This window comes from Lemur catta, chromosome 5, assembly GCF_020740605.2.
Source record: "Lemur catta isolate mLemCat1 chromosome 5, mLemCat1.pri, whole genome shotgun sequence".
NCBI lineage: Eukaryota > Metazoa > Chordata > Mammalia > Primates > Lemuridae > Lemur > Lemur catta.
The window spans coordinates 101,288,051-101,409,946 of record NC_059132.1 but is presented as its reverse complement, the minus strand read 5'-3'; the positions used below and the strand labels follow the sequence as shown (position 1 = coordinate 101,409,946).

Genomic DNA, 121,896 nt, shown 5'->3' with positions numbered 1-121,896 from the left:
CGGGAGAGGCCCCTCCACTCAGACTCAGCTGCAGCCACTTTCCACAGTAAAAGCGGAGGCTGAGGGGTGGGAGGCACGGGGGCCAGTCTAGCAGACCCACGGCCCTCGCCGGCCAACGTGCTACCAAGGCCTTCCCTCTATCCACCTGCTCTGCACCTGTGACGGGGAAGGATTGGCAGACTTCCCTTCCGCTTATGCTGCCGTGAAAGGAAACAGCAACTGGAGATGTGGATTAAAACATAAAAAGGAAATTCCAGAGTCCCTGGCATTTATCTTCCTTCCCATTATGGCATGACTCACTTAAAACTGCAAACAGGTATATCTGCAAGGGAAAGTTTAACTACACCTGAGGATTGGCTAATTAAGAAAACTTATTCAACAGTGACTGGATGCTCAGGGCACTGGGCATCACACCACAGAGGGGAAGGGACAGCAAAAAAGGTGACCTAGGCACGGAGAGGCCCTGGAGTCCAGCAAAATCCAGCTCAGCCACTTACTAGGTGTCTGAACTTGGGTAGTTAGCTGAACTCTCCACATTGTCGTTTCTTCATCCATAACAAGGAGATAATACTTAGCTGAAGAAATACAAGTATCCAGCTAGAAGCTCCCTAATCTCCCACCTTAATCACCACAGGTCTGCCTGCATCTAACCCACATTTTCCATTTCGTCTCCTGTTGCAACTCAAGTGTCTTATCAATGGCCAATCTCTCCACTTAACTTCGGTTCCAACCCTCCCACCCTCTTTCCCAAATCATCACTTTCTGTCCCTCTGGATCGTTCCCATCAGCATGTCATTATGCTCTAGTACCTCCCATCCTAGAAACCACCACCACCTGCAAGCAAAAACTCACCTCTCTCCAGTTACCACCCATTCACCCGGCTTCCTTCACAGTCAAAAAGAGCCGCACACCCTTCTTCCTGATTCCCCGGGAGTCAAACAGGCTCCCCACCTGGCTAAGATAAGGATCTTAATAAATAAAAAAAGGCAGAAGGGACTGGAAGCCTTACTGGACATACTGTATGTACACAGGGCTTGGGCTTTGGAGGAAGAAAACAAACATCACAACATCAAACATAAATTTAAGAGAAGACAACAGATCTAACTATGACAGGCTTGGAAGAAACTGGGGGATTGATTAATACTTATGGAAAAGAAAATCTTTAAAATGATAACACGAGGAGTAGCATAGGGACAGAGGAAAAGAAAAAGTTGTCTAATATAAATGAGACACTAAGAACAGTTCTATGGTAAGAGAATTACTAAGATATAGTAGAATTCAATCTACCGCAGAACCACCAATTATAGCCAGTGTCTCCTGAAATGGTGCTTTCCAACAAAGAAGATGCACTTTTAGGACCATCCCTATTATTCACATCATGATTTTCTTCTCCACGAAACATTAGGACTGTTGCCCAGAGACAACACTGTCTGTTGGTGTCAGAGATGATTGAGTTGGAAGAGGGTGACCTAAGTAAGGGGAGGACACAGTTGGGAAAATTTGGAGGCTGAGGGCCATTCTTGCTCTTTGTGCACATCACAGGCTGTCTGGAATATTAAACCTGACATTAAAAGAGATGTTTCACTCACTCGAAATGCAGAAATATTTATTTTGGTTTCCTTCATTGTTTTTGGAAATTCTGTTTTGGTTTATAAAACATAGAAATAGCCAACACTTAAAGCAAACATTCAAAACCCCAATGTGACAAATTATTGACTTTTGTGCAATTAAGAATACATATGAAGTTAGGCTACCAAATGGTGTTATTACAATGACAATTCTTTAGTGCAAACCCTGTTGTGCTTGTATAATACATGTACTCTCACATATCCAAAAACATTTGCTTTAAATGTATAAGTGACAGCTCAATCCAGTCAAATGTGGCCAAGACTCGAAATAAAGTGAAACGCTGTTAATTTCCCAAATTAACATAAAAAAAATCCCTTGAGAAGTTAATCCCAGGAAATGATCTTTCCATATTTCTACATCCTAGAATTTTGGCTTGTCAAATACGTTTCATAGAAATCAGGTAGCATTATGCTATAAGAACATTTGTTTATTTCTGTCCATTTCAGTAAGTACCCGAGTATATCTACTCCCTTAATATTTTTAAAGACATGCTTTGCCTGAGAGTTTATGTTGGCGGGGGAGAAAAGCAGGTTATTTGCAACACGATCTTTTGATATGAAAACTGTATTAAAAATCCATTGGCCGTTACACACACAGAGTGAGTGGTTCAGTGAAGATAAAGTAGACAGTTATTCAGGTATCACAGTTGAGCATGGTTGACCCAGGTAATTCTTTCTCTCTTGAAATGCTTGTCTTCATTGCTGAACCTAAGGCAGATTTTTAAATAATCCCTGGGAAGGGATGGAGGGATTCAGGTCTGGAGAACAGAGTCCGAGAGCATTCTGCTGCGAGTGCGAGTCGGTCGGAGACTCCGTACCTGCACTGTTGTGAGTTGGATCTGTCCTTAAGTTTACTGGAAACCTTATGCTCCAACAGGAACAAGAGGGGACTGTGGAGAAGAGCATGAGTTTCATAACCCTTATGAGTCGGAAGGGCTGCGTGAGTGCCTGTGAGATAGGGAAGGGTCGGTGGCAGGGATTAAAAAAAAAAAAATCTCTGGTCTGCTTGTGACATTCTCCAGCCAGGACAGTTGTTCTTGTTTTTCAAGAGACAGCTTCCCTCCAGTGCACTGTACTCTTTAGAGCAGCAGAGGACTGCAGCATTTGCAGCAAGTAGCAGACAACTCAGAGATAGCAAAGTCCTAACTCCTTGGTTAGAAAAACAGGGAGACAGAAGTTTTAAAACCCGCCTTTTTAACTGAGGAAGTCTCAAATAACTTAACACATTTATAGTTTTTCCTTTACAATTTTTAAGGCTCATTTTGGGAATCGTATATCACCATAAACATGGTCTACAACACGAGGTGACTATAAGGCAGTGTTCCATTTCCTCTAATATTCCTATGACAAGAACCCCGAGTAGACAAGGGAAACGACACGTTTCCTTCCCTATGCTTGCTGTCGTCAGAATCACCAACACAAAGGCCATCAGTAGAACAGGAGACTGTGGAGGTGTGCTCTTTCTTTTGAGCGTTCTTTCTCACGTTAAACCTTGATGGTGGAATAAAGTTCGTCTATCTGTGACCTGAAATACTTCCGTAGCTCTGGCCTTTTTGCCTTCATTGTTGGAGTCAGGAAGCCATTGCTAATAGAAAATAATTCAGGATGTATCGCAATGCCCTTGACCTGCAAATAAACAAGGCTGTTAGCAGAGGAAAGAGGACACAGGTGATCCAGCCTAAAAAGCATGTAAGCCCGAAAGGAGGATCAAGACCCTCACGGGCCATCCAATCCATCCTCTCACTTCAGCCAAGCTGCACTTTCTCCACAAAGGACAAGCATTCTACTCTTAGGACAGAATTCAGGATTGTATCCTGACCTCCACAGGAAAACAGAATTCACACTCTTGGTTAAAAAAAACCTTTCCTTTATCAAAACATTCCATTTCTCATGTATTTCTTTTCTCTCTCTCTTTTTATTTTTAGACAGAGTCTTGCTCTGTTGCCCCAGGTAGAGTGCAATGGTCATCGTAGCTCATGGCAACCTCAAACTCCTGGACTCAAGGGATCCTCCTGCCTCAGCCTCTCAAGTAGCTGGAACTACAGACACATGCCACCATGCCCAACTAATTTTTCTATGCTTAATAGAGACGGGGGTCTCACTCTTGCTAGGCCAGTCTTGAACTCCTGACCTCAAGCGACCCTTCTGCTTTAGGCTCCCGGAGTACAAGGATTACAAGAGTGAGTGTATTTCTTTAGGTCATCTCATCTGCTTATAGAATATACTTGTAAAAAAATCTTCAAAGCAAAAATTTGTTTTACAGGAATCCATGCATTTAGATCAAAATCATACCTGTTCAAATGATTTTAGACCAGAATCGTTCCCAATTCTCACCATGTCTTCTAGGATAGCTTTTTTGACATCCTAATAAAATGAAAAAAAGAAAATACTTCCTCTGTTGGACATACCTGCATAAGCTTAGGTACATTTAATGCAAAGTTGAGATGCAGAAGACAGACCGGACCCTTCAGAACCTTACCTTATTTCTGCACAATTCCTCAAAAGTCCCATCAAATCCTTTCTTTTGGGCCCAGGGACATAATGTCTCAGCATCTGGTACCACAATTGCTATGAGAAATGCCTTGAACACAGACAAGTGAGTTATTACATGGCTTGATCCAAGTGCTCTAAAATAGTGGTTCTTTATTTTTTTTTGTATGGACCTCTGGGAGGATCCGATGAAAGTTACGGCCCCTTTCTTCAGAATATACTACTCCCCTTGCCCAGGAGGTCATGGAACCCAGGTTAAGAACTCCTGGCTCTAAAATACAGATGGCATCAGGAATTTTACAATTAATGTTTTTAAAGAACCACTAGAAATCAAAATCTAACAAGACTCTAATTTTTATTTACTTTTGTGTATACTTATTTCTATAAAATAGGGTCAGATAAATAAACAAGGTGATAGATATCAGATAACTGCTTTTAAAAAAGGAAAGAAAATCTATACAGATTCATTCTTTTAAATCTCTAATACCTCACTCTTTATAATCTAGTAACAATAAAATTAAATAAAAATCAAAAGCGTGGTAAGATTGTAGATCAAAGAAAGATAGGTACAATCTCAAAGAAAAATAAGTACACTTCCTCTATAAGATAATATCCTTCTAAAATAATTTAAAAATTTTAAGATTTGTCAAAAGATTAACTTTTAGGAAACCAGATCCCATCTCTTCCTTGCCACCATCTGTCCAACATTTTGGCAAATACTGTACGTTTCACTGCAATATTGATTTTGATTTTCAACTTTGAGTATTCTTGGCTCACAACCACAATTTGCTCAAAAATGATTAGGAGGTACCTCATAAATAAGCTGGGTTTAATATGTTTAGAATTTTCAACATTCTTATAATCCGTATATCAATATTTTCCTTCATAATTAAATTAGAAATACATCGCACCCAACCCCCAATATCTTTATTCAACTTTCCTTGGTGTACCAGACCACTCTTGGTAAAATAAAAACGTAGAAATTAAAGAGAACGAACTTTTCCGTGTAGGAAATGCCAAGCAGTGAAAACCAACAGTGGGACAATGGCATTCCAGCATGTCAGACACGAAAGCCAATTTATAGTCGTCTCAAACCTTCAATCGCATTTAAAGCCCCCGGAATACAAGGCACTAGCAATGCCTAGGAACTGATTCTCACAGCCCAGAAAGCACGTACCTGCAAGCTTTCCCCGTGGACAAACACTTGAGAGACAGGTTCACTTCGCAGGTAGATATTTTCAATCTTTTCAGGCGCTATGTATTCCCCTTGTGCCAGCTTAAATATGTGCTTTTTCCTGTCGATAATCTTCAAGGTGCCATTCTGTTTATCAGAGAGGAGGGGGCTATGAATGGGTCTATGGCTGGTCTCTACCCAGGATCAATCACAATACAGTACATGATATTCGATGTGCGCTATCATTTAATAACATCTCACAGAGGCTGGTTATCATACCATTTTACAGGGAGGGAAACTAAGGCTTAGAGAGACTGAGTAACTTGTCTGAGGCCATTCAGCCAAGTACAAAGATGGAGAAAGAGCCCCAGAGCCCACGCTCATTCTGCTGCACCACTTGGCACCAGTGACGTGTCAGCCAGAGAGCAGGGCTTTGCTTCCCTCATCTCAGCCTTGCTTTGTGTAGTCTCCTATCTGGACTAGGCACATACGCATCTGGCTCACCACATGGGAGCAGGGACACAGACTTCTCCTCCCACAGTGCTCTGCACAGAGTAAGGGTTCAAGAAATGTTCACTACACAAAGGCAGAATTTCAGTTTCCTTTAGCACTGTTTGGAAGGGGTGCGCCTGGCCCTTTGGGAAGAGCCAGTCACCTGCCTCACACCGTAACTGTGGGAGTGCTCACTAGCATCCAAGTACCAGTCGTGCTTGTCTCGGTGAGCAAAACCCCATCCCCACCCCAGGGCCATTCTCATGCCTCCAAAAGCCATCTGTCAGAAAGTTTCTAGGGTTTTCTCATTCCACACCAGATCTCTATTTTCAAAAGGAGCAGACTGAGGCCCAGAGAGATTATGAGATGTGTTCATCAGAGCCAGAGCTAGAGTTAGAACTGATATTTCAACTCTTTTGAACTGGAAGAGAGGGATTTAATTTCTTTCATTCATTCTTTTTTTTTTTGTAGAGACAGGGTCTTGCTATATTGCCCAGGCTGGCCTTGAACTCTTAGCCTCAAGCAATCCTACTGCTCAGCCTCCCAAAGTATTGGGATTACAGGTGTGAGCCACTGTACCTGGCTTTTATTTCTAAATAGCTTGGGTATTATGAAACCTGAATTAATTTTGAGAGGCATTTTCCTAATCAATAAACATTCCAGAGAATTAAGCATTCTTGTAGAATTAAATCTATAAGAATCAGACAATAAAAATTATATTAGCCATTTTTAATGCTTGTAATTTAATAGAGTACTAACTTAGAAAAAGCAGTGGTTGTTACCACAGCAAACAAAGTTGATCAAGCCTATGGGTGTGACAGACAAGGCTTCTTGCACAAGTCTCTCACTCCCAACATGGACTCTCTGGACTCTGTCTACAGTAAATGATTCCAAGACTAAATTCAAGGAGTTGGTCTAATCCAAGAAACACTGTATTTTTAATGAGATGACAAACCCAAGAAACACATTTATTCCTGAAATCTTGCCCACCCTACATTCCCGGCAGTCTACCACAACTTGTTTAACAAAGACCCCAACATCAAGGCACAGCATTGATATTGCAAAGAGCCCTCCTCTCTTTGGATTCCAAACGGGAAACAGCAACCAGAATTGATGTTAAGCATCAAAACAAAACATATTTGCTAAAGTGAAAGTGAAAAACCTAAGCAAGTATGCAAAGAGTGTAAACCTATCCCGGGCAGGAAATGGGAGCGTCTGCATCCTACCACTCCACAAGGAGAAAGGGAAAGAGAACACTCGGGGTGCTGCTGTCACGTGGCAGCTATACTGCAGATGGGATATTTTCTTCTCTACAGCAGTGGAACAAAACCGTTGGTGAACAGGGAGCCAACAACTTACTGGTAACCATTTCCCAATGTCCCCTGTGTGTAACCAGCCGTCTTTATCCAAAACTTCTGCTGTTTTTACTGGGTCCTTCAAGTAGCCCTGAAATACATTTGGCCCTTTCACACACACCTAAAGAAAAGAAGACCATCTGTTAATGGTATTTACTGGGGTTTTGCCAAAGAAAACTGGCGTGTGTGTGTGTGTGTGTGTGTGTGTGTGTCCCAACCTTTAGCTAGAATTCCATGATCCAGAGGGACTTACCAGAGCCCTTTCTTAATTACCTTGGCTGCAGTCAAATTATAGGGCTAATGTTTGCTTTGGGTTCCGGCTCAAAGCTGCCAGAAAGCCCACAGGGGACAAAATCACTTGTAAGTAAGGAGGCTCCATCCAGTAGCCGGTGGCTCCCTAATAGCTATCCAGGGCACTTAGCAGCCAGAAGGGGCTCCCCAGGGACTTAGGCTGCCAGAGCTTCACATGCTCTTGGGCCCAAATCCCTCCCCTGCCAGGCAGAAGGAGGCAGGCATCAGTGTCCCTCCACCCCACACCTCGAGAGCTGAACGTGAATGGGCCTTCAGAAAGAAGCCTGTCCGACTCCAGGATTGCCTGGACGGCTCTAGAGAGCTGTGCTGGGACGTGGCACAGTGCTCCCAAGGGCCGGCTATCGCAGGAAATGGCAGTGGGGGTAAGGGACTAGTGGGGTTTCTACCCACCTCACCCTCGCCCTTGGCAGCCATGTAATTCATTTCTTCCACATCGATGAGCTTTATGAAGCAGCAAGGCATTGGGGCCCCAACGTGGCCTGGGGATCAAATGAGCAAATGATCATCCCTAAGGGGGCTACTAGTAACCTCAGGTCAAATTATTTTTATAACAAACACGTCTCCTCATGCTAAGAACATCTGGTATAAACTTCTGGTTTCTGCAATCACAGCCATTCTCTCCCTGATAAAATAATTTAAGAGAGTTTATTCCTAGAAAAGAGACAAAAATGTAAGTCTCTTTAGGACCCCTCCCAAGTCTGATGCTCTGAATTATTCGTAAATAATCTGGCCTCTGATTTTAAAAGTCACTACAAACACCTGGAAGCAAGCTTTCTAAAACTTTTACCCGGCTTCTGCAGTCTGACAGCCCCGCCCGTTACTTGCCACTGCTCCCAGATATAGACTTCTTAACGTCCCTGTCCTCCCTGTCCTCCGTAAGGAGACGGCACGTGCAGCTCTGCAGACCTCACGCTCCACCTGGTTCTGATCAACATGACCTTTATTGCCTTAAGTATGAATGAGCACGTTTTATATCTCAGCTTAGTGAGACAGGACAGTGCTTATTTCCACAGCTATCTTAACTCTCTTGCCAAAGGGTGTTAAGATTGGGTTGTCCTTTCCAAAAACAAAAATAATATATTAGATATGTTTTAAATGTCACAAGTAATCCTTCCTATGTTTTCATAATTTGAGCTTATAGCGATCCCCATCCCAAATTCTGTGGCTGTTAAGGAAGCTGGAGTTAAAAACTAAACACAATGAAGAAGATTCATAGACTATCTGTGTCAATCCCAGTAGAGTTATGTTTCTAGATGATGCTATACACTAGCATCTAAGTTACTAGATGGTGCTAATATTTGTAATATACCAAGGCAGTCAGGGAAAGTCATCAATCACAGCACAGAATGTCCTACTAACACAGAGGAAGCACAGAAGTTTTGCAGTCAGACTGGGTTGACATCCTGGTTCTGAAGCATAATGCTGTGTGAATTCTTGTACATTATTTACGTGCTATTTAAGCAATGATCTATAATTTCCTTTCAGAGGTACCAGGACTTGTCTCGCAGGGATGTTGTTGGGATTACATTGTAAGCACCCATCATAGATAGGACAAGTGCACAATCAGTTATTTGTGTCTGTCCTTCCCCTTTGTCCTTTTGTGGAAAAGGACTTGTATCTATTCCTGCCTATAGTCTCAACACCTCGCACGGCACACAGTATAAGTTTAATAACTGTTTGTGGATTAAGATTACCAGCAAATAATGAGACCCTAAGCAATCACTGGGAAGCTCTGTTGGGGCAGACATTCTCAATCTGGCACAAAGTCCATCCTCTCCCAGATGTCGCCACTGGGGTCTAGCAAATCTCTACGGCCACGATGCTTTACAGTCAGACCCCCAATTCCACCACCCTCAGCCACAGGGGGCATTTTCCCTATAGCGTCCTGATTTATAAAATTGTTTGCCTCGAGGCCTAATTATCTGAGATACAAGTTAAGTTATTAATGTTATTAAATTATTAAGTTATTTCAGTTGATTAATGAACCAATTAATGATTAACTCAATTCCAGTAACTCTAATAACCCAATTCAATTAATAAGACTCCAAAAAAGACCCACATGCTACTCATACCTGCCGTCCAGTCTCCAGGGAGACTCAGGCAACACCCGGCACCGCACTCAGTCTGTCCGTAGCCTTCATAAAACTGGAACACCAAGACATGGACATTACTAAGGACAGCACTGTCACATCTTTGCTGGCAGTGCACAATTAATCAAGTCCCACCAACACCTGACTCATGGCTGACTCTGGTGCAATCTTGCCTCAAATGGTCTGTTCAGTAATTTCATTCAGTGGCCTGGCACGCGTCATGCCAACACCCACACATCTGGACCCCCATGCCAAACACGCACGTCCACTTTCTACATAACTTCCTGCCGACAAGCAAGGGAGAACCCCTACATGACGGGTCCCCACCCACCCGGAGTGTACTTGCTTTGGTAGTTCAAGGGTGAACCCCACACATGTCCTGTCTGCCACCAAGTCCCCCGCCCACTTTAAAATAGGCTCTCAGTGTGGTTTGCAGGTAGGTGTATCAACTGTGGCCCGTTCACCTGCATGCCCAACTCTAAAAACACAACTTGTGTCTTACCCTAGAGAAAACTACATAAATGGCGACACAAACTCACATTTCCCTGCCTAAGGTGCCAACATATACATGCTTCCTTCTCCAAGCAACCTAGCAATAACATATCGTCCAAACAAAAATAAGACACATACGCACAAAATCGGGGGTGGGAAGCATGGGGGTGATGTTGGTCAAAGGACACAAAGTTTCCGTTAGGAGGAATAAGGTCCAGTGATCTATGGTACAAGATGGTGACTACAGTTGATAGCAATGTATTGTATACTTGAAAGTTGCTGAGGGTGTAGATTTGAAGTGTTCTCATCACAAAAAAAAGAAAAGCATGTGAGGTTAAAGCACATGTCAATTTGCTCAATTTAGCTATTCTACAATGTATACTATATCAAAACATCACCTTGTATACCATTAATATATACAATTTTGTCACTTAAAAAGAAGATACCCAAAGAGAATAAAAATGCTTTTTAAGGGGACTTAGCACCCTAAAATCTGGAGAATCAGGGGACACGAGGCCTGCCTCACCTGACAGCCAAGGGCTGCCCTCAGAAACGTCAGCACAGTGGCAGACACGGGCGCGGCTCCTGTGATCATCAGCCGGACTTTTCCACCCAGGCTTGACTTGCAAAGCAGAGAGAGTGGGAGGAAGCGAGAGTTACACATCTGGAAGTCGGTGGGCCCTTTAGGCAAAGCTACCTGCTTGGGACCCCTGTGCCCTAGTCCACCAGCTCCTCTACAGGCCACTCGGGATGCAGACTCGGGATGGCGCACAGAGAATGCACGGTGTTCCCAACAGCGACCCAGGGCTGGAGCTTGTTTCTACCTGCAGCTGCCTCATTCCTTCTCAGCGGGTCTGGATGCAAGCCAGCACCTCTGCTGACGGGCGTTTTAGGGAATTGGAACGAGACCACAGTGGGTTTCTGGCAATTACCACAATTTGGGCATTTTGGGGGGACATATTATCATACATTCTTTACCGTTCATGCTTCAAAAAATTACCTCAAGAGTGACATACTTGTTCCAGAAAAGCTAAACAAAATGGAGAATGAGAAAGCCTATAATACCCTGAATCCTTTAGCTATAGCTACAATGTTGTTCAGATTTATCTTGGAGACTGAAGTTTGCTTAATGGCTTTGTCCTTTATCTTTAGACACGTGCCACGATTAATCAAACGTGCCACTCTCTCCCTGACCTTCATGTCTCTCTTCAGACCAAAAGAAAAAAAAAAGCCTCGTAGAAACCCTGAAACCTAAATTAGTCTACATGAGAACTAGTAGCTGTGAGTCTATCTGTCACCTGTATTTTGTGGAAGATCAGTTTGTCCCACACGCTGTTGTTTCTGATGATGCCTCTGCGAAGCTCTGCCTCTTTCCTCTTGGAGGCAAAGTCCAGGAGCCATCGCTTCAGCGTGGTGTTGGCTTGTCCAAAGATCTAGTAAGGCAAGAAGCAAGAATGTTTCTGCCCCTACGAGGATGGCTAGGATCAAAGTCAGACAGTTGTCAGTGTTGGTGAGGATGTGGAGACGCGGGGACAGAACACGGTGTGGCCTGGCCATTCCTCTAACACTTCAGCACAGGTACCACAGGGCCAGCGACTCCACTCCTGGGATGCACCCGGAGAAATGACAACATACGTCCACAGGCAAACTTGAAGCGTTATTAATAATAGCCAGAAGCTAGAAACCACCCAAATGGCCACTGATGAAGGATGGATAAATAAAATGTGTTATATACACACAGTGGAACATTACTTGGCTATTAAAAGGAGTGAAGTACTGATACACGCTACATGGATGAACCTTTAAAATATGTTCCTGAGAGCAGCCAGTCACCAAAGAACACATGTGGCATGATTCCATTCCCATGGAAGCCCAGAATGGAGGAATCTCTAGATTCCGGACATAGACCAGTGGTCGCTTGGGGCTGGAGGAGACTTGGGGGATGGGATGACAGCTGAAGAGCAGGTAAAGGGTTTCTTTTTGAGGTGGTGAAGATGTTCTAAAATGGCCTGTGGTGGTGGCTGCAGAACTGTACAAGCACTAAAAAGCTTTGAGTTGTACACTTTCAGTAGGTGAATTGTATAGAGTGTGAATTACATTTCAATGAAGTTGTTTAAAAAATTTTTTTTAAAAAACCGTTAAAAAATAAGCAGGTTCTCAGACATAACAGAAGCACTGACTGAAAATAAAGAGTATTAATACTGCCCCACGGAAATTCATGTGGAGACTGCCCAGGCCACACGCAGCGTGGCTCAGCCGTGCAGCCCACACCATGATGCGGCACCGTGGAGGCACTGGTGTTCGCTCGGGCCCTGCCGTAGCTGAGCAAACTCTGTCAACACAGCTAAGGATTGCTTACTGTGTTTTATGTGTGCATAGAGATTCACGGTTAAGAAGACCATTCCACAGTCGTTATCTTACGTGATCCAATTAGCGACTTCCAAAGACAGGCAGCAGGGACAAGAGGGGATAGCCCATCTTGTAGATGAGAAGCAGAGGCTCAAAGGGTTTCTTGCAAAAACAAAATGCCCTGCCAGCTTACACCTGTACCGTGCCTTCAGTTTACAAGGTGTGTTCATGCATTTTCGCTTGCGATCCTTACCGATGACTGTGAGGTAAAGGTGTCCTCACTGTGCAGATGCATGAACTGAACTTCTGCAGGAGTAAGCGGCTTGTGCAGGGTCACACGGATGGGACACCGCTAAGCCCAATGCAAACCCGAGCATCTGCCACAGAGTCCGCAGTCCGTCCCTACACTTTGCCGCTTAGAACTTACTCGATCGAACATGCGGTTCAGCAGCCTCGGAACCACAGGAAAGATGGTGGGTTGAAGCACCTTGAGGTCATCCATAAGTAGCCTGATATCTCCTTGGAAAAACCCTATTTTAGCTCCATGACACAGCATTACACACTACAGAGGCAAAGAGAAACAACTGTTTATCACTGCAGCACGGGGCACACGGCAGACAGGCGGGCAACACACAAGACTTTGGTTTTAGCATTTCAGGCCAGTTTCCAGAAATCTTAAGAGTTCCTAAATGCATGTAGCTTTTTAAAAAATGTACATGTATTTACTGGTCATTGTACCACATGGAGATGTGGCATTTCTCTTGATCATCCTGAAGATACAGGAGTTAGTATGAAACCAGGCTATGCTGCTTTTAGTGATGATCACAGAGGCTCTATTATTTCAGCTTCGTGATAAAACTTGTAGAATGAATGACATGGTATTATATACTGCAAATATTTTTAGCCTCTGAAACTTTAGATCTAATTTAGTTTCAAAATAAAAACTTAACTCCTTGCTACCATCCCAGCTCATTATAGTCTCATTTTCTTTTATGTGAATCTAACTAAAAATTTCTGAAAAGCCACTGAATATGATGAAGTTGAGACCCCAGAATATCTAATGCCACAGTGGCTGGTCATTCAGCTGTAATACACTGCATGGTTTTTTTTTTTTTTTTTTTGAGACAGAGTCTCACTTTGTTGCCCGGGCTAGAGTGAGTGCCGTGGCGTCAGCCTAGCTCACAGCAACCTCAAACTCCTGGGCTCAAGCGATCCTACTGCCTCAGCCTCCCAGGTAGCTGGGACTACAGGCATGCGCCACCATGCCCGGCTAATTTTTTTTTGTATATATATATTTTTTAGTTGGGCAGATAATTTCTTTCTATTTTTTAGTAGAGACGAGGTCTCGCTCAGGCTGGTCTCAAACTCCTGACCTCGAGCAATCCACCCGCCTCGGCCTCCCAGAGGGCTAGGATTACAGGCGTGAGCCACCGCGCCCGGCCTGCATGGTTTTTTTAACCGCGCTGTTAAGCCATATGGACTTGACAGTTTGCCTTTTTTTTTTTTTCTTTTTGAGACAGAGTCTTGCTCTGTCACCCTGGATAGAGTGCAGTGGTGTCATCGTAGCTCACTGCAACCTCAAACTCCTACGCTCAAGTGATCCTCCTGCCTCAGCCTCCTGAGTAGCTGGGACTACAGGCATGCGCCACCACGCCTGGCTAATTTTTCTACTTTTTTGTAGAAATAGGGTTCTGCTCTTGCTCAAGCTGATCTTGAACTCCTGAGCTCAAGCGATCCTCCTGCCTCAGCCTCCCAAAGTGTTAGAATTACAGGCATGAGCCACCACACCCAGCCAATTTGCCTATTTTCAATTTAAAAAAGAAAAGAAGATTCAAAAGATAATGTGATCGAAGCACAAATGTTCTCTGGCTCAAAAGCAGAAACCACAAGAAAGGTACACCATGTACTCTTTAAAAATTAAAGCTCAGGAGGCTTTTGTTTGGTGCGGCCTGCCTCCTAGGCACACCTCTAAAACTAGTCAGGGCCGGGTGCGGTGGCTCACGCCTGTAATCCTAGCACTCTGGGAGGCCGAGGCGGGTGGATCACTCGAGATCAGGAGTTCGAGACCAGCCTGAGTGAGACCCTGTCTCTACTAAAAATAGAAATAAAAATTATCTGGACAACTAAAAATATATATAGAAAAAATTAGCCGGGCATGGTGGCGCATGCCTGTAGTCCCAGCTACTAGGGAGGCTGAGGCAGTAGGATCGCTTGAGCCCAGGAGTTTGAGGTTGCTGTGAGCTAGGCTGACGCCACGGCACTCACTCTAGCCAGGGCAACAAATCGACACTCTGTCTCAAAAAAAAAAAAAAAAAACCAAAAAACTAGTCAGGTACACACGGTCCATGAGCAACTCATTTGAGATTGCTTTACACATTCAAAAGATCCCAAGCTATGCCAGAAGCAGAAGCAACAAATGGAAGATGGGATCTAACCACCCTTGATCCTTTAGGGGTAAGTAAACCCGACAGGGCAGTGGCTACCCAGTGTGGGCTCACTATCAGTCACCTGTCTCTAACACCCAGCACAATACCTGGCACACAAATATTTGCTAACTCAATGAATGGTGTCTGTTGTTTTTCCTGAGTAAAAAATCCAAAATTGTCCAAGAAGGAAAAAAGGTGGTTCTTGGTCAGTTTTTAAATTAGTCGCACAGTTGTATAGAGGGAGCCCAGGGAAAGGTCAACTAAAAGATCACCCTCCTTTTCCAAGGTCACTTAGCATATTGGTGAAAAAATTAGTCTTATGCCAACTTGTGCACTATGAATAGGCACACTCAAAAAATGGAGACGTAAAAAAAATGTTTTTGTTTTCCTTTTTATTTTTTAAAAATAGAAACTTCTTACAGAATAGAAGCCTCACTAGGTTTTGTAGGATTGAATTAATAAAAATTTTACTTTCACAGTTAATCTTACTAGAATCATGCCCATAATTAGTATCCTTCAAAAATTTGAGATTCTAATTTTAAAGCAGATGATTAAAGTTCAAGTATCCAGTTCAGACCCAGGAAAAGAAAGTATACTCTTTCAAATAATTTGTACCATTTCTAAAATGGGGCTGAGCAAATACTTTACCCATGGGGCTGACCGTGTGCACCATCCAACTTACCACCAAGAGCTGCTCATACATGTGTGCAAGCGGTAAAAATGAAATGTGTGTGTCACTGGCATTCAAGGCAAGTGCTTTCTGCAAAACAAAACAATTTCACAGAACACAAACAAACAAGCAAGCAATCAAGGAAACAAAACTAAATGCCTACCTCTACAACTCTCTCAAACATATGGGCCAGGGGTAGGAAAGATATCAAAATATCATCTGGGGAAGGATTGACTGTTTTCTGTAAGCAAAGACACCAGCAAAGCAGAAAGGCGTTAAGATTGCCAGGAACTTTCCATTTTATTTCAGAGCACATAGTACCTCAATACTAAGGAGAAACAGCTTTTGCTTATGGGGTGCAATTTTTTCTCGCCAAAGAATGAAATGAAAAGCAACACCTCAATTATTCAAATAGAGTAGAAGTCATTCCCAGTGACAAAGTAAATCCACTTCAGGACTTTCATCAAAACAAGGAAAATCTGGCTCAAATTAAAATGTTAAGGGATTATGTGCTCTGAACAGTATTTCAGATTTATAGTACCTCGCTACCCAACAAGTTCAATTCCACCTTAAGATAAGAAATATAAAATCCAGTCCAACATAAGCTAGCACATTATGTTGCAAAGGGAAAGGAGAGAAGATAAATTAGATTTCCAAGATCCTTCTATTTATAGTACAAATGTTATTTGTAGTATAAATGTATCCAGAATATTTGAGTTTGATCAACACTTTTACCTTAAAGCCTTATTTTACTCCATAAAAAACATCACACTTTATTTAACACAATCTCAGATCCAGCACCAGGGAATTTGCTCTCCCATGAAATGCTAATCATGACGGGTCCACAGGCAGATTAAGTTTGGACATCTGGTTGCTCCTAGAATGGGCCTTACTTAGTGGCAGGCACAGTGAGGGTTTGCATGAACTGTTTGTATTATTAACATAAAGAATTCTGGCCAAAACAGGGTGTCCAATGGCAGCTGTCTGCTGTCCACTAAGAAATGAGGGCATTGTCAAGTTACCCAGGGGGTGATGGACTTATTTCTGAGCCATGCCCTCCCTCTCTCCAAAGCTGGGTCACCCTTAATAATAATGTAACGATGGATAACAGCATCAGTCCTTTGCAAACACAGCAGCCCCGGAAGTGTTGGACATAGGCTGAGCATGCTACAATCTTAGCTTGATTTTGTTCAAGTGTGACCTGCATCCCAACTAGTACTTCTCAGTATGAAATTGTTATATAGTTAAGAAATCAGATTTGATTAATAGCTATACTTCTCAATTTTCTGATTTAGTACAAAAATTATATCCATTATTATGACTAGAAGTTTTACAAAGTTAAGAATGCCCCTTGATATTATAATTGATTTTTTTAGGCCCCTGTTTTTTGTACTGATATAATTGATTTTAAATAAAGTTCTGTGATTATTTGCCTCAATGAGCCACCAATGCATTTTAAGTTTTCTTTGAAGGCCAAATAGGAAATTAAAATTTTGCTTTGGTAAGGTACTACATGTTGAACTCTGTTTATAAAGCATACACCTCTAAAAAAGTTATTTGGAACTAAGAAAATGTGAGTGGAGTAAAATAAGTGGCAAGATCCCCCAAAGATCAATCTCCTTGCAGCCACCAAAGATGTTCATTCCCCCAAACCATCAAGCACAGCCACCTGCCACAAAAATTAGGGCTACAGAATACTCCCAAGAAGATTGCAAAAGCAAATTATGTTAAACATGAAGAGTATGAAAGAAAGGCATTATATTGTCCAAGTACATTTTTATTTATTTAAAAACAATTTTTTTTAAAGATGGTCTTGCTCTGTCACCAAGACTGGAGTGCAGTGGCACAATCATAGCTCATTGTAGCCTCAAATTCCTGAGCTCAAGTGATCCTCCCTCCTCAGCCTTCCCAGTAGCTGGGATTACAGGCATGCGCCACCATGCCTAGTCAATTTTTTTTTGTAGTGATAGGGTCTGGCTATGTTGCCCAGGCTGGTCTCAAACTCCTGACCTTAAGCCCTCTTCCTGCCTTGGTCTCCCAGAGGACTGGGATTACAGGCATGAGCCACAGTGCCCAGCCTCAAGTACTTTTTTAAAAGGCAAGTTTGAATATAGTTTTGGTGTTATGGACTGAATTATATCCCTTTCCCCCTTCCAAATTCATATGTTGAAGTCCTAACTCCAAATGTATTTGGAGATGGGGCCTTGATGTGACCATATTTGGAGGTGTAGGTCCTGATCCGATAAGGCTGGTGTCCTTACAAGAAGAGGAAGACACACCAGAGCTTACTCTCTCCATACGTGCACAGAAGAAAGACCATATGAGGACACAGCTAAGGTGGCTGTCTGCAAGCCAGAAAGAAAGCCTTCACCAGAAACCGAATTTGCTGGCAGTCAATCCTGGACTTCTAGCCTCCAGAAGTGTGAGAAAATATACCTCTGTTGTTTAAGCCAGCAGTCTGTGGCATTCTGTTATGGCAACCTAAAAAAACTAGGACACTGGGATAGCAAACTTTAAAATTATAGCAAATTAATTTAACTTTGAGGCTTTAATCCTTCTCATATGATGGAAGTCCAATTGACCATAATAATTAATAATTATTCAAAAACCTTCAGCAGCTTTTAACATTTCATTGACAACTTAAATTATTTTCCCAACACGGGGACAGTGGATAAAAGCACAAGAGAGTCCATCTCTTCTCTGTCCTTTCCTGGACATATTTATAGGAGAGTATCCAAATAATGTTTTACGATATAAAAGCTGTAGTAAATTCCATCCATCAATTCACCTTAATGGTCACAAACAAGAGTTGGAGATTAGGTCCACAATGAAAACCATTTGAGCGAAGGTGACTTTAGGCTGTGTTAAAGCTCCAACTTCAATTCTATATTTCAAATAGTGTTTAAATACAACATGGGCCTCACACAGTGGTGTCACCTTGCCACTTTCATTCCCGAGGCCTAATGTCAACCAATGAATAGGAAGAAAGATGACAATACCCCAAAAAGTTACCTCTGTCATTTTCACAAAAGCTGAACAATCGCTCACTACATTTCGATGAGTGATCAGTGCTCCTTTGGGGTTGCCTGTGGAGCACACACAAAGCAGAACAAAGTTAGAGTTTGACTCCATCAAAGAAAGGCATAAATGAAAGAATCCTGGAAACCCTTATAATTAGGGCCACAAAGACTCTACTGTTAGATACACCCGTGAAAGCCAAATGTTGAGTAACACTAGATTCCTAAGCAACCTGCAATCGTCCAATGACTTATCTTAAAATTATCTTAAACAATCTTTATTAACACAGCCAAATTTTAGAGGGTGCATGTAGCAATAAGAGGGGAAAAACCTGGAATTTTCTTCATGGGAACCACTGATATGGTTTGCCCTAGGAAGACGAGTGAATCTAACGTCACCTTCAATGAATGAGGACATACATGTCACTCTTAGATTCTGAGAGTACCTTACAGAGCACCAAGATAGCACTTGAATCACTTCCATCTCTTCTGCTTTCAGTCCATCTACAGTTAGCTAGGAAGTCAGCCAACAAAGTGGGCGGAGTGGGGTAGACTTCCAGGGAACATGCATAAAAGCAATTCTATTTCAAAACTTACCTGTAGTTCCACTTGTGAAACAAACTATTGCAAGATCTTCAGGTGCTGGAGGCTAAAGAAGATTAAAAAGAAAAAAAAAAGCTGATACAAATCAGAATAGGAAAAGAGGACTATAAGCCACGAAGCATCACCCGAGACTCGTACTACTCTCTGATCCAATATGATCAGATGTTGCGAACTGCGAGGAGGGTTGGCTGAGCAGGGCCTGACACCGTGTGCTTACCTTGGGCTTCTGCCTGTTGGCTCTTCCCAGGTCCTTCATTAGAGGAGAGAAAGAGAGAAAAAAATCTTAAATGGAAACATTATTCTAACTGTAAAGAATAAAGTCAAGTCAAATCACGTAAAGCTGACTCTATTGTGAGGTTCACTCACAGCTGGCATAATTTTCAAATTAAATGAACTATGGCAATTTTAATTAACCAGAACCAAACTATTTATTGTTATATATGTTGTCCTCAGAAGCCATTTTCCGGTTACCTCCTGTCTAAAACTACATAAATGGTATTAGGACTGGCCTGTGAAATAGGATTTATTAAAAAGGCAGCGATCAAAGTCTTTCACAAGGTGTTTCTGGTCCCCACTCACACTTGCAGTTTGGGCCTTTAACAAAGCCCTGCCCTTAACCCCAGCCAGACACTGCAGACACTCTGCAAGCCCCCTAGTCAGCGCACGGCTCTCCCTGATCGCCAGCTCTGCACACCTGAGGAGAAAAATCAATCTCTGCCAGATTTAAATGCGCCATTTTAGAGAGGCTCAAACATCTGCACTGCCCACAAAGAATGGAGAAAAGACTTGGGAGCCTTCAATTATATAATAAAACAAGCCACAGTAGAAGACCTAAGACCACTTCCCATGTGGACCTAAAGGTTAAGAACGACAGATTCATTTCCGAGGGGCAGCATTTGCCAGCAGCAGGCTTCGACTTACTACCACTGATGTGGTTCAGTTTTACTGCACTGGGGCAGTCTCGGTGACCACATTAATATGCATTAATTTTTAAAAAGGAACTGTTTATACTCTTTTCTTACGAACATTGAAAAGCTTGAGTGAGCATATGGAATGAACATGCTTGAAATGAAATGGAAATGAGACGAGTGTGTTCAGGGCTTGGTGAATTTCTGCCTAGCATATAGTTTTACACAGTTTTTAATCTTATTCACATTTAAATCACACATGACAGAACCACTGATTAAAAGCAGGAACACCGATGTCCAATTAGAAGCCAACCAAGGGCCAAAGCAATGATAGTTCTGCACATTTTTTTTCAAAATACTCTTTATTAACACCACATTTCTACTCATCTGTTCAAAACTCTTGCACAACTTCTGGAGATCTCCAATTCTTCAAAAATTAGTGTTAAATAAAATAAAGCAATACTTACACACAATTTTGCTTTTAATTTACTGGGAACAAACATTATGCAAATTAGTGCACTGTTTGCCACGAAACTTTCACAGCCTTCAATCTGTCTTATCTCATCATTTAGAAAAAAATACAGCAATTATTTTAAAAAAACAAGTTGCCATCTTTGTTCCAAAAAAACAAAAAAGAAAAAAAAATTATGAACAAAAACTGAATTCTAGTTAATGATAAACACACTAACATGTTATTTATTGCAAAATCTTTAATTTACGGAAAATGTATCACAGCAATAAGTTGGATTGATGAATGGAGGGACAGAGTGATGGATTAATATGTGATAAAGCAAATATATTTATATATTTAAACATTAGACTCTTGGTGGTGGGTATACAGCCATCTATCATACAATTCTTTTAGCTGTTTATATTTTTGAAAACTTTCATAACTAAAATATTTTTTAAAATGCAAATGTTCCAAATACCAATGTTTCTATTTTTGATCCTATAAAAATATACATTAATATAAACTTGATCACAAAATCAACCACATTGCTAATTTTAAACTCATTTCTTTAAGCCTTCATCTTTTGCTCACAAAATTGTTAAAAAAACTAAGTATGAATCCTATTAAGCAGGGATGAGTAAAACAATGTCTTTTATAAATTAAGATTTTAACATAAATTTTATATTACAATCTTCAGTCACTCATCTGAATAATTTTTTAATTTTAAAATTAAATATAATATGGTATATCATATAGCAGTCAAAAAAGACAACATATTCCTCAGTTTTTGTGGAGGGGAGGGGAGAAGAAGGAAAGTGGGGAAAGAGATCACGTTATAGTGAAAGGGGATTATGAATAAAAAAAGAAAAGTGGGGAAATGCTAGGTAACAAGCTAGCTAAAATACCAATTTAACAATGATGCACACCCATTTGCACTTATGAAATCATGGTCTATGTTGCTGTGTGTGAATGCACGACAAAAGGTTTTGTTAGAACAAATGACGGTTTCCCTATGACTACTAGGTTCCTCAGGAAAGGGTCTATAGATCCCTATTTGTAGCCTTAAATTCCTTATAGGAGGAGAACTATAAATAAAATTTAAAACCCTGCTTATAAAAAAGTTTCAGAAAAGTATTCAAGACATCTTCAGAAAGAGAATGACTTACTACCCTACTTAGCCTAGTCCCTCCTACAACGTGTACATGGAAAGATTCTCCTCCTGCTAGCTTCCTTGGATTGAACTCTAATCCAGGTCTACCCAGGGGTATCAGCTTCTTATATCGTCTGACATCAAAAAACCAATTTAAATATGGAAAACACTTATTTTCCTAGAAGGGTTACCTTCTAGGAAACAATAATGGGATTAATGTGAATGTTAAGAAATTTAATATGAAAAGAAAGCAAATCAAACATGTACTCTGGAAATTCATCAGGACTCTACAAAAGCAACCTGAGAAAAAGGATGAGGAGGCAGATTTCTCTACCTGGCTCAGTTTCAGAGACAAATCAGTAAGTAAAAGATGTTAAGACCTAAAGAGGACATAGGAACTTAAATTTCCACCTGCCTGAAGCTGAAATTCATATTTCTGACACTTACTGGCATGGTTCGTCAGTACTCTGGAATAAATACAGGAGCACTGCAACTCACTTTACCAGAAAGTACTTCTGTAAGCTGTGACATATTAACACGTGGCATGCATGTAGAATTCTTTCCAGTAGTAAGATGGGAATTTCTGCTTTATCTCTTTTACGGCTTCCCAAGATGCTAGAGTTGGGATTGCTGGTGGCACTGAAGATCACAGTTGAGCCAAAATGACCTCAGGGGAACCCTTGGGGAAGTGTGCAGGACAGATGACTCACCTCCATCGCCTTCATGCTGATGATTTCCACCCCACACTTCTTGCCTCGTTCCACCAGATCACTACTGTAGCTGTCCATGACAATTATGATTTTAAGGCCTGGTGTTAACTTATTTTCCACACCCTCCAATAAGAGCCTGGCCTTCTCTGGCTTGTCAACAAAAATCAGAGAGAGATCAGCTGTAAATGAAGAGACACAATGAAGAATAAGCTCTGGGATATTAAAAGCTCGACTCCATAATATCTGACACAAAGATATTTTAAGTACTACATTCTTTGACTAAAAAGGTAGAGAGATACACATTTCAACCTAAACCCCTTATCAAGTCAAATGTAAGCAAATGTAAAGTCACTGACCCTGACCAATGACGAGGCCGGTGTGCACATGAGGATCACAGACATACCTTTGTTGACTATGTACGTGATGGCTTCGGCTCCCAGGGTGTCGTAGAGAGGAACAGTCACCATGGAGTAGGCAAAGCATCCTTGTTCAATAATCACCCACTGCACAAACAGAAGAGGTTGGGGGGGGTGGGTAGAAAATGAGATGTCATGATGGAAATACGAGGAGAACAATACCCTAAGAGAGATGCAAAAGGAAAACATTTGACGTGGCAAAATTAACATTTGCATGTCTGCTGCTCTGTTTCAGGTGCCACAAGGGGCTCATAACGAGAACAAAACACTTGCCCCCTTCTTAAAAAGAAAATATGCCCGAAGAATTGAGGTAAATACGTGAAAAGATAATTAACGGTACAAGACAGTGACTGGTTCCGAGATGGGAGAGCCCAGCACAGGCTAAGGTGGCTGCCAATGCCTTTGACGGGGAGGAAACTGAGATTGCCCCTTTTGCAAGAGAAGTACAATCTGGACAGAAAGAGAGAGAGACAAAGGCAAGTAGATGCCAGCAGAGGGGACTGCAGGACCCAGCAGAGGAGGGGAGGTCAGTGAGCGACCTGGCCGGCACCCAGGGCTCTGGCGGGGCAGTGGGGAACAGCCACTGCAGGTTTGCAGGCAAGGCAGCGGCTGCAGGGTGTGAGGACCAGTCTGCAGCAAGGGTGCTCTCTGGCCTGGGAACAGGGAGGAGGGGAAGATCCGCCTACTAGGAAAGTTGTTTTGGCAAGATCTTCCCAGAGAAGTGACGAAGGAAAGAAGGGATCCAGCAACTGGTTATCTTGCCACATAGCGAGATGTGGTAAGATGTGTCTGAACCCATCAGCTGCACAGCCACTGACCTACATACGAGACAGATGTGGCAAGGTCACTCCTAAGCTTATGATCCCTCAGGGGCACCTCATTGGCTCCCACTGCATGTTTCAAACCAGCCTGCCCGCAGAACTCTGGCACCCGGCACAGCTGAAGGAAGGGAGCACAACCCACTCACCCACTCGGCCTGGAGGTCAGGCCCACTCTCCTCAGCAGGGTAAGTACAATGTATAAGGCCCTCTCTTTCCTGCCACTCCGTGCTCTACCACATTAAACACTTTATTTCCAGACATAGACGTGCTGTTTGATGTGAACATGTGGCTGCTCTTGGCATTCCCTTGGGCCCCCCACCCCTGTTTCCTCTGAGATTATACTTAGGTGCTGCCTCCAGGAAGCCCTCCTTGACTGAGTTCCCATAATCCTTCTGCCCTCCACCCACACTGACCACTTTACAGAGAAAGTGTCAGATTTTGGGTCTGATTTCTCTTACATGGTACCTTAGAAAGAGGGTCCAAGTCACTGTGAGCTTTGGTGCCTTGCACAGTGTCTGGCATATAGTAGGTGCTCAACAGTTGTGCTAACTCATAAATATAGGAAGACATCTACATGAAGTAAGGAAAGTGTGTAGCAGTTATAGATAAATATTTTGGATGTGTTCATTTGGAATGAAAGAAACTAAATTCCACAAGCCCAGTCATAGTCTAGCTGTGGAAAATGCTCTTTTCCCCTTAGCAGCACATAAAACTCTAAGAAGCCGCTGTAATTTATCAAATAGTCAGTAGCACAAGGATTGATCCAACATGTCTTTTGGACACAAGTAGGTATAAGAATAAATCTGATTTCTTCCAGACACATGCTTGAATTTTTCCAAGCCAATTATACCACAAACCTGCTGATGAACACGCTAAGCAATACCTCCAAAGAGCTCCTCGTACCCATGCACTTTCATACACTGGTTTCCAGAAGCACCACGGTGGGCTTAGACAGCCCAAGAACTGTCTAGACGAAGGCTGCCTCATGGTGAGGTACCTTCCCCATTGCCCAAGGTACTTTAAACTTTGTAATCCAACCAGAGGGAAAGCTTCACACCTCTCAGAAAGAGGAGAGCCTACTGTTAACAAAAATGTATCTAAGTTTCCCTATAATTCATTTATGCTATTTTTCTAATCATAGAGGTAGCACTCAAAGTGAAATGACTTCTGTGTTAGTTACCTGCTCTAAGGATTTTGTTTGGAAACCTCGTTTAAAAAAACTAAAACTAATAATATAAAAAAAAGTGATTTATTTTTTTTCTCTTAAAGGCTAGGAAGGCCCTGGTTCAGATTTTCATACGTGTAACTTTCTAAGGTGTAACACGAAGCCATATTCCCAGCAGAAATCAGGTGTGCACAAAATCTGGTCTCCAGCAGAAGTCAGGTGTGCACTCTGGTTGGCTCTTATATCCGAGAACTCTCAAATCCACGTACGGCAAGGGCCTAACGGTTAATACCTCAGGTCTATTTTGAGAAAAGATGCCAATGAACTGATCCGGGGTGGTCTTCAAGATCTTCTGGAGCAGCGCTGAGCCTATGCACTCCGCCAAGTCTTCAACCTAAAATGGGAAGGAAAAAATCAGAAAGAAGACCAGGCCCCATCTCAAGTGGTGCCACACAGAGAAGGGGAGAAGGAACAAGAGGATATTCCTCTATTTATACAGTTTTGTAAAATACGCGGCTTTATTCGCCAGAACTCAGTGTTAAGAGGACTGCTTGGAGGGCTCCTTCCACAAAGCAAATTAATCTCATCCCAGGAGCTGCAGGTCACAGATGATTATAGGTCACAGCTTCTTACACATTTCTTTTTTCTATTTTAGTTTTCTAAAATTATAAAAGTAATACAGAGACATAGATTTTTTTTTTTTGTATTTATAAAGAGCAGCAAAGCAGCCCAAACCTGACTTTTTTTTTTTTTGAGACAGAGTCTCGCTTTGTTGCCCGGGCTAGAGTGAGTGCCGTGGCGTCAGCCTAGCTCACAGCAACCTCACACTCCTGGGCTCAAGCGATCCTCCTGCCTCAGCCTCCCGAGTAGCTGGGACTACAGGCATGCGCCACCATGCCTGGCTAATTTTTTCTATATATATATTTTAGTTGGCCAGATAATTTCTTTCTATTTTTAGTAGAGACAGGGTCTCACTCTTGCTCAGGCTGGTCTCGAACTCCTGAGCTCCAGCGATCCACCCGCCTCGGCCTCCCAGAGTGCTAGGATTACAGGCGTGAGCCACCGCGCCCGGCCCCAAACCTGACATTTTGTGTAAACACAGAAACAGCAAGTTTTTTGAGAGAACCTTTCAAAAAATAAGAGCAAGCTCTGATTAGGCTCCACAATTCCATTCTTGAGAATTTACTCTTAGGAAAGAATTCAATCTCAGAAAGAGGCTTTTAAAAGTCTATGTGCAGAGATATATGTATATTTTAAAATTATCTAAAGTCAAAAATCTCTAGGGGAAAAAAGACCAGTGGCTGGATGGTTGAGTAAATGATGGTAAACCTCTGAGAAAATGTTACATGGTTGATCAATATTGCAGTGATGAAAACCACATCATACAGGATATTATTAATAATAACACAAATACAAAAATGCATATGATTATAATAACTAAGTAAAAATAGGTAGATTCACAAAATTAGGCAGGGCTATACACTCATCCCTATCCTCTGCCCACTCCTACCCCAAATTAACTGAAATTTTAAAAAACTATTAAACTTTGGAGTTCTTTTCTTTATTCTCTGTTGGTGAATTCTCAAGAGTAGTCTTAAAGCACACCTGCACCCACAGACAGTAAGCCAGCCCTATCCCTGGCCCGGAACCCTACTGGTCTGGCACTGGGTGCCCTCCTGGCCCTGCCTAGTGGGACCAGACTGACCCTGGTGAGGTGACAGCAGGATGCCATCAACAGGCATGTTACCTTACTCCATGGACGAGTTCACAACTCTCGGTTGCACTTAAGGGATCAGAACCTGATAAATGCCTGCAACTGTTTGCAGAGCTTATTGGATAACGTGCGTACATTTATAGCTCTAGAAAGACAGTTCATATTTTTTTTTAGAAAAAGCCTCAAAGGGATTCCTAGCACCCAAAAGGTCACATTCACTGGCAAGTAAAAAAACCAAAAAAAAAAAAAAAAAAAGATCTAAATGTGCAAATCCAAAGTTGGCTTCAGTTAAGCCTAGTTTTATATCTTTGCCAGCCTCTGCCTGAAATGTACAAATCATAGGTTCACACCTTCAGAAACCCCAGTGATTTTCAATCTGTCTTGAAAACTACAATCTGCAAGGGATGCATCTTCTCTCTTCCAGCCAATAAACACCACAAGTAATGCGGAAAGCACTGGATGATTCCATGAGGCCTTAGGACCAACATGTACAAACTGTTTTTACACCACCTGTGAAAATGAGGGATCTTGGAAACTACTATTTGGATAGGAAGTGACTATTTGGCTTTGGTAGGGCAAACTAAAAAAAGGGAAATCCTCACAGTTACCTGAGCCACAGCTCATTACTCCTTCTACAGGCAAGGTATGATAAGTCACTTTACCTTTTCACGCTCTTGCGCTACTCAAGCAAAGACTTTTGCATTCTGTCAACCCTCAGAGGGCAGAAGGGAAGAAATCATGTGTTTCAGTCTAAGAACCAACAAGCCCTATTCCACAAGCGTGGCTCTGTGGCTCCAAATGACAATTCCCTTCATAGACACACCCCCCAAATACACCAGCTACTAAAAGCACCTTTCATACAAAACACAGAAGGAGGAAGTTGTTTGTATTCACGAATGCCATGGGTTTACTGCCCCTGGAGGGACAGGGAGCCTTCTCTGGACAGCTGCACTGGACACAAGAGGCAGCAAAGCAAACTGACAGGGCCAGCTGTGCCTGCCTGCCCTCAGGGTGCCACTTGGACTGGGGAAAAGCAATGGCATCCAGATTTGCTGTCATCATGATAAAAATAAAGATGAAAATCAACGTCTTCCTGCTCTGCTACCTACTCTTCGCAAACTGCTATCTAAATAGGTTCAGACATTGCTGGGTGGAGACCAGAGAGTGACAAACGTCAAAACACCCAGATCCCAGCTCCCCTTGTGTTTATACAGTAAGCATGGCAGTGCCTTCCTGGGATATCTGTGCTCTTCCCTACGGCTGCCCTGGGGTTAAATGTCACACAGGTGGTGAGTCAGCCAGGACAGTTTTGAGGATCTGCAGAGCACAACAGAAAAGCCCTATGCAAGAGGCTGTAGCTCCTGGCTCTGCCACTAACCAGCTGTGACCGTGGGTGGGTCACCTCCCTCCCTACAAAATGTTTTCCTCATCTATAAAATAAGAGAGATGCTCCATATTCCTGCTTCTAAGTTTTTCTAGTGAAAACTCAGGCAGAGAGGCATAATCCTACCCCTACCTCCCCAGGGAGAGGAGTCACCAGCTTCAAGCAGTTTCTAGAATTTTATTTTAAAAATTACACTTGACTCTATAATGTATCCACATCAGTTTTAAAATAAAGTACTTTGAACTGCCAGTTAAATTACCTAACTCGTTCTCCCCAAATTTTTGCATCAAGTTTCTCCATGTGGATGGTCCACGTCTATGGCGATGCTCTGAGCTAGTCCAGCACATACACTCTGTAGAAACCTTCCAGCCCAACCTTCGAGAGCTCCCGGAACTAACATGAGCAAGCGTGCCTGCTTGCTCCAGCAGTCCACGGGGCCAGAAAACTCACCTGCTTGTATGAAAGCCATTCATAGGGCTGGTTTGGTTTCCGAGAGCCCAAACAGGGGCCATTATCTAAAAAGAGAAAAAAACAAGGATGGGCTTAATGTGTATAAATATCCCTAGATTTTAATTTCCATCCCACCTTACTCTAAAAGTATCAGGTAGACTCTACTTTCTTCCTCAGATTAGAAATGATGAGTTCAGATTAGAAATGTTTTCTCCCTGGATTTTGGTCTGATTTTTTGTTTGCTTATTTATCCCTGTTTTGTTTCTTCAATGGGCAGGAGAGGAGGATAGAGAGAGAAGAAAAGGCTGATATGACTTCTAAGGGCGACACCTCATTTGTGCATCCCTCCGTAACACCCTGTTGGTGCAGACCAGGCGCCAGCAGCTGAGAGGTAAGGAGCTGCTGTCGGCTTTCAGAAAGAGGTATTCCTCAACATTCCTAAAGAAGTTTAAAGCATTCTAACTCAGAATATGAAAAGGAAAGTATAAACCTTTATGTGCCCTGGATTCCTAGTTACATGGGTGAAGTCGCGATGGCAGAGAAACAAAAGCGAAGAAAAGACATAAAATGAGGGGAGAGGAGGGGGCATTTGTGAAAGCAAGTTAAGAAATATTAGGATGCGTCCTGATTTCAATTTAGGTGCTAAGGAAGCAGAAAGACACCGTAATACGTCTGGCTTCACCAGTGCAGGTCTGAGTGTTCACGGTGTTCTGATGTGGTGTGAGGACGTGGCAAGGAGGAAGGAAGCTGTGACAAGCCTGGGCCCGTCACACAGACAGTGCCCCAGAGGACAGAAGTGTGAGGCACGTGCAGATGCAAGAATCAGTCCTGAGGATGGGGGCGCACACAGGCTGGACACACTGACTCCTTTGCTATCCCTAGGAACAGTCCTGATGGAAACAGAAAGAGCCTTATTCTCAGACCCTCTTCAATATACACAGGCCGTAACCAAGCCTGGGCCGTACAAGCAAGTCCAATCAGATGTTGCTTTCAGATGGAAAAACAATACATTAACCATATGAAATGATGCTATTTTATTCCACAAAAACAGAGACTGGCAAACTATAGCCAAGGGACCAATCAAGGCCCACTGCCTGTTTTTGTAAATATACAGTGTTATTAGAAAACAGCCACACTCATTAACTTATGCATTGTCTTTTTTTTTTTTTTTTTAGAAGCCAGTGTAAAGATATGTATTGTCTAAGGCTGCAGTTGAGTAATTGCAACCAAGATCATATGGCCCCAAAAGCCTAAAATATTTACTATCTGGCCTTTTACAGAAAAAGTATGCTGACTCCAGCTCTAGAACAGTGGTAGTTAAGCCCCAGGCCGACCTGGGGAACTTAAAAAATGTACTATACCCAGGGCTCTATACTAATAACATTTCTGACTCAATTAGATGGGGATGGGGCCTGGGCCTCAGTATTTTTTAAAAGTTCCCCAGGTGGTACTAAAGCACAGCTAGGGACGAGAGCCAATCTTACTAAATGGCTTCCTAGGTGCAGTTTTAAAATACTAGGTGTAAAAACTCTAGCCTGGTTTCTGCCATCATTCAACAAACTTCTGACCACCTTATCCAAATGCTGGGTCTTGCTCTTCTATAAAAGTTCAATTCTATGGCAGTCTAAAAAAACTCAAAGAGAATAAAAATCTCCTCTGGAAAAAAAAAAAAAAAAAGAAAACAGTGACCTTCAAAGTAGCTCCCTTTAATCAGTGTAAATTAAGAAGACTGAACTTATTTTCCTTCACCTTCTCTGAAGCATTCATAGAAGAACCTTCACTTTCCAAGTAGAGCAAATGACCAAAAAAAATGTTACATGTTGTCTTCAGATCAGGAGAGAGTTAGACGCATATAACGTAAATCACCATGCTCCTAGAATCGCACCCATTGCTAACAATGGAAAATGTGTATTCATTTATATACAGTTGACCCTTGCACAGCGTGGGTTTGAATCATACAGATTCACTTATAGGCAGATTTTCTTCCACCTCTGCTACCCTCAAGACAGCAAGACCAACCCCCGACTTCCTCCTCAGCCTGCTCAGTGTGAGACGAGGACCTTTATGATGACCCACTCCCACTTAATGGACAGTAAACATATTTTCTTTTCCTTATCGTTTCTTAATATCATTTCTCTAGCTTACTTTAATGGTAAGAATGCAGCATATAAATACATATAACATACACAATATGTGTTCATTGACTGCTTATGTTATTGGTAAGGCTTCCGGTCAACAGTAGGCTATTAATAGTTAAGTTTTGGGGGAGTCAAAATTTACATGTGATTTTTGACAGTGTGGGGGGTTGGCACATTGTTCAAGGTCAGTATATATACACGCTTTGTGGTAGTGGCTAACAACACACACACACACACACACACACACACACACACACACACTTCCAAGTGGCCTTCTATTAGGCTGCTTTAACTTATGGATATTTATCACAGACAAACCCTGACCTTGATACCAACTTTCAGAAAGTTAATAAATTAAGTCTGCCTTCCCTTTGTAGTGGAGCTTAATGAGCCTGCAATGGGGATATTGGGACAAACACACTGAGATATCCAATTTTACCAGCATCAAGTAAAAAAGATGATGGGTACTTCTTGAGCACACATTACATTCAGTATGTTGTGGGGGACAGAGAAAGCAGTACCACACGGTCCCCAGCTGTGAAGAAATCACAATCTGAATAGCCATGGCAAAAACAAAAGCTAACCACCAAAAGATTTCAGTAACGAAGCATGGATTCCAAAGACCATTTCTAGAGAAGAACCTGGTATAAGCAAAAATGAAGTGGCTAAAATAAAAAGAGGGATGAGGGAACCGGAAGGTACTCCCTCCTTCACTGAGGATGCATTAATGGAGCGCCTACTGTGTGTGCCGCTGTGTCAGTGCCATGAGAAGGGATGGCTGACGGCCAGCCGGTTCTCAGGGGCTCGGGCTAGTGGGGCCGGATGCCAGGTGAACACCTCTGCACCATCTAGGGCTATGCGGCAGGTGGTCCACGGTGCTGGGAGGGAAAAGGGAGAAATGCCTCACTGGGAGCGAGGGCATGAAAATGACAGACCAGGAAGGTTTTAGAGAAAAGGTGAAATGCGATGAGTTTTAAAAAATTAATAAGAATACATCCAGCACCTAGCCTAAGGGTGGGAAGAAGAGGCTTTATGATCTGGGCAGAAAAAGTGCACAAAGGCTTGGGGGCGGGAGAGAGCAGAAGTGGTCATGGCTTTTCGGGAAGTTCACTGTGACTTGAGGAGCATATACAAGAGGCCTGGAAGGGACAGAGGCTGAAAAGAATGCAGGTACCAGATATCCTGAGGTATCTTATGTCATAGTTAATAATTAAGGGTAATTCCACGAGCCAACATTTCCAAAGTGTCTCAGACAGAACACTGACCTTGGGATGTCAATATTTCTTTCTCAAAATATTTGGGTTTCATGGTCAGGCAAGCTCGAAAAATGCTGGGTGAGGGCCCATTAAACAGGTCTCTTTACTGCAGGAAACATCAGAGCCCACCATGAGCTAATGTACATGTGGCCTGCCATGAAGTACAGGACATGCTGAAAACATGTCTGGTCATGGAGCCGCCTTGGCCACAAGGAACATCTAGAGGGTGCAGCGAGCTTTGGGGCTGACTCTGGGAAAGTTCTGGGTGGAGGCAGAGAGCAATACTAAGTAGGCAAAACACAAGAGCAAATGTTCCTTTCCAAAAGAAAGGCCGCCCTTAGTGAAAAACAGCAAGCGTTACCCACACAAATGCAGTAAAATGCTTACTTGACACCTGTATACCCCTCTGGAAACCTTCGTATAACGTTCTGACGTCGTCATAGAAATACTCCAGGGGCTCGTCACTGTCCAGTAGCGTGGATCTTCGAGCACCTTCACCACCCTATTGCAAAAGACAGACAGGGGAGTGTGTCAGAAGAAAGTGTGAAAAATAAAAAGCCTACAGCATGATGCTTTTATATATGCGCACGCTGCCCAACGGCTAACGCCAGCTAATTACCATATCCGCTCCCTCCCATGCTTGTGGTTTAGTTGTGGGAGAACGCTTAACACCTACTCCTGCAGGTAATTAACTCCAGTCCGCAACTATAGTCAATACAGAGTCACCAGAGTTATGAACAATAGATCTCCTGAGCTTACTCCTCCTGGTGTATACCATAAATATATATAATTTGTATTTGTCCATTAAAAATAAATAAATAAATAAAATTTTTTAAAAATAAAAAGCCTAACGTGCCCCTGTGGCACCCCCAGCACTCCTCCAGGGGGCGCCCTGCAGAGCAGCTGCTCCGTGCCGTGAGTACTTGCTCAATGAACGCAGCCCAGGATTTGCTGACGTGCTGATATAAATCAGTCATTCACCGGGAGGCAAGTGCAGGCTTCAGAGAAACAACACTAAGACAATGTGGCTGGCAAAAGGAAACAACTGAAGAAAAAAAGAAAAGAGGTTCACAGACCGACACGCACTGGTCCTGCCAGACCAGGCCGAGGAGAGCAAGAGGAAGACAGCAAACTGCTCCGCCAGACACAGGCAGGCACTTCTCAGACCACTGCCATCCGCAGCACAGAGGACTGAGCCTGCTCAGTTCTGGTGGACATGACACGCCCCCTGATTTTACTTCTGTGATGTTATCTATATTCTTTTTGAGATGATCTCCACTGTTTTATCTCCCTACCAACTGCACTATAATCTGTTAGGCACTTCAGTTTCTCATATAGCACCTAATAGCTAAACCCATCAGCTATAAAACATAGGGATGTGCAGAGATAGGCCTTTATCAGTTTTACTTGCAACTTTTTTAGGTATGCACCTTTGATGTCGCTGTGCACCTTTCTCTGAGTTGTCTTCATCTGTTGGCTCGTAAGTATGCTCGGTACAAGAACTCGTAACCATGGGTCAGATGACGGTTCCAAGCCTCGTGCGGAAGCAGTGGTATGCTTAAGAGGCCACAGTTCTCCACTGAGAGCTGCTGAACCCTCTGGGGCCACAGAGACACTGCAAGGGGCCCAGACATTCACAGGAACCCCCAAAACATTCTTTAGAGGCTGATAAGTAAAAGCTCAACCACTATGATGTTAGAAGCTACAATCTTTTTTTGTTTTTATTTTTAATTTCAGAGAGGGTCTTTTACTTTGCAATGGTCAGGAAACTCTTGGGGATATTAGACTGTGATATGAGAACTTCTGGTACCACAAGAAAAGGACTGTCCCAAAGTGGAAGAAATCATTTCTGCCTAGAGGCGTGATGAGAGAAAACAGGAAACTCCACGAAGAGGGAAGGAGCTAGGTCTCAAAGAGCTGACAGTCTGGGCAGGCAGCGCTAGTGGGGAACGGACGGGGAAGAACAAACGTGGAGACCCCTTCTAAGGCATTGACTGCCAGATCTGTTTCCATGGACTCTTTTATTTTTATTAGGATTATCCACACCTCTTCCTGCAAGCTCTTTTTGTCTCCCCTACCCCTTAAGTGATACTTTATATACTGTTTTTAAAAACATTTAAGTGTTACAGAAGTATGTCAAAGAAAAGAAGAGTGACTACTACCAACAGTTTGGTAAGTTCCTCCCAGACTTTTATTCTATGCTTCTACATTTATATACATTCTTGCAATATGCTACATATGTGTGTTTAACTTTTGATCCAAAACTGCAAATCGTTTTCTGGAGTAAGTATCTCCCAATCATACCTTCTAATTACAACATCATCTTCTCTATCTTGGCAGAAACTTTCTAATACCTATAGCCATGATTCCAAACATGATTATTAACTACAACATGCCACTTTATAAAACAAAGAAGTTATTCTTTGTGTGCATAAGGATGGAAAAATCTCTTCACTTAAGTATCATGCATTACTAGTACTTAATCTCTGAGTCTGTTTTCTTTTCTGTAAAATGGAGATATTTAATACCATGAGTCTACTTCCAGGGTTATTTTTAGTCAAACAAGAACTTATCTGTAAGATATGAACACATAGAATATTACTCATGCACCCAATAACATGCCCTAAGGAATAATACAAGTCCTCTATAACCTATATCTTTACTCCAACAAATAGCCTAAAATTCAGAAGCAATTTTGTAGCTTTTTAGTAAGTATCAGAGGCCTCTTCAACTCATGAAGCCAGTGAAAAGACCCATGGCACCAAGGCTAAGGTAGGAAGAGGAAGAGGAGGTACGGCATGACACTGAATAAAGAAAATAAGAAAGAGTGAAAAGAGATAATTAAAGTGAGAGGTGTGCAAGGTGAGGAAGGGCTGACTGCCATAAACACCTGCCCTCTAGCCGCAGGCCCCACCCACCTCTGCCTGTCTCAGCTTGGCCTGGAGGCACAGGCGGCCTGGCTGGCCCACAGGGAGGTCTTCAGCTCACTCTGCTTAGGATGGTGCCTTCTCTACTCCTTCCTGGTGTTTTTCAGTGCTATCCCTACAAAGCCACACTGCTTTCTGCACTCTGCTGAGGAGTTCTCAGAGCTGCAAGCAGGGTGGATGGCAAGCAGGTGAATAAGACACAAGCTTGCTCTGACGGGGCCCAAGCCTTGTCCCTAAGTGACCAGAGGGACTCCAGAGAGTACTGGCCGAGCACAAGTGTGCAGGGAAGGTCAGAATGAATAGACAGAAGCAGGCCTGGAATCTAAGGGCCAGGGCTTATCCTAGAGCCAAGTTCCTAAAAGTGTGGTCTGGGAAACACCTGGCACTTGTCAGGAAAGCAAATTATTGGGCTCTATATCAGACCTGCTGAATCAGAAACTTGGGACGGGGTATAATCCAGCAATCTGTGCTTCCAGAATCCCTTCAGAGGACACTCAAGTTCAAGAAGCAGCATCCTGGAGACATCAAGGTCTCCAGCAGGGCAGTGGTGAAGATGGGGTAATGTTTTAGAAGGAAATCTACTGGAAGTGTAAGCAGCATGCAGAAGCAGAACAGGAGGTGGGGAGAGGCTAGGAAGAAGCCAATTCCTCCCAGCCTGAGCCAAGGGAGCAGAGGACAGTGATGCTGGAAGCACTACAGCGCTAATGAACGGGACCTAACAGGTACCACATGTAGCAGAAAAGAAGGAGGGCTGAGAAGACGGCAGTTCCATTTTACCAAATAGAAGACCAGGCACTGGGTATAGGCTTGAAGAAAGAGACTAAGTTTAGCTTTGAGTATGTGCCTGCCATATCCCTTCAAGATAGGTCAACTCTCTTGGTCAACTTCCCAATTCTTATTTTGAGAATCACTGCTCTAAGATCATTTTATAACAAACTTTTAGCTAAATAATTCTTTAGGTTTAAGCTTTTGGTGGCATATAATCTTCAGGACTTTGAGAAACATGGCAGCAAAACAGCCAAATCAAAGTGAAAGAAGGTAATTACATCCCCAATAAAGCCATCACCTTGACAGTGTAACCTGAGGACAAGCTACTTATTATTATTTTAATTAACAATTAGAGTCATTTGCAAAAATTTGAAAATGAAGCAGTCAATGAGACATGCCAAAAAGAGAAGCTAATTGAAGGCACAATGAACCTGAGTAAAAGGTCAGATTGTCACTTAGTTGTAAGACATACTCTAATTTCAAGAGAGCAGGTTGAATAGAAGAGGGAAATGGCACTAAGCAAAAAGATTTGTGCTTTGAAATGTGTTGCTCTATGAGTAACCTAAAGAATCTTTTCTTTCTTTTTTTTTTTTAGAGGCAGGGTCTCACTCTGTTGCCTGGGGCTGGCGTGCAGTGGTGTCTTCATAGCTCACAGTAACCTAGAACTCCTGGGCTCAAGTGGTCTGCCTGCTTCAGCCTCCCAAGTAGCTGGGACTACAGGCACGTGCCACCATGTCTGGCCAAGAATCATCATTTTTGATGTGCATAAGTGCTACCATTCTTCTTGCACAAAAGTGCGATACTTAAACACTGGGTGTTGGCAGCCTCAGTTATATCTACAAACTCAGGGAGTTGCACTCTGAGTGCTGGGAGGCACAGCTATCACAACTGGAACCCAAAATGTCTATACATGTCACAAAACAGCAGGGGATTTGATTACAATATTGGGTCATTCAAGTACATGTGGCTATTTTTAGGAAGGTCTACGTAAATGAAAAATACTTTAAATTTGGGCTTTCTGACATCACCTATGGATTGTGGGTAGAGGTGGAGGTTTCAATTGTGCTCAGAAACAGGGCGAGCTAAGCAGACAGCCCCAATCGAGTGTGCAGGACATTATTAAGACTGTGAGTCAGGAGGGGTTGTGGGTCTTTCATTTCTTCTGCTATAGACCTCTTTAATGTGGTTATATGGTTTTCCCAGTTTAAAAAAAAAAAAAGATGGTGACTCAAACACACTACAGTCAAATCAGCGGTCATGGTCACGAGTACATTCTGTAACATCTATGCAAGCTAAGGTTCCCCCTGAGGTCAGTCTCCCCACACAGGCTAAATCAGGAAACAAAAGTTCAAGTTCCCCTGGGGGGCAGGAAGAGCAGGGAAACCTCGAACATCAGCACGTATAAGAGGCTCCCAAGGCCAGAAGGCTGGTCAGTATTTAACAAATAGGAACACTTGATGGCCAGTTATTTTGTTCCACTCCCCTATTTAAATGCAAAAACAAGTTATGTCCTTGAGGATTTCTTAGGTGGTAGAAAGGCCCAAGCTTCATAAATTGTGGTCTGACCCATCTCGATCTATAAATAGGTATCTAAAGGCCATAGTGGTGAAATGCCCTTCCACATGGAGTGTACATCACCCCTCGGTATCTGCGGGGGAGTGGCTCCAGGTTCCCCACGCCCCAGGAGACCCAAATCTGCAGAAGCTCAAGTCCCTGTTATAAAATGGTGTAGTATTTGCATGTAACCTACACACATCCTCCCCACCCTCCCTTGTACTTTACGTCATCTTGAGATTATTTATAATACCTAACACAATGTAAATGCCATAGAGGTAGCTGTTACACTATACTATTTAGGGAATAATGACAAGACCAAAAGGTCTGTACATGCTCAGTACAGATGCAACCACCCATTTCTTTTCCCCCCAAATATTTTCAATCCATGGATGTGGAAGCCACAGAGGGCCAACAGTATTCTTCCCGGCATTTACATTTTACATGCATCTCAGCCTGCCCAGGGCACCGTCATTTGCTTCTTTTTATAAAGACACAAAATGACTTTTCCATCCACTGACCTTTCAGAGAGGATCTCCAGCCATCAGTTCCCACATCCAGCAACACTACATCCTTGATATATTAAATTAGGTCTTTTAAAGGTCAGCCTATAGGCAACCCTCCCCTCTATGATAATTTCTGAACATAATGGACAGGCTATTTAAAAATACCAAGACTCCCCCAGTATACGAAACTGTAAATGTCACAGGGTAACCATGGAGCTGCAGGGTTGCTATTCACGCTCACCACTTAACTAGCCGACTTCCAGAGATCCTCTCCTCCCAGGTGAGCCCAGAAAGGGCAGCACCATCCTAACAGTCAGTCCTGGGTGTTCACATCCACACGCAGGAAAGATGGAAGGTAAATGACTATTTACCGAGCACCTGCTAAAGGTCAGCCACTCTCCAGAAGAGGAAACTCAGACTCGGTGGGATGCTTCCCTCCTCAGTCCCACGTCTACAATGTGGTGAGCTTCAAACCCTGCTCAGGGGGTCATTCAGGTATGCTAAGACTTGCTCTGTGGTTCCCAAGCAGGTTCCAAACTCGCCCACACATTGTTCATCTTGAGGAGACAGGGTCCGGATCACTAGAGCCCAGCTGGGTTTTCTGATTTTTCAACACTTTCTTCGAATCCTCAGATCCCTAGACCATCTCCAGTTGCCAATTTCAGGAGCTGTAATCTATCGCAATCAGAGGATTTGTTTAAGAGGGGTGGGGTGGAAGGCTGACATGGCACTTAGCAGAATATCTCATCACCAGAACCAAATCAGCCAACCACAGGAGGGAAAATAGCGCCTCCCACCTCAATGGAAGGGAAGTCACAACACCCAAGTCCCCCCACACGTACACACACCTTGTTCCAGCAAAATAAGACTGTGTAGAATTTTCACACGCCAGCCACTTAGAACACATGAGGCATTCTGCCTCACTCCTGCCTTGTCCAAAGGCAACCACATTTCTGCTTATCAGCCTTTGCTGGCCTTTTGGGCAACAGCACGCAGGAGGGATTTTGCCAAGAAATGCAGACAGCCTGGCCTACCTTTGTCGTTTTTCATTTGGCACCAGTTGGCTCCATTTGGGGGAGGCTATTTTTAAACTTAAATAAATAGTACAGCAAGTGTTTCTGTCATTTATATGAACACATGTTCTTTGTTTAACGAAGCCTGTGAGAAGTGGCATCATTTGTACAAAATCAAATTGTGTCTTCAGACCTGCTTTATTGTATTCCTATATACCTGTTAGTGAACTTTATGGCTTTTTTTTCCGGGGGAAAGGGAACCCAGAAACAAAGAGTTTTTTAAAAAATAACAATCCATCTCTCTCTTTCCTTGACTTCCTAAGGCAGCTACTTAATATTTCTGCGGCCTGGTCTTGCACAAAGATCAGAAACTCCGCCTTCAGCACTCTGTAATACCCGTGCCCCAGCCTGCAGAGCACCCCGCCCAACAGCCTGCAGAGCACCCGCCCAACCACTGCCCAACCACTGCCGCTCATTACCGCTGCTGATACTATTACCACCTCATTCAGCCACGTGGGAAGTGTTTCTAAGTCAGCAGACAGGTCCTACAGCATCTTAAAGAGCAACTCAGTTCCTATAATGTGAGTTTAGTAAGAAAAAGTAATCTAGCAAGGTTTTTCATATTTTGTTAGTAAGAAGCCCACTAAGTTTTAGAAAATGTGCTAAAGTTACTTAAAGGTATGAAAATGCTGATGTTGAACACCGTCAGAATAACATTTCTAAACAAAAACACCCCTTCTAAGTACACTCTCTCTGTGTTGGGCAGCGTTTGATCCTGCCCAACACAACAGCAGCTCCCTGCTCAGAGCCGGCCCCACCCTTCCAGTGCAGAAGAGCATCACCACCCTGTTTCCACCAGCATCAGCCCCCAATGGACACACACTTGCTTTACCTCCCCAAGCCCGGGGTGAATCTTCATAAAATCTTATGAATCAGTGGCCCACTCTCCTCTCCTGCAGAAATTGCTTATGCCAGTTTGCAAGTGGGCCTTTACACACATACTCAAGTGAAGTATGACCATGGGGAAAGGAGGGAATCCACCAGCCACATACGAAAACCCTACTCAGTACCACGCTCCATATACACCCTCTAAATGGGGACAGAGAATGCTATCTGCTGTGTGCATGTGAGCTGGAGGTCTGGTTTGCTCATGCAAGCCTGGGGTAGACCATGACTTCTGAATTTTAAAACCATGCTGTTTATTGAGCATTGCTTCCACAGGTTGGATATGCTCCATTTGGTTTGCTTATTTCAGTGAACCCACAGCTGCAGTTTTATGGCAGGAAGACAAGTCGCTTGCATTGCTCTTAGTTTGGGGATGGCTCTCACCCTCTGCCAAGGACAGGAGGAGCCCTGAGCAGTACTTCCCGCTGGACTGCTATGCCCTGGTATCGTGCGCATCACACGGCAGAAGCTCGAGTCCTCACTGAATGAATACGCACCTGATAATTATTCTCCGTGACTTGTGGAGAAGCAAACCCAAAGCATCACATCCTCCATATAGACTTTCTGAAGCACAGAATTAAAATACTAAAGCAAGTCACTAACCATATATATCCCAACATGTGGATGTGAAACTTTCAACCTTTCACGCAAAAGCGTCGCCAGTCAGCATGGGACCTGAATGTCATGAGATTACTTGGTGTGGAAGTCAGTCATCCAACTTGGAAATAAGATGGTGATAACCAAGCTTCTTCATATTAAAAGGTATAAATCCACGCTAGAACAAAGGTATGGTAACAAGTCTAAACAGTGAATCTGATAGACTAACTGGGTTAGTCACCATAAGTAAATTTTAATCCAAGTTCTGATAATCTTAAAATTAAGTCTTAGAGAAGCTAAGGACTTGTAGACATAAAGAAATTTTTACTTGCTACAATTTATTCCTTTGTCTAATATTTAAAAACAAATAACATGGTTTTTCATTCAAGTACTTTGTAATCTAGTTGTAGTTGTCAAAAATCTTTCTGCACAAATTCAACAAGTCATCTCAATGCCATACCACCTCTCTCCTTGATGTGAGGAACTCACACATTCTTCCTACCACCTCCTTCAGCAATAACAATGGTTCTCATCTATACTTCATGATGGTTCGGGACCTAAATCCCTCAAACTTGACAGGTGGGCCTAACAGCCCATCAGCACCAAGTTCTGCTCTGACCCTTTCTTTGTGCGACCGGGGTCCAGTGCAGAGGATGCAAGAAGAGCGGAACTGTTCAGGTTCCCACAGCCCTGTGCCCCCTCCCCACCCGATTCTTGGCAGTTTCTGATTCGACATCCAGCCTGTGCATGGAATCTAGACTCTGTTTCCCTTTGGCTCCTTCCATTTCCATCACTACCTTCAGCCTCCTGAGCCCGCATGTCCTTTTTCAGAAGAGCCTGCTCGTGGGTGCAGAGGCTGTAGCCACTGACTCTCAGACTGCCCTGGACAGATCTAAACTTTCCTTCCAGCACACAACTTTCGACTACAATAATGAAGGCAGCATAACAGAGTTCTAGATCTTCCACTAACTGTAGAATAGAATTTCATCTCTTTAAACTCAGTTTTCTCAGGTATAAAATGTGAGGGTTAAAAGAAGAGACCTTCAAGGAAGAAGAAAACTAACATTTACTGAATATTTATTGTAGGCCAGGCAGCCACTGTGTAACTACGCAGTCCTCTCAGCAATGCTGAAGGAGGGAAGCACCTCGGTCACTTCTGTTTTCCAGATGAGGAATGTGAAGGTCAGAAACGCTTGGTGAACTTGCCCACGGCTGCTGGTCCTGCCTAGGTCCCGTCTCTCTTCTCCCTGGTCCCTGCTGGCCCCACCTTGCTCTTGTACTTCCCTTAACTGCAACCACCAGGGTCTGGGCTCTGACCAAGTCACTCCAATGGGGGTCGTCTTCACGGAAGGGCCAGGGGGCTCTCAACCGCAGAGAACAGGCTAAGACAAGTGAAAACCAGAAGTCTTGTACATCCCTTGCGAAAGTGACATAAACACACACACACACACACACACACCCCCCACAAAACTTGCTTCCATTCACTGCCCAAAGTTACAGAGCAGCAGCAGTAAAAATCTTTAGAAGATGCAAGTTCTTCCTTGGCATGCAGGGACAAGCCAGCCTTCAGGTCGCTGTTGCAATTGGTGAGCAGCCACTGCAGCCACGGGGACGTGGCTCTCCAGACAGGGTCCCTCTCAGGCCATGCTCCAACATTTGGGAAAGACTTTTTGGATTCTGTTCCTAACCCTACTTCTCTGTCCCATTCTCTAGTGTGGGTCTTCATTACAGGCTGACAGCACGAGCACTAACCTCCTCTTTCCAACCCTGATTTTTTAAAGAAAATTCTAGGAGGTGTAACTTGCAAAGCACTTCTGTGCTGCTCCTTTAAAAAAGGGTGGCTGGGAATCAGCCGGTGTGGCTTGTGATGAGATGTGACCAAACCCCACAAAGTACAGACTCCTCTCATCTTAATATCCATGGAAAGTTTGTGGGAAGAGGGGGGTAACAAAAACTGCGTATGTGAGATGAGGGGAACGGGGAACGTGGGAACTAGCAAAAGGTGCTAACTTGTTTTCAAACTAGGAACAAAGTATTGCATTCTGGCAGTCAGCCCCTGCAACAGTGCTGGAAACACGGGCTCTTCACCAGCACTTTAGGAAACCAGCTAAGTTCCTCTTTCCCTGCCGTCGATGTCTGTATGAGGACGCTAGCGGTATCAAAGCATCTGTGACTACTAAGCACGACAATTCCAGGGCTACTTTTAAATTCAAAATTTTAAGTTCTTTTTAAAAAAGGCAAAGCAAGTTTAGTATCTATTCCTAAGACCCATGAATTCCAAAAATCAGAGCTAAATCTATTTCTATAAGCAAAGAGAAAAATCAGGAAGCCTATATACCAGGTAGCAGGATTTTCTTTCTGCTTATCTGTAGTTTTAAATTGTTCTACAGAGAACACGTACAATTACTTTAATAAGGTACAATAACTGTATATTAAGTTGGGACTTAAAAACTACATTGTAAGTGCCCCCAGAATTTCTCATATAATAAGAATCAGGCATTTCTTACAGTTACTGCCAAATTAAAAATGCTTTAACCCTGCACTTGCCAGTGACTCTTCCCACAGCAATGGCAATGCCTGCAGGTCTTCCGTCAGAAGGGAAGGAAAGCCAAAAACACCACACAAATCTACCAGGAAAAGTTAAATTCTACTTATTGGTATGTGATTAGCTGAGGTGAAATATTTACGTACCTTGACCTTCTAAATAAAGTAGATTTTCTCATCAGTGGTTCAGTCATTCTATATTTATATTTTGGCATGAATTATAACATGCCTTTTATATGTTTTAAGAGTTTCACATTAACGAATCCAAGAACTTGTCTAAAATAAAACAAAGAACTAAAACCCCACAAATAACAAAAAGCTCTGACTCCAGCCAGGGCTTTATTTGAAAGGACACACATTCTCCTCCTTGTGGCCATCCGGGGAAGTGGGAAAGGTCTTTCATCTCTACTTCTAAAGCAGTAAAAGAGGGAATTCCGGGCTCACAACGTTCTTCTGTGTATCTGCTAAATAATCAATACCAAAAAGAAATTCTGACTTAGGTAGGGAACGCAGGCAACTGCAAAGCAAGAGCGAAGTGTAGGTGACGTGTCAAAGCATCAGTGAGAATGTGGCTTCATCCTTTCAACACCTCATCTTTCTCACTAACCTTGAAAAGAGATTAAGAAGAGAAAGAAGGGAGGGCAGGAGCAGTAAGAAAGAATCTTCCTAAAAGGGTCTTCAGGCTTCCCTGTGCCGGCCGACTCAACAAGCCCTCATTCCCTGCGTTCTGGTCAGTCACACACGGCCTCGGCACACGGCAAGTCAATCAGAGGCCCCTCTCGAATGTTCTTATTCCTGCACGTCCCGTCCTAAATTCTGCAGCCACGTTATTCTGGCAAGTTTCTACTCTAGCCCTATTCTGTTTGAAATCCAAGGCCCTTCCAGCAGCCTGAGGATGTGCTCTAAGTTCCAGATATGCTACCAGTGAAATCCTTCCTTCTATAACATTTGTTCAACAACTCTTATCCCTACTGGAATATAACCCCGGTGAGAAGAGGGGCTCTGTGCTGTCTTTTTCCCCTCGTGGAATCTGCTGGGCCCACCACAGAGCCTGGCACAGGGTAGGAGCTCAGTGTGGTTTCTGGAATGATCTTCTGTGTGACCGTAGGTAGCCACTCAGCCAACACCACCTCATCTGTCCCTGTGCCCTACGTTTTGGCCTACACCTCTGCTTACTGTCAACAACTGCTGTTTTTTTAGCACACTGCTGTTTGTAAAGTACCCTCACAACCAGATAGTTGATTGTGATCGTGACTGTGATCAATACCATATCCAGTGGGGCTTAACTAACCCAGGGGATGCAGAGGAAACCCAGGAGGCAGGCGGGGCCTTCACTTACCGCCACTTCCACTGACTGCATGGAGAGGTCACATGGCGGCTTCAGGGCTTTGGGTCTCGTGGCGTACCAGAAGGTGAGTGCTGCAAAAGCTCCGAGGCCCATAAGCGTGTTGGTTGGAAGAGTGCGCACGTATTGTCGGAAGTCAACCAGCTCTGGCATTCGAAAGTACCGGAACAACTCATGGGCTTGCATTGTCCTGTGTTGGTAGTTTTCTAAGCTGAATTCTGTCGGAAGAGAAAAATGTGTTCATTCCAGGGAGGCAGGATTCCTCTCCAGAATGCCCGGAGGCTGACCACTCTAGGCATTAAACCCATAGTCCAATGCTCCCGGCCTATTCCTGGCTGTCAAATGTCATTTTTCTAAAAACATTTTAGGAATTCATTTTCATTCAATTTCTCTATTATCTTGTGTTAAAAAAAAACATTATCTTCCTTTCATTAACCACATTAAAAAGATTTTACCCACAAAGAATTCTTCCCATAAAATGCTCAAATAAGTAGGTATAAGTTTCTATTTTTCCTCTCTGACATTGTATCTCTGTTCTCTTCCACCTAATCTAATACATTCAACTCTCATTATCAAGGCTAATGAAGAGACGAGTGAAGAGGATCAACAAGCCCAAATCACCTGAGAGTCATCAGTGTCTATTTCTTCCAACAGATCTTAGAACAAGTTCCCAAACTGGTTAAACAGACCGATCTAAATTTCACCGTCCCGTATGCTCCACATCAGAATAGTGGCAATATAAATGCTGGGAAACCTGTAGTTGGCTATTTTGATAAGATCAGTTTCTTTCACATTGCCTAAGATGTTATAGCTAAAAGAAACAAATAAATAAATCGGTTTGCATAGACTTTAAACCAACCACCAAATGTCTAGAGAGAGATTACAGCACAAGTATGTGAAAGAAAGTATAGAACAGTATTAGACTCTGGAGCCAAATTCTGACTCCTCAGCTTATTAGCTATATGATTTAAGACAAATTACTGCACCTTTCTGTGCCTCAGTTGCCTCATCTATAAGTGGAGATGAAAATAGTACCTATCTCATGGGGCTTCTCTGACTGCTACGTGATTCACATAAAGAGGTTAGGTTGGTGCCACACACCAGAAAGTGCTCAAAAAATGTTAGATATTATTATTTCCTCTATCAATGCTCTGTGATTAGCTCTGAGTACAGAACAGTGAGGTAACTTGCCTACAAGCAGTTTGCAAACAAAATTAAGAAGCAAAAACACAGAAAAAATTATATGAATAACCTGATACACATATATCAAAGACCCAAATAGAATGTTACAATTCACATATAGATCAGTGTAAACAATAAATGTGCAGTACACATGATCAATAAGAATAATTCTAATTAGAAAATTATTAATGAATAACTGCTCTAAAGTTTGGCAGAAAAGGGAAGGAAATAGTAAGAGTAAATGATATGAAAGCCTTTTCTCAAAAGTTCCCTGGAAATGCAACAAATATTAACATTTTAATATAAGGTCAGATGGTATTTGTGAGCTATTTACTATAATATTCTTCTTAATGTCTAGGTCACATAACTGAAAATAATTTTTTTTTCAAATATAGAAATCCCCTGTTTAAATCTATACTGTTAAATAGTTTTTCACAAAGTAGCAGAAGATCAAGCTGTTTTATTGGTCACCAACAGTACAGGAACCAAAGTAATGTATTTGCTTAGCGCATTCAGTCTCTGCTACAATGGCTTTGTGTAAATTCATGTATATACACACACACACATACAAGAAACTTCAGGGTTTAAAATGACAGCGAAGAAAGAACAGATAAGCAAACTTCTTCAGGGCGTAATTATGGAGAGAAAGCACCAGCACTTGAAAACCACTCACCATCTGTGCCACCAACAGCTGACTATGGGGTGACACACCACGGCGGTGTGGGTGGGGGCGGGGAGGGGTTGGAAGGACTCAGCCGGTGCTTACCCGGCCTGCCAAGGTCTCTCAGGGCATGAGTCACATGCCGAGTCCTACGCTGCTGCCCACTGGGCTAAAGGTAACCAGCAGACACAATCCATACTTGACTTCTCAGGAGAGCAGAGGTGGAGGATGGGCCAATGGCAAGCCGGGAGCAGAATCACCCCACCGCACCACCCATGGGCAGGGACAGGCATCAGTGAGTGTCGCTGCCTGGGCCAGTTCTGAAAACAGACACTGTTTTCTTTCTGCTCAGCTTCCCAAAAAGAAGAGACAATGGGCATTTTTTTTTTAAAACCATTGACATGAAGGATCGGATGTTGGGTGGTATGTCTAACCAACCCAAGACATACTGAGAAAGAAACAGGTTGCCAAGAGTGGCAGCAGGTTTACTCTAGACAGGTTCAAAGGAATCGAGCTACTCCCCTAAGTCCATGCATGTGAGCCCCTAGTGCATGCCAGGCACTGCGCTGGGGGCTGGGAAGACAGTGCTGATGGCCTGGTCCAGGCTTTCAGCCGACTAAACATCTAGTGGGGAGAGACAAAATTGAACAAGCAACATCTGAGAGGCATCGGGGAAGTCCTTTCAAAGCAGGATAAGTGGACAGATCATGTCCACGTTCAATTGGCACTGAGAGGTAAAATTTCACAGACAGTATTTCACAGACTCTACAAATGCAAAGCAACCTTACCAACAAAATGTGTAAACTTGCCCACACATCCTCCCACCTAGTTGTCTTCATTACCCTACAGCACTCAAGTCTAAATAGGAATTACCTACCCCTTACACACACATGCCCTTCTTCCTTCTCTTCCCAAGGTCCCTGAAGTGGTTGCCATAAAACCTAGACTATGTGAATTTACAGGGGCTACTCAACAGAATCACATCCCTGAGTAAGAACATGAAATAATTCCTCTACAAAAATATAGTCGTATACAGGTGATGAATTTGTCTATTTTAAGCGTCAGGAGTAGCCAAGTTATAGACTGCATTATACTAAGAAAGTTTAAAAAGTCAAGGAAAGAATTTTTTTAAAAAAACTTCAGAAAATTATAGATTTAGTAGCATAAATGCAAGAGTATTTTATTAGAATACTAATCTGTAATGCTAAGGATTTAAATCTAGCCAAATTCCTATATTTAGTGGGTGATAATGATGAGCTATAGCGGTTTAATTCATATCTCTTAGCTGGCAGCCAGGTAACAAGCTGAAAAGCAACTTCTCTTAGCAAATTGGTTAATGCCGTATATAGGGAAACCACAGTCTATGCATAAAGAACTAAGACAACATCTCATTTAGATCCACGTAAAGAACATCTCTTAAACATGAAACTGATAGCACTATAAATCTTTTCCCTTCTATTTAACTGCTATTAGGGAAAAGGTACTTCAAGTATTTAAAAATGGAGGCAAACCTACATTCAAAGAAAATCAGATGCAATAAACAGCCTTTCAATGCTATATGTGAACGTAAAAACAGCATGTTTTAAGATTCAATCCTAGCAGGTCTCTAAGAAGTATTAAGACTAATGTATTTGCTAACAAATGGTTAAAACTCAGAGACAGATTTTATTCTTATTCCAATACCATTCTAGTTGGAATTTTTTTTTATTCTTTCAAAATCTAATTTCCACATCATCATCTAAGGAAGTTTATAGCATGAGCACATAAATCATGCTGCTGTTTGCTAAGAATATGATTCAATTAGCTGAAAAGCCAGTGTTTCTCAGTGGAGAACACGCTAGGCTACCAACATCTGGCTTCTCCTTCCTCTACAGCTATTCCAGTGCACCCTTCCTCTTCACACTTCCAAAAAGTGGGCTTGCTCAGCTGGGTTTTTGGAATTTCCTATAAAGCTGGAGTCTAAAACCACAGAATGACAAGGGATGTAACAACGGCCAGAGAAACCTGGCACAAGACCATTGTAAAGAACCAGCGCAGAGGATGCCTTTAAATAGAACTGGGTAGAAACAGAGAGAGCAGGGCAGGGTAGTAGAAGCTGGATTGCATGACTGTCAGAAAACAGAAATCCTGGTACCTGTCTACCCAATCTTTGGACAGAATAGCTAAAAACACGATTAGCATTTATTTAGTATTTTGGAAAGGCTTTCACATCCTGTGTCTCATCTGGACACCTCAATAGCAAAATGATGATAAGGAAACCAAGCCCAGAGACTTAAAAGGCTTCCCCAGTGAAGGTGTCCCCATGTTAGTCATGAATGGGACACCAACCTGACTCTAAGTCCAATCTACACAAAAGATTCTCACTTGTGCTAAGCCGCTGACCTTCTCCCCTGAGAATACACATCATCCTCTATGCAAAGGGCTCACAAGTCCCTTTTGGCCCGACCCAAGTTAGGAGACACGAGGCCAGGTTTCTAAGGGTCCTTCCTGTGCGAACACTCCAAGGTACTGCGAGAGCTCTGCATCTGAAATCCACCTAACCTCTCAGTATCTTACATAAACGATAGCATTTATCCTATCTCCCTGGCCTCTGAACATGTGGGTTCAAGGCCTACTGTATGCAAAGTCACCTTTCCAATTTTGTTTGCACTGTGAAAAAAGTAGTTCTGGGCCAAAAGTGACTCATAAGGGCATCATTCTCTAAGGACACACACACCTCTTACATTTCTGCAAACTTTTACTTACATTAGCATTTCGTTCTCTTCATGCCGTCTATAAATCAAAAAGCAGGTGACCCGGATGTTTGTCTCCTTCTGAAGTTCCTCAAGCTTTCATCAGGATGAATAACAACAGTTTGATGGAATACTTCCCCAGGAATGCAGCCCTCAAACAACCCCACATAAACAGCACCCTTGCCCTGGCAGCAGCAAATTAAGAAATCCTGACATCTTTCCTCAATGCAGTGAGCCAAGCTGGCAAGATGCTGCCATCCCATGCCCCACCTCCTCCCCTTGTACAATAGGCTATTTACAGAAGGCTGAAAGCTCCCCCTTTGTCCTGTACTAGCTGGGCAGAGCTCAGGCCTCAGGGAGGAACAAGAGAGCAACAGACAGACCATTTGCTGTTCTTTCAGTTCACCACTCCAAAACCATTGGATTCATGCTCCTTAACCCTGGCTGGCAAATTACCTAAAGCTAGATTTGCTTAAGCCATTGCCTCTTGAACCAAAAGAGCAGTTGGGCTGTCCCTAGAGAGAGGGAGGTACAGTAGCTCCAAAGAGATGCCCGAATCTCCTAGAGAGGAAAGCAGAGAGGTCACTGTCCAAACCCCACCCCACAGAATCCCTGTCTGTGGTTGCTGCCCTTGGCCCATCTCTTCCCTCTGAGCATGAGAAGGACAAAGACCATGTGGGCAACTTTGGGCTCTCACGCACAAATAAGCAGGTGGGTCCACAGAGAATTAATTATTACCATCCACGGCCTTGGGGCTTTTCTATCCCACCTAAGTATAATAAACCTTAAGCTCACTTAACTTTAATTACAGTGATCTTATGGGTTACCCATTCAATTTCCAAGAGGATTTAGAAAGGGGAAACAAAGCAGAGAGGCCTCAGTTTTATAAGCTTCATTTATTAAATACTCAGCTTGAATGCTTCTAAACTGAAACCACCCCCTGCCCCTCCTCTGTAAAGTTATCAGAGAAAGAGTAAGACACAAAACTTTTAAAAACAAGTATAAAACTACACTAATTTTTATTCACTAAGATTAGGGGCATACTTCATCCATTCACACTAGCCACAGGTCACAACTATCATATATGCTACCCCCCCCAAATAAGGAGATCCCAAACATAATGTGTCCAACTGAACAGATAAATTTTTAGGGATATAGATGAAATGGTTAAATATCTATTACATTTACAGCAAGTAGTTTCTGTATTCATTAAACTATATATACACACACACACACACATATATTTATGTTGTATGACAAATTAAATTACTTTAAAAATACTGTTTTAAATTCACATTTAGTTAATATTTTATTCAAATTCTTTGAACATGTATCTTCAAACAGGGTCTTAGGCATTTCTAAAGCCACTTTTGAGGCATCTAACAGTTTTCTGTGGCATACCTTCACATTTTTCTCTTCCATTAAGTTGTTTAAGTTGAAGCATTTTTTGAAATCACATCTGTACTCCTAGTGAAAAAATTCTCTTAAGTCATAAGAACACATTTGAATATTAGGTCAGTAAAAAATGTTGTCCTATAGGTCCACGTTCATATAACTAAACCTCATACTTTACTGCTTTTCAAACTGATTTTTTTAAAGCTTTTTACAATAATAACCAATGCTTGCCTTTGTAAGATCAAACACTAAAATAATTACCCAGGTAGTATTAAATTTCATTGCCTTAGGAAAAGTCAAATTCACTTAGTTGACCTTTACAAAGAACGAACACTGGGATTGGCAGAGATGGCTTCAGAGGTGCCTTTTCTACCTGATGTTGTTCCAAATGCAGTGGCTGAGAGAGCGCCCCATAATATGAGAGCCTTGGTAAGGCTTTAATAGGGAGACTGAAGGAGGGTTTTGCGGAAACCCTTCCCTTATATTGGGGTATATGAGTTGTTGCATATTCAAGTTGGGGGGGTACAAGCTGAGAAAAATTTGCAGACCCCATTCATGAGGCTTGGAAGTAAAATATGTAACAAATATATACACAAAAGGAGGCAATAAGTGCAAAAGAAATTGTGAAAGGAAAGGAAACAAAACAATCTCAGGGGGAAGGCACAGCTGAGCTGGTCCTCAAACGACAAGTATCATTTAGCAGATGAACTATACTTCAGGCTGGAGGGACAGAAACTAGACTACTAGAAGCATCCCCCAGCTCCAGTGCTCACATTTTTGGCAAACTAATCTAGAACAAATGAGAGAGTCTAACCAGATAGGAGAGGGGAAGGAAGACGTTCTGAGAAATCAGCTATTTTTTCTTTAAGAGCCACTGTGCATTAAGCACTCACCAGGTGTCAGGCACTGTGTGAAGCAATTGCACACATTACTAAATGCAGTCTTCGTAACAGTCCTTACCGCGGGGGGTTGTTACTGCCTTCCATGCAAACATTAGGAAATTGTGCATAGGAGAAAATGTCCTACCCTTGCTCTGCACCAGAACAGGGCTAGAGCCCAGCTCTGAAGCCAATGCCTATGGACCTCAAGGGGCAAGTGCTGCAACCCAGCACACGGTGGATGATTCAAACCTAGACAGAAGTGGTAGGTGATGCTGATAATGACAAAAACCATGGTACACCATGCTCTAAAAAGCCAGGGTCTGACCCTAAATGTCCATCAACAGATGAGGGGATAAACCAGATGTGGTATATGCAAACAACAGAATATTATTCAACCTTTAAAAAGAAGGAAATTTGGATACATGCCATGACATGGATGAACCTTAAAAACATTATCACAAGTGTAATAAGCCACACATAAAAGGACAAATATCTCACTTACATGAGATACCCAGAATCAGCAAATTCATAGAGATGGAAAGTAGAACAGAGGTGACCAGGGCCTGGGGCTGGGGAGCAGGGAGGAGTGAGAGCTATTGCTTAAGAGGTACAGAGTGTCAGTTTGGGATGATGAAAAATTCTGGATGTAGATCGTGGCAATGATTATATAACATTGTGAATGTACTTAATGCCGTTGCGCAACTATACACTTACATATGCATGGTTAAAATGATAAATTTTATGTTATATATATTTTATCATAACAAAAAACATTTTTAATCCTTTTTTAAAAGCCAGAAATTGATAACTAAGTAGATACAAATGAAAAAAAGAGAAGTAATTGTGAGCGTGAGTGAATGAACAGTGAAGATACCGTACAGGGAGGGTGAGCCAGGAAGGTGGTTTGGGAGCTGCCAGCCCAACTCTCCAGGGTCCTCCAGACCTGGAGAGGGTTCATGTTCGAGAAGGTTCCACAGCTACCCCATCCGGCACTTCTCTGGGCAGGCTGTCCTGTTGGGCCCCTGCCTCCGCACACACAGGCAGGCATCCCGGTGCAGGCTACCTTGATTCCCTGATTCCCTGGGCACTCGGCCCGGCCCGGCCCACACCCACTGTCCTCGAGAAAGTCTTCCCTATGACCCGAGCCTGTGCCGCATCCCCTCACTGTCCCCTTCGCCTACCAAGCTCTTCCGAGGCTAAATTCTATCCAAATAGGCCAGAGGTTACTTTCCCAATAAATTTTTACACAATCCCCTCAGTGAGAAGTAATCAGTCCGACCTCTCAACTCCAGGGGCACTTCATTTGCGCCCCGTGGTACTCAGCACCTCCTGTGTTATGCTTACAGTCGGTGGGACTTAGCACCTGCGTAGATGCTTCTCTCCCTCCGGGGCCAGGGACGCCTCCCATCCATCTTTATGTGCCCTCAGTGCCTCAGTCAGTGCCTAGCCCAGAGCAGGTGCTTCACAGAGACCTGCAGAGTCACGAATGACCCTCTGTGATGCTGACCATTTCTCTGCTGCAAGCCCTCGGAGGACGTATTTATAGAGCAGTGACTCTCCAAAAAGGAACAGGGTATTCAAAGCATTTTCAAACCTCAGTATTTTCCTTCTCCTACCCCCCACGGAGCTGCTCTGAGTCAGTGTACCAGGAGCAAGCAAAGAGCATCTCCCAGGTGATTTGGGGAAAAAAAAGAAAAGGTTGCAAGCCACCAATTTAAAAGGCTATATAAGAATATCCTCTTGCCTTCATTCTCACAATGTTTTATATTTCTCAAATTGTTTCCCTTACGTATGATGTCACCCCGAGAACCCTGTCAACTCTAAGGGCAAGGGTTCTCTCTTTCCCTCAGAAGAGATTCAGATACACATTGAGACATGTGACTGCTGATTAGTTTAAAACAAATCAAGCCACCCAGGGGGAGAGGAAGGGATCAATCAAGTACCTTTCTTTGGTAGATCAGCAGATGCCAGGACTCAAGCCCAAAGCCCCACACCAGGGCTGGCCACCAACCTCTGTGAGTTTTCTATGACAGGAAAGAGAATCCTCCAAAATAGAGAAACAGACCAGGCTTCTTCCAGCACAAGAGCTAGAGTACCATGTGAGGACTCTAGTGAGGGGAACGCTCACAGAAACACCGAGAGAGCTGGGTGGGCGGCCATCTGCGATGTGAGGAATGCTGGCAACGGGACCTGCCCAGCACTCTGCAGAGACTGTGTGCCCATGCACACGTGTGCACACACACACACACACACACACACACACGCATGCACAGAGCTCCTCCCTTCCCTCTTCACACACAAAGACCTCTCGTGTACATCTACCTCGGAGAAGGATGATTATAGTTAGGACGGCTGATGCAGATATCCAGGTCACGTCAGAGCCTCCGGGTGGGACAGCAAGGTTAAATTTCAGCGATAGATATTTCAGAGGGAAAGTTTCCAACCAAAAAATTCCTGAGAGAAGCAAGATTATTCCATTTGTCTTCCAACAGTGATTGACTACTGCTAAGCAATTTCTGCAGATATGTCGTGACAAGGCAGGAAGTTTACTGGTGAGAGCTAGAGAAGGCAGCATGCTTAGACTGAAAGGTGGCCTCAGCTGACAGCTGTGGCTGATGGAGACAAGAAGACTGCTTAGGCTGATCCAACCCTTCTGCGAGGAGAAAGACAGAAGAGGTTCTGCAGATGAAGCTTCCCAAAAAGGCACATTATTTCAGTGACATTTGGCACACGAAGAGTCCTAATTATGTCCACAAGGCTGCATATTGAAGAACACAACACGATGTTCTAAGGGTATTAGGCAAGTAATAGCTAAAGAAGAAAAAAAAGAAGATTTTTGCCACTACAATAATCCAGAAGAGACTCCCCACCTTCCTGGACTGGGATGAATCACAAAGCAAGCCCTGAAGCCGGAGGCCCGATGTCCTTCCACAACAGCCAGAGCTGGACCCAAGCTAGGCAGAGCTCTTCTTAACCGTGGGCCTCTGGGTGGGCAGTAGGGTCTTTTTGTTCGGGAAACTGCACACAGACAAGGTACTTAAGTCCTGGGGTCCTCTCAGGTGCTTTGTATAAAGCCAGTATGTTCCACCTACCCATGGTGACTATGGAAATAAACAGGACAGAAACATGGAAAGAATCCTAGACTCAGGTGCAAAATGATCACATTCCAGGTATTGGCTGTGCCTGTGATGCGAAATCTGGCAGTGTGGGCTTCCGAGGGGCCACAGAGAGACTGGGAGCAGAGGAGAGCTACGCCCCTTCATCATGAACACCAACACTACGGAAGAGAAGGCCAAAGAGGGTCAGGTAATTCTGGAACCCAGGACTAGATAATCAGGATTCCACCTCCACCCACAGACTCCAGGTAACAGAAACACACGAAGAAAGTAACCAATGTTAAAAGCCATCAATTCTGTGTGGTGAGCCTATGGCTGTTTACTAGTATTATTTTATTATTCTTTAAACTTTGCTATATTTTTTTTCCAAATTTTTTATTGTAATAAAATTCATGTAACATAAAATTTGCCAGAGCAGATTTTGTTTTTTAAATTTATGAAGATAAAGACTATATAGCTGGGTTGGGCCAGTTAATTTCCTCTTATATTTATGTATTCCCCACCTGCTCCACAAAGGATTTAGAGCGGCAACCTGTCCTTATAACACAGTGACAGATGGGATATAAACCTCTCCCAGAAAATACACACCTAAGCCCTCACCGTGTGCCTGGGTTGGGCCCTGGCTTGGCCACCGACCAACTATGTGAGCAACTTCCACATGAGTGTCCCTTTGAAAAAGGTCCCACTGCAAATACACAAGCAATACTCTGACAATCACAGGGGCATAAAAATCTCTCCTTAGTCCCTTGCAAACAGAAGGCCCTCACCCGGAGGATAAAGCACTTACGATGTTTTGCCCACCCCCAGCAAGTTTAGGAGAGTACCCCAAATACACCTGCAGGAGCTAACTAAACTACAGCAGACAGGCGGTGATAACCACAGGAGAAGTAAGTGGTGGGGGCCTGGTGCTCCAGGCCTCCAGAGGTGGGAGGAAACACTACGCATGGGCGGGAGACCGAGGTAAAGCTGTCCAGACAGCTGAGGGTGGCACCAGGCCAAGTCTGAACAGGCAGAAACAGATAGGGGTGGGGAAACACTGGCAAAAGCCAGACAGCGCTTGGGGCTTGGAGGCAGGGAGGGGGGCCGAGCAGGAGCAGCAGGTGGGTTGGAGAGTAGCAGTGCCATGAAGCAGCCGCCAGAAAGACTGCTCTCTCCCACGACAGCATTCCTGACAACAGGCTGAGAAACAGCTGGCCACAGGAGGCACACCCTTACCCCCTCCTCCAGCCTGTGTCCAGTTCATGCAGCCCTCCAGTCCCAGCCAGGGCCCAGGCCCAGAGCAGGAGACCAGGAAGAGCAAGACCCAGTCCTTGTCCTCAAGAAGTCCATACCACCCCGCAGCTCACAGAGGTCACAGCTATTAAATATCAGTGACCTGGATAAGAAGGCTAAAGAGGGCACAGGTTGGGTAGAGTTACTTACACCTCTTAAAATAGATCGAGGTTTCAGAGTGACTGATAAACCAGAGAGGTGCTTTAGTAGAGCAGGGGTAAGTAGAAGAGAGAACACAAAGACCTCTACCCAGGCAGAGGAAAGCCAGCCTCTCACAAGTCCAGAGAAATCCACTTCTGAATTCGGTTTTTACAGCTGTCAATGGGTACCTGCTGTTACTTTGAAAAGCAGAGATGAATGGAATCTACAAGGTATTTGTAAGCTGTGAGGTTGCTCAGGACCGAACAGAGCCTGTACAGAACATGGATCCTGTTCTGACCTCTACATCGTGCCAGTTATGTGGTGTTGGAGGAAGCAACATGTGAAACAGAGAAAAGGTGAACCAGGATTTAGCTGATTGCACGTGGAGCGAGTAGAGAGGTATTGGTGACAACCACGTGACACAAGCTAAAATTACACAAGGAGTTCAGGTAACTATAAGAGGAGGTGATTGGCCCTGGGGAAGCTAAAATCAAAACAAATCTAACAAGTTGCAGAAGATTATAGAATAATGACACAGTATTTAAAGGAGAAAAAGAAAGAAAAAGAGACCATCCAGTCTGGCCATTACCTACTTGGGATAGGTGACACTAGTTTTGGGTCTCTATAATGCCTGTATGTTTTGTTTAAATTTTTATTATGAAAATTTCCAGATCTATTCAAAAGTAGACAGAGTAAGTAGTATAATAAAATTACCAGGTACTCATTATTCCAGCATCAGCTGCAATAATGATCAACAGTTTGCTATTATTGTTTCATTAGACCCATTTTTTAAAAATGATTTTAAAGCACATTCCAAACACCCTATCATCCAGATGACATTTCTGAGGCCCCAATAGCTCTATGATTCTACAGTTTTGGAAGTCATTTGCAGGATAATAAAACTACCTAGCACATACACTGCATCCTGCCAACTGCCCAAAGGTTTATAAAGAAGAAGCCAACTTAAATATTGACTTGAAGCATCAAACTCAGCATAATATTTGTCATGCAAGGAAAAGTCCATGGTCATGTCCGTAATCCCAACACTTTGGCAGGCCAAGGCAATAGGACTGCTTGAGGCCAGGAGTTCAAGAACAGTTTGAGCAACATATTGAGACCTTGTCTCCACAGAAATTTTTTAAAACTTAGCCAGGTATGGTGGCATGCACCTATAGTCCCAGCTACATGGGAAGTTGACGCAGGAGGATCACTTGAGCCCAGGAGTTTGAGGTGGCAGTGAGCTATGATGACATCACTGTACTTCAGCCCGGGCAACAGAGTGAGACTCTGTCTCAAAAAAAAAAAGAGAGAGAGAAAAGAAAAAATGAAGAAGTTCCATATATTCAGTTTGCAAACATTCATTGAGACCCACTATATACCAAGCACAGCTCTAGCCTCAGGGGACACGAAAGTGAGCAAAAAAGAAAATAAATAAGATACGCGTCCTAATGAGGCTTCCACACTGTCAGGTTTGGGGACCAAAGGCAAAACATACCCTAGATTTAACCTGACTCTCCAGAAATCACAACCTAGTTTCAGAGAACAATCAGCTTCTATGCCCCTTTAATTGCCAAACTGAGTTCTCTCCTTCTTAAAAATGGCATTCAGAGATCTCTGGCCATACTGGTGGTAGAGAAGGCATTAACTTTCTGGTTCTCTAAACTTCTGGTAATGCATCCCACTCAGTAATAAATGCATCCCTAATATGTAAATGGTTTTATTTGTAAACTATATACATGTAGACTCTACAAATATTTTCTTTTTTTTAATTTATTCAGGATATTATGGGGCTACAAACATTTTGGTTACATATAATGCTGTTTGCCCCGCCCAAGCCAGGGCTACAAGCATGTCCCTCCCCCATACAGTGCATTCTGCAAGAAGGAAAAAAAAATATCTATAGATATTCTAATATTTCAATTCTGCACCCTAATGGATAGCCTAGCCGTCCCCTATCTGGGGCACAGGTATCCCATCTTGGAGACTACCCCCTCCTCTCCTGAGCAGCATCTGCAGCTCTCTGGTGGCCTGCTTGGCTAGAGTTTCAACCAGTTCCCTCCTGTGGGCAACAATAAACGAAACTGCTAACTGAAGCACCTTGCGAAGCATGCCACACCCCACACCTAGGAGGCAGAGTGACAGTGTCTGCCAAAGCCTGCAAAAGAGAGTGTCACCAAGGAGGGGGACAAAGATACTCAGCATCACCTGGTGACAGAAAGCAGCATGTCAGAGAGGGCAGGACACTGCTGGTGACCATCACCTGGCCCTATGTAAGAGGCCAAGTGGACTGGACCACTTTTCTGGAGGAAAGAAAATCAAGGGGGCCACACCAGGCACAGGGAGGTCTGTCCTAGACATCTGCAGCTTCAGCCTCAACCCCAAGGGCCAAGGCTCTTCACCTTGCCTGGACCCTAGCGAGGTCCTGGCATCAGTGGAGTTTATCTCTGACTCATGTCAGGACAGGAAAACAGACTCTCTGGAACTCGGTTCTGTCCACTGTGAGGTGCCCGGGTGGACTGCTTGATAGACAAGGTCCCTGCCAGCTCCATGTTCTAGGATACCTCCCAATCTTGCCCAAGGCACAATGTGAATGACTAATTGTCCTACAGAAGAAACAAAGAGCTATTTGACCATTTTACTAGCAGCACAGAAACAAGAGATGACTTTCAAGTAGGAATACCAGGTAAATGAAGCCTATAATACAGTTATGTAAGATTATCTGGGACTTGACACTAATCTCCTTCCCTCCCACATCCTGCAAAGCTCACAGCCACCTGCTTCTCAAACATAACTGAAACTACACTGAGAGAAATACCTCAAATGTACTCCCAAACAGAGTTTACCCCAATAAAAGCACAGGTTTCGGTCTAGAGATTTTCAATGCCTTGATCTTAGCTATAAGACCTAAGCTTTGCACACTATCAAAATAGACAAACTGGGAACATTACAACGTACATTCTTGTCAGGGACCCCTTCTACACTCTCAATCATCGGATAATCCTATGTGGTTATAGCAGTAAGGCCCTATGTTACATGCTGCTGAAAATACAGAAATGACAATGACTAGGTCTCCTACGCATCAGAGCTTAGAGTGTAACTGAAGTGTCTGAGAAAGCAAGATACGTGCACATGAAAAGACACATGTGTGACAAAGGCAGGGATGCTAGTCAAAATATTTAATAAGCAGTATGGCCAGGCACTGAGCAGTCAGAAGAGACACAGGTCAAGCTCCGGAACAGGGTTCAGAAGAGCCTCTGCTGGGCACACATTAACCCTTCAGTTTCTGGTTTAGGGGTGGGCACTTGAGGTAGCAGGTATTTTCTAACCAGTATGGGAGCATTTCAATATCTTAACCCCCAGTATGGTTGCTGGTGCATCCAGCGGAGTGACAGTGACCCCAGAGTTCCAATTTGTGATGTGGACTCTGAGGAAGGGGAGAGTCACTCCGGACAGGTACCTCTGAGGAGCGGCGCTCTCTGGGGTAAGGAACGGCATTCCAGATAGGCAGGCAGAGGTGGGCATGCGGGGGCTGGGAGGCCCCTCCAGGACACAGAGAGGTCAGGTGGGCAGATGAGAGAGCTCACGTACAGAGCAGCGGTGCACAGGCCCACCCCTCCTGGGCCACCAGAGCTTACTCTCCAGAAGCCCCAGTGGGTGGTGGTCTGGAAAAGGCGTGGGAGACAGCAGGTTTGGAATCAGGCTGTAGAAGCTCCTGACAGGCATTCGCTGTCTACACTGGAGGTGACGGACTCTGGATCAGGGTGGTGATACTTAGAATGTAAGGAAGAAATGGGTGTGTGTTGGGCCACACTGGACAGAGAGTAGGTTAGAATAAGCAGAACCTACAGACTGCATGGATTTCGGGGCAGAAATCAAGGACAACACTGAGGTCCAGCCATTCCCTGAACAGGAACAGGGCCCAGGAACAAACTCCACATGTGTCTGTGGCCAGAGGGGAAGGCAGGTTGTGCAACCTCCGCTAAGTCACTCCTCCCCTACACCATCATCACTACGTTGCTAAAGTGAGCAAGCTCATTTCTGTGTTCCGGGGAGCCCGGGGTTTGTTCCGAAGCCCCTCAGAGGCAACAAGGGATAGAGAAAGCACTTCAAACACAGCAGCCCTGCTTTTATGCAGTTCCTATCTTGGGGTTCTGCCTAAAACTTCACTGGGAAAACAGCCGACAGGCGATGCTACTGTGCATTCAAAAACTGAAAATTCACAATTCTACTCTCTGGTCTATTAAAAGTTTTCAACATGATCTAGAAGATCCCGAGAAGGTCTGTTTCTGATAAAAAAAATACCCCAAGATACATGGCAGAAAGCAAAGCTATGTGCCACGGTGAGGCCAATCAACTACGTACGTGAGCACCACTCCATCTCTGCTGAGCCTGGTCCCTGTTCCCACCGGAATGAGCTCTCTTCCTCCCACACACTTGATGAGTTAATCATGTGTCTGGATTGTTCTCTAATCTTATAAGACAAACTTCCAGAGCAGGGAAAGCCTTTTATTTTTTAATTCTCTAGAAAGTCATAGCTATATAGCACGTGACCTTCTCGCTCCCTGAACCAAGCTGAATCAAAATTTGTTGTCTCTTCCAGCACTCTAGCGGTACACAGAGACAATCTGAGGCAGAGGGTAAATGAAGCGGGGAAACATCAAGCAGGTATGACACAGAAGGGGCCCAGCTCTGCCCGTCTTGCTGCCAGCTGGACAACCAGGAACTTCCCAGGCCCTCCTGGACTGAGAGTCCTTCTAGCTCTGGAGAGGGGGTAGAGCCAAGCAGTTAGCCTCGCAGGCCCCGAAGCCAGACTGCCTAGGTTCAAATCCTGGTGTGAGCAGCTTAATCTCCGCACCTGTTCTATCTTTAGTACAATACCAATAGTAGCAGGACCTACCTCTTGGTGTTGTTGGGGGAATTAATGATTTAACACGTGGGCAGCACTGACAACAGTGAGTGCCTGGCTCTGTTAGCTACTACCATCACTGTCCTGTCCCTGAACCTGGCTGTGCCCAGGCTGTAGCCACCAACTCTGTCAGCTACTACGGCCCTGCTTCACGGCTGACACCTGAGCCTTGAGGGAGAGGCTAGTTTCTGCAGCAACTTTCTCTTGACTCTGCTTAGTGAAGGGATAAATAGTGTTCAGGGTATTTTAGCCTTATTTATGCAGATACCTTTCCCACAACAAACCTAAGAAAGTGCCAATTTCTACAGCAGCCAAAACTGTGCTAATGGATAGATCATACATTTACCAGAAGTCCCTCCCAAAACGAGGAGATGTCCTAAAAGTCAAGCCACATTTCCTCCTTTGATGCCTCACTTCTTTCAATTTAGCTTTTCAAACCATGAAATCCCTATGTCAACAGCTTGACTAGACTACATGAACACAAGAGTTCATTAAAACCCTTTCATTAATAAAAATAATTTTCAAGTCATTGACAATTTCAAGAGATTTAAAGCAGAACATGCCCTAATTTCTTATTTAAAAAGATATGTTGAAATAGATAACAAAGCTTGATAAACTGTTCTGAAATATTTGTTCCTAAATATCCAGCAACAGAGGAGAAGTAATTAAACTGCAGCACATCCATTAACATATAATGCAGTCATCTTCAAAACTTGGTCTTTTTTTTGAGACAGCTCTGTTGCCTGGGCTCGAGTGCTGTGGCGTCAGCCTAGCTCACAGCAACCTCAGACTCCTGGGCTCAGGCGATTCTCCTGCTGCAGCCTCCCAGAGTGCTAGGATTACAGGCGTGAGCTACCGTGTCCGGCCCAAAACTTGTTTTTTGAAGAATATGTAACAACATGGAAAAAAGTTCACAATATAACTTAGGTGATTAAAGTTAAATTTTCAAATCTTCATCTTCAATGTAAATGTATGCTTAAGTTTCTTTTTAATTTTAAAAAGAAAAGACTAGAAGGAAATATGCCAAAATGTCAACAGTATTTGATCTCTGGAAAATGTCAATTTTTATATTTCCCAAATTTTCTACAATAAGCCTATCTTACTATTATAATATCAATCAATAAATAAATATAGCTTTTCTAGGGCAAATGGTTTTGATTTAGACATTGGACAGCTTTCAAATTTTATTTAGAACTTGAAGACCAGCAAAGAATTCATGAAGAGAATTAGCCCAGGCACCTACGTGGAGACACCGGTTTTGAAGTTTCGGATTTAGGGGACAGGACACTTGCCTCCTGAGAAATGTACCCTTCTGAGGCAGGCAGCACAGAGGAGCAGGGCCCTCACTCACCTCCACTTGAGTTTTTGTCCAAAAGTGACACCCTCCAAGCCATCCAAACTTCAAGGAGGGCTCCAGCGTATCTGACCCTCCTCTCTTGATTCCTCGAAGGTTACAAATGAACAGATACTGTGTTGTTTCCAACACAGTCAGGAACTTGAAAATGTTAGGATGTAAAAACTAGAAAAATTAACATAACTCAGATTATTTGATAGTTCTTCTTGTCACTATTCTGTATCACCCCAGGCTTACACAAACTAAAATTTCTTATGAGTTGACATTCAGCATTTATGTATAATAAAATGACAATCTCAGAGCTGCTGCCACAAACACTGGTAAAACCACCTCTGCCTTCTAGTTCATACAATCCAGCTACTACTCCAAGGCCTGTGCTTCTTTAAAAGCTCTCAGAAGCCCCTTGAAGTACCAGCACATTGAAACTCAAACTCAATCACTGGCAGCTTCAGATTAGCTTTGTTCACTGAGAATTCTTCTCCAGGCAAGAGTGTCATAGGCACTTTATGACCCTCACGTGTTTGTCTGCTACCAAGTTGGACTGACAACCTTCAACAAAAACTCTAGCACCTTAATCTATCTCCTGACTGACTGCTGCCTGTCAGACAGTAAAGCTTAATAAGGCTTTAGGATAACAACAGCTTTGAGCTGTCTTAAAGGAAATTCTCTTCTATTTTGTAGCACAGAATTATACATACTGCATCATCCAAACAAGATTGTCCATAAAATATTATTTATGGGTTGTAACTTAACAGAGTTTGGTTATAAGAGACAAGAAATGCAAAAGAATAATGGACATCTGTTTTAAATGGTAAACTTGCACAATAAATTCAACTGACCTTAAAAACTAAACATTCCTCTAAGGTTATTGAGTATAAACACCTAGAAATGACTAGTATTCCTAAAGTCTTGTTCTTTCCACAAAAGTAAAAGTGAAACAGAGAAGGAAAAATACCCACTTGTAATAAGACAACCTGATCTTTTTTTTTTTTTTTTTTGAGACAGAGTCTTGCTTTGTCACCCGGGCTAGAATGAGTGCCGTGGCATTAGCCTAGCTCACAGCAACCTCAAACTCCTGGGCTTAAGCGATCCTACTGCCTCAGCCTCCCGAGTAGCTGGGACTACAGGCATGCGCCACCATGCCCAGCTAATTTTTTCTATATAGATTTTTAGCTGTCCAAATCATTTCTTTCTATTTTTGGTAGAGACGGAGTCTCACTCTTGCTCAGGCTGGTGTCGAACTCCTGACCTCGAGCGATCCACCCGCCTTGGCCTCCCAGAGGGCTAGGATTACAGGCGTGAGCCACCACGCCTGGCCCAACCTGACCTTTTCTCAAGCCCAAACATACAATCATTTTCCACAAGATAAAATAAGACCTAGACATTAAGCATGACACTGTGGCATGCTGGTGCACTTTCACTTACCCTCAACCTCACTCAAAAGTAGAGGCAGCCATGAAAACTCTACCCTGATTGTACAGATACCTGTTCCTACCTGCACTTGTCACCTGTATCTACCTCTTAAGTGTCAAAAATTAAAAAGCCCAGATTTCTTTTTATTATTGCTGCCTGCAATAATAACAAAAAAAAATTGCCAAAATAGGAACAACAGAGACAGGAAGGAAATATGTTAAAATGCTTATAATCATGGGGGAAGGGTAATTGTTTTTATAAAAAGATATTCTCTATTTACAGTAAATTCAGAGTCTTTAATATGTCTATATTATTTTAAGGGAGGCAGGAGAGGTATAAGATGTGCTGCTATTAATGATTTTCTTTTTCTAGGCACAGAATTTCAGCTCATGAAAGATTTTAGTCTAATGCAGTCTTTTCACAAATAAGGAGGCAGTCTTAGACTAGGAAAGTATTTTCCAAGCTGAGCCAGAACAAGAAAGAAAAAGACCTGGTCCTGTTTGTTTTCCACTGTCCCACACTGCACTGTCTGGCTCCAAACGGATGGTGAGCAACTGTTCTTAAAAAGCTTCACCTTTGCAAGCCTACCCAGTGCAGACCCTCTGTTTGAACTTTTAAGTTTTAGCCAATCTAACCTGCCACATCCACTTGAAAAAAAAAAAAAAAAACAGAATCAACCAGAAGTTTTTGGTTGAATTTTTTGCTTGCGTTAAGCCAATAATTGTTTTTTCTGGGATAATCACAGGTTAAATTGTGAAATGTGAGTCAGAAACTGCGCGATTTCACCAGTTTCTCCTACGCTCATCACAGGTCAATAAATACAAGGAAGAGTAGTGACAGGGAGGGTACTGGAGGGCACTTCTATAATGGTCATTCTTAATTAAGCTCCATAACCTTGAAATTGGGCGGAGTGGGGAGGGGGTTTGCAAGCCCTGACATACACGCTGATTAGGGAGACTGTCTGTCTCTAGATCCCAATCCACGTGTTCATTCAAGTCGTCTACCACCACTCTGTCTACATCGCAAGGTGACAGACATCATCTTTGCTTCTCAATTTCAAAAAATGCCAGCGCTCCTTAATCAATGACTGCTTCCTCCGCTGCGTGCAGAGGCCATGGGCTCTCCTCCGGAGACACCGCGAGAATGTCTCCTTACGGTGGCGGCTTTGGTGCTGCCTGTGACCCTCCTGCCAGCGCTTTGCGCAGGGCCACCAGCACGGCGAGGCGTGACCCAGCCCCGGTCCGAGCGCGCCCCGCAAACCCCCGGGCAGGAGGGACGCCCGAGCCCGAGAGGCCACCGCCACTGGCCCCGCGGGACCTCTTCGCATCCGAAGCTCGGCGTCCGGCGCTCGGCCAGGCCGGTCCCCGCCGCCACACAAACAAGGGGCCGGTCCCGCAGCGCGCGTCATCGGGCCCCCGCCGCGCACCAGCCCCGCGCCCGCGGGAAGTGGCAGCCGCATCCCGGCTCCGGCACAGGAAGCCGCGGCGGCCTGGGGGCCTCCAGCTGCTGAAGGAAGCCGGGCCGCAGACCCGAGGCCGGAAAGGCGGCAAGTCTCCCCGAGCCAGCGGCGGTACGCCTGCCTCCGCTGCGCCCGCCGCCTCCCGGCTCGGCCCTGCCGGGCAGCCTGAGCCCCGTGTGTCGGCCGAGCCCAGGGCACCGCAGCGGGGACAGGCGGCGCCGCACAGCAGGCGCACTCACCTCCTCAGCTGGCCCGGCCGCTCCGCCGCCGGCTGTCACTGCAGCCCACTCCTTGCCCCGCGCCGGCTCCGGATGCTATTTAAGGCGCTGCCGCCGCTACCCGCCGGTTGCGCCCCCGCCGCCGCCGCGGCTGAGCCAGGCTGCGGCTGGTGCGCTCGCCGCGCCGCCCCGCCCGCCGGGCCCGCCCCTCGGGCCCCTCCTGCCCCACCAACCCCGCCCAGCCCCTCCTGCCCCGGCCCGCCCCTCCGTCCCCGCCCCGCCCCGCCCTGCCCTCCCGGCCCTGCCCCTCCGTCCCCGCCCCGCCCGCCCGACCCTGCCCCGCCGGCCCCGCCCCTCCCTCCCCGCCCCGCCGTGCGCCCAACCGCCTTCCCGTGTGGGCGCGCGTGTGGCTGGCGGGTGGCCGGCCGACGGGCTAGAGGAGACGGCCAGCGAACGCGGCGGCAGGCGTCCGAGCTGCCGTCGCATTTCGTAATGAACCCGAGCAAGGACAAAGGGCAAATTGTAGTGCCTCAACTCAGAAGCCCGGCGAACCCGGGGGCCTGCAGTGCCTTGGGGGACGGGAGGCACCCTTTCGCATGCGCCACCCTCCACCACGTGCTGCGCTGTCTTCTGGGGAGGGAGCTGGGGTTCCCCTGGGAGGGACGTTGATGTGCATGACCCCTTTCAGCTCGATTTCACCACAGTGCCCCTTCGGGGTTTCGCCACACTCCGTGGTAGTCCCTGTCCTGAAAGACTCTTCTCTGGGCTTCTGCAATGAACTGGACATGAAGCAACCCTGGACAAATCAGGCCCGGGTACAGTTAGAGCAGAAAGCAGACTAGACATTGCCCAAGGGCAATATTCACCTGCCAAGTGCTCGGGGCCTGTGTGCCCTGCTCAGCTTTGCCTATGAGGTTTTGAGGGGCTCTGCATCCATGCGATGCCCATTTGGGGGCTTTCAGGGGCCGATGTAATTGTTTGCAGAATCACATCCAAATGCTACTCTTCTTTCGGCACCCGAGGCCTGCCAGCGTCCTGAGCCTCTAATAACAGTGGTCCCAGTTACAGTGGTGTTTGGGTGCAGGGCTGTTATCTAGTACTGCTTTGAATTTGAAGGGTGAGAAGAATGATTATTGTAATAAACACTTTTGGTAATAACAGGCACTATTTACTGAGTGCTTGATACTGAACACTGCTGTAAACTCTTCACACACATTATTCTATTTAATCTTCACCATAACCCTATGAGGTAGGTGCTATCTTTACTCCCCTTTTACAGAAGAAGAAACTTAAGCAGGAAGGTTAAAAAATGCTAGTGAGGGCAATACTATACTTGGAATTCAGCCTTCCCCCAGAGCATGTGCATAACAACCGCAGGCCGTACTTGGGCTCACACTCCTGTGAAACAGCACATGTCCACTGTAGGCCTGAAGCATACTCAGCCTTACTCCAGAAAATAGTTATCTTCAGGACTTTCCTTGGGTGTCTCTCACTTTTCTGAAACACTCAAAGGTGGCAGCAGTATTTGTCCCCTCCCACAGTGTACAGGACACAGTGGGACAGCGGTAGTGAGGGCAGCTCACACCGACAGCCTCTGTCACTGCTCAATTCTCCCAGATCCCCTGCTAGAGCTGTATCTTCCAGATCTAGACCCTCCCATTTCAAAGAAAAAAAATAATATCCAGGTTTATTTTTACTGGTTTCCTCTTGGCTGATACCTGGTTTCTCTGTCCAGGTCTCTCTCCCCACCCATGATTTTGTCATCTTAGCCTCTCCTTTCTCCTCCTGCTTCTCCAACCACTCTCTCGGCACCAGCACGCCCTCAGGTACTTCCCAAGTTCTGTGGTGTATTAGTTTTCAAGGGCTGCTGTAAAGTACTACAAACTAGGCAGCTTCAACAACAGAAATTTATTGTCTCACGGTTCTGGAGACCAGGAGTATGAAATCAAGGTGTCGTCAAGCTTCCTTCTGAGGGCTGTGAGGTAAGGACCCGCCCCAGACCTCTCTCTGGCTTGCAGATGGCTGTCTTCTCCCTATTTCTCTTCACATCATCTTCCCTCCATAGTGTGTGTGTCCAAATGTCCCCTTTTTGTAAGGACATCAGTCATATTGGATTAGGACCTACCCTAATGACCTCGTTTTCACCCGTTTACCTCTCTAGAAACTTTATATCCAAATAAGGTCACATTCTTATTGCATATCTTATTCTAAGATACTTGAACACATAAATTCAAAAGTTCCCACTTGTGATTGCCACCTGTGAAGTTGGGATTGTTACTGATCTTCTATATCTATTGCTTTTGCACATAGTTATCTGATGTACAGTCACAGCAATTAATAATGGCCAGTATGCTTTTAATTCCAGACCTTGGTAACTGGCTGGTTAAAGGAAGAATTGGTATCAGGGACCAGGTGCTTGTTGCTCGATCCCTTTTGGGAGCTGCATCTATTTTAGGCATATGTCCATGTCCCCATGAAACTGTGAGGGCGTGGAGGGAGGCATTGCATCTGGTGAATCCTTGTAAACCAGCCCTGCCCTTCCCACTCCCCTGCAAGCATTGTATTCACAGATAGTAGGTATTCAGTGTTTCTAACTATTCACATGTGATTAATGGCAACCAAATGTGGATCCAGGTTTTGTAGAGCCTGAAGGTTATATAATTTAGGGGCCCTCCTTATGAAAATTACAAATACAAAGTTGGATACAAAAGTGCATGTTTTTATAATGAGAACTGAAATCACAGCAAAATATAAAGCTTGGGCTCTCTTGGGCCTTCAGCAGTAAGAAAGGAAAAAATATTTTCCATTACAATTGTACCACACATTTCACAAAATACCCTAAAAATTGTATTAATTCTTTTTTCCTACTGTCCAATAAGTTTTGCCCTATGTTTTGGGCTGCATGCTCATGAATTGTTTCTTCATGTGACATTTTTAATAAACCTTACTTTTTAGGACAGTTTTTGATTTACAGGAAAATTGCAGAGTTCCCGTAAGCCCTTCACCTAATTTCTGTACTGATTAACATCTTACATTAGTATGGTACATTTGTTACACTTGGTGATTCAGTATCGATATATTTTATAACTAAAGTCTATCTATTGTTCAGATTTCCTTAATTTTTTACCTAATGTCCTTTTTCTGTTCCAGGATCCCAACCAACATATCATATTACGTCTAGTTGTCATGTCTCCTTAGGCCCCTCTTGGCTGTGACAGTTTCTCAGACCACACTTGTTTTTTAGGACCTTGACAATTTTGAGGAATACTGACCAGGCATTTTGTAAAATATCCCTTTCCTGGGATTTGTCTGATGTTTTTCTAATGATTAAACCAGGGTTATGGATTTGGGGAGGAAGGCCACATATGACATTTTTATAATATAACTTTCTACAGAAAGAATAGAAAGAAAATTCAGTCTTTCCTCTAACATGATTGATGGAGTTTTCTTAAATTGGTGGTTTTGATTAGATGGTGATGAAAACCAAATCTATTACTTTCCATTTTAATATTTAAAAAAAAATGTTTAACACTCCTAGAGACCGATGCTTTCCATTTTAAATGAGTGCTGATTGGAAGAATTTTCGGTGGTATACCTACTTTAGGCTACGTCCATCTCACTCCGTGTTTCTTTTCCCCTGTGCCTGTACCTGAAGGTGCCCTAGGGCAGGTTGATAGTGAGATTTGACCCTTGGCCTTGAGCCTCCTGCCAGGATGCTAGCTGAGTTGGTAGAGGGTGAAGAAGTAGCCCCCAAGGCATCCCTATGCAGGGAAGGCTAGAGATATGCATGCAAGTCACTGCAAATTCCATAAATATATGTTCCCTAAACCCGAAGAAATGTATGTTCAGCTCCAGTCACTTCTAGTTGGGTTCCAAAAATGACCTTGGCCACTTCAGCACTACCATGGAAAGGAGTGGTGACAGAAGAGACTTAGAATAGGGAGTGACAACTGTATCAACTGATTGCAGCTACATTGTCTTACTTTTGCCAGTTTTGCAGAAACATGTTACTATGTGAACTTTTTGCCAAAGCCCCTCCCAAGGTCTCACAGGGGGCCTTCTGTAAGTGAACAGCCCTGAAAATTAAGCTGTATTGGCTTCACAGTAAATCCACACTTGGCAATGCGTTTTGCACCATTCTTGTGCTACTGTTCAGATTTGCTGGTACAACTTTCTTGGGCTTCCCGCAGTAAAGAAGGGGCATTTCCATCAGACTGACACTGTTGTATAACAACTGATATGGTTGTTATAGTGCCCTAATGAAGCCACAGTCCTCCCTTTCCCCACACCCATTTTATATTGCAAACGCACTCGATCCACTGGCTTCATCAACTCTATGGGGGAAAGCAGTCTACATGTGCCCAGTGACTTCCCTGGGTTTTCTCCTCTGCCTCTGGGTCAGAGGCCACCTGGATCAATGTCCATGCCCTCTCCTCACACTGCAGCTCTGCCCCAACACAGAGTTGACCAGTCCAGGGCTTCCAGACCCCACCCTGCACCCCCACAGCACTCCACCTGCTCTTTCTTAAAGTGATATGAAGATTTTATTTAGTCAATGTCAAAAAGAAATTATAAGTACTTAATCTTTCCAAGTCAACTGGCTTCTTAGGCTCAACCAATAAAATTCAAACTCTTTATAAGTGTTCTGAGATACCCATCACCACTTTCCTCACCAACCAGTTCATCTGTCATTCTCCTCACCAGCTATTTGCAGGTTCAAAGCCAAAGGTCTAGAGTCAGACTGCTTGGATTCAAATGGCATTACTTAATAGTTACAGACCTAGGGCAAGTAACCCTCAAATCCCTACCTTTCTTATCTGCCAAATGAGTGTAATACTGTATTGCATCAAATCTAAATCACAAACAATTGTAAGATGCACAATTATTTTATATATCCCTGAGAAAAATAGTATGACTCTTTTTAATTGCAAGAAATCATCAATTGGAAGATGCACCATATATCAATTAGCTTTTGTTGTATAAAAAATTACACCAAAACTTAGTGGCTTAAAACACCAGTCATTTATTGGCCTATCACTTTGTGTATTGGTGCTTGGGCTAGGTTCAGCTGGGTGGTTTGTTTGCTGCTCTCTCCTGAGCTATCTCCTGCAGGTGCCGTAAGCTGGTGGATCAGCTGGGACCAGATTCTCTGGGATGGCCTCACTCATATTTTTGATGGTTGGCAGGCTTTGTGCTGAGGTCCCTCAGTGTTTCACATGGCCACTCCAGCAAACTAGCTCAAGACGATGGTTTCAAGGCTCCAAGCACAGCCAAGGGGACAAGACTTACTGCAGAATTGCTTTTCAAACCTCTGTTTACATCAAGGTTACTGCTATTCCATTGGCCAAAGCAAGCCACATGACCAAGTCAAGAATTAGTTTGGGAAAGAACTACCCATACACATGAATACAAGCAGGGGAATTATGTTGGCCATTTTGCAAGCAATCCACCATACCTCTTGATTCCATAGATGTTAAAGTCTGAAAATATATGCACCCAAGAATACACAGAATGAATAGTGCTTACCTCAAAGAGTTGCTCTGTGAGGTAAAGTACTATCAATGCACTTAGTACAGTGCTTAGCACCTGGTGAATGCTCTGAAAATACTATTACTACTATTTTTGCTTCTCTTTGGAAAGCCTTTGTATCTATGCTTCCTTCTACTTGAAACCTGGTCAGTTCTTCCCCAGGACACACCACATACATAGTTTGTTGCTCCCAGAGCTGTGCCACCCTGCACTTTAGATACATTGCCTTTGTTGTAGCAGATCGTCATTTCTGTGCTCCTAGGCCTGTGGGCTTGGCTTTGGGCTCTTTCACAGCAGATATTTTGCATCTAGACACCTTCCATCCCCAGGCCAATCAGTGTCTGGCACTTGATACATGTTTATTTAACTGAAGTGACATGTCACCTCCAATAGAACTGCTCTCGTTCCCTTAGATATAATCTTTCTTTCCTCTGGGGGAGCTCCCACAGCCCTTTATCATGTTTCTGATATAGTCTTGTGACACTGAGTTGGGATAACTTATTTGTGTAACATGCACACATATAGAATGCACCTTATTCAACTTCATATTACACAGAGCTCGCTAGCAGTATGCCTGGTGGAAGCAGTGAGTACTCTACAGATACCTGTTAAATACATAGAAACAGAATTTTCAGTCTCTCTCTTATCCCCAGGAAGGCCTGTAGCCTCAAAGTCCAGAGTAAATTGGATTTAATATTTAATTCATCAATAGTTGCTTCTTACTCCATTCCTAGGATCTGAGCTCTGCTGGTTTTTCTCTCCTTTTTAGATCATGACACAGCTAGATCACCAAGGGCTTGAGAGAATAAATAATTGCAGGCCCAGTCCCTGTCCCTGTGGCCCCTCTGATGCCCCACCCCCCAACACACACACACACACACACACACACACACACACACACCAGTGTTCTAAGTTTCTCCGAATGAGTGGAATGTATATATAAATATATGAAGAGTGGGTGGGACTGGATCAGGTTACTTGTCACCCTATGCCACTGGAGGCAGGACACCAGTACTCCCTTAGAGTTGGCATATCAGCTCAGAGGGATGTTGAAACTGGTTGAGCACAGCAACATACAACCTTCCTCCACTTCTGCTCTGAACATCTCCTTCTTCTCCATTGCTCCAGGCAAATGCCAGCCTGCCGTCCGCATGTGGGTATAAGCCCACCTCTTAGCCTTTGAAGGCCATGGGCCACCTTGAGGATCAGATGAAAGACATGGATCCTCACCTCATAAACATTTCCCACATGCTTTCTATGGGTTTCCTAGAGCCCCTATTTAAGAGACCTAGCTAGAATAGAAAGAGTACTAGATTTGCAAAGATCTAAGTTCAAGGCCTGATTCTACCTCTTACTAGTTATGTGATTGATCTCTCTGAGCCTCAATTTCTATTACATATACAAATGAGTATAACAATAGCTAGCACTGCAAGTTGTAAGGGGCCTGCCACGCATTAAGGCTTGGTTCTGGCTTCCCTACCCCAGCCTCCCAGATATGTTGTAACCATTTGCAAGTGCCTGGTGCTCACAGTTTGGCACATGTAGTCAGTAATCGGTGAGAGTTTAATTCTAAGTTCAGGTCTTCATGCATTTACTTAAAATCATGTGCTGAGTATTTGCTGTGTGCTAGCCACTGTGGTAGGTGCGGGAGTATGTGGGGGGGTGTGTGATTGTGTGTATACACACCTGGTCATGAGATATATGGAAGTAAATATAATGTAGGACCTCAGAGAGCTCACAGAATGATGACCCAGTGCCTGTCATTCCTAGAATGCAATCTCTCCTAAATGTTTAGCACAAAGTGTTTTACCTAGTTAATTCACTAAAAAGGCATGGTGTTTTTGATACCTCTAGCATTTTGGCTATGGGATCATAGCCTTTTTTGGCACCTACATATTTCTGCAAAAATACATTCTCTTCCTTGACTCTGCTAAATTAAAGTCAAGAGTGTCCATTACGGATATTCTTGTGTAGTCAAAATTGAGTGCGATATCTTTGGCCTGACTATATGAAATACATGGCTTTTGAAATAATTTTGATATGGCAAATATCAATGTTCTCACGGACTGAATAAAATTGATTACAATATGGCACTCTGCACAGCTAAAGGTTATTAAAACGTGTTTTAGGGGATTGATTTTGTCATGGCTAAAAATCCATATTTTTTATATTTGTAGGCTATTCTTCAACATAGTTCTCAATTTAAAATGCAGGCAGCTCACGGCGTCCTGGTCATTTGGACTCACTATTGAAAACGCTTGGATGCCGCCTCTGCTCTCATGGTCTCCTCTTCAACCCGATGAAGAAGGTACTGCCAGAATGTACTAAGCTCCAGCCTTGCCAAGGACCTGGCTTTTTGGTAATAATCTGGAGAGATTCCTGAAGGCTTAGATAATTGTAATTTTCTGAAATCTCTGCCTCTTTGGTGTCATTCCTACTGAGGTTCTGTGTGCCATTAAGTTTCCATAATTTGTATGTCGAGTGGGGAAAGAAAGGCTCAGTGGTCTAGTCCAAACTTTATGTTAACTGGTCTACTTTAATGTGTCTCCTTTTCAAATATTCTCGTCTTTACCATCAACCCACACTTACTAGCACCTGCTGTTTTGAACGGTACTGGGCCAGGAACTGTTGTGAGTATAAGACAGTCGGCTTCTTGACTTAAGCAGCAGAAATCCACTATTAGTGTTTGAAGTCGATACAGAATTCACTGGAAGGAAACTGGAGACTTTCAGAGTCTGAAAGACCTGACCTGGTCCGTGGGCCAAGAAGCAGGAAGAACCACAGCCGTCTGTTCGCAAGAACAGTCTGGTCAGAAGGCTGCTGCCAGCACTGCAATGACTGCCACCATGATGGATGCCACTGGACAGTGTGGCCACTGCCACCAGAAAGTTCCAACCTTCCCTTTATTGCTGGTACTCTCAGTCAGGAGTCAAAATCCTGGACAAGAGCCCCTGGTTGTCAGTCTTTGGCCCCATGCCTGTCCCCTGGCCACCAGGGGTAGAGAGAAAGAGGACCCCTCTGCATTGTCAGCTATAGTTGCAAACAGGGTGATGTGACCCCAAAGTAGGAAGGGGTTAAATATTGGATAGCAAAAAATGACAAATGTCTACCACATTCCGTTTGCGATGAGAAGGCAAGTATTAGAATTAGACTTAGTTTAGAGGAGGAGAATTAATAATAATAGTATAGTGTGCAATAATGGTAGGCCTCACACTGGAGTAGACTCTTAAAAGTTTTGAAGCAGAAATTGGTAAGAATCACCACGCAGGTAGTATCAAGTCCAGGCATAAATAGCGGGTGGAGGGGCCCAGATAGAGCACAAGGTTGGAGGCATATAGAGAGAAGATCAGGCAGAACTGGTAGCTCTTCTCAGCAGTGTAGGTGACTGAACTGGGGGATGGAGAGGCATGGAACAGTTTTAGGCAGAGGCAGGTGACGTTTGCTTGTTAGAAAGCTCACTTTTATCCCTCTATGTCTGGAACTCGTGTGGGAGGGGTAAGCCTGGAGTAGGCCTGGGGAGACCAAATTTCTCATTCTGGCTTTTCCCCCAATTAGCTGTGTGATCTGGCCTCCAGCTCGATCTTTACCTGTCTAGGCCTCATTATTCTCATCTTTTAAAACAATTTGGTTGGATGAGACAATTCTAATGTGGTCCATTCTACCTCTAAGGTTCTGGGACTTTGTTACACCAAAGGCAGATCGGAGTATGACTATAAAAAAAAATCCCAGAGTAAGGTATTCTAACCACTTATTTATCTATTCAATAAATATTTATTGAGTGTTATATATGTGTCAAGCACTTTTCTAGGTTCCAGCAAAATAGTAGTACACACAAAAAAGTCCTTACCACTATGTGACTTACCACCTTACCACTATAGCTTTCTTTAGAAAGAAAGCTATGCTCCAGGGAGGGAGAGTCAGCCAACAATAAAGAAGCAACTATTGGGCCAGCACAGTGGTTCACATCTGTAATCCTAGCACATTAGGAGGCCAAGATGGGAGGATCATTTGAGGCCAGGCGTTCAAGACCAGCCTGTGCAACATAGAGAGACTTCGTCTCTACCAAAAATAGAAAAATTAGCTGGGTGTGGTGGCGCGCACCTGTAGTCCCAGCTACTTGGGAGGCTGAGGCAAGAGGATCACTCAAGCCCAGGCGTTTGGGGCTGTAGTGAGCTATGATGATGTCACTGTACTTCAGCCCAGGTGACAGAGCAAGACCCTGTCTCAAAAAAAAAAAAAAAAAGCAACTATCTAATAATATAAAGTGGTAACATGTGCTGTAAAGCTAAAGAAAGCAGGGTAGGGGAACTAAGAGTGACAGAGGAGAGAGGCACCTTTTAAGTAGGCTGGCCAGGACCTCCTCCCAAGGAAGTGAAAGAGATTTTGAGCAGAGATTTCAGTGAGGGGGGTGGGTCAAGTTTCATGAAGATAGGTAGGAAGAATATTCCAAACAGAGATATCAAATAAATGGCAAGTGCAAAGGTCTCAAGGCGGTATGTGTAAGGGACAGGATGTGGGTCAGTGAGGGTGGAATACAGCAAGAGAACTGCCAGGTGCAGGGAAGAGCAAACACTAAGGCTCTGAGTCACGCTTAAGAAAAGACAATAACATCAATATGATACAATGGAATGAGCCAGAAAAAGAGCGGCAGTAAATAACTTCAGAGAAGTGGCCAAGGGCAACCTTCCTCCTCCATGGATTGTTTATTGTTTCATTCTTTCAGTGTGGTAGGCACTGTGCTAGGATCTGGGAATGCAACCACGAACTGGCCACGCCTTCAAGGAGTCTAAAACCCTTCTAATGGACTGAGCAAGACAGCAAACATGTCTTGAGTCATCAATCTCATTTTCCATCACTTCATGTCTTGCCATTACTCAAGTCAAACTCTTTTGGCCCATTAAGCTTTTGCTCTGGATGTTTGCTTTGCCAAGGTTTGCTTTTGTTATTATCTCACACATCTATATTTTCCTTAACCTTTAAGGTACAGCTCAAATACCAGTTTCTTAAGGAAACATCTCATTACCCAGATTGGAAGAAACTTCTGTTGCTGTATGTTGCTCATCCATCCATTTGTCCATCTATCCAATTAGCCATCATTCCATCCATCCATCCACCCATACATCACAGTCACTGATCTTGTCTCCCTCTAATAGGTAGAAGGCCAGTCCTAGCACTGTTGATGTGGCAGTGGACAAAACAGAACCCTGCTTTTGAGTAAATCAGAAAGCAGTGACAAAGACGAGAAAACCAACCATTGATATATAAGGAAATATTACAATCAATCATTTTTTTCAAATCAGGCACTTACTGTTTGTTCAAAACCATATTAAGCACCAAGAGTAATAACAAAAAGTGAAATATAACATTTTGACTTTAAGCTCTTGTTTTACAAATAGAGTTTGTAAACAATTTTTTAGTGTAGAGAATAGATATCAAATATCTGTTTATTAAAGATCAAACCTAAAGTTCAAATAATAGAAATTGCATTGGACAATCTGGTATAATGACAACAATAATGTAATGGCCTAATTTCCTCCTAAATGACTTTCACTGACATAATAGAGTAGTTCCCCCAAATGGTAAATTTCTGTAGAGATCAATCAATTCATCAAAAAATATTGCAAAGCACTATACCCATGAGCCCCTGTGGGAGAACCCCCAAGGTGTTTCTATTTATATGAGTGTGAGGATAAGACTAGCACAAATGAAAAGGTAACTGCATTGAAAAAAATAAGATATTGGAGGATAGAAACCAAATGAAAGTTGTACAGAGGGTGAATGGTGTGAATTCAGAGAGTATTGAGAAGGGAGGCTTTGAGTGGTCCTTTCATGATGAGCAAAATCCAGAGGATGAAAATAAATGGGGAGGAACTTCGAATTGGGGAAATGATGAAAGCAAAGGCCTGTTTGAAGCTGGCGAGGTATTAAAAATCATAGCGATGGGAATGGGGTTCGTTCAGACTATGCAGTTGGGTGCTAGACTGTTTTGTTTATCGTTATCCCAGCACCTAGCATATGGCCTCGCATAATATGTGTTGGGTGGATGGACTTTAAATATTGAATGAGTATGCTATAGGGAGCAGATTCTTATTGAGGAGAATGGCTTAAAGAAAATAGTGCTTGTGATTTCTCCTTCATTTTTCTGTGGTCTTGCATATGCAGGCTGGCTTTTATGTTACTTGTTCTAAGCAGGGGTGAGGCTTCTGCTTTGTTTGCTTCTGAGCTGGAGAACACCCTTGGGGAAGTCCCCAAAGGCAGCAGGAAGACCATTGCAGTGGAAAGTGATGCCTGCTGTGGCCACCGTGCCCACCCCTGGGGAAGGCTACACAGCTAATAAACGACGCGGTCAAAGCCTGGGCTTGCCTGTCTCTGGACCCCTCACCTGTGGCGAGGGTGGATTTCTGTCTGGACCAGACCGAGTGAAGATTTGCCTGAAGGCAGGTGTATATTTAGATGACTGTTTCCAGCTGTTTCCATCACACAGTTTGTGTGTTCTACTGAAGCACATTTGTTAAGTACAGATAAAATTCATCTTACAGCAAAGTTCACTGGCATCCATTTTTTGTCTTTGTCAAAAGGATGACAACAGCTCACAGAATTCCTGACAGCAGTGGCAGCCGCACTTGGACAGTGAGGACGATAGGTGAGGGACAAAGTTGGCTCTTGCTGAGATGGTGAGATGTCAGTGGGGAAACTGGGTATGTCTGCTGCAATATATTTTACAATAGAACCAACAGGGCTATTTCTTGATTGGGTGGGGTTGGGTGGTGTGATAATGGGGGTTGGAAGGAGTAGGAAGATAGAGGACTCAAGGATGACTTCTAGGGTTTTGCCCTGAAAAACTGGGTGGTTCATGGTATCATCTACTAAGATGAGAAGGAAGACATTTGCGGTGAAGATAAAGAATTCTGGTTTGGAGATGTTAAGTTTGAGATACCTATTACCCATCTAAGTGGAGTTTACAAGTAGGCAGTCAGATATACACTCACGGGAGTTCAGAGCTAGAGATTCAAATTTGGAAGATAGATTTTTGCAGATCTCCTATCTCCTCAGACATGAGGTTAAGATAAGGAGAGGGCAGAACTGCTTCTGGACTTAAGAGAAATGAATAACTGATGTCCATTTATTCATTCATATTTTCACTCATCCCTCAAACGTATTGTTTTTCAGTGCCAGATATGGTGCTGACGTCTTTGGCTTGGATGAGCAAAAACAGATACAGTCACTGCCCTCACTGGGTTTGACACCCAGAGTAGAAGAACTGTGCAATCTATGTGAGCCTCATACGTAAGTTGAAATGTTACGTGTCCACATTCAAAAGATCAAAAGAAACAGGTAAAATTAATTTTAATATATTTTATTTAATCCAATATATCAAAATTAGCATCATTTCAACATGTAATCAATGCAAAAGTTATTAATGAGATATTTTATATATTTTTTCACACTGTCTTCAAATTTTGTTGTTTACTGCACACGGCACACCTCAATTCAGACATGTCACGTGCAGCCATTGGACAGCACAGATCTAGAGGATATTGTGTAACTGTTTTTCTCGTAGTCTAAACCCTTCCCTTCCACCCACCGGGAATCTCTGGACATCAGGGGACTATTGGGAGCTGTAAAATAGTGAGGTTTAAACTCTAAGGATCACAGCCCCACAGAAAAACCACCTATTCATGCTGCCCCAAGGGCGAACAATGGTAGCCTGGTGATACAGGTGCTGTCACCACACAGATCGGTAGCCAGCCGTCCCTAGCCACACCTGGGTTAATTAGTGACTGGAGGGTAATTGCTGTGTTTTCAAACAGGGAACATTGCCACTGTGGTAAATATCTTTGCTAGCAAGGTTGAAAGAAAAATTGGTTTTCAGTAAAAGCTGCTTCAATTCTGGAGTCTCCCAGATGACGGCCGGCGACATGTTTCCCTGGCACCGGGTGCTGACAGTTGGAGGGTATTTCCTGAGTCCCACCACCTGGGCGCAGGGGGGCTCAGAATATGTTTGGTGGATGGAAGAAGCCGAGAATGCCAGGCCTGCTCCTTGACTTATGGGAGAAGAGTGTGTGGGATTATGCTTTCGACATTGGTTCCCCTTCAAATGACAGATAACAAACAACTAGCGCCCTCTCTGACGTCTCTCTATCAGGAGGAATCAACACAGATGTTTCTTTCTTTAACAACGAACATCCTCATAGCTGTCTGTCTCCTGCCCATAACAGGCAGTCTGAAAGTCAACAAAGACAGGTCCTGAGGACAGCAGTTCTTAGGAACCTAGGAGGATGTATGGAGCTTCTTTGAGAGCAGTTCTTGCTGCTTGGGAACAATCACCTCCCGCTGTGCATTGCAAGAAGGCTGCCCAGGCAGACATGCTCATGGCAGTGACAGTTCCCTGCCTGACTTTCCCCTGGAAGATTCCTCCGTGTCTAGGGGCAGACTCAGGCCAGTGCTGGCATGCACACTGAAGCTTGCCTGACTGTTTTGTCTTTTGCCTTCTTAGTTCATCTGCCCCTTCACTAGAGAGTCTGAGCACTGGGTTCTCTGTCAGGTTCCTGAGCCTGCAGAGGTGCCTCACAGGGGCATCAGTAGCAAAGTAGCAGGACCACCTGGGTCCTCTGAGAAGCAGCAGCTCAGGATTTTATTGGGATGCTGGAGAAAGGTGGAACCGCCATCAGTCTGCAATGCAAGTCTGACCCCAACTGGAGAGGAGGGAAGGCTGAGTGGACGCTTCCTCAGCTCCCGAGCAGTCTGAGGAAATTTGGGCAAGGCAGAAGGGGAGTGCCGAGACAAAGTCCCCCTCAGAGGAGTCCCATGTCTCTCAGGAAGGAGGCTGCCCCAGGGCCCCTGCCATGCCCAGCCATTCGGAGAGTGGCCTCAGCAAAGGCAGTGATGGATTCTGAGCACCATGCAGCAGCTGGTGCCCCGGGCCAGCGTGCTCCTTGCTGGAGCTCTGTGTGGTGCTTTCTTAGAACCGCCACGCAGGCCAGGGGCCAGGTCATCTCATGAACAAGCTGTGTGGGCCCTGCTTGGCACATACATAGAGTAAGAGCCACATGACACGGTGGAGTGTGTCCTGGAATTGGCATCCGGGTCCTGGGTCAAGTCCCTAATCCATCACTTGCTAGTTTAGTGATCTTAGGTGAGTTGCTAAACCTCTCAGAGCCTCGCTTTCTTGATCTTAAAATGATACCTATCTCACAGCGTTGTCGTAGAGTGACATGAGCTCACGTGATAAAGACTGCTTTGTACAATGTTGATACAAACGCCCATGCAGTAACAAGGCTGACAAAGCGCAAGTATTAAGGACCAAAGACAGGACTTCTGGAACTTTGCTGTAAGGAAGGTCTGTGGCAATGATATGGATTTGTCTGTCTCTGAGGATGTATTTATGATACTGGACCCTATTCCAGAATGGGAAGTCTACGGGGTCTCAGTCACTTAGTAGGCGTCAGTTGCCTTGACTATGTTCTGATCAGTTATTTATAAAAATGAAAACATGCACAAAGATTGGGGAAGATGAAGAATATTTCAGAAAGGCCTATTTTTTTTTTTAAATAAAAGATGGCTGTTCTGCAGCTGCTGAATAGCTAACTCACAGTTGACGGTAATTCGTGGTGAGTCAGCGGTAGCTGCTTACTGCTTCCTACTGCTTTTTGCCTTTTCTGCTTCTAAGATGAGGAAAACACTGGTGATGGAAAAGGCCAAGCTGTGTCAGTTCGCAGCCGTCCCTTGGTTTTTATCCTAGGGAAACACTGAGCTGTGGAAGGCCATGGAGCAGCCTGCTAGAGCTCGCGGGGTGAGACCACGGGCAGAGGCAGGGGCTCTGGCACCTCATCCAGAGCCCCAGAGCCCGGGGCAGGCTCTAGGGGATGGGGAGAGTGATACTGGAAGGACAAAACTGTAAAGACTCCATGGGTTCATTTTCTGAATAGCTGAAGGATTCAGAACTAGGTAGATTTTATGCTGGAAAAACGGGTGCCACTGTATGACCTGGTGTTAGACTCTCAGCACAGCCCTGCGGTTGTGGGTAAGTGAAATGAGGCGTTGAACTGGTAGGAACCAGGTAGCCAACGGTGGTGGCTGAACCAGAGCCGAGTGGTTCACACCATTAACAATTCACTGGACTGCGAGGAGACAGACATGTGACCCATCTGGGGATGTCCCGGTGGAAGCCACCCACACAGGCTACACGCCTCCCTGCCGATATCATTGAAGCATTCTGTTTGCTTTTGCCACCACCCAAGGATTGAAAAGCAGTGATTTCTCCTCCAAAGCCGGCGTCAAAGTCCTGGATTTCCTGACCTCTTCTTTCCTCCTGGCCAGGCTACCTCTTCCCCACCACGGCCGTCCAGCAGCCTTGTCATGTATGGATGGGGACATGTGACTGCAGCATGAGGAGACAAATCAGGCACGAACAGAGGGGGCCTGACTAAACCTGGGCTTCTGACAGCGTGGTCCACAGCTGCCCACATGGAAGTAGGAGAGCTCACCAGCCCCACCCAGACCTGCTTACTCAGAACATCCGGGAGGGGAATCCATAACCCGCATCCCCTCATCTTCCTCAAGTGACTTTAATGCACACAAAAGTGTGAGAACCAATTAAATGATCTCTAAGCTCTCGGGTCAAAAATCCTATGATTTCAGGCCGGAAGTGGTGGCTCACGCTCCTAATCCTAGCACTCTGGGAGGCCGAGGCGATAGGATCACTTGAGGTCAGGAGTTCAAGACCAGTCTGAGCAAGAGCAAGACCCTTGCTGTACCCTTTGTGTCTACAAAAATAGAAAAAATTAGCCGGGCGTGGTGGTGCAACTGTAGTCCCAGCTACATGAAAGACTGAGGCAGGAGGATCGCTTCAGCCCAAGAGTTTGAGGTTGCTGTGAGCTAGGCTGACGCCACGGCACTCCAGCCCAGGTGACAGAGTAAGACTCTGTCCCTCCCCCCCCCAAAAATATATATCCCACGAGAGCCAGGTGAAAGATGTATCGCCATTTATGACCTAGCCTTGGGAGTCACAGTATCATTTCTGCTGCAGCCACAAGACTATAGCCAAATTCAAAGAGAGGGAACAGAGACCCTACCTCTCAGTGGGAGGAGAGTCGAAGTGATAACTGCAAGAAGAGAACGTGGGAGGGGAGATATTGTTGTAGCCAACCTTGGAAAATACATGTGAGAACAAACTCTAATGATGCATTACACAATACAAAGTGTCTTTTTAAAAATGCACGATTCCATTGTATAGCAGAGCAAACAATTTTTTGAATAGGCAAAACAAATATTATTTGTATTTTCAAATAAAGAAACAAAACTCAGAGAGGTGAATTTGCAATGAATTTAATGAAATTTTGGCTTCAGAGCCCCTCATTAGCACTGACATCTTTTTCCAAGGCCCTAGAAGGGACCCCGAATTGTGTTCTCACAGTCAGATGCTAGAGGTAAGACTGAATCACCTTTCTACACTCCCTCTGACAATTACACTACAGAATCACTGTCATACGAAGAGCTTAACTACTATAGAGTCAGAGAAGGCAGTTTATTTCAAAATATCATGTTACTTTTTCTGGATTTTGTGACATTTGTCAGCTTTTGATCGATTTTTAAATAATCACTTTTTGTACCTAATTTTGTATTTGTAATTTTATATTCTTTTTTTTCTTTTAAAGTAGGTCCTTTCAGATCATAAACTTCATCCCCGCAAAACCTGGGTCTGCCTTTGGTACAGAATAACATGTCCGCAGTCACGTGGTTTCTATGTCAATCTCTTGATACCTGTCACAGGTCTTTAGAGTAAGGCATTCAGATGGGACTCACTGATAGTGCTTGTGTGGAAATGAAATGTTCTAAGAGCAGCTCCAGAAGCCTGCACTGACCATCGTGCTCTACCCCAGATGGTGGCGAGCGGGCCTCAGTTGGAGATTGGGGAAAAGGTGATGTCAGTGAGATGTGAAAGAAAGGAAGAGACGTGAGAGGTATCTCAATGGAAGAATTGATAGGAAATGACAACTGGTTGGTTTGGGATCATGGGGTTGGGATGGAGGCTTTCCAGGGGGAGGGAAGAGGTTTTAGGTTCTATGGTTATTCTGTTTTGGTTTTTAGTCATTGGAGAGGGATATTAGAGATTCCAGTTAATGAGGGCATTGAATGCCCAGTTAGGGTGTTTGTACTTTAACATGTTGGTCACAAGGAACCATTGAATGATTATGAGCAGGGAGATGACATAATCCAAATGCTTCAGGAAAACCAGTCTGGCTGCACTTGTAGCAGGGGTTGGAAGGGTAGAAGCTCTAAGTAGAGTCTAGGTCAGATTCTATGTCATAGAATATTTCTGAAAGGACACACAAGAAACTAATTGTCTCTGGGATGAAAGACTATGGATCTGGTTGTGTCACTGGGAGACTGGCAATCTAACATGGGGATAGAATTTACTGTTCACTGGTTACGTTTTATAAGCATGCTCATGTGTTTTTTAATTTTTATTTTATTTTTTTAAGAAGAAACTATTGGCAGAGCTGTCATGCCAGGAGGATTTCCCAAGCTTCACACATCTCTCTCCATGGTTGAGGACATGTGACCTCCACTTGTGTGCTTAGCCCTGCACCAGTCTGTAGGACAAATGTTCCTACCTGGGTGTCCACGAATCCCCAGGGAATTCATAGATGAACTTTAAAGAGTTTGTGAGTATCCTGAAATTACAAGCACGATATTGTTGTTTTGTGTCCATGTGCTTTTTATGGGGAGAAGATCCATATTGCTTTCAACACATTCTTCAATGGGTAAAAGGCTCCCCAAAGACCATGAACCATTTAGTACAAGTCCAAAATATCTTAGCCAGCAGGAAGGGACTTGAAATATTAGCTTAATATTTCAGAACTCAAGTCACCCCGGATGCCACTGCAGTCTGGCTTTGGCCTTACAGGTCACTTCTTATAAATGAACTTCTACCCTGTTCTTCTTTTTTTTTTTTTTTTTGAGATAGAGTCTCGCTTTGTTGCCCAGGCTAGAGTGAGTGCTGTGGTGTCAGCCTAGCTCACAGCAACCTCAAACTCCTGGGCTTAAACAATCCTACTGCCTCAGCCTCCCGAGTAGCTGGGACTACAGGCATGCGCCACCATGCCTGGCTAATTTTTTCTATGTATATATTTTAGTTGGCCAGATAATTTCTTTCTATTTTTAGTAGAGACGGGGTCTCGCTCTTGCTGAGGCTGGTCTCGAACTCCTGAGCTCAAGCAATCCACCCACCTCGGCCTCCCAGAGTGCTAGGATTACAGGCGTGAGCCACCCCGTCCGGCCTGCCCTGTTCTTGAGACACAGTTCCCATTTGGATCCCAGGAAAGTTAGAGCCAATGGAGGACAGATTGTACGATTCCTATAATTCCATTAATATGAAGTATAAAAATAGGCAAAAACTAATCTATGCTGTTAGAAGCTATGGGTGAATTAGGAACTTGAAAAGAGCAGAGAGGGTTCTTCTAGGATGCAGTAATATTTTGTTTCTTAATGAAATTACGTGGACAAATTTACCAAGCTATACACTTAGACGTATACACTTTCCTGTATGTATGTTGTACTTCAGTTTTTTTTAATGGTCAAATAAATGTGGTAAGCATAGTTGAATATGATTCTTCCTTCCCAAGTCCCCATGACCTGAACACTGTGATGTGGTATAATGGGAGGAACAAGAATTTTGGATTCCACCCGATCTGAATTGGAATGCTGGCTTTATTATATTTATTTTTATTGTTTTGAGACAGGATCTCTCTTTGTTGCCCAGTTTCTTGCCTATGTCTAATGCAGGTGTTAGAAAACCCAAACGTTGACTCTTCCGGCCAGCCATGCAGCTAAGAAAGGCCATGCACTGCACTTCCAGACAATGAGAAATCTGCAGGGAATGCCAGGGAAAAGACAAACATGGCTGTTGCCGCTATTTCCTGCCTTGAGTTTGGGCACTAGCTTGGGTTGCAGTGGCCATCCTGTGACTGTGAGGTAGCAAGCATGAGGGAAGGGCTAAGAGAATCCTAGAGATATTGTCGAGTTGCCAAATCAAAAATAACAACCACCTGTCTCCATGTTTCTTGCTATTTGACTGTTAAGCTGGTGTAAATGACTTTCTGATCAGGATGCATTCTTTTTTTTTTTCTTTTCTGAGACAGAGTCTCGCTCTGTTGCCTGGGATAGTAGAGTGCCATGGTGTCAGCCTTGTGCACAGCAACCTCAAACTCCTGGGCTCAAGCGATCCTTCTGCCTCAGCCTCCCGAGTAGCTGGGACTACAGGCATGCGCCACCATGCCTGGCTAATTTTTTCTATATATTTTTAGTTGTCCAGCTAATTTCTTTCTATTTTTAGTAAAGACAGCGTCTCACTCTTGCTCAGGCTGGTCTTGACTCCTGAGCTCAAATGATCCACCCACCTCGGCCTCCCAGAGTGCTAGGATTACAGGCATGAGCCACTGCGCCCGGCCGAGGATGCATTCTTAATTAAAACATCCTTTAAATGACTGCTGCTATTATTAAACATAGCATAAACTTGCTCTGGCTTTTACATGGCCACATCCCACTGCTATCTCATACCCACCAGTGGTCAACTAAATGTGGCAGTGAGTACTGTCTGCCTTCTTGTATTTGTGGAATTTGTTCAAATATACACTCAGGACTCACCTTGTTAAATTTTATCCCATCAGCTTTCTTTCACCCTCTTTTTTCAGAGATTTACTATTCAAATTATTAACAGAATTTTAAGCTCAATCAATATCTCACTGTGGAAAAGTTGGGACTCATTCCCTCTTTGGAAAGCTTAAGAGCCTATAATACTGTATTATAACAAACCTCTTCTCTCCCCTTCTGCTCATTTGTGTTAACATCTCTCAGAAAGACTCCATATTTTTTTATATAATACTGGAGTCCACCGTTTCTTTTGGGGAACTGGAGATCTGGTAGAGTGGAGAGTGTGCACCACAGGGAATAGTCACCAAGAGCCACTACAATCATGTGATGTGCTCTGGTAAAGGCTGGACTTTACGCCAGATCTCTCTGCTTGATTGCAGGGATTCTCCCAGTGCGATGAGCAAGTGAGCTCTGAAGTCAGTGCTGAAACCCCAGAAGAGCAGAAAATAATTGTTGTACCTGCCCAAAGGCAAAATAAAATGTAAGGAAAGCAGGAAAACATTATGATACAGGTATTGAGAAAAAGGGTCTTCACTAAAACTCTCTGGAGGGAAGACTGGAACTTAGAGCCACTGACAATTAAGAAAGTTCACCATGATTGCAGTGGATTTGCAGACATTAGAAGAAAAGCGAGGCTGTCTAGTTGCCACCATAAAAGAAAAACCTGTAGAGAATATGATTGGGTTCACAATCATTATTAACTCATCAACAAAAAAAGCATTCGTAAGGTGCCATTTTTAACATGACATTGTGCAGGAAAACTATAGTCTAGAGAGTGACCTCTAGTTAGACAAACTGAATTAGACACAGTTTCTGACCCGCATGATATAAAGTGATATATAAAAAAATGAAGCTAATCAGGTTATCTTATTGGGCAAAACCAACAACAGAAGGAAGATAAGAAATGACTTATACAATGCACTAACTGTATCTATTAATACATTGTTCATTGGCACACGATGTTTATAACTTGAGACAAAATGCAGCAAGCATGTTTGGGAGAGAGGTATTAATATATGGGATGTCATCATGGAAGTCTATGGTTAATCAGGGCAGGAATCAGAGAAATCCGACTGGATAAGCTTTATGGAGGCAGTGTGCTTCTACGAACTGCTTACACTTGGGCCAGTGAGGTTATTCCTGGCACATACTCCAAAAAAAGAGTTGGGTAAAGTTGGGTAGAAACCACAATGGAATTATGGTATAGAGGTGAAAGAACTTTGAATGTGTTTGAAAGGAGTAATATGAAACCCACAACAATAATAATGATTGCTATCCTTTTTTTAGACACCTGTGTCAAATAAGAAGAAAATAGGTAACATAATTTTCCTTTCTGAGGACATCTTTGAAAGAGAAATAGACAAGCTTAGACGAATTTGTTAGAGGTCATTAGATCCATGACATTTTCAGAAATGATGGGGTTGGGGTCAAATGCAGTGATCTCCAACCTTTTTGGCACCAAGGATTGGGTTCATGGGAGACAATTTTTCCACAGACCAGAAGGTGGGGGTGAGGCAATGGCTTTGGAATGATTCAAGTGCATTATATTTTTTATGCAGCCGAACCTCTCTGCTAATGATAATTTGTATTTGCAGCTGCTCCCCAGCGCTAGTATCACCACCTCAGATCATCAGGCATTAGATTCTCATAAGGAGTGTGCAACCTAGATCCCTCACATGCACAGTTTACAGTAGGGTTCTTGATTCTATGAGAATCTAATGTCCCTGCTCATCTGACGGGAGGTGGAGCTTATGTGGTGATATGAGTGATGAGAAGCGGCTGTAAATACAGGTAAAGCTTTGCTTGCTCACCCACCACTCACCTCCTGCTGTGCAGCCTGGTTCCTAAGAGGCCACAGACTGGTACCGGTCTGCAGCATGGGGGTTGGTGACCACAGAAATGGATCAGGTTGATAAGTGTGTAGCAACAGTGAGACCTAAAGAAGAAGACAAGGGTCGACAGAGGTCAGGCTAAGACCATGGCAGTAGCAATGGGAAAAGGGTGCAGATTTGGGAATCAGTCCTTGAAGATGGGCCATGTAAGATGGGTAGAGATGAACTGAGCTCACTCTGAGGATTACTGGTGGTATTGGCCTCTCCAAGAACTTGCTACTACTTCTAGCAACAACCTAGTTCTTTCCGAAACTTACATCTCAAATGAATGGGAAGAGGCTGCTGTCTTTCATTCCCACCTGGTTCCCTCCAGTCTGGGCACCATGCAGAAGCCTTTTCCCAGCCCCCAGTCTTTTCTCCCCTTGGCAGCCCCGGGCACAGCAGACCTCCCTCGGCTTTTGGAGCATCCCTTTCCTGTTTTGTGACTGCTGTCGTCTGCATTTCATCTTACCTCTTCCTTGGTTTCTTCCTGTGTCTTTCGCTGACTCCTCTCTGGTATCACGTTTCCCAGCTCTGGGCACCCCCAGGTGTCAGTCCCCGTCCCCCGTCTTCTCCTGTTATACCAGGCTCTAGCCCATCTTTATTTTTCAATAAATGCACTTGTTATAATGATCCCAAAATCTACATTTCCAGAATCAAGTATTTGGCCAAGGCTTCTAGTATATACTCCTTGGTGTATTATCATCATTTCAAACTCAATTCACCATCCATACCCCAAAACTAACTCCCTTCCTCACCTCCTAATTTCTGATTGTGTTATTATATCAACACTTCTCAAATTCTCCTAAATTTGTAATCTTTGGGCTTTCCTTTTCCTTTGTCCCTTATATCAGTCACCAAGTGCTGTGGACTCACCTTAGCCATGCTTACAAATTCACTCCCACCTGTCTCTCCCTATCCTGGGAACCCCACCCCACCTCATCGCATCTCTCCGGAAAATATCTGTCAGCTGTTTTTCTCTAGATTATCTTCCTTAAACACTATTGTGGTGGCAACAGTAGCAGTAACAGTAACAACAACAAAAACATCTATCATATATTAAATGGTTACTACATCTCAGGTACTTTAGTAGAAGTTTTAAACACGTTATCTCATTTAAGCCTTTTAACTTTATAAATTGATACTACTGTTGAACACATTTTTCAAAGGAGAAAACTGAATCTCAGCAAGTTTAACTATGGTTCCCAGAGTCACACAGTTAACACAGAATATGTTAGATCTTGTCTAACTCCAAAGTTTGTCATTTGCCACGTCGAGTCCAGCATCTCTATTCAACATCCAGCATTTCTACGGTCCAGCTTCACCGATCTGCCTAGTCGACTGCCTTCTGCTCCCCAGAGCGGCACCTTCCTAACCGCCCCCACCTTCATATGTGGCGGGTGAAGCACAGACCTTGAATCCTGATTCTGCCATTTAGTGCTTCTCTAAAACTGAGTTGTCTTATTCATAAAATATCCACTTCATAGCCCCAGCGCTGCTATGAGGGTCAGATATAATGAATGTGAAGGGCCTACCATGGTGCAAGGCCCATAATAGGTGCGTAATAAATAGGGCCCACTGTGACTGTGACTAGTATTTCTACTTCTGTACCTTTGTTCATGATATTCTCCACAAACGAAATGCTTGTACTTCTGCTGCTCTAGCCTAACAGTCCTCAAGGGCTAAGTCCCATCTTTGTTAAACTTGCCCTTGGCTCTGGCACACAGTGGTCTCTCCCTCGACCTGTCAGAGTGCACCTTGCGTATACACCAGATGACTAGTCCTACTTCTCCTCTTATTCTCGGACGGTTTCACGTGAGTCTCACAAGTTACGTGTGAGCTTGCTTGTATTTCGTCTGTTCTCATCTTCTTTCTGTTCTCATTCCAAAGCTCCTGATAAAGTGTGCCAAAGCAATTTGCTCATCGATGGATGGAGAAATTTAAACGTTAAGACAAGTGTGAGAGGGGGAAAAAAAGTGCACATTGGACATTATTTTGTTTGATTTGAGCTGACAATTGGTGGCTTGTGTTCAAGTCATCCTGTAAGGGGTCAACTGGAGAGAGGTTCAGGAAACCGTAGGCAGCAACTGTGGGATAGAAGAGAAACAGATCTCTGAATTACTAAGCTTTCACTTTAAAATTCTTTCTCTTAAAGAAGAGAGAGACCCAAGAGGAAATGGTTTGAGATAAATTTTCACAGAACAGTTACGGAGACTATCGAAGATAAAGAGACTAGTAGAGCTGTGAAGATGCATTCACATCTGTAAACCACGTAGAGGAGAGAGGAAGCACATTTAAACAGAAAAACCAGAGGTTACACTAAAGAACTGAGAATGTGGCTGTCGCAAGAGTGAAAGGAAAAGTCCAAAATGAGCCCAGGGAGCTGGTGAGTTAGGTCATGGAAGCCAGAGGCGTTGCTTCACCGGCCGCTAATGAAGGAAATTAGACAACCATGTTATTTCTAAAGAAAACCAATTGTGTTTATTGAATGATCCTGAAAGAAGCAAAAATGGGCTATGTCTGGATACTTTGTTTTGGTTTCTGAGATCGAGTCACACCAGGGAGCCCATTTCTCTGTATTCACAAAATGCCGATATAGGGAGAGATCTTGACAGGCTTAGGAGCTCTGACTGTGGGACTGGCCAGCACAGTGGGCAGCAAAGGTGAATCGAAAGGAGAGAATGTATTTCTGACTTTGAACCCCTTTTCTCCGGACCCCTATGCTGCTGGGGAGGTGTAAATGATGTTGCTTGAAGTGAAGGCAAAGTAAGTAGCAGGAGTGTTGCAAACCACTTGGGAAGCACCATCTTTGACCACGCCATGGACGTAGCAAGGCTACTCTATAGCTCCAGCCTCTGATTTGTTCAACCTGAGGGATCTGCTAACTGCTCTATCAAACTGTGCCAGAGCCCCAGCGAATTGCCCCACAGTCCAAGCAGGTGTTTGACAGGTGGCCTTCCACATAATAACTCAGGCACACAGCTCCTTCTGTGCGGTTGTGTCGTCTTCAACATGTGGTTTCAAGGTCGTCTGGGTGTGGTCAAGTCAGCAGATGGGGGAATGGGAGACAGCTTCCTTCGCCCTGAGAGGCAGTATGATTTCCACTCGCCAGAACTACTCGTGCTGCCCCACCTAGAAGCAATGGGGACTGGGAAATTCATTTGATTGTGTTTCCAGGAAAAGGAAGTAGGCTCAGTGAGTCAGCTTCTCTAGAGAAAAATATAGAATTGAGTTGGGCCAAAAAAAAAAAAAAAAATCCATGAAATGATTCATACTTTCCTACCAATCAACATGCCTATAAACACGGAATGATTTAATTTTTAGTTTCAAATAGATGTTTTGGGTTGTGAATCCCCCAAAAGCCTATATGAGTCTCTCCTTTTTTTTTTTTTTGTAAAAGTATATGAGTCAATGAGGATTATGGAAATTCATTTGTTCAGTGACTGCATTACTGAAGTAGTGAAGCTTCCTCCTGCTCTGGGAGAGGACTTTAAGGTCATGACTCATGGTCATGTGGTAGAAATAATTCTGCTCACCAAGAAACAAAGAAATTTTTTAAAAAGCTAAGAAGCGGAAATGATAAAGGAACTATGAAAATTAATCATTTAGCCAACAGTTACCCCACATATTGAGAGACCAAAAGTACAGAGCATTGAAATAGCTGAAATCCAGTCACTTCAGTGCTCCCTAATAGCATCAGGGTGATGTTGCATTTTAAAGGTTATTTTTATTGTTTTATGTCTCCAAACCATTTTCATGGTTGTCACGCCAGTAGCTTAATATACAAAGCTGATGGGAGTTTACAAAGTGTCAAAGGTGGATTTTAAAGTAAAAAGAAAAAAAAAGGATCAGTATGATGTAGCTTACATAGATGGAAAAGGTGATTCTCAAATAAACAATAGCATGAGAATATGTGGTGAAAATAAAGACTAGAAATGTTTATGATGGAGAAAATTTTCAGAATCTCCCCCTGGAAGACAGCCAGACCTACATACAGACTAAAATGACATTAGCTCCATAACCACGTTTTCCTTCTCAGCATCCTCAGGTAACAGAGATGTTCAGCTCTAAATTCACAGTTTTATAGCATATTAAAAGGTTATATAATTTAATGCCCATTTTAACTAAGAGGAAATAAAGCCTCAGAGTGGTGAAGTGATTTGCCCAAAGTCACAGTTGGAGTAGACAGTCCAATTCCACCCCGTAAAGAGACACTAGCAAACCTATGGTTTGTTGAAACCAAGGCTACTTGGATACAAAATATTATAGCTTCTCGACAAAATGAGTGGTGGGAGGTAAGAGAAAAGAGGATCCTAGTTTCCGAAGCTGCAGGTGACGGGAGGAGTCTGTAGCAGGCTGCAAGGCCCGGGAGTGGGGGAGGCAGGCAGCCTTCGGGTGTTCAGGCCCAGAGGAAGAGGCACTGTCCCCTGAAATCTGTTCGCGGCAGGCATGACACAGGCTGGGGGCCAAGGCCAAAGACCTGAGGGCCCTCGGGGAGTCACCCAAGCCCAGCAGTGGTGGCCAAGCTGTGGCAGGGCCCCTGGGCTGCCCTTAGGCCCCACCAGGTATGTGAGGAATGGGAAGACTCATGCTTTGCACCCCTGGAGTCTAGGACTGGCTCAGGGGCAGGGGTGTCAGAAGCAGGGTAGATTTAGTGCAATTGTGGTGGGTTAAGTGGAAATGAAGAACAACCCAGCGGCTCTGTGTCTCCCAAAGGTCCCAGGTTGGTCCTGGGAAGACCTGGAATCGCATCTCCACTTTGCCACTTACTGATTGTTTGACGGCAGATCATTTGTACTCCCAAGGGTGTAGCTTCCTTCTGTTCATGAGGTAGCATACAGGTGCTAAGTAGGGGTGCTGAATCTCAGTGAGCCTGTGCTTGGCTAAGTTCACTCTTTGAGAGCAGAAGGTCGAGCTGCCAGACGTTCAAAGGCACTGAGGCATGTGAGACAGCGTTCAGCGTGGAAGGTGCTGGCAAGGGCAGCTGTTACATTTCTCAGTCACCTCTGCTCTGGAGCATGCAACCCATTCTTCCAGATTTTTCCTCGAAGGTCAATCATACATTTTCTCCTCTCGTAATGAAGGCTAGGGTTGGAGGAAGGCCATTAAGCAAGGATTGCCTATGTAGATGTTACTAACAGGGAACATTATGGGATTTTTCTTCAATTGCCAGGTTCTATGACGGAAGCTTTACCCCAAGACAGAAGCTTGTCACCCCTCCCCAACAACCCTACAACACAGTTTCTGTTATTAGCCCCAATGTACAAATGAGGCCGTTGAGGTTCACAGAGGTGCCAACCAGCCAGGGGAGCACTCAGCGTATGAACTCAGGCAGCCTGCGCTTCATAACCACCAGACCATAGTCTTCCTCAGGGAAAGCAAGTAGATTATGAACTCTCAATGGGAAGAGCGGACCATTGGAGATTTTGGGGATGGGGAGATGAAAAGAATTGAAATGGAAAAGAAGAAAAGTCAGTTTTTGTGGGGGAAATATAGAGATTAAAATTTGTCTTGGGAATAAGATTAAAATGAAGCCATCAAAGCTGGTTTTATTCATTCATCATATACTCATAAATTAAACATTCATTGAACAGCTAAAATTAAACATGCGATCAGCCTTCAGGGGACTCACAGTCCAAAAACCAGATGTTCCTATACCTCCAAAATCTGGTTCAATGTCGAGAGAGGTTTCTGACAGAGAGGGAGTGGAAGTTACTGCCTAAAATAGATCCCTGAGCCAAAGGGTACAACAGGATAACAGGAGGGTTCTAGCCAAAGACGCTGGGATCTCAGCTTTCAGATCTCTTTCATCCCTGCCAGCGTGAGGCCTGATGCTGTGCAAGATGAGAAGAAGCCCCAGGATCTGAACTGCTCCTCCTGCCTCTGCACAGAGCAGGCAGGGGGCTCTCTGCACCCCAGGTTGGAGAAAGCAGAGTTCCATTCATCTAGGGCAGGCTCCCTCCCTAATCCCAGCCAAGATCGGACAAGAATGAACAAGAATTTATGGTCAATTATTTTGGGAGGGTGGAGAGAGGATGTAGAAATGGGGCCACTGGGGACTTTTTGCATGGTAACCCCCTGAAATTATTTTCAGTTTTGCTATGTTATAAGAGAAGCCCCAAATTAGCAACGATTTCTTGGAGGAAAGGTGCTGAGCCAGTGTGTTTATGAACCCCTGCCTGGTTATTTTCAGATCAGCTTGGTGGGTCTTTAGAAGTCTGATGGCCTGTTGTAAGCAGGGGGCTGGTCAAAGCAATGATTCAAGGGTTATCGCAGGACTCTTGTTAAAAGAATAAAAATCTTGGCACCAAAAAAGTGAAGCATTTAATCTTTTGAACACTGGTGTAAACTATCATTGCACAGAGGGCGTGGGGTTGACAGCCTCACTGCAGTGCAGACGCCTCTGGAAGCCAGAAAGCCCAACACAGACCAGGGAGAGGTGACTGAGCAAGCACCACAGGGGTCCCTTGCTCCCTAAGTTCTAATCCCCCCGCACTCCCTCCCCATCATCAGCCCTGGGCCTCTTCGTGCGCAATGGGGCATGTGGATGGTGTGAGCACTGAGGGAGAGAGCTTGAGAGCAGGAGAATGAACAACCATCTCAAGCCAACATTGCTTTTTGTAACTGTCTCCCTTCTTCCACTTGCATTTTTTCCCAAACATAAAAATATTACAGAATACCCACTGAAAAGAACTTGGAAAATACAGAAAGGGACAAAAAAGAAACAATTTTCTTATATCCTCAATACCTATTACCCCTTCCTTTGAGTAAGGGGCCATTTGTCTTGTTTACCAAGCTCTGTCCCCAGAAACAGAGAGTAACTGGCACAGGTAGGTGCTCAACATAATTCTCTTTTGAATGAATCAACCAATAGCCCAAGATTACATCTTAACATGTAATTATACATTGTCCTGTGTTTCAAAGCATGCATTTTTTTTTTTTTTTTTTTTTTTTGAGACAGGGTCTCACTCTGTTGCCTGGGCTAGAGTGCAGTGGCATCACCATAGCTCACTGCAAGTTCAAACTCTTGGGCTCAAGTGATCTTCCTGCCTCAGCCTCCTGAGTAGCTGGGACTACAGGCGTGTGCCACCACACCCAGCTAAACAAAGCATGCATTTTTTAATAAACTTTCGTAACAGTCTTTTAATGCACTTTTTATTGTGGTAAAATATACATACCATAAAAGTTACTATTTTAACCATAATTCAGTGGCAGTAAGTGCATTCACAATATTGTGCAACTATCACCACTATCCTTTTCCAGAACCTTTTTTCATCATCCCAAACTGAAACTGTATATCCACTAAAAATAATTCCTCATTCCTTCCTCCTCACAGCCTTTGTAGTAGAATAACCTCAATTCTACTCTCTGTCTCTGTGAATTTGCCTATTCTAGTTACCTCACATAAGTGGAATCATGCAGCATTTGTCTTTTTGTGTTGGTTTATTTCACTTTTCATAATGTTTTCAAAGTTCATTCATGTTGCAGCATATAGCACAATTGCCTTCCTTTTTAAGGCTGAATAATATTCCATTGTACATATATGCTACATTTTGTTTGTCCATCTATTTGTTGATAGGCATTTGGGCTGTTTCCAGTGTATACAGTTTTGCATCTCCACTTTTCACTTTATAATGGATCGTGAGCATTTTTCCATTTCATTAACTTGTCTTCAGGAAACATTTCATCTGAATGAGTCACATTCTCACTATAGCCATATATTTGGTAATCTAATCATTCTCCTGTGCATGACTATTTAGGTTATTTCAAACCTTCGCCGTAGGAACTGAGGCTGTAGCACCCTCAGACATGAAACTTTGGCCAAATGTGTGATTAATATTATTTTCTACAGACAAATTCCTAGAAGGTGAATCACTGTGGCAGAGCACATGACATTCTAAACATCTCCATGTCTTCTTTCCAATTTGTCCATTGGCTGTCCAGAAGGGTTGTACCTGTTCCCACTCTTCCAGTTGTGCGAAAGAAAGTTAGTTTATTACACTCTTGCCAACCTTGAGTGTTATCATTTAACATGTCTTTGCTTTCCAAAAACTCTTGATCCTGAACAAAAAAACAAAAATAAAATGTCTTTGCTAATTTGACCATTGAAAAATAGGGTCTGGTGGATTTAGTTTGCATTAAATTGGTTTATTGACCTCTCTCCAAGGTATTCACTAATACCTACGAGTTTCTTCACCACAGCTTTCATAACAGCAGCAGTAGCAGAGGAACCAGCGATGGGGAGGGCGGGGTGAAAGTTGCCAGGCAGGTGGAGGGTGCAGATGGGGATGAGCTGCCCCATGATTATGCCCGAGATCTGATAAGTTAGAGTCCACCTGCGTTTCCAACTCACTGAGCACTCACTAAGCTGAGGCCTCCGCTGCCAGCTCTCATCACAGACGGACTCTCTCAGTCTCTAGGGCTTGCAGGCTGGCTGCAGCTCATCTGGAGTCCTCAGTGATTTCTATAATGCTCCCTTGGCTTGCCACCAATAGGTGTTACTATCTGTTTTTTTGCAGATGAGAAAATCAAAGCTCAAACAGGTTAAGGAACTTTCCAAGGAAACTCAAGTGGTAAGTGACCAAGCGGCAATTTGAGGCTGACTGTAAATCTATGTCTTTTCCACTATGTCCACTTTGTAGAAAAGCTTTACATACTTGAAACGTACTGTTAGTTTGTGTTGGGTGTGTAGAAAAGAATACCGATTTCTTTCATTTTACTTGGGTGCATGTTTTTTGCAGCATCATTTTTTATAGATCATGACTTGCCCACATGAATTGGTAAATGTTGGAATTTTCTATTTATAATCATTTGATTTTGAAAGGATGGTGGAATGCAGCAAACCCCAGGATATGATCCTGGCTCTGCTGCTTGCTGTTTGCTAGGCAAAGCTGTTTGACTTTAGGCAGTTCACTTAAACCCTTCGATAACGTCCTTATTTATTCACTGAGCTGTTGTGAAGATTAAATGTGACCATATATGGAACTGAATCTAGTGAAGTACCTGGCATGCACTAGGTAGCCAATAAAAATCGTTAAAGATTCATAGTGAGATGGCAGTTGGCAAAAGGAAACAAACTGGGGACAATTTAGGAGAAAGGGAACCAATGCATTTATTACTATTCTGTATCTATAAAGCAGTTCTATTCATATTGGCTAAAAGTCCTAATCATAAATGCATATTGAATTTTGTAAAATTCAATATGTTCGGCATTTATCTGAAATAAGGTAGTATTTCCCGTTTGTTCTGTCAATGAGATGATTTTACTATTTTTCAAATGTTTAAACATTCTTACATTCTTGAAATAGGCCAATTTGGTCACAATATATTTACTTTTTTAGACATTGCTGTATTTGTTTTGCAAGAACAAAAAAATACCCCAAATTTTAAAAAGTTGGTTGGAGGTTTTTTAAAAAAAATTAATGTAAAATATTATGTAATATTAACCTGTAATTCTCTAATTTTCCTTTCTTTTTTTTTTTTTTTTTTCATAGCAGAAATTTTATTAAAGATGTCAAGTACATCTACAGCATCTTTCTTTGCTCTCCCTCAAATCCCCACCCACTCCTCGACTTGTTGATGACCTGCAGTCACCAGGCTCCCAGTTGACACAGGTGTCCTGAGACCTAGGACCAGAAGCACCTTCTCAGGAAAAATGGACAAATGATTCTAGCAGCAATGGCTGCAGCAGGTGTAAACTCCAAACCGAAATGGGAAGATACGTGGCTCCATTTTCAGCTTTTCTGGGTTGAGTAAGAAGCTGATTCGGGCAGATTTCCTTCACCAACATGGGTCCTACTGTTAAGATACTGGCCGTCAGCCTGCAGCCCATCATGGCTGTACAGCCTTTGACTTCCACAGATGCCTGGATGCCACCTCCAGTAATCTCAAGTTCTCCTGCATAGCATCGAGTTGTACCACTGGGACAGGGAAGAGAAGGAGCACTGGAACAGTTTCCAAAAGCCACGCAGGTCGGGCAGTGGAGGGTTGTTGACCTAGTGGAAACTGAGGTCTCTCCCAGATTCCAAAACTGAGACATGTTTTCTTTGTTGTTACATAAGGAATCCTCACAGTAGTTACTGTAGGAGATGGCAACCAGGCCAGGGGGCGGAGTGAGTTGGACAAACGTTATCATCTCCATCCCTCCGGATTCGCAGCCCTTAGTGGCCAAAACAGCTGTCTTCTTCTCTGCTTTAATCATTAGCACGGTTTCCTGGCAAACTGTTCCATTGTCACAAGTTTCAAATTTCTCTGTGGTCCAGTTAAATGCATTGGTTGGATCCTCTTCTATATTTATGGATACACCCTTGTGACAATACAAATATTGGGCCAAGGCCAAGGAGGAAGCTCCTAGGAGAAAGAGGAACAGCAAACCCTGGATATGGCAGGTTCCCATGGCTTCTTTGAGAGGTTGGGAAGAGCTGAGCAGGATCCAGCGTGGCGTTCTCTAATTTTCCTTTCTTATAATGTTCTTATCAGGTTTTTGTATCAAGGTAACACTGGCATCAGAAGGCAACACGGGAAGCATTCCCACTTTTTCTGTTCTCTGAAAAAATTTGTGTACAATTGGCTTTCTTTCTTTCTTTCTTTTTTGAGACAGGATCTTGCTCTTGTTGCCTGGGCTAGAGTGCAGTGGCAGGATCATGGCCTCGAACTTCTGGGCTCAAGGGACTCCCCCCTGCAGCCTCCGGAATAGCTGGGACTTCATTTTTTGTAGAGATCAGTCTGGAGCTCCCAGCCTCAAGTGATCCACCCACCTTGCCCTCCCAAAGTGCTAGGATGACTGGTGTGCACCCGGCCCTCTTTCCTAGGTATTTGGCAAAATTCACCAGTGAAGCCATCTGGATCTGGAGTTTTCGTTTTGGGATGTTTAAAATTATGCATTCTATTTCTTTCATTGTTATAGAACTGTACAGATTTTTTTTGTGTCACATTAGATAAATTGTGCTTTTTAAGGAAATTATCCATTTGGTCTAAAATTTTAGTTATTGTATAACATTGATTGTAGTATCTATCCTCTTATCCTCTTATAATATCTTAAATATTTGTTGGCTCTGAAGCCATGTTCCCTCTTTCATTCTTGATTTGGTTATTTTTCACTTTATCTCTTTTTTCATGATCCATCCTGCCAGGGACTTATGACTTTATTAATCTTTTCAAAGAAGCAACTTCTTTCTTTGTTGAGTTTCTCTGTTGTATATTTGTTTATATTCCATTTGTTCTCCTCTTATCTGTTTTATTTCCTCTCTTCCACTTTTTTTGAGTTTAATTTGATATTTTTCTAACTTTTTGAGATAGGTACTGTGATATTATATTATCTGTACCTATATCTCTATGGACATATCTATGTATATTGGTTTTCATCCACAGTTCCTGACTCATAACTCCCATAGTGTTTGTCCCAGTCTTTTATTATAGTGTTGGGGCACTTGAGGCCTCAGAAGCAGGTCTCAGAAAACAGAATCTCTCTCTCTCTGATCTCCTTTCTGACCTCCTTTTATTTGCCCAAGACAGGACTCTAATCTTCCCCTATCTTTCTGATTGTGGGTCATAAGACCCTCATTCCAAAAGGGGTCCTGCTCCACACCCTGGAGGAAGGAATGCTGCCTAGAGAGTCCAAGAAGAATCCGAACAGACAGACCTTGGTGGGTTTCCCCACTCGTCTATCAGTATTAGATCATATCCTTTTTGTTCAATCACATTTCTACATGGTGGTCAATCATGTCTATCCAATGAAGTCTCCATAAAAGGCCCAAGAGGATGGGGTATGGAGAGCTTCCGGGATAGCTGAACACGTGGGTGTTCCTGGGCACACCCAGGGAGGGCATGGAAGCTCCGCACCCCTTCCTGCATACCTCACGCTATGCATCCCTTCATCTGTGTCCTTTGTAATAAACCAGCAAACACAAGTATTTCCCTGAGTTCTGTGAGCCATTCAAATTAATCGAACCCAAAGAGGAGGTTGTGGGAACCCCAACTTGAAGCTGGTGGGTCAGAAGTTCCGGAGACCCAGACTTGTGCCAGGTGCCTGAAGCGGGGACTGCCATCTTGGGGACTGAGCCCTCAGCTGTGGGATCTAAGGCTATCTCCAGGTAGCTAGCATCAGAATTGAACTGAACTGGAGGACAGCCAGCTGGTCCCACTGCAAAACTGATCACTTGTGTGATGTGTGGGGAGAAACCCCACATTTGATCCCAGAAGTCTTCTGTGTTGATTATTGTTGCAGTGTGAGAGAATAGGAAAAAGAGCACGTTGAGTGTGTGTTTTCCACTCTCAGAGATGCTTAGATCACTGTTTTTTCAGTCTTCCTCTTTTTCTACTATATGCATAGTGAGGCTATAAATTTTCCTTTGTGGCTTTAGTCACAACCAACATGGATTTTCATTTTCCTTTTATTAAAAATATTTCCTAATTTCCATTGCTATTTCTTCTTTGATTTATAGATTATTTAAAGGATAATTCTTAGTTTCCACATATGGAGGGATCTTCAAATTATCTTTTTTTTTTTTTTTGAGACAGAGTCTCACTCTGTTGCCCAGGCTAGAGTGCCATGGCATCAGCCTAGCTCACAGCAACCTCAAACTCCTGGGCTGAAGCAATCCTTCTGCCTCAGCCTCCCAAGTAGCTGGGACTACAGGCATGCGCCACCATGCCAGGCTAATTTTTTCTATATATATATATTTAGTTATCTAGCTAATTTCTTTCTATTTTTTTAGTAGAGACGGGGTCTCACTCTTGCTCAGGCTGGTCTTGAACTCCTGAGCTCAAACGATCTGCCCATCTCAGCCTCCCAGAGTGCTAGGATTACAGGCGTGAGCCACCGCATCCAGCCAAATTTTCTTTTTATAATTTATTTCTAATGTAATTCCACTATTACCAGCCAACAAATATTGTATATTGCAAGCCTTTCACATTTGTTAAGATTTGATTTAGACTCAGCATGTGGTAGTTTTTATAACTATTATACATGGACTTTAAAAAGAATGAATTCTGCAACATTAGGTGAAATATTCTTTAAATGCCAATTAAGACAAGTTTGTTAATTGTAAGGTTCAAATCTATCTTTTTTTTTTGTCTCCTTAATGAGAGAGTTATGTTAAATTGTCACACTATGATTGTAGATTTATTGATTTCTTCTTGTAGTTAGGTTAATCTTTGCCTCACATATTTTGAAGCTATGTTATTAAGTGCATACATTTTTAGAATTACTATCTTTCTGGTAAATTAAACCATTTGTTATAAAATATTCCTTTATATCTCTAGTAATCATTTATGCCTTAAAGTCTATTTCTATGATACTAATATAACCTTGTCCTTTTTTTGTTAGTGTTTTGCATGATTTATTTTTTCTATCCCCTTACTTTCAATATTTCTGTATTGTTCTTGTGTGTCTCCTACAAGCAGCATATAGTTGTTTTCTTAATCCAGATCAACTATTTTACCATTGGCTTCCTATTGGCCTACCTGTTCTATATTTCTTTTCTTATCTTCTTTCAAATTGATTGTCTTTTTAAAAAAAATTCCATTTTTCTAATTATTAGTTTGGTATTTATAAGTTACTTCATCCTTCTTTTAGTGGATATTTCTAGATATTACTCCATGCACCTTTTATATCTCAACATCAAACACTTTTATATTTTCCTGGACAGTGCCAGGACCTTGCAGCACTTTGGCCAACTTGGATGCTATTTTTTCACAGATTTTGTAAATTTACTTAACTTGTGAGGTGTAGGTGACAGTTAACAAAATGCACCCATTTTAAGCACAAAGTTTGATAAAGTTTGACAAATGTATACACCCATGTAGCCATCGAGAAATATAACATCCACTTAACCCATACAGGTCTCACATGTCAGTTCCTTCACCTCTAAGCAACCACGGATGTGCTCTCTGTTACTGTAAGCTTGTTTCTGTACTCCTCTGTGTTTGGCTTCTTTGGAACAGCATGTTTTGAGATTCATTCCTGTTGCGCATATCGGTAGTTCATTATTATATATAGCTGAGTGATATTCTATGGTGCTGATATTCCACGATTTGTTTATATATTCATCATTGCATGGATATTGGAATTGCTGGGTCACATGGTAATGTATGTTTAGCTTTTTAAAAAACTACCCAATTGCTTTCCAAAGTGATGTTGCCGAGTATTTTGATTTTTATATATTTAAAAACCTCATGAGACTTTAGTATAATGACTTAAATCCTCAATATTCATTTATACTTCCCTTTGTGATTATCTTTTCTTTCTTCATTCTTTTCTGCCTCTCTGAGCTGCCATCTGGGATCACTTTATTTCTGCCTGAAGATCTTTTAATATTTTCATTAGTGCTGGTCTGCTGCTGCTGAATTCTCTCCATTTTTGTTTGTCTGAAGATGTATTTATTCAGCTATATTTTTAAGGACATTTTTGATGGTATTGAAATATAGATTGCAGTCATTTCCTTTCAGTATTTTGAAGGTATCATTCCATTGTCTCCTGGCCTTATTGTTTCTATTGGAGGGAAAACTGTCAGTCTTCTTGTTGCTACTTTGAAGCTTATTTTTCTTCTTTGTGAGCTACTTCTAAGACATTTTTGTCTTTGGTTTCCAGCAGTTGTACTGTGGCATGCTTAGGTGTGATTTTCTTTATATTTACTTTCTTGATTTTGTGGTGCTTCCTGAATCCGTAATTTGATATCATCCATCCATTTTGGAAAATTCTCAGCTGTTAACTTGGCAAGTAATATTTCTGTCTAATTATTTCTTCTCCTCTGGACACAAAATGACTCATGTTTTAAAACTTTTCACTGTATCCCCTGTTTCTTAGCCTCATTTCTGCTTTAATCTCCCTGTGCTGTTGATATTTATTACTGATCTTTCAGTTCTTTAATTCTCTTTTCAGCTGTAAAACCCACCATGGAATTTTTCTGTTCTAGAAATTTCATTTAAAAAATTTTCAGTTTTTTACATAAATTCTGAATCTTTTCTTTCTGTAAACATATTAAGCATGGTTATTTTAAGGTCTGTGTCTGATTATCTGGATACTTATAAGTCATTTTTTATTGTAAATTTTCCCCCTTGATTATCTTCCACATTAACTTGTTTGTTCATGTGCCTGATTATTTTTTTAATGAGTGCCAGATATTGTATATAAAAATTGTAGAGACAAATTAAAGTCTAAGATGATTTTATGTTTCCATAAAGAGGAAAATATTTTCTTTCTCATTAGTAGCAAAGGGTCCTAGCAATCCCAGATAACCTTAGTGTCATCAGAAATTGAGATTATTTGAACTTGCTTTAGTGCCTGTGAAGGTCAGCCCATTTACAGTTTACTCTCAGTCCTGGAGTGTAGCCCTGTAGCTTTTCCAGAGCTTGGGGAGGTTACTGGAATCTCCTTCTTTGGTAGCACAGGAACTCCGGGTTTTTCTCCCAAGCTCCACGAATTTGTTGGTATCTGTGGAGCTCACCTGCCTCTCGGGAAAGTTGGAGAAATCCCAATGCCATGCTTATCTGTCTGTGTTTCCTTCTGTTCCAACATCTTGGCTCCTTGATTCTGCACTAACTTCATAGCTCCCTGCTCGATACCTTCAAACATTTTTTAAAAAGTAATTGTTAGTTTTTCTAGTTCTCAGCAAGAGGAGTAATCTGAATTACTTAGACTACCACAATCAGAAGTGGAACCCCCGGGAAAGGAAATGTTTAGGTGTAAATGAAGAGAATTAAAGAAAGAGGCAAGCTACAAAAGAAAATATTAAAAATCATGTGTACATGAGCATAAAATGTTTCTATTTTATATGAGAGCATAAAGTGAACAGAAGTGAAATATGGCTATGGTCTCTTAATGATCCACAATATCCCTTTTATCTTTGATTATAAGTGATCTTGATACACACACACTATCTTATAACTAATCTCCTTATTTTTATACATTTATTTGGGAAAGTAAGGAAATTTGTTATATATCCCCAAACTTCTAAGGTATTAGTGAGAGCATATAAGATATTTAGAGGGGAAAAAGGAAATTATACACACTGCAGTTTCTCAGGTAATAAAACAAGAAAATCAAGATGCAGTTGGTCAATTATTAGGGGATAAAAATAGTCATTCAAAAATTAATTATCCTATAAAAATATATGAGAACAGTAAAGAATATAAATATTTGGGTAAATGTATGGTTGCTGTGAGGAAGATAAATCCAAACTAAGAGCAGGGTAGTACTACCAAAACAAAAGCACAGTGGCATTTTAAAAAAAGAAAGAAAGAAGTCTTGAAAGAAACTATCATCAACAAAAATAATAGAAAATGAAGTAGTGGTAAAATAGAAATCAAGGAAAGTAAAGTTCTTAAACAGAAAACTCCTTTAAAATAAATGCTTGTTGAAAAGTCAGTCTTATATAAGCTAATCTATTATTTCCTGTCTCCATGGTTCCATTGTCTGTCACATATTTCAAGAGTTTGAGGCATTTTGGGACTCTATAATCAGTTACTTAGGATTACCGCTTTGAATCATAATCTTTATTGAATGGATGGAAATGTAAAATATGTATGTGAACAGGATGAATCTATAGAGACCCAATTTATCCTGAACAATGTTTTTGAAATAAATTCCTGATATAATTTTTGTTTTCCTTGTATTGGCTTCTTTTTCACTAAAAAATCCACTTACAAAAGTGTTCTAATGTAGTGGTCAATCAATGATTTTTGAAATAAGGTGCAGTTTGCAGAGTTGTAGCAATTTAGAACCATAGCACTAAATCAAAAGATGCATTTATATATGGGAGAGAGGAAAAGAAACAGAATTCATGAGGATGGGGTGTTAGAAGCAGTTGAATGAATATTTTAGCTTGAGTCACCCCTGGGTAATCGTGACAAGGAAGTATACTGAATGAAGGTGAAAGCAATGGTAGCCAACCGAGGCTGACTCGAGAGTATCATAATTGGTCTATACTTGGCAATGAAGAGTGTACCAAGTATAGCACTGCAGGTGCTTAAGCTGGTGCATTCTAGAAGTCAACACAGAGCATAAAATGTTAGAAAGACTCATGAATACTATATCTTTTAGTCTTGTTCTTATAATTTAAAAATAGCTTGATAATTTGGATTAAAGAAAACATGTAGTAATGTATAAAATAAACCTGGTATATAAAAACAGCAAATTGAATTTAGAAAGACTGTATTAACACAAGCCATTAAAATGAGGCCAAAATATGAGTGAAGATGCGTAGACTCCTTTCTCAAATGGGCTGGAGTTTTCTTAACCTGATCTTCTGACTCAGAATGGCGCCTGTCTGGGTTTCTTTTCACTTATTATTATGAAACGATTCGATGAAAACACGTACGACATTGCTCCAGAAATCCTCCTCAAGAACAATCGGTTGGTTTATGCTTTTTGCTTTTCATCAAGCTGACTTCTGCCGCACTTGTAAAGCTGTTGTGTCTCAAGTTCAAACTTAACCTTCTGTGCCCTGCTCTGCGATGCTGGGGCTGGGACTCTACACACATTTTCCCTTTGCCTGCTTGCTCCCTCTTAGACCCTGCCAGCAAGTGCCACTAGAGGAAAACTGGCAGGTGGGAGGAAGGGAGAGGGACTTGTCTCTTTTTGCAGATTCTTGTGGGATTTCTGCCTGTTTCCTGTCAGGTCAGCATTGGAAGCCTTGCTGCTTCTCCCCCACAGCCGTACTTGGTTCCAGGTACAAGAGTTTGCAGTTCCCTAACTCTCGGAGAACGTGACTCATTGTGCCCTTGGGGACACCAGTACTAGCCACTGGCACCCTGTCCTTGAAGAGCTGGGTTTCTGCTCTACAAGCTCCATTTTGATGCTTCTAGGTTTTAAACATTCCAACTCCTTCCTTTCATTACTCCAGTCCTGGGGGAGATTGCAGCCTCCTGAAGTTGCTGATTCAGTCTATAAAATATGATATCGTCCTACTTTTGCCTGTCAGTTACTCTAACAGGTAGAGTAATTGTCCTTCAAAGATGCCTACATCCCAATCCCCAAAACCTGTGCATAGGTTACCTTACATGACAAAAGGGACTTTTCAGGAGTGATTAAGTTAAAGATTTTGAGATGGAAACCCTGGATTTTCTGCATGGGCCCAATGTAATCACAAAGGATCTCAAGAGAGGGAGGCAAGAGGGTCCGAGTCAGAGAAGGAGATGCGACAATGGAAGCATGGGCTGGAGCAGTGGGGGCTGCAAGACAAGAAATGCAGGTGGCCCCCAGAAGCTGGAAAAGGCAAGGGCACAGCTTGTCCCCTGGAGCCTCCAGAGGGAATGCAGTTCTGCCAACACCTTTATTTAGCCCAGCGAAACTGATTTCAGGTATCTAAGCTCTAGGACTGTGTGGTTATAAATCTGTGTTGTCATAAGTCATTAAATTGGTGACAATTTTGTTATAGCAGCAATAGGAAACTGCCAGTTACTAATACTTTATATCAACTTCTCTCTGTTAAAATAGCTGCTGTGGTTTGTATTTCCTGACTTGACCCTGATTGATTCGAATAGAATCTGCATGTCTAATTTGGTATTATTAAAAGGTTAAGTACTGCTCAGTTATTTATTTAATTTGAATCCTCAGGTCTCAATTATATTTTCTGAGGTTACCATTAGTTTTTGAGGACATACTGAGCATTGAATTTTTTTTAAAGTAGTTTTCATATTTGTAAAATCTTGTCCTCATTAAAGCCATTTACATTACAGAATATAAAATTAAAATATATGAGCTAAATTAGAAATTAAAGCAAAGAACACTTATGTATCAGTTTGTCAGGTTGTCATGGTGATCAGGACGAACCAATGTAAGGTCTATGGCAGTCGTGATGTGGGGAGCAGGGCAGACTGGCCTGGACCCACGGGAGCTGAGAGTCTGGTTAATGACAAAATGAGCGAATGGAACTTATCGCGGCATGAAGACAGAATTCAGGGACTGGAAAGTCCAGGAAGGCTGGTATTTGGAGGCGAGTGCAAGCTGTGGGAGTTTAGTGAAGGTGTGAAGTCATACCTGTATATAGTGCTGCAAGTAGTTGAGTTGAATCCAACATTTAGGAAATGCCCAGTGGAATAGAAGCAAGGCTGCCATCCTGGTTTTTAGTGCACACGAAGAGTTCATAGTCCAAGGGAGTCTTCAAAGGCAATAATGAATAAAAGGATGTCTAGAGAAAATATTTTGATCTCTGTTCCCAAAGCAGACACATGAATACATGTAGAGCAGCCCCCTTATCCATGGGGAATACCTTCGAAGCCTCCCAGTGGTTGCCTGAAACCATGGATAATACCAAGCCCTATATATACTATGTTTTATCCCATACATACACGCCTATGATAAAGTTTAATGTATAAATTAGGCACAGTAAGAGGTTAACAAAAATAACTAATAATAAAATAGGAAAATTATAATAATATGCTATAATAGAGATTATGTGAATGTGGTTTCTCCCCACCACTCAAAATACTGTAATATTTTTGGCTGGTGGTTGATGGTTTCAGGTGGGTAACTGAAACCGTGGAAAGTGAAATGGTGAACAAGTGGGGACAGCTGCGTTATTGTTTACTCTGATTTCTGTAGCATCCTCAGCATGGAGATTTGCAAGTTCTCCACATCAATTTTGTTTTTTCTTTTTTAAAAGAGGAAAAATAGCATCGGACAAATCCCACTATAACAAAAAGGGGAGACTGATTATGTTGCATTGTTCAAAGTGTAGCACATAGACTTAACAAAAGTCCTTTTATCACCACTGAAAGAAGATGGTTCAGAATTATTCCAGTGAAACCTGCCAGCTGCCGGTCAAGAGGACTTTGTGGCAAATGCTCTGAATTTATCTGCTCTTAGAGACAAATTCCCCAGTAATGTACCCAGCTTTATTTTCAACATGCATGAACATTTTATTGACTGAAACAATGTTTCTACATCCCCATCAGTATTGTGGTTTATTGGTATATTGGGGCCATATCCAAGACCTAAATGGTTGGGCCTTTGTCTTTAGTTAAGTCCAGTGGAATAGAGCCAAGAGCTGTGAAGACTGAGATTTTACCCTACTTACAAGCTAATGCATTAGCTTGCTGCAGTTTCATGAATGCTGGAAGAAGCTATGACATATGTGAAGATATGTCAGAGACCAAGGACTTTTACTTGCAGCAAAAGCAGTTGGTTGAGTGCCATTTTCTTGTGCCAGTTCCCTGACCCCACATGGTGGCACAAAGAGAGGCAGGTGACACCTGGACAAGCAGTGAATTGCATTACAGGTGGGGAACTCTGAGTTTAGGGAACCTGAATTACAACAGGCAGTAAGTCAGCCTGATCTTTGCCCCCAGGGCGCTCCAACATTTTAGAGGCCAGATTAGATCCATTAATACATGACACTGAAGCAATTGGTTAAATTAGTTTAATCAATGTAGTGAAAAGTTTGATTGAATGAGTCCTCACAGTTTATGTAGAATGGAGCTTGCCCACCTAGAACACATCTAAAGCACATTCTAGCCCATCTAGCAAATCCAGAACAGTCTGACATAAATATATTAAATACACAAGCTTTGGTGACAACTCCTCAATGCCTGGTTCCTCCTTTCCACAGGTCCTGCTTTCCTACACATTTACTTCTCCCTTTTCTGTCCCTGCAATGGTTAATTTTATGTGTAAACTTAACTGGGCTGAGAGATGCCCAGATAGATGGTAAAACATTTTGTTTTCCTGGGTGCATCTGTCAGAGGGTTTCTGCAAGAAATTAATCATCGAATCGGTAGACTGAGTAAAGGCGATCCATCATCGTCAATGTGGGTGGCATCATGCAATCCACTGAGGGCCTGAACAGAACAAAAAGGTGGAGGAAAGGTGAATTTGCTTTCTGCTTAAGACAAAACACCTGTCTTCTCCAGTCCTTGGACATGGGCAATCCTGGTTCTCAGGCATTTGGGTTCGAACTGAAACTACATCACTGGCCTTCCTGGGCCTCCAGGGTGCAGACTGCAGATTGTAAACCTTCTCAGCCTGCATAATCAGGTGATGGAATCTCTCATAATAAATCTCTCCATATAAATATAGATAGATAAATAGGCAGATGCAATCATTTCTGTTTTTCTGGGGAAACCTAATACTCCTCCCTACTTCACTAAGACTTTATTCTTCATATCTGTAATTCACAGCATTTAAATGAATGAAGGCTGCTGCTTAAGATGAAACCAACCTTGAGAATTTCCCCCACCTGTTAGTATTTATGTTTTTGGTACTTGGTGATTAAAAAAAATGCAAAATAATCAAAAGTTGCTATGAATTCAGTAACATTTTCAAATGAACTTGTATTTCATTAATCATAATGGTTTTTATCTATATTGAAAAACAGGACTAGTTATTACCTATTTAGCCATAAAACTATAACTCACCAAATGTTTTGCTTCCATTTTGTGTCTATCACAACAATCACGGAACGTTTGAAAACCAAACACCTTTTGGAACTCAAAGCAGTAAAACAACTCTTCTGGGATAGCAAGAGTCAGGGTTAGTGTTTTGATAGCGAGCTCCTTGGCCTACATTCGTTTAAGAATTGTTTCACTCCAGGGCTGTAGGGAAAAGTTCATGCTGAGTTGAGAAGAAAGGCTGATTAGACAGCAACATTATCCCACTATATTTCTATTATTTGTTCTATTTGTTTATTCCTCTCATTAGATTTGAAGCTGAGAAAGGGTAGGGATCAGATCTGTTGTATCCCCAAGCCTTAGAACCGTTACTAACACAGGGTGAGTGTCAACAAATACTATTTTGAAGAAATGAATGAATAATAAATCTAGTCTTATGCTACTGAGTCTTAGGATACCCCTAACTAATTATACCAATGCCATTGGTCAAATCAGTGACTTCTTGGAATGGCCACATCCTGTTCTCCGACTCTACTCCCAGAAGAAAATAAATGAAGGCTTGCCTTAGTCCCTCTGAGAAGTTTCTAACTCCTGGTATAGGCAGGGTAATGCCTTGGTCCAAAGATTGATATTACCGGCAGAAACTATATTGTTATGGAGAATAACAGTAAACACTGTTGAAAATAACTCTGTTGGCTCTCTAATTCTTATATGGTAAAGTCTAAACTCCTTGGCCTTACAAACCAATCCTTCCCTTCCCCTCTAGTCTCCTGGGCCACTCTTACCTTCACTGGCCATCTCCTGGCCTCCAGCTAAAACAAACAGCCCGCTGTCTTCAAACAGGCCACTCTCCCTCACCCCCCTTGACAGCCGCATTCAAGTCTCATCCTCCTTGAGATCCCATCTCCTTCAGCCTGGGGCTGGACCTTGTTCGTACATCTGGAACTTACCTCAGGTGTTTGCTCTTTATTTTGCTCCCTTTGCAAGCAATGCCAAGAAACATGCCTTTAGATTCAATGGTCAATATTTAATCAGCATTTTATCATCTAATTCTCCAGCTGCACTAATTTCACTTTTCTACCAAGATTTTTTTTGGCCGGGTGCGGTGGCTCACGCCTCTAATCCTAGCCCTCTGGGAGGCCGAGGTGGGTGGATCGCTCGAGGTCAGGAGTTCGAGACCAGCCTGAGCGAGACCCCGTCTCTACTAAAAATAGAAATAAAAATTATCTGGACAACTAAAAATATATATAGAAAAAATTAGCCGGGCACGGTGGCGCATGCCTGTAGTCCCAGCTACTCGGGAGGCTGAGGCAGTGGGATCGCTTAAGCCCAGGAGTTTGAGGTTGCTGTGAGCTAGGCTGACGCCACGGCACTCACTCTAGCCTGGGCAACAAAGTGAGACTTTGTCTCAAAAAAAAAAAAAAAAGACTTTTTTGGTGAAAAATATTAAATAAGGAAATAGTCCCTCCATAGAATTCTCCAAGGATGACAGTGACTATCCACGGATAAGAGCTGCCACAACACAGTCCAGCTACTTTTTCCCTAATGGAGACTTGATCTCCAATATGACCTCCGAGTTTGATGTCGTTAAAGGAACTGGTAGTTTTCCTTGTACTGTTTTATTGAAATGGTTAACAACGGCGCTTGCACTCTCAGAATTCTGATCTCTATTTAGATCACAGTGGCATAGAGTACCTGACTGTTTACTGATGTTAGCTCATCATTACAAAGGGAAGAAAAGAACAGACAAGAAATATATGCAACAGGAAATAAAATGCATGGTGGAATATTTTTATACCAATAAATGGAGCTCTACCACCTCATAATTTTTTAAGACTTTAGAGATTTCTATTTTATGACTTTATAACAACTCAATTCAGTCTATATTCTCAGACATTTAATTTTTACTTATTATAAACATTGTTTGTAGATAGTTTTGAACTTTAGTCTGATCAACCTGTTAAAGTTGCAACAAGAAAAACGGAACCTGGTGCATCTTGTTTTTTCCAGGGTATGTGATAAAATGATTGATGTCATTCAACAGGGTTCCACCAAGTGGTCTGAATACCCAAGAGCCTGGAGAGTCACACAGTGAGGCACTGGCCAGGCTGAGAAATACAAGCTTTGTGTCCCAATCTTTCTTGCACTAAAACCACGGTCTTTCACAAGACATCAGTAGTGTCTTAAAGCTGAAGAAATAGATCTCTTTAGACAGAGTTTACCTAGTAATAAAAGATATTGGCTAACAGAAATTTATTGGAGTAAAGAGAATCTGTCGAAATCAGAATGTGAAACTGTCAATTTCATGAAAAGCATTTCCAACAGCAATAAGCCCTTTGATGTATGGGCCAAAGAGCAGTCAAGACCCTAATTTTTCAATATCCCCTCTGACAATTTAGTAGACAACACTGTAACTCCAAAATGATTAAAAGGTTCACTTGGGAGTGCCTGTAGTTTGGGTTTGTAGTTTAATCTTGCTCTTTCCTTGCTGTCTCCCTTACTGATGTAAAATGATGTGAGCAACTGTTCAGACAAAGTACCCCTTGGGTTCACCCATTATCTATTTTATCCCAAGACTTGGCTAGGTCAGAAGGCTTTTAGGATTTTAGAGGATTATAAATGATAGCTTATCACAGCTATAAAACCATAAAGTAGCATTTTGTAACATGGTTAATGAAGTGCTTAGGTTTTCTCCATGAGAATAGAAATTATTACACTGCATGTGGCCATCTATTTCTTTAAAAAGCAATAAAAAGATCTACTTTCAATTCAGGCAGGATATTGAGGATTGCAGAGGAGTAAGTGCTTTTTAGAATTTAAGTGCTTATATGGGAAATGAGGGTAAAATGCTGGCGAATTTCAGAAACCAAACGTATTAAAGGGTGGAAAATGTCAGGCAAAATATTCAAGCCATAACAACCGAGCAGGGACAGCTGCTCCAGGAGACAGGGAAGAAGCTGTCTCTTAGAGCCAGGAGGAACCTCAGACTATGCCTGGCATAAACCCCTCATGGCAGGATAGCACAGCCCAGAGGACACGCACCAAACACCCAGGAGGGCCATCCTTCCTCCAAGATAACCTCCCTCCACCTGCTCTGGGGCCTCATCCCCCCTCCTCTCACCTGCTCCTCTATGAGAGCAGGAGGGATTCTAGATACAGACCACAATATATTTCCACACGGAAAATACAATGCCTGGGATTTCCGGGGAGTAGGGGGACATTGTTGGGGCTATAGATGAAACAAAATTGGTCATGTGTTGATAATTGTTAAAGTTGATGATGGATGATACATGGAGGTTATTATACTATTCTTTCTACTTTCACCTATGTTTGAAATTTTTCATAATAAGACATTTTTTAAAAAATCATGAGACAGTAAAAGTAGATAAAGAAATGTTCTCTAAAAGTCAGGGTAAGGGGAGCTAGGAGGTTCCTACAGAACATTGGCCTGTCATCCAGTACATTTTGTCCATCACTCTGGTTAACCACGATGATGCTCAAAACAGTGGCATGTGAAGATGCTGGCTTGGAGAGAGTGAGTAGATGTAAGGGGCAGTCCAGGAATCTACCCTTTTAACGTGCCCTTCAGATGACTCAAATATAGGTGGCCCAAGGACCACAGTTTGACAGACTCTTTGCTACAGAGTTAAATAACATAGCCTCAGTTTTAGCTTCTAATTGGACTCATTTTCTGTATTCTAGCAAGGTCACTCTAACAGCAAGATGTGGGCAACTGATCCAACTTGTTCATTAGCCTGAAGGGTTTGAATAGTATGACATAGGTAAGTGTTTACCAACTGCTACATACGTACTTGCTGTAATTGCAACATATTTGTGGACAGGACAGTCTTCCATAGTTCTTATTAATCTTCTTTATGCATCAGACTAAAGAAGCACCGCTGGTTAGCAACCGAGTTATTAGATGTAATAAAAAACTGTTAGTCATCGAAAAGCTAGGAAAATACTGAAAGTTCTTTGTGTTGATGAAAGTATTTGCTATGAAGAACAGGAACGTTTTTGCAAAAAATCGTCCGATTAGATCACTATTGGAACACACCATTAATTAATGTGCTAGCATTTCTTTGGGCAGGTCTAGGCAGCCAGGTCTGGTTCTGGGAAAGGGATAAGTGAAGAGTATTCTCTTTTGGGTCATAGTTTCTAATTTTGGATCAAGTCTTGTAGTCTGTGAGGCATTTAAGAGCAAGATGATAGGAAAGCAGTGATTTCTCAAACCATGTTTTAGAATTGCAGAATGTCCCAACCCCAGTGGAGGAAAGTTTGGCTACATCTATCAGAATTACAGATGCGTTTGTATCTGACCCAGCAACCCCGCTTCTGGGTATGTTCCTAGAGACACAACTCCACAAGTGCAAATGAACAGCATAGACACATTGATTTCAATAACAAACACTTGACAATAACCCAATCGCCCATCAATAGCAGACTGGTTAATAAGCCATACTCATCTACACAATGGGTGCCACGCAGCTGCAAGAAAAAAAAAGAAAGGAAAAAAGAAAGAAAGAATAGATGAGGACATCTTCATGAGAAGGGCTCCCTGCTGTTAAGAAGAAAAGCAGGCACTGAAAAGAGCACGCAAGGAAGAGGGAAATAGGAATATAGGAATATACGTTCCTACTTGCTTGAATCTGCACAAGGAAAAGCTTGAAGGAAGTAGTGAAAGTGCTTAACTACAGATAGAGTAACTACATATATATGCATATATATATAAAAATACATATATATATTTTGCCTAAATGGGATACTTTGAGGAGTGATAGGGTCACTGTTAATATTTATACCAAGACAATAGGCACAGTTCGGCACTGTTCCAGACACAGTCCCCATGATCACTATAGAGGGGATGGGCAGTGGGCCTTGGGGACTAGAGTATCTGGGGACAGGTGGGAGTGAGACTTCCCAAAGTGCACCTTGTTATATCGCTTTGACTTTGGAATCATGCACATTTGTTATCTATCGAAAACCATAAGAAATACAATTTAGAAAATTTTGGAAGTACCACGGTCACTGTAAGATTTGTTGCTGGATTTAAATGGTCTTTGATGGTGGATAAGCATTTAATGGTACCTGAACTCACTAGTAACAGTGTTTGAAGACAAGACTGGAGAATGCATGAATACAGAACCACTTTCTCACAGGTGAATTTTCTAATTAAGAGCGGAGGATAGTCAACCTTCACGTATTCATCCATCCATTCAGTCATTCCTTCAACTTTTAGCAAATATTCATTGGGCACTTTTGATGCTTTGGGCACTGTGCTGGCACTGGGGGCTTTCTGGTGCTCAGGACAGATCCACACACACCCTCCCCATGGAGCCCTTGGTCCAGCAGAAGGGACAGACGAGTACACAGGATGTCAGAACAGCGTGGCAGAGTGCAGTCACTAGAGAGGTAGCCCTGCTGTGGGAGCATGGGCTGAGATCACTGAACAGTTGACTAAGTAAGCAAACAAATGAATGCAACAAGACAAAGGGACCTCTTACATCCCTTCCAAATCTGCAATTCACTTGTATGACACACACAGTTTCAATATTTTGGAAGAACGGGAATGAGGGAAACTCAGATTGCTCTGCTTGGTTAAGGAGAGGGTTTGGTTTGCCATTTTTACATATAATGAGCACTTTTTCTCTTAGAGAAAGTATGTATGTGTGTATGTGCACATGTGTGTAGCATGCACAGGATAAAGAAGACAGTTGGAACCTAACAGAAAAAAAAATGAACTTATATCTTTTAAAAAGTCTTCATAGCTTTTAAGTAGGGGAAAAAATTATTCCAATAGCAGAATTTCTATTAACAACAGAAATACCGTTTAAGAAAATGCCTTGACAATACAAGATTTCAGTTAAACAGAAGAAATAAGTTCAAGAGGTTTATTGTACAATACGGTAAGAGAGAGAGAGAGAGATAGGGATAGAAATAGAGGGAGAAAGAGAGAGAGAGGGAGAGCGAGAGAGAGTTTGGTAATATAAAGTAGTCCAGAGTTCTGTTCTGGTTTCCCTCTTTCATGGACTTGCTGTGAGACTTTAGGGGGAGTGAGCCTCTCTAAACTTTAGAAAATATAACTAATGGTGTTTGGCAAATTGCTGTCTTCGAGTTCTTCTAGACTCCTAATTCTCTGTCCTGTTTATGAATTTTTTCTCTATATTCCCCTCCACGTCAACAGCAGACATTTGATTTCCCATTTTGGGACCTGGGCACATGCTGTCCCTCTACCTGGGTTGGCCTTGCTCTTGGTCTTTACATGGCCAGCTCCTCTTCACCTTGTGGGTCTTAATTTTGTCTTTCCAAAGAGGCCTTCTTGGGCCAGGCACAGTGGCTCATGCCTGTAATCCCAGCACTTTGGGAAGCCAAGGTGGGAGGATCACTTGAGACCAGGAGTCGAAGACCAGCCTGGGCAACATAGCGAGACCCCATCTCTAAAACACACACACACACACACACACACACACACACACACACACACACGGAGAAAAACCAAAGAGGCCTGATCGCTCTATCAGAATTAAGTACTCTTGTTATTTTCTGTCTCCTTCACAATTCTTATTGTAATTTCTCATATTTTACCTGAAATTATTAGCTCAGTGAAGTGGGAACAGTGTCTGTCTTGCATGTCCAGTATCCACCACTTGGGAGCTAGAAAGTTCCCATAAGGGTTTGTTGAATGAACTGATAAAAAATCCTTCTATTGGGTCATATTCTGATTTCTTGAATGGAGTGGAAGTTTCCATAGATAACCTCTAGGTCTCTGTTTCTGGCCTAAACAACAGCCGTGTCTTGCCCAGACTACTCTGGCACAATCCGCCCCCTAACCCCATGCCCCCAGCCTACCCATCTGGTGGGAGGGGAGTGCTTGCCCTTGGCTGTTGTAACACTTAGGTGAGGGGCAGATTTTGGAGGCAGTTAATTGTTTCCAAATTTGGATATTTCAGAGATGTAGCTTCCGTGGGACACTAGAAGCATTTCTGTTAAGCATTTCTATAAGCATTGTGTTATAAGCATTTCTGTCTGGTTATAATTTTTGCAAAACCAATAATTATTTATAGCACTTTGTACAACTGACATATAATTCCACTGGGACCGAAGTGGCAGAGCTGACAAGAAGCTGGCCAATTATGTATTATTTGGGGCCCTTCTGCACAAGTCTATTCTCTAACAGACCAAAAGTTTCCTCCTCTGGGCCTCTTTCTTTCTGTGATTTTTTTTTTTTTCCCTCTTCTCCTTTTCAATTGAACTTATGAGGTGACAGTTAGCTTAATCGGGTGGTTGTCACCTAGAGCCTCTCACCCTACTCAAGTACTGACTCATCTTCCCAATCAGTTTATCGATGACATCAGCCCAGGCTAGAAATAAATGCCGAGGAACCAGCCAAGGGGAGCACACCAAGTTTTTAAATTGTCGAATTGGGCTCTGCCAATTAATAGTTATTTTGAAAATGTGTTCGTGGTCACTGTTTCACCAAATGTTCTCTCCTCCTGCCTTCTGCTCACATCTAAGCCTCTGAGGATGTCACAGAACTGTGGGACCTGCGTGTGACCTGGAGCTGTGGACAAGATCCACTCCAAACGCTCATTTTGCTGGTGATGACAGAGAGTCTAAATGGTGGAGTGACGTGCCACGCACCTGGCACGGCCGTGGCCAAGCGGGGAGCCAAGCAGAGCCTTGCCTGCCCTGCCCCGTCCGTCCTCACACGGCTGTCTCTTCCCTGCGTGTGTCTTCCCCTTGCCTTCCTCTGTCTCTGTCCAAATTGCCCCTTTTTATAAGGACCCCTGTCATATTGAAGTAGGGTCCACCCTAATGCCTCACCTGGATAAGCTCTACAAAGAGCCTATTTCCAAATAAGGTCACATTCTGAGACACTGGAAGCTAGGACTTCATATCTTTTGGGGGGGAACACAATTCAGCCTGTAACATCATCTAAAACCCTTTTACTGTCAACTGAACTGCTAAACTGCCACCCGACAGTGGAGAACAGGGCAAAGACGGGTAATGAAGCACAGCTAAGGGGAGACTTTCTAAACCAAGGCGGAGTTTAAACAAATGAGCAGATAATAGCTTAAATTGAAAAGTATTATTATTGTTATTATTGTTGTTCTTCTTATTTACCTTCAACGTTCTCCGTGACCAAGTTTTCTATCATTCATTCATTCATTCATTCAGTAATTTATTGAATTCCTACTGGATGCTAGGCACTGTTCTGGGACATCAATAAACAAAACAGACAAAAAATCTGACCCCCATGGAGCTTTTATCTTGGTGCACCAGACACACATAAATCGAATATGTAATTATGTGTGATGATAATAAATACGAGGAAGAAAAATGAAGCAAGGGCGTGTAAGACACCCAGGGAGAAGAGTACCCTAGTTTTGGACAAGGAGGTGAGGGGAGCTGACAGAGGAGATGGTGTTGGAGCAAAGACATGGAGGAGGGGTGAGGAAGCCGAGTTGGTACCTGGGAAGAGCAGTTACGAGGGCCCTGAGGTTGCAGCATGCCTGGAGCAGCTGGGGCCAGCAAGGAGGCCTGTGTTGGGGGCAGGGGAGCGAGCGGGGAGGGGCAGGAGGAGGTGAGGCTGGGCCAGTGCACAGATCACCCCCTGGTGAGACATCAGAGGGAAGCTGGCCTTTCACTCCGAGAGCGATGGCCGCCAGTGATGGGTTCTGATTCAGGAAGGAGTAGGGGATGACACTGGGCAGTCGGCTGGGCCCGGAGGGGCCGTGAGGGACTGAGGAGCACTGCTTTGTCCTACAAACACTTACTTCGTACAAGCACCCTGGCATCTCCATGTGGGTGTCTAACAAGCACCTTGAACTTAGCTTGTTCTAGACTGAGCTCTGTTACAGCTCTTTGTGCCCATGTGTGCCCATTGTTTAGCTCCCACTTACTAATGAGAAGGACACGTGGCCTTTCACTCGGAGAGATGGCAGCCAGGGATGCGTTTTGAGTAAGAGGGTGTGCCAAGCTGTGGATGCGGTCTGTTTGGCCTCACCAAGTCCCATGCTGGGATTTGATGGCGCAGGAGTGGCTTGGTGCCATCCTCCTGGTCATGCGCGAGTCCTTGTTCTGTCAGTTCCCGCAAGGGCTGGCTGTTCAAAAGAGCCTGGCCCGCCCGCCACCCCGTGTGAACGCTGCACATGCTGCTTCCCCATCGCCTTCCACCATGAGTGGAAGGCCCTCCCCAGAAGCAGAGCCAGGCACCACGCTTCTTGTGCAGCCTGCAGGACTGTAAGCAAAATAAGCCTCTTGTCTTTATTAATTACCCAGCCTCTGGCATTCCTTTATAGCGACACAAAACGGACTAAGATGGGGGATATGCTCTGACCTGCATTCAAGACAGAATGCCTTTGGCTGCTGCGCTGAGAACAGACTCCAGGGTACAGGGTGGAAGCAGGGAGCTCAGCAGGGGCCTCAGTGGTGACCTTGGCAGGAGGGGTGACCCTGGACCCCTCCTGGCTGAGCAGAGGCGTTGCAGAACCTGGGCACATGGGGCAGGTACAGCTGCCCTTCTTTCCTGATGGATTGGGGCCAGGTTGTGAGAGAAAGGTTCAAGGGTGAAAAGTCTTGGTTTCGCACAACAACTAACAGGCAAATATTTAATAGAAAAGAGCACTGGGCTAAAAGTCAGTACAAAATTCTACCTGGTCAGCGGCCTTCACCTCTATCCCTGCGCCAACCCCCTTAAACATCCCAGTCCCAGCCTGGCCTCTGGGCCAGTCTGGTTTGTACTGCCAACAGTCTGGCCCCCTTTCCTGACCCTGCTTTGTTGCTTTGCTCCCCAAAATGAACCCCATCTTCGACCTGATCATTGGGTTCCACCCCTATTTCTTAAACTTGAACATCCATTTTTGTCTCTTGATAACCACTTCAGTGCCTGTAGGGCTCAGTTTCTGACTTTCTAGTGCCAAACACCCTCCCAGGGACAAGGGGCCTGTTCCCAAAAATGGGGCCCAGTGTCTGGGGCCTGGGCACCAAGCACCACCTGCCTGCATGACCTCCAACATCACCTGCTCCCAGCTTCTCCTCTCAGGTTCCAACAGCTGTTGATGACATCACTTCTTTCTGCAGCCACAACCTTTAAAGACTTCACTCTGTTTCCCAGACTACTGCTCCTGGCAAAGCCCTCTCTGTGTGTTGTCCAGGTGCCTGTCTCATTCGAGTAGGTGCGCCTGCTCCACCCTTCATAGCCTGGCCCACCTGGTGGGTAACAGGCATGTCAACCATGCCTCAAGACAAGAGGGTGCAGAGAAGTGGGCCTAGGCCTGGCTCTTCTGCCAATTGGCTGAGTGGCCTACCGCAAGCCTCGGGGCCTCCCTGGGCCTCCTTCCTCAACCTCAGCATGGGCTTGTGTACTCAAGGGGCTACGTGGGGGTGGGGGATGGATCTAGAGCATCTGCAATATGAGGATTCTGTAAATTCCACATTTTCGTAATGGATGAGGTGAAAGGACCTTTTTCTCAACACACACACTTGCACATTATTGCCTTGTGCACAACTCTGGTGTGTTTAACACAAAACTAAGAAGCTTGGTGGCGGTAGGCTGCCAGCCAAGATCTTCCACAGGGAATTTCAAGCCCAAGAGAAGGGGATGCAGCTATGTGGGACGGGTGCTCGTTATGCTCCTCCCCTGGGCCAGGTGTGGGCTGAGACTCATTTTCGATGTGATGCAGTGCTCCAGGCCCTCCAGGCAGCCAGAATCAAACGCTCACAACATAAAACTCATTGCTCTGCTTCCCCGGAGCACACCCCACTGTGCAGAACCATTCCCCGCAAAGACATCAACTCCTGTGAAATCAGATGCACGCCAGCCGCAGCTTAGGGGGAAGCGCTGCCTGGCGGGGGCCTGGGGAGGAGAGCAGGGGTGTTCTTCCCGTTTGCCCGGCCCCTCCCAGGGTTGTAGGTGTGGCAGAGCAGACCTCCTCCTCCCCTGAGTTGCTCGCAGAGCCACGCCCTGCTTTTTGGAGGACAAGAACACATTCCCGGACAAACCTCTGGTTTGGTAAAGCTACACCCGAGGCACATTTGGGGGCAAGGAGAGGAGATTCCCTACGAATACATCTAAATTGCCCATTCTGGGCATCTCCAAAATAAATTTTTTAAAACTGATTTCACTGTCACATGGGGATAATTTTATAGACTTTAGTTTAGAGACCAAAACGGGACATAATTTTCTATCTGTAAAAGCCAACAAAATAGGTTTGCCTATAAATATGTCTTTCAGTTCCTTCAATTAGCTGGCATATTTGTTATTTGTTCTCCGGATTCGAAAACCTGAGTTTATTTTTTAAGATCAACAACAAAGTCCTGTGCATCCCCGCCAGGGAGTGTAGAGGGCTGCATGGGGTGGAGGTGTTGGTATGAGGTGGGGAGGCTCAGGGTAGGCCCTGAGTCTGTCCTGCTCTAGCGAGGCATGTGTCAGAAAGACAGCACTCCCATCGTTCCATAACAGTCTTGTGAGGTAGTTTGAACAAGTGGTGTTTTTATATTGCAAATGAGGAAATTAAGGCCCAGAGAGGTTGAAGGACTTGTCTAAAATCTCATGACTCGTTATGGTTGGAAACAGAAAGTGCTCCCCTGACTTTTTCTGCTGCACCCTCTGGGACTTGTAGCTATGACGGTTCTGTTCTGACAGGGGATTGTACCCTTCCTCTCCTCTCCATCCCTAGGGGACACATTTCCATGCATTGAACATCAGTGCACACCAGGGACCCTTCTTGATCATCAGCCAGCCTCAAATGAAAGTGTTGCCTTAACAAAGTGATTCTCCAGGGAACTAGGCATGGGCCCACGGTCACAGGTAATGCAGGAGGGAGGGACGGAGGGAGGTTTTCATTCCCCGTGTTGCCAGCACACGCTCCCGTGCAGAGGAAGGACTCAGACTTCCAGCTTCAAGGTGAGGCAAATGTGAGACGTCCATTCTGATGCCTGGAGGTTCCCATTCTAGGGGCAACGGACAGTTTTCTTACCCACTACTCGTTGCTGGGTGATCTGAGCGATCAGCGAACCCCTGCACCTCTGGGGCCTGGCTTGTCAAATGGGGATAATCAGAAAACTCACTTTGCAGGTCGTCATGAAGGCGAATTGGGTCAAAAGCACTTCGTAAATAGAAAAGTCCTATCACAATGTCCCCATTATTATCATTCGGTAATTGGAGTGTGGCATATAACAACAACAGATGGCTTCCACTTCCTCCTAAAGAGATCACAATCTAGGATGGATACGTACTATAGTCACATGAGGATGTTTTAAAGGCAACTGCATTCCTCAAAAACTACTTCATTCAGAATTCACCTAATTCAAGCCTAATTTTCCTATAGACAGGATCACAAAACGGGGAGGATATGTTCTCAGAGTGCACACATCTATACTCATGGTAGCATATTTTGCTTTAATGATGCTTTTTAAAAATGCCCCAGCGCTAACCCTTTTATTTTGCAGAATCTTTCTCCTGAATGAACTGCGCTGTGGATCACGGCCAGTGTCATGCCTGTCTCTCACATCTAACGTCATCGCGTAGAGCAGGCAGCCCTCCACATCCAGGGGTTCCACATTCTCGGGTTCAACAACCATGGATGGAAAGTATTCCAAAAAAATAAAAGGGTGGTTGCATCTGTGCTGAACATGCACAGACATTTTTTTCATTATTCTCTAAATAGTGCAACAACTATTTCCATAGCATTTACATTGTGTTAGGTATCATAAGTAACCTAGAGATGCTTTAAAATACATGGGAGGGTGTGCGTAGGTTGAGCACCCGTGGATTTTGGTATCCACAGGGGTCCTGCAGCCAATCTGTGCAGATACCGAAGGACAACTGTAATTTATGGCACATTTTCAGTGCCACCACTTTATAAAAGCTTAGATGATATTATCATAGGTTACAAAAGATGTTAAATTATTACAGCAATGAATGTTTAAAAAAAAAAAACAGCACTATACACTCACAAAAGCCTCTGCTTCCAATTCACAGTGTGGTTCCCCAGGAATCTGACCAAGGCCTACGGGGGTTTCTGTTTACCGCTTCAGATAAGGGACTAAATAAATGTGGTATAAGTTTCACTCAGGCGGTGCTCTGGCTTTGATACGCTAGTCTGGAAAACTCATACAAATTTGGAGGAATTTGCACGATTTCAAATGTTGCCAGTCAGTGATATTTTATTACTATTTTACATAGTGTTATTTAAAATTTACATAATTCAGATTTACATGAAATGTGAGTGTATTGTTCAAATAACAGCACCTTACCAGAGCAAATAGCATTCAAATGACCCTCCCGTTGGTGGAATAAAGGTGAGTGGGGTGGGGGCGCTGGGTAATTGGGAAGCACTTTTTGAAGGATGAACATTTTGAATATGCTGAACAAAAATACATTTTGAATGTGTGTGAATAGAAAGTAATTTGGAATGTGTTGAACGGAAGACATATTCTAATTACTATAATATGCCAATTCTTTGGTACCACTGGAAATTGCTCAATTTTGGAATCAATAGTTCTGATTGCTGCACTTTTGAAAGGACCTTGGGTCCTTTTTATTTTCAAAAGCTCTGCCATTGTCATCGTTTGGGTTTCACTCAGAGGCATAATAAACACCCGGGGTGGGGAACAAAGCCACCCTCAAAGAGAAAGGAAATCTGCCTGAAATTCCTGGGAGTCTGGAATTTAAACCTACTTTGTCCCTAAGCACAGCACATGAATTATGTAATATTTCTTAATAACTAAAAGTAACCATTAATATCTGCCTGAAAGAAGCTTGACGTGGGAGTTTTATCTTTGGTTGCCAAAGGATACATTAAATCCTTTTTGGTGTTTGTTGGAATAATGGAATAGACAGTTTGGGTTGCTTAGCTGAACACGGAGCATATTTTTATCCTGAATGGGCAATTAGAAATCCTGACTTTAAAACAGAGAT

General features: G+C 43.3%; 2 protein-coding genes across 8 annotated transcripts; both read right to left on the bottom strand.

Moving 5' to 3' along the window:
- Window positions 1–1,585: 1,585 nt before the first annotated feature.
- On the bottom strand, window positions 1,586–64,781 carry ACSL1 (acyl-CoA synthetase long chain family member 1). Of its 7 annotated transcripts, XM_045552403.1 has the most exons (22): window positions 64,612–64,745; window positions 43,855–44,078; window positions 32,049–32,163; window positions 28,268–28,332; window positions 25,012–25,113; window positions 22,721–22,820; window positions 22,318–22,496; window positions 19,316–19,348; window positions 19,093–19,144; window positions 18,491–18,564; window positions 15,642–15,719; window positions 15,491–15,568; window positions 12,810–12,944; window positions 11,332–11,466; window positions 10,560–10,655; window positions 9,524–9,596; window positions 7,842–7,930; window positions 7,144–7,260; window positions 5,296–5,439; window positions 4,108–4,209; window positions 3,921–3,992; window positions 1,586–3,254 (listed from the first exon to the last, which is right to left on the bottom strand). In XM_045552403.1, the coding sequence occupies exons 2-22, from the start codon at window positions 44,044–44,046 to the stop codon at window positions 3,114–3,116; spliced, it is 2,172 nt and encodes a 723-aa protein (XP_045408359.1). In that variant the 5' UTR covers window positions 44,047–44,078; window positions 64,612–64,745; the 3' UTR covers window positions 1,586–3,113. The 7 variants fall into 7 exon arrangements, with proteins under 7 accessions (XP_045408359.1, XP_045408354.1, XP_045408353.1 ...); XM_045552398.1 differs by lacking the exon at window positions 15,642–15,719 and having other exon boundaries at window positions 64,612–64,781; XM_045552397.1 differs by lacking the exon at window positions 15,491–15,568.
- A 31,419-nt stretch (window positions 64,782–96,200) lies between these two features.
- LOC123637724 (testis-expressed protein 101-like) lies at window positions 96,201–97,133 on the bottom strand. Its single transcript, XM_045550705.1, has one exon. The coding sequence runs from the start codon at window positions 97,039–97,041 to the stop codon at window positions 96,292–96,294; it is 750 nt and encodes a 249-aa protein (XP_045406661.1). The 5' UTR covers window positions 97,042–97,133; the 3' UTR covers window positions 96,201–96,291.
- Window positions 97,134–121,896: the final 24,763 nt, after the last annotated feature.

Excerpts from the sequence above, each read along its gene's own strand:
- ACSL1 (XM_045552403.1), bottom strand. The coding sequence starts at position 44,046 with ATGCAAGCCCATGAGTTGTTCCGGTACTTTCGAATGCCAGAGCTGGTT. Across the intron at positions 19,349-22,317 it reads TCAGCATGAAGGCGATGGAG|GACCTGGGAAGAGCCAACAG; the intron begins GTGAGTCATCTG and ends CCTCTAATGAAG. Across the intron at positions 15,569-15,641 it reads TGTTTGAGAGAGTTGTAGAG|AAAGCACTTGCCTTGAATGC; the intron begins GTAGGCATTTAG and ends TTTGTTTTGCAG.
- LOC123637724 (XM_045550705.1), bottom strand. The coding sequence starts at position 97,041 with ATGGGAACCTGCCATATCCAGGGTTTGCTGTTCCTCTTTCTCCTAGGA.